This window comes from Nelumbo lutea, chromosome 8 (assembly GCF_056320005.1).
Source record: "Nelumbo lutea isolate HS-2025 chromosome 8, American lotus-T2T, whole genome shotgun sequence".
NCBI classification, from domain to species: Eukaryota; Viridiplantae; Streptophyta; class Magnoliopsida; order Proteales; family Nelumbonaceae; genus Nelumbo; species Nelumbo lutea.
The window spans coordinates 45354761-45498939 of record NC_142691.1 but is presented as its reverse complement, the minus strand read 5'-3'; the positions used below and the strand labels follow the sequence as shown (position 1 = coordinate 45498939).

The 144179-nt window shown below is 36.2% G+C and overlaps 2 protein-coding genes, 2 long non-coding RNA genes and 1 other non-coding gene across 6 annotated transcripts; 1 reads left to right on the top strand and 4 right to left on the bottom strand.

The window, feature by feature from the left end:
• Positions 1-2452: 2452 nt before the first annotated feature.
• On the bottom strand, positions 2453-3328 carry LOC148843971 (uncharacterized). Its single transcript, XM_088959634.1, has one exon. The coding sequence runs from the start codon at positions 3224-3226 to the stop codon at positions 3005-3007; it is 222 nt and encodes a 73-aa protein (XP_088815760.1). The 5' UTR covers positions 3227-3328; the 3' UTR covers positions 2453-3004.
• Positions 3329-33788: 30460 nt separating this feature from the next.
• LOC148843970 (small nucleolar RNA R71) lies at positions 33789-33895 on the bottom strand. The gene has a single exon (XR_016103930.1). It is a non-coding gene; the product is annotated as a small nucleolar RNA R71 (small nucleolar RNA).
• Positions 33896-80977: 47082 nt separating this feature from the next.
• LOC148843969 (uncharacterized) lies at positions 80978-83801 on the top strand. Of its 2 annotated transcripts, none has more exons than XR_016103115.1 (4): positions 80978-81425; positions 82424-82823; positions 82911-83068; positions 83494-83801. It is a non-coding gene; the product is annotated as an uncharacterized LOC148843969 (long non-coding RNA). The 2 variants fall into 2 exon arrangements; XR_016103116.1 differs by having other exon boundaries at positions 81018-81425; positions 82450-82823.
• Positions 83802-103574: 19773 nt separating this feature from the next.
• On the bottom strand, positions 103575-108587 carry LOC148843968 (uncharacterized). The gene is made up of 2 exons (XR_016103716.1): positions 108258-108587; positions 103575-103777 (listed from the first exon to the last, which is right to left on the bottom strand). It is a non-coding gene; the product is annotated as an uncharacterized LOC148843968 (long non-coding RNA).
• Positions 108588-137229: 28642 nt separating this feature from the next.
• On the bottom strand, positions 137230-137874 carry LOC148843967 (uncharacterized). Its single transcript, XM_088959582.1, has one exon. It carries the CDS (start codon positions 137718-137720, stop codon positions 137517-137519), a length of 204 nt encoding a protein of 67 aa, XP_088815708.1. The 5' UTR covers positions 137721-137874; the 3' UTR covers positions 137230-137516.
• Between the last annotated feature and the right edge of the window lie 6305 nt (positions 137875-144179).

The window sequence follows — 144179 nt, the reverse complement described above, 5'->3', positions numbered from 1 at the left end:
ATTCTCAATGATTCGTTTGGTTGCTGTGTTTAATTTGGAGGGTAATAAAACGTTGAGGCTGAGATGGGGGCTATCCCTAAGATCATTGTTGGTGGCAGATGATGAACAGAGTTGGGAGGTGTTTGTGATTTCGGACTCTCAATCAGCTATTAACTGTTCGGAAAGGAACAAAAATATCTTTTGGTTGTCAATGTTTTGGTCAGAAAGACCCCCTACTATATACATGCAAAATAAATCTTTTTTAGATAAATTTTATATTCAAATAAAAATAATATATGGCCGACATGGATCATAAGATTGAACATGTGGCTAATCAAGTGGGCCCTTCATGGTCTTCAACATGGCAGATTAGGATATCTCTTCATTTCACTTATTTCAGTTTTCTTTTTTTTTTCTTGGATAAATTGTTAAAACATCCTCTAAAATTTCTGGCCATTGTTGAAACTTCCCCTGATACGGTTCAGAATACTCATGGCGTTATTATTGAGGCTGGTTTTTATGAAAAAAAAAAAACAAAACAAACTTTATGAACAACAAAATAAGAGATAATTTAAAGTTTGAACTTTACGTGATTGATATAAAGGACAAACTTGGAAAATAAATCAACTTCAGAAAAGAGATTAGAATAATTAAGAGTAATTTTCATACTAATTAAAATTTTGAAAAATAAAAACATTTTTTGCCAAAAATATTGTATAGATATTTTGAACATTTTCATACATCTTTTTAATTATAAGATGGAGATCCACTTGCAACTATATCATAAAATTCAGGAAAGATTGCAACTACCCTTCAGGCTTTCAACAACAACCTGAATTATTTTAATGGAGGTTTCAGCAATTTACCCCTTTTTCTTCACAAGGGGTCTAACCGTAAATTTCAGTCCTGAAAAAAATGAAAAAGCTGCCATTGAAAACAGTTCTGACAGTCTCTATTTATCCTTATTTACCGAGGTCTGGAACTTCACGTGTGGAATTCACAAATAAAGAACTATTAAACAAGTTTAGTTTTCATAGGTTACAAATGTTCGGTCCGGATGCAGTGGGCACGTTAGGTAAGTACAATGATTGCTAAATGTTTTTGTTCCCTTAAAATTAATAAGTGAAAAATGAAAAAGGGGAAAATCTCGACTGGGATTGTTAGCGTGAGCAATGATGTTGCAAGAGATTTTTAATCAGATCCGATTTGGGATTGTTAGCATTCGACTGGTGATGGAGAGGATGAGAGGAGGGATCACCGGAGAAAACCTCAAGGCATCTGCCGCTGATTCACCTTCCTAGGGAGAATGAGAGGATGAGAGGAGGGATCACCGATAAATAACTCATGTCTAAGAAAACAAAAACGTTTAGATAAAAAGCACATTAACTGGAACAGGTGTCACACAGCTATTAGGTGCTCACTGGTTGTGCTTTTACCTATACATCCGAACCCACATGTTTAGCATTGAGTTCATGCCACAATCTACAATCCTGTGTTTGATTAGAGGCTCTGATAGACTATTCAACAGTTTCTTTTAGTCCTTAAGTCTTAAAATTCATTTCGTTGCTAGTAATCTAAACACCATTTAGATGCAGTTCTCAGATCTGTTTTTTATTCTTTTGTTTCTTTGTGTTTTTTATTTTTTATTTTTCCTTTTGGTCTAGTTGTAAAATCCCATATCAGCCTCAAAATCTTACACCCAATAAACAAAGGCCCCATTTGTTTTACAGAAATCTGGGTTAAAAAACGGAATATAATCAGAAAGGGTTATTTCGATTCTAATCATTTAATTGAGTAGAGCCGGAATTTTATTCCCATTTGTGATGGAATGAGATTCTCCCATTTAAGGAAATAGTCATTCCTTTCCCTTCTCTTGGGAATGAAATCCCACTCATGCTAATCCTATTTTTCATTTCCAATCCTATATGAACCAGATAAATTATGGGAATAGACCATTCTAATTTCAATTCTATAGGATTTCCATTCAGATTCCAACTGCGAACCAAAGGGAACTTAAATGAAATTCAATGCTTTAACAGCACAAATCTACGATCAATTTTTAAATCACAATGACAGAATATGTTGAGAAGTTAAAATCATCTGATCATTTCATTTCAATTTTGCATGGCACTCGGTTCTATTTTGTCATCATTTGAAATTGATTGATTTACTGAAGTAACCTCCTAGAAATTGGATCAGAATGTTTTTGTGTCTTCAACCCATATAATGCAACCTAAGCCAAATAAAAATAAACCCACCAAAGGTTTAACCTAGTTTAGCCCCTTAAGTCGATTAACCTAAACTTGTTTTAGCTTTTTCATTGGATAACTATGGAAGATAGAACTCTCTGCAAATCGAAATCTTCCCAATCAATAAAGCAAGTGGGTAGTAAATGCCAACTGTTACAAATTTCTTATTTAATTTCAATTACTGGAAACAAATTTATATGTAATATTGCATTGGCAACGTAACATATGAAATCTTAACTTTCTTGCATTATTTTGGTAAGATTTACTGAGAAAGAGATTAGAAAAGCAGAAGTCAAATGGGTTTCACGAACCCATTTTATCTATACCCTCAAACCTCAAACGATTTCCACAAATGGCTGCTCATTGATTCAGTGCAGACTTTGCTAAGAGTAATGAGAAAGATGGAAAGAATTAAAATGCAGATAAACAATTTAAAGCCCTCTGTTCCACAGAAACTGAAAGAAAGAGATGGAATGGAAGTAGCAAACTGAAGCAGCTCATCAACGGCACCCATCTATTCCTTAAAGAAAAGCAGCAGCAACCAAAAGAAAGCTTCTTCTTCTTCTTCTTCACTGATACATAGTGAATAAGAGGAGGAAATTAAGAAAAAATCATCTGGGTTATCATCTCTTCTGGGTTCTGATCAGATTCAACAATCCGGAGCCTTGAATTGGCATAAACAATAAGAACTCGCTTCACAAATTAGTGTCTTCAGCCAGCAAAAACTAAACCAGCAGATGCATTTCAGTCCTGTCAACGACCTGATCATGTTTCCCTCAATTCAACCTTCCCCATTCATGGTAGATAACCAAGCGTCTGTTGCACATGTTGCAGAAGAACTTCCTCTTGGGATTAAAGCAAAGAGGCAGTAAACACAGCTTCCATTGGCTTTCAACGTCCACGGCTTTCACCTTTCCTCCACAATACGGACACTCACCGGGAGCTGTCTGCGTCTGCAACACCTTCTCTTGTTTATCGCACACAGCCACCAAGCACATCCGTTCCTTTCTGGGGTCGCTCTGAAGAGATCTTGGCGATGAGACCTTTGTTTGTAGAATTTGGGATTGGATTTTGGTTTTTGGCTGAATTGGATTCAAGGCTTTCGCCAAGTATTTATAGGGAGTAGAGCAGATTCAATTGGATCGACAACGATCTTTCTGATTTGCTGTCCTACTACTTTTGACAGTGTTTCTTTAATTTACAGTGAAAACAGTGAAAACGTTTTCCCTATATTTAGCTAAATCTTTTTGCGATTACTCTAAAGTCTGTACCGTCAGAGAAAGAAATGGAAAGCCCGGAATATTCCGGGCATCTATAATTTTTTTTTGAAGTGTTACCTACTTACCTATTTCAGATTAGAGTTCACTTCTGCTCTGCTGCGACACGGACACACGGTTCTAGTGTGCAGGCCTAAAAGCGTGAACCATTGCCTTCGATGTATTATTGTGGCCCCACCTCGGGGATATGATTTTCTTGAAAGTAAAAACCGTAAAGTCTGACTGAGCACGGCATACAATCACGATTCACGAGTCAGGACTGGCTCCCCGGTCCCCACAAATTAATAGCATCCCACACCCGACCCCCAATTGGAATCGGCCGAGTGGTTTATTTTTATAATGTCTTTTGGTTCAGACAGGAAATGGAGAGGAATTGAAGTCAGTTGGAATGTGATCTCATTTCCAATGGCGAGGGAGATAATGGCTATTCTTTCAAAGGGGGAATGCCATTCCACGGGGAATGGGAATGTGATTCCGATTCTTGCCCAACGAAACAGTTGGAATTGAAATGGTCTATTGCAATTTCATTCCAGACTTTTATTTCCACAAATAAAATGGGACCTTTGCATGTATTGGGAATATTTCCTCGTGACAAGAGATGTCCCCACAATGCACACTTGGGGAGCCAAAGTGATTTATTCAAAATGAAAAGGACTAAGCCCATGTTTGGGAGTGCTTATTTGAATAAGCAATTATTTTGTGTTGGGACTTGGGACCACACAAAATAAGTACTTGTTTGCACTTGGAAAATAAGTTCAAATAACTGATTATTCTTGAAAATAAGCATTTACTTAAGAAGCCCAAATTTTGAACTTATTTTTAAGTGTTTATTATTTATTTATTTCCTTTAGAGCGGATCTTGGTTGTCATGTCACTTTGAAAATGCCTATATTACCCCTATTTGAAATAAGTGACTTTTCACCAAACATTCATGGAGTGAGGATCTCCTACCCACAAGAACTTTGCTCCTGTCTATTCACATAATGTTGCAGCCACTCATGAGGAACATCTCATCCTCCTACATAGTATTATGCAATACAGGGGGATGTTCCCAATGCACAGAGGTAGTGTGTTGTGGGTAGACGTCGGTAGAGTTCTTGTGGGCAGGAGATCTGGAGTCACACTTATTAAACACTAATTTTTATTTATTAAACACTTATTTATCATATAAACACTCCCAAACAAAGGCTAAAGGATGGATACAGTAGGGTGCATATGAGGTCCATTGGTCTTACCACAGAAAGGCTGCACTTACTGAGCTTCGGTGCCATGCCTCCATTTCCCTATATCCAAGGTTCAAAGTATACATAACAGGGTGTATCAGGCATATCATATCGGATTTTAGGGTCGCCCATATGATAAATCTTGAGAGTTAGGACATCAAGCCGCTTTTGAAGCCACTAGGAGATGTCTCAAGTCCTAACTCAATTTTCAAAAGGTAACTCTTTTGTTTTGTTTTCAAGTCTATTATCCCTTTGAACCATGCTTGTGTCTTTAATATTTAGTCAATTTATTTATTTATTTTATTTTTTTGCAGTGTTTACTAATGTATGATATAAACATTTTTTTGTTAATCTAGGCCGACAATTCGACCAGTGGTTGAACCATTTATATTTATCCTATTTCTTTTATAGTTGCACCAACTGTGACACCATTTTCATGACTCCGGATCTCCTGCCCACGTCTACCCATAGCACACTAACCCCGTGAATTGGGAACATCTCCCCCTGCATAATACTATGCAGAGGTTGAGATGTTCTCCATGTGCGACTATGATAAACGTGGGCAGAGTTTGTGTGGGCAGGAGATCCGGACTCCATTTTCATGTAAGCTAAGGCTGCATTTGGCATTCCTTATTTTAAAGAGTTATCTCCTTTTTGCTGTTAAAAACTCAATGTTAATTGGTGCATTTTAATTGCAAACGGTAGATAAGTCCTTAAAATAAGGAATGCCAAATGCAGCATAATTCCTTTCATGAGTTAGATGCATGAACCGAATGAGGGTGTGGATCTTTTCTTGACTAAAATGCCCACATTTTGTTGTATAGTCCATCTCAAATTATGAAGGTTGAAAATGTAATTTCAATTAATGCTTTTAACCTCATTTAATCCCCTCTTATTAATTCTTATATTTAAGGTATTAACTCACATTCTCTCTTATTAAATTCTATATTTAAGTTATTTATCCACTAATAAATGCTACTAATTAGATCTATGTCCAATACTTCTAATAATATAAACCCATATTTTTAAAACTTACTTAGAATAAGGTCATTCTTTACCCAAGTGATGACTAAGCAATTTAACCATCCGAATCAAATTGGTCAATCCATGAAGTTATAGTTAGATAATAAAAATTTTAAATAGAAAACTACAAAAGTGTAGAAAAATTGGACACATTTATGATATTTTTATTAATTAAATTAAAAAATAAGTGTAATAAACAAGAATTATTTTTATTGACGATGAAAATGAAATACATAATCTAAAACTAACCAAAAATGAAATTATTTTCCTTTTTAGTGGAGATTAATAGTTCAACTTTTGGGTTAGATCTGTCAACTTTTAATATCATAATTAAATAATAAAAATTAAAAAAATATAAAAATACAAAAATAAAAAAAACATAAATTTTACAAAAAAAGGGCACATGTGAAATATCATATATTTATCATATTAAATAAAAAAAATAAGTGTACATAATAGTATTATTTTTACATACATAGAAATAAAAAAAAATTAACACATATATAAGTACATATTTATACTACTATTAAAAATTTGAATAAGATTGTGGAGCTTTTATTTTGCTAAAATACCCATTTTTCAAATTTAATCGTGAGGTTTAAAATGTAGTTTGAACTATAATTTTCACATCATTCAATTCCCTCTCTTTAAATCTTACAATTTTTTGATAAATGAACAAAAAAATACATTAAGAATACAAAACATTACAAAAAGAAGACCACCATGTAGGTAGGATTTCAATGATACCCAAAACTTTGAAGCCCAATATAAGGTGTTTCATAATTAGACTTAGATTTTACAATCTACATCTAATTAATAGTGAAAAACGAAAAATATATATAAAAAAATAAAAAATACATGAATTTTTTAGAAAATTTTTGGATACATTATTACTATTATTATCATGATCTAGAATTCCCATGTGCAATGGACATGCATACTTACTAGCAACCTTAAAATGATGAGCCAACTTTAATGAGACATAACTGTTAGACAGTTATGCCCTTATCTCCAATCAGATTGATGTATCTTTTGACATTTATTGTAAATGAATAAAGTATATAATTGATTCATGTTATTATAGTGTGTTTCTGTGTAATACCCTTAAACTAAGCACATATGAGACTCGTGTTAGTTTAGAATCTTCACAACCATTGGATAGATATGGGGAGATTTATCCTGTCAAGGCTGACACTAATGTATTGCCAAGTTGGTTGGGGTGGCTTGTCTCAGCTGCCAAGGTGAGACCTAAGATACATGTAGTGTGGGTTTTCTTGAAACCATGAACGGAACCAAAATTCTAGTATTGCCCTGGACCTTGGAGATAGATGGGCAAAATTGGAATGTTACATCTGACTCTATACCCAATTATGATACTGCACTAAGTGTTGGATTGGGCGGTCTTTGATATACCAATCAGTGAGATCCTTAGAGAGGGTCAAAACCTGGGTATATTGGGACAATCCAAGAATTCATCTGAGTGGGTGATCATAGTGACAAGATCAGCCTTTTTGTCGAACAAAGTGAATGATCAGGGATGCACTCTCTCTAATGGAAACCTAAACTGCTGGCAGTTGATTTCAACCATTGAAATTTGTTTTTGCAAAATATATTTATATAAAGATATACATATATATATTATGGTTTCAAAATATTTGTAAAAGGTTTTAATTCCTAGGATCCATGTGAGTAAAGAGTGCAACACTGTACCTTGCAGCCGAGGGAGAGGTCCTCTCTTGCCGGATAGTGTTTGATCATTATGAGCTGAGAGGTTAAGTGTAAGACCATTGAGGATTATACTTGATGAGCTAATCTTTCATTTGCCCATAGTCCTTGGGCCTTCATAAGATGGCTAGACCCAATGACCATTTAGTGTAAATGTTGAGCCCATTAAAAGCCCATGGTGATGGATTCAGGGGTTCATTGTATTCAGTAGTGAATTCGGACAGGCCTTGTAACAAAGGCTAGACTGAACCCATGTGGCTGGTATGTATATCAATGATAGGGTCCCACACATACAAAGAGAGCCAAGTTGGGTTAATTAGATTAATTAAATAGGGGTGGATCTGGGATTTGGATCAACAGATAAGATAAGGGGTTATCCTTATCCACTTAAAGAGTCCAGATCCAAATAAAGATTTGGATCAAAAGAACTCCTAATTTGATTAGGAAGGTTGATCTTTATTTGTAGATAAGATAAAGAATTATCCTTATCACTTAAAGAGTCCAGATCCAAATAAAATATTTGGATTTGGAAACTCCTAATGGGATTAGGAGATTGTCTCTTTAACGCTATGAATAAGAGAGCAGGGCGGTCCTCCAAAGACACATTCGCTGAATACAGAGAGAAGACAACACAATTTGACTGCTCTTGCCGCCCCACCCTATTTGATCAAGATTTGATCTTGATATTGTTTCTTGTCAGAAGAAACAATTTAGAAGCTGTGCTCACTATCCCATTCAATTCTTGCTGAAGAATCACAAGTTCTTGGTGAAGAACTACCTGCTAATCCCGCCTCATCCTAAGCTGTGTCATCTTCAGTGGAGGGAGGATTTGGTACACTCTTTGGGCGTGAACACCTACGTTGGGAGGAACATTCTTGCATGGATTCCATATCAGGTACATCCCTCCCTTAATCTGGTTTCAGATTTGGTCCGATTTGGTTATAAGAATGAACCTTGAAAATGCAGTTTTCTAAATTGGGAATAAGATTCCTAGATGGGAGTAAAGAAATTTTTGAAATTTCACCCAACCTTCCTACAAGATTCGGCCATCCATATGATGGATCTCCCATCCCTTCAATAACGTGGATAGTTTGAGAAAGAAATTGATGAATATGGGTTCCGCTTATATGCCTGAAGTTTGGGTAGATGTGGAAAATAATAGTTCAAAACATTCACCCTCCTAAATCTCTATACAAGTGTCCATATAGAGTTTTGGATGAGTTAAAAAAGTAGTATTTTTTTTGGTAAATAAAAAGTAGTACATATCATAAAATATGCATGGATATATTGTGGTTGCTTGGTCGAGCCAAAATAATATAATATACTACAGGTAACTGTAATTTTCTAACAATCATAAAACCTTCTCCTATGGTTTCATTTTCACAAAAACCTCCATTGGTAGTATTGAAAAAACCTGCAATTACCTCCTTTTTTTATTGTCATGGATAAAAAATGTTGATCCAATGCATTAGTTTTTCAAAAATAACAATTTTACCCTTATATCTATCAATTTACATAAAAATTACTAAAATACCCCAAAAGATTTTCTCACTCTATAAAAATGTTAGGTCTAGTGAAGTCAAAAGGGTAAATTTGGCATTTTAAATTATATTGAAAGATACCTTATAAGTTGTAAGGGTAATTTCATAACTTTTAAGTCTTAATTATTGGAACAAATATGGAAGGGAAGTAACTATAGGTTTTTGATAAATTATAGGGGAGGTTGTTTTGAAAGTGAAACCTCAAGGGAGGTTTTTATGGTTGTCATAAACTTTATGGAGATTTTTATATTTTACTGTTGAAGATTTATATCCAAAATATACAATTATTGAAAATAAATTTATAAAAGATACAATAAATAACTAATAAAAATATAATAATATAATAATTAAAAATACCATAAATATTAAAAATATATTAAATTAATCAATAAATAGCATAATGTCCAAAAATAGTTTAATTTATAATAAATATTAATCAATAATTTATAACAAAAATATATAATTACTAAAAATAACTTATAACAGAAAACAATAAATCCAATAAGTACAATAAATTAAATTTCAAAAATTAAACAACAATAGTTTACTCTTCAATAATTACTAAAAATTTATTGTTAAGTAACAAAACAAAAATAGGTTTATACATAACTATTGAAAATATATTTATCACAAAAATACAATAAATATTAATTTTAGTATATATAAATATATAATATATATAGATAAAGATTGTAAAACTATTATTAAAAATTATTATCGTTTTGAAATTTGTTTTCTAGAATTATTAATTGATATAAGTGAAATAACATTTTTGTTATCAGTACATTAATAATTGAAATATTATTCTATTTTTATATATATTAAAATAATATTTTTTTGAAAATTATCACACATTTTTGTTACTCAGAAGCTTCAACACCTCTAAATTATTTAATCTATTTTTCATTATTTCAATAATGTGGTAATGGAGTCGCCACTTAAATTTTTGGGAATTGGGAATTTAGGAAAACCCAGGGTTTTGCAAGAAAAACAATTTGTTTTCTTGGTGACTAGTAACTCAATGGAGATTATATTCTTAGGGTCCAGGGACCAAGGTATGGTGCGAGAAGGTGTTAGACACCCCACAGACGCCTAGTTAAACTAGCATTACTTCACCAATAGTCCAAGGAATATTTATTAATACTTGAGCTCAAAAAACAAATAAAACTTCCACATACTAACTTAATAAGAGAGGAACATAATCATTCAATTGAGCAACCAAGCAAAGGAACATTAATTACAAGAGAAAGGATCAGCATTGAATAAAGAGAAAATGATTAAGCAATAAAAATTGTGAATTTCTAATAAATCAAATAAGCTGAAAACAAATGAATTAAACTATAACATCAATTAATTGCTAAAGAAATCAAGATTATGCTAATAGAAATCTAAATATCAAACTATGTGAATAAGAGCATAATACATAAAATTATTATTTTTTTAAATGAAATAGATTTTTAAACTGGTGAACCTGTGCATGCTATCCTCTATTATGCTATATGCTTGTTGTTGGTGCAAGAGGGGAGCGAACTACTAATTTGTTTTAGCAATGCATGGGGCTACCTGGCGTGACAGAGGCTAATTGAGCCAATTATAGGAAGGAGAGAGTGTCACTCAAGCTGTAACTAGACCTGTTCATGGGCTGGGCCGGGCTTTCACTCTTAATTAACAATTTTTTTTAAGGCCCGAGACCAAGCCCAAGTTGACCATCTGGCCTACAACTTGGGCCCGAGCCAGTCCCTCATAGAAAGCCAGAAGCCCGGGCCTAGGCCTGAGCCCGAAGTCTAAAGTTTATGCTGCTGCTATTGCTGAAGTGGCTGAACAGAGAGAGAGAGAGAGAGAGAGAGAGAGAGAGAGAGAGAAATTATAAAGAAAAAAAATAAAAATTGTATATATTAAATTATTAATATATATTATAATAAATATTATATTTATATTATATAAATTAGTCAAGCTGGACTTTTTTGACAAATCTCGAGCCCGGCCCGAAACATAGTCGAACTTGGTGTTTTGGGCCCGATGTTAGGCCCACGAGCCTAACTACATGTCCAAGCCCGGCCGGAACGTAGGGAGACCAATGGTTACGGTTTAGAATATTTTTGGAGGGAGATTAGATGTGAGAAAGGGCTAGCATGATAGCCTTATGAGAGATCTTCCCAATCAATCAAATGACCCTGATCAAACAATTGAAACCAGTTTTGGCTTTAGGTGTTGGATTTCCTACTTAATGTATAACAATTAGAATCTAAATGACCCTAATCTAACAACCAAAATCAGTTTCGGGTCTTAAGATGAAGGGGTAAATTGTCTCGGATTTGGGTGATCTTGGTTTCTTTGGACATGGAATTTTGGGCTCTACGTGCTTATGGTGTTCAATTTTGACTTAATGTGATATACATTTAGGATCAAAACGACCCAAATTAAACGATCGAAATCAGTTCGGACTTTGGGTCTTAAGATGAAAAGGTAATTGGTGTTAGATTTGGCTGATCTTGATGCCGTCAGATTTGGAATTTTAGGCTTTATGTACCTATGGTGTTGGATCCTAGAGGTCCTAAATTTTGTAAAATTCCAAAAATGCCCCTAGGACAACTGAGAAGCTAGATGAAGCATACTTGAATCTCGAAGTACTATAGAAAGATTAAATGACACAAAAATGGGGTGTATACTGATTGCGCCTCTTTGTTGGAGGGTGATAATCCGAACAACAAAACTTAAGGAGACAACTCATTTTTGCATAGAAATGTGTTAGAATAGCTTTCCCACTTCAAAAAAATGCTACTTGAAAAACCTTTTCATGACAAAAGTGTTGGTTGATTGAAAGAAGATGATTGTTCTTTATTGAAAGTGATTCCCCTAGAACCTCCTCCTATGGTATGCCTTCATAACAGTCCAACAACCGTTTGATTGATGATAGAAGGATTGCCTTACACGAACCAATCCCCGGATCTTCTCAAAGGGGTTTTGAAACGAAATCTCTCTCATACAATGTTTGTGTAGTTGTCTAGGACTATAGTCATCCTTACAATGGAGGAATTGCGAAATCTCTCAGTGGCCAATTCATTGATATTTTTTTGGGATGCATGATTTGATAAATAGATGATGAAAAAGGAAATATGATTTTTGTCAATGAAAAAATCCTTTTTATAGAAAACTTAAAAAATTCATTCCAATATATTCCTCGTTAAAAATAACTCAAAGATGTTTAGTATGTTTCTACACCTGAACCATGGATGTCTAACATGGGCAAGTCAATATGCATGGCTCTTTGAGCATTTGGTTTTGATGTCCAACATATGCTTTGATGTTGGGAATTGGATTAGCCACCTAATATGAGGATTAAGGGCATATGGGACATAGAGCTCCCATAATGGATGCAATGCAATGATGACACAAAGTTGAATTGTGCAATTGTAATGAAGAGATGTTGGAGTTGATAACAACATACCTGGCTTACCTTTGTCAACGCTTGTTCATTAGTGTTGATGCTTGTAGCTGGTATCCCTTGATGAGATAGCAGAGGGAAGGCATGGGATACTTGAAAGGAATGATTTTTTTTCTTTAACTATGTATGCATAACATGTTGAAAACACAATTTCTTTTATTTTGAAAGGGAAAAAGAGCTTTGGTGATTTTATGGTCTCACATTTGTCTAAGTGGATGAGTTCTTCTCTTTTCCTTTTTCCAAAATGGAGGCCCTAGACTAATCATTAGTGGCCATCACTAAAGCTTTTATTTCAAAACTTTTTGAATTCAAAATATTTTTGGGGTTTTGAAAATTCTTTTGAAAGCCATTAGTTAGACCTAGAAAAACATAGTTCATGCTACTAATTTTTATCGAATTTGGTCCATCTGAAGTGTATAGATATGCTTCAGTTGAGACATCAAGATTGGGACACTGTGGAATTCTCTTCTACCGGTCTGTTTAGGCATTTCCCTAAGACTTAGTAAAAAATGTGGATGATTGATCTTTGGTGCTATTTTACCATTCTTCCAACATTGTGAGATGTCAAGTGCTTCTAGGATATCTTTTTTTTTTTTTATCTTTTTTAACTTTTTCTTTCTTTTTTCTTTTTTATACCTTAACTTTTGCGTGAGCCACCCTTTTGGGTTTTCATCTCAATGGGCTAAGAGAGTGCCCTTCCTTTAAAACAATTGCCATGGATTCCGGTTGTTGGAGCTACATGGCCTCACGAGGTCTAGAGAAGACTTTTTATAGGGATGAAAAGGGCATATATGGTTGGATTTTGAACGATTATGGGGTTTCATATTTTTTATTGGGCTAATGGGTCCCCATTTTTTTAAGCTAGGAAGGGTTTCTTAGAGTGGTCCCACTTATCTCCTTCGGTTCTAGGTTTTCATTGCCTTGGGGTCCAAGGAGGACTTTTCACTATGACAAAATGTGGCTTAGGACTAGGGTGGAGAAAAGAAGGGATACAAAGGATCAAAGTGAATGTGGCACCTAGGGGTCTATTGAGGGGTTATTAATATAATGTATCACCTTCCTTGAGTTGTTGGTCATGCTAGATTGTAAGATTGCATATTTGTCTTGACTTCTGCTTGAATTTCTTTACTTTGACTTATTTTGATTTCCTTTTTTTCCTTTCTCTCTCTCTCTCTCTCTCTCTTTCTCTCTCTTGTTCTTTCCTTTGTTAAGACCATGTTACCCCTAGTTTGGATGGAGGTGATTTAGTATTCCTCAAAAGGGTCCTAGGGAAGTAAAAAGTGAATAAAAATGAAAGTGTTTTTGAACTTTTTTTTTCTTTTTTTTTAAGGTTTAAGGAAAGAAAAAGCCAAGTCCAAAGTAGTCGGAAAGGGATTAAAATGTGATCATGGGTGGCTTAGGATATCTGTCCAACCAAAGATGGTCTCCCCTTTTATGGATCCCTCAAGGCTCTTATTGCCCTTTGCCTAAACAAGTGATAGACTCTAGGAATCCCTACCTTGCTCTGTTATAGACTCTAGGAATCCATATTGGCCAAATAATGGTGAAGGTAAGGGTTTTAGGATGTTTTGTCTTGAAAAAGGAAAGGCTATGGTTCAATCATGGATACCAAGGGATGAGTGAGTAGAAATATGTGACTTGGGATAAAAACCAACCAAAGATGACCTCCCCTTTTGCGAACCAAAATCAACAACTTAGCCCCTAGTTTCAGATTTAAGGGTAGAAAGGACATTAATCTTTCATTTTTTCCCTTTTATCCTAACTTTTTTCTAAAACCGCCTTTTTAGATTTTCAGTCCAATGGGGTTTGCATAATATTTTTTGATCTTGACAGCATTTGTAAGCCGTAGGAATTCATTTCTGTTAAGGTTAATGAGTCGATCAATATAACTAGGCAATTTTTTTTTTTTTTTATGACATAGGGGCCCTCCATTTGGGCTTGAACTTTCCCTTGGCATCATGGTAGTCTCCCATGATGGCTTTACGTAGTAGATCTCCTGGTTGAAACTTGCTTGGTCTGACCTTCTTTGCAAAAGCTCTAGCAATCATTTCTTGATAAGCTTTGAAGTGACACAAGGCTAGCAATCTCTTCTCATTAATGTTTAACAACTCTACTCTAATTTGAAACCATTCTTCTTTAGAGAGGGCATCTTCCATTAGAATCCTTTTAGTCGGGGTTTGGACCTCAATTGGAAGTACTAGTTCCATCTTGAACAACAAGGAGTAAGGTGTAGCACCAGTCAGAGTGCAGATGGAGATAAGGTAAGCCCATAGGGCATAGGGGAGTTTCTCATGCCAGTCTTTATATGTCTTTGTTGTCTTTTTCAATATATGACCAATGGTCTTGTTGGAGGCTTCAACAAATCCATTAGTTTGAGATCTATCAAGTGAAGATACTTTTCTTAGAGGAAGTCAAGATACTGGTTGTCAAAATTCAATGCATTATCCAAGATGATCTCTTGGCACTTCAAATCTACAAATTATATTATTCATGATAAACTTAGCCACATGCTTCTGAGTGACATTCTTGGAAGATGTTGCTTCAACCCATTTTGTGGAATAGGCAATTATTAACAAGATTGTATTCATGTCCATTAGATGCTTTAGGAGTTATCGCAATGACGTCCATCCTCCATACTAAAAATGACCAGTGAGAGACTAAGTTATGAAGTTTAGAAGGTAGTGCATGGATGAGGTTTCTATATATTTGGTATTGGCGGCATCTTTTGACAAATTTTCAACAGTCCTCTACCATGGGGATCTAGTAGTACCCCATTTGTTGTATTTTCTTTACTGACATGTGCCCATTCAAGTGGGATCTGTAGTCACCCATGTGGGTTTGTCTCATCTTCTTAACTACTTCTTGGGGCCCTTTCGATTTTCCTCCCCATAGTATACATTGATAAGCTAGTCGTTGGATTGTTCTCTTATCTTTATGTATAGCATTTTCTAGAAAGATTTGTCTTCCAAGTACCATTGGATGTCATAAAACTGACATTTTCCATTAATTAATACAGTAGAACTACCAGTGGTGTAGCAGTAGGCTAGTTCTTCTTTCTGCTCAATCACAACTGGTCTAATGTTGTCTTCCTTAGGCATCTAAAACTATGACACCAAGGGTACTAGTGCATTGGCTAAGTGATGAACTTCAAAATGGTTGGACAAACCTTACAGATGATCATTGTATGCCTTGAGTCTCTTATTCATGATCTTCCATACTTGATTAGCCTAACTAATTTTTTTGATATCTAGTAATAGGGCTTCCTTTAGACCAGTCATGCATGCTTCATATTCTACCATGTTGTTTCTACAGGGGAATTTCAACCTAAGAATGAGTCGGACTTGTAAGACTTCAGGTGAGACAAGGATAATTGCTATTCCCCTAGTGGCCTCACTTTTGGCACCATCAAAGTACATATTCCACTGACTAACTGTTTACTTTGGTTGTAGTTCAAGGGTGAGGATGTTTTCATCAAGGAATTTAGTCTTTAGTGGCTCATAGTCTGGGAGGGGATGTTTTGTGATATGCTTTTCTATGGCTCGACCTTTAATGGACTTTTGGGTAACATAGGTAATGTCAAACTCCAATAATAATAATTGCCACCTAGTTGTCATTCCTAACAAGGTTGGCTTTTTAAATAAATGTTTTAGTGGGTCCATTAATTCCAAGGGCTATATAAAGTGAGAGAGCAAGTAACGTTTAAGTCATTATATGGCCTAGACCAAGGCAAAGCATGTTTTTCCTAAAAGGGATTACTTTCTTTTACTATGACAAATGCTTTTTAATGTAGTAGATGGCTTTTTCTTCCCTTCTTGTCTCATTATGTTTCCTTAATATTGCTCCCATTAAGGTGTCTATGACTAAGAATCGGAGGGTTAAGTACATATTCCTTAATTTTTTCAAGTGTTGCCTAACACTCCTCAATTCATTCCTTGGGAGAATTGTTTGTAAACAGCTTGAATATTGGCTCAAAGATTGGAGTTAACCAAGTACTGAACCAACTAATGCAATGTATTCTACCTAGAAATCCTATTATCTCCTTCTTTGTCTTGGGAGGTGGCATTTCTAGAATTGCTTTCACATTGATAGGGTCAACTTCTATTCCCCTTTGCCTAGCCATAAAGCCTAAGAGTTTACTCGAGGTTGCTCCAAATACATACTTCTAGGCATTTAGCCTTAGCATAAATTTCTTGAGTTTGGTGAAGAGTTTTCTAAGGTTCAAAATGTGATCCTCCCTTGTCATTGACTTGGCTATCATATACTCAACATATACTTTAATTTCCTTATGCATCATGCCATGGCCTGTTAGTAAGTAGCACTAACATTCTTGAGATTGAATGGCATGACTATATAGTAGTAGGTCCCTCATGGAGTGATAAAATATGCTTTCTCTCTTTCTTCTTTTCCCATGAGAATTTGGTTGTACCCTGAGAAGCCATCCATGAAGGAAAGGAGAAGAGCATGCTCAAAGGTGTTATTTACTAGGATGTTGATTTGAGGGAGAGGAAAATCATCTTTAGGATTGGCCTGGCTTAAGTTCTTGTAATCTATGCACATTTTAACTCTTCCATCCTTCTTGAGCATCGACACTACATTTGCCAACCATTTAAGGTAACATGAAACCAAGAGAAAGCCAGAATCACATTGCTACTCAATTTTTTCTTTGTTTTTTAGGGCCCATTCTATCTTAAGTCTTCTAAGCTTTTGCTTTACTAATTTTGATTCCTTTGTGATGAGCAATTTATGGACTATTACAACTATGCTAAGGTTGGGCATGTCCTTGTAAGACGATGCAAATATTTCTTCAAATTCCTTTAACAACGCAATGATAACTTCTCTTTTGGACTTAAGGTTGCCTATCTTAACTGTCTTTGGATCATCCTCGGTGCCTAGGTTGATAGTCACAGTCTCATCCTTTGCTGGTTGGGACCTTTGTTCATGCCTTTTGAATGGTTTTGCTAGCCCAGCCGAAGTACCCCTGTACTCATCACTTGGACCATTCTCGGAGTTAGAAAGAAGAGTCAGATTGAAATTTTCAAAATTTCTAAAATAATTTTGGAAAATATTTGATATTTTTGGATTTTGAAAAAATATTTGATTTTTTTAGGGTTTTGAAGAATATTTGACTTTTTTTGGATTTTTGAAACAATGATGCAATGCAAGATGATGTGATGCAACTTGATGCAATGTTAGATGCCTCCAATATGGGGAATGTAGACACCCCATTTTTGTGCCTTTCAGTCTTCCTACAATACTTCAATCTTCAAGCATACTTTAGAATTTTATATAATTTGGACCTCTAGGTTTAGAAATCAAATATGACAAGTACATAGAGTAAAAAATTCTACATCCAACTACACCAAGATCACTCAAATTTGACACCATTTACCCCTTCATCTTAAGAATCGAAGTTAGAATTAGTTTTGATCATCCGATTGGAGTCATTTTGATCCTGAATCTCATCTCACATCAAGTTGGAAATCGAACACCATAGGTACATAGATCCCAAAATTTCAAATCCAATGGCACGAAAATCATTCAAACCCAACACCGTTTACCCCTTCATCTTAAGACTTGATGATGCTGGAATTGATTTTGATCGTCGTGTCGGGTCATTTTAACCTGAACCTCATCTCACATCAAGTTAGAAATCGAACACCATAGGTGCATAGAGCCCAAAATTTCAAATCCAACACCGTTTACCCCTTCATGTTAAGACCCGAATCTGGAACTAATTTCGATCATCCGATCGGGGTCATTTTGATCTTGAACCTTATCTCATATCAAGTTATAAATCCAACACCATAGGTACATAAAGTCCGAAATTCCAAAGCTGATGACACCAAGATCACCCAAATCCAACACCATTTACCCCTTAATCTAAAGACCTGAAAGTGGATTGATTCCAACCATTTGGACGTGATCATTTTTTATCCTGAACTATACCTCATAAGAAATAAAAAATTCATCTTTGTAGATGCATAAAGCTTGAAATCCCAAGTCCAATGGTACGAAGATCGTCAAATTCTAACACTGTTATCTCCTTCATCTTGAGATACAAAGCTAGACTTGATTTGGACCTTCCGTTTAGAATCTTCTTCACTACAACTTCGAACCTAGGGACCCACATGACCAGATATTTCTCTCAATCTCTAGAATCATCTTAAAGTTTAAAATATAACTAGCTAAAGAGTCTCAATCATTTAAGCCAATCACCTAAACTTGGAATGCTCAATTTAGGCAAATTTATAAAGTATTCTACTTATTATTTGGATTGATTGTTATGATCTCTCCCAAGGCTGTCATGCCAGTCTTTTCTTACATTTAATCTCCCTCCAAAAATATTTTAAACTTCAACCATTGATCTCCCCAATCTCAAATATGAACCATCCATTCCGTTCTAAAATCTTCCCCAAAACTTTATAAATACCCACCCTTTCTCATAGGCAAGGACATATATTATAGCATAGGGAGAGAACTCTACACATATAAGCTAAACATCACCCCCTCACGTCCTAAGCACTTCCCATCCTCCCTCTCTTACATTAAAATCTAGAAATCCATCCCCCATGTCTTAAGAATGAAGATTGAAGCCCACAAAACCTCTCCAAGTCACCCGTAGCATTGTTACGCTTCACAGTAGTGTAGTCACCTTACTCTCCACACATTCCAAGCAATAGGAGAGATCTCTCACAAAATTATGGCCCTTCCATGTAACTCTAAAAGTTCAGATATCACCGGGTCAGGCATGGCAGAATGGAGATGATGCTGAATTCAACTTGAGTCTGCGAAAGTGTCATAAGAATCCTCACTAAGTTTAAGTTTGGGAGAGGTATCTGAGGTCTCATGAATATCTAAGGAATGCATTAACTGAGGATGGGGAAATCAGTTAGAGAGTTGCTAAATATAATAGCAAGATAGTCTCTACACGTGTTCACTCCTCTTCTTGTAAAGAGAAAAAAAACAAGGTATTCTCCAATACTTTTTCACATCAATATATCATAATCAGAGTTTGTAGAATTGGTTTATTTAATTATTTAATTATTTTTTATTTTTTTTGACATTTAAGCAAGGTGTTTTCTAAATTGTTTTAGATAGACATAGTTTATTATCTTTCTAGTACACTAGTAGGATGGTTCCTCCAGCCATTCGAAGACGAATGTTAAGTTGCTAGCATCTCTTCATGGTTTAAATTTTATTATTATACTAGTAGGGACCCCGTGTGATGCATAGGAAAATTTCAAAGATTTAATAATTTTATTTTTCATTTAATGTTGATTTATAAAAAATAATTATTGTTAATTGAATATGAACAAATATTTTTAATAAATTTAGTTTTATTAATAATTTATAATTTTAATAATTTTTATTCTTTTTATTATTTTTAAATAAAATTTTGATTAACTTTAAATAAATAAAAATAATTATAAAAGCTAATATTTTTATTAATTCCACTAATAATTAACAATTATATAGGAACGACAGTGGGGTGTGTTCAGGGCAAGGCTCCCCATCCCTTTCCCTGCCCCATTGTTAAGACACTCTACCCCATCCCCATCCCATCCCCAATGTCATGTGGGTTCAGGGCAAGGTAATCACTCCTCAATGTCGGACGAGTTCAGGGGCAAGGCACCAAGGATGGAGAATCCTCAAATTTTTCTACCCCGTCGGGCTAGTCCATGGGCCAGGCCCAAGGCCCGGCCATGCCACACACCAAGCCAAGCTCAAGGCAAGGCACCCACTCCTTGTCCAAGGTTTTTAAAATTGGAGGACTGGATAGGGAATTGTTCTAGGGTCAAACAATCCGACTATTTGGTCCGAATGGATGACCACTTTGACAAAAAAAAAAAAAAGAAATTAGAAAAACAAAAAAAGGCCAAAAACTGTTGTCCAGGTTGACGGTTTGACCACCCAGGTTAGCGGTTTGCTAACCAAATAAATGGTTTTTGGACAAAAAGCAGTTTGGAGGTGAAACAGTGTCCGGTTCCCATTTTTTTCGGTCTAACCATCTGGTTAGATCCAGTTTTGAAAACACTTTACCCGTCAAAAGGATATATTGAGTATTAACCACATGGTAAATTTCTAAAAGTACACTAAATTGTCTTTAATATTCAAAAAATATAATACTATTAAACTTTTGGAAAATTTATTGTACTTGTGTAATTTTGAAAATTTATTCAATTTTCTTTAAATTTTTATTAAATAATTTATTTTCTTTTTAAATGGTTTACTACAGAATTTTACTAATTTATGTAATTATTTGTTCAAATTACAGTTTTCCATTTCCCATAGTCATTTATCTTTAATAATTTTCAATAATTTGCAATGAAAATTACATAATTTTTCAAAATCTATCAAATGCAATAAATTTTCCTAAAATTTCCAAAATATTCAAATAATTTTCAATAATTATTTAATGCATTTTAAATAAATTTTCAAATACTTTATATCTTTTAATTTAAAAAATGTTATTTTACAAAAATGTAGTTTTATGAACATTTTTGAAAAATTTATTACATTTGTGTAACTATGGGGATTTATTGAAAATGTTTTTAAGGTGTTATTAAATTTATATTTTTATTTGGTAGTTTACTAACAAAATTACACTAATTGATCTTTTATTTTTTAATATAAATTAATTAATAATTTCATTTTCTAACATTATAATATTTTGTTCCTCCATTTGTATTTGCTTATTAATTATAATAATAACAAGAACTAAAATTTATACTTTTGATAATTGTTAAATATAATTTTCATTTTCTTAGAAATTTGTTAAAGAGTTTTCAATTTCTATAAATGTTGCTAATGAGTTAATTAATGACATTATTTATTAATTTTTGGTAATTTACTAACCGTACTAATAGGAATATTTAGTTTTTGGTAATTTACTAACCTTATTTATTAACTTTTAGTAATAACATTATTTGACACTCGTTGAATATGGGTGGGATTAAATATTAACCATATTTAACTATTTATTTATTAATATGAATGTTTTAAATGAGGGAGAGTGGATATAGGTTGGGGGGATGTAGTTTAGGAATTGATTAGGGAGTGGGGTAACATGATACTTTCCTATTGGTTTAAGTGATATACCTTAGGAGAGATGATAGGAATATTTTTAGGTAGTTGGGTGACATGGCTTAATGGGAGTGGTGGGAATGGGAGAGGAGAGAAAGTCAAAGAGAATGCAGGGTGGGGATAATGGAGCAAGGAGAGGCATGGTGACGGGGACTCGTGCGATGCAGGGGCTTTGTTAAGGGAAAGTTAAACAATAGAAATACATAAGAGTATATAATTATTTTATATTTTAATTTTTTAATAAACAATCTGATCAAACTCAACCCGAGTTGGTCGGTTTTCTAATATTTTAGATCGATTTTCATTTAATAAATATATATTAATATTTTATATTTTAAATTTAGTTTTTTTAATATGGTAAAGTAGGAAATTCCCATATTTCTTAGTCCAAAATATTTTAGATCATAGATTTAAGTTTTGTAATTAATTTTTTAATAATATCATTGTAATTTATGAATTTCAAAGTTAATTTTTAAGTTTAAATCTTTTGAACAAACAAACTAAATAGAAAATAGATCCAAATCGATACAACCTGAGTTGGTGGGTTTTCACTAATGGTCAATTCGTTTCGAGTGACAAATTGTAGTCTTGACCTGATCGATTTGGTTGGTGAAACAACCTGCAATTGAACTAAACCAATCATCTAACACTCATAATTTCAACTAAATTTATAGTCTAATATCTAATAAATAACAATAGTTTAATCTCCAATAATTATTGAAAATTTATAGCGAACGTACACAATCATTGAAAATAAGTTTAGAATAAAAATATAGTAGATATATAATAAAAATACAATAATTACATAAATATACTAAATACTGAAATTATACTGAATTAGTCAATAAATAGTGTAATCTTAAATAGTAGCTTAATTTCTAATAAGTATTAATCTATAAATTCTAAAAAATATATAATTACTAAAAATGAATTTATAACAAAAATACAATAAATACGATAAATTAAATTTCAAAAGTTAAATAATAGTTGTTTCATCTCCAATAATTATTGATAATTTTCTATTAAATAACAAAATAAAAATTGATTTAGAAATAATTATTGAAAGCATATTTATAAAAACAATAAATAATTACTGAAAATATATGAATATACACTATTGTTGTAAAATTATTACTAATAAATATAATTTTGTTGATAGTTATTTTCTATAATTATTAATTCATATAAGTGAAATTAGTTATTTATGATATTATTTAGTTATTGAAATAATATTGTTATTTATATTCTTAAAATATTAATTATTTATTGAATTTAATAATCCATAAAATTATAATTGTACTATTATTACATAATTAATTATTAATTTTTTAAAATATTAAATTATTATTAATATGAATATTATGAATTCTATTATAATTAGTTTTGTACCTTTAAGAATTTAAAAAAAAAAATTATTACATAGTTTCGTTATTTTAACTATTTAAAATTTTGTCATGTTAAATATTTTGTTATTTAAATATTTACATAGTATGTAAAATATTAAAAAAAATCATTATTTGAATTTTATTTATTTTAATGTTGTTACATAATATTAAATATTTTTTATATTATTTAGCCATTTTTAATGTTTTTTATTTAATATTTTTAGTTATTGAACTATTTAAATAATGATTTATTTTTTAATGTTAAGTTTTTATTATTTGAATAACATTTAAATTGAATAATTTGTATTGTTTCTACATAATTTCATGATGAATTTTGTAAAAATATGAATATTATTAAATCTATTAATTTTTTATGTTTTAAATAAATATATTAAATATAGTATATATTTTTGTTATAACATTTAAGTAGTTCTAAACTTTTTTAATTGAAACTTTCTATAGATAGATATAGATAAAAAGTGGGGGAGAGTATAAATAGGAATTGAAGATAGTTTAGGAGAGACTCTATATACTAAATTAGAGATAATTTAAGAGATAAATAGGAGTTAGAGATAATTTAGGAGATAAATAGGGATTAGAGACAATTTAGGAGGAAGTGGGGGAATGTGGTGACACTTGGCTAAATATTAGAAAAACAAATCCCTCTTTCTTTATGGTTGTTAGAAATAGTTAACCATATGTGATGTACTTATTGATAGATTTAATGGGTAATTATGTGGAATTAAAAAATAAAAAATTCAAAAAAAAAAAAACAGAAAATTAGGAAGGGGGTTTGAAGCAAGGAGAGATATGGTAACATGAACAAACCAATTATATAGATAGATAGATAGATAGATAGATAGATAAATAGATCGATATAGATGACTTGATGCAATCCCAACCATCAGTTTGTTTAGTACTGATTTTATCTTCGTATTATATTACGTCTTCACTAGGTCGTTAATCATCTAGGATAATTTGTTATCTTCTTTAATTAAAACAGTCCAACTTCATAAGCCTTTGAACTTGAGTCTTGTAGTGTTACTAACCCATTAGAGTACCTGCATGCTTGGATCAGTCAATTCCAACTCCATAGGGTAATTAAATATCATTCCTCATCACATGTCATCCCCCTAAGTAGTTTGTTGCATCGTGACATTGTCCACCTCACATTAAAGCATAAATCATTTAGTTTTCACTCATTTATTAATTAGTCATAGTTAACTTTACTATTTTGTTAGGTCAATAATTTATCAACCTTTATTTTTGTTAAAATATTTTGAGTGTAAGAATCCATCCTTCTACATTGGTGTATCACTCTGTCTTTCCGATCAACCATAGTCACCTTTTTTTTTTCTAAGGTAAATCTCTTAAATTACCCCTAATATTTAGCATATTGACACGTAGTATCCTGTTTATATATTATCTTGAGATGCCTTAAATTTTTTAATAATTCATTATCTCTACCCCCTACCATTAATATCTGTTAATGTTCGGTCGAAATTCATACACATGCCACGCAGGTGATGTATAACTTTTGTTTCAATACCCAATTTTGCCGTTCGTCCCTTTATCCCCTTCGTTCTCTCTCCCTCTCGGCACAGCCGTCGTAAGCACTGGCAGCCACCGGCGAAGGAGGGGCGAGAGGGAATGGGGGAGAGAGAGAACGAAGGGGACAAAGGGACGAGCCCTTCGCATTTGCCCACTGCATTGATTACAGATGGAACAATTTAGTGTTCCCTGTTTTACTATTTGCCCTCTTCTATAAGCACTGTATTGTAACTGTAAGTCTCTGCATTTGCAGTTGCTTGCAGACCCCAAAAAAGAGAAGCTTCTTCAAAGATATGTAAATATTGATTTAATTTATAGACAAAACCCCCATGGATTATCATCTGACCTGCAGTAAAACACCTGAGATAGGGGGACAGGGAGGAGAAATAACGAGATCTGCAACATCGGATATCAGGCTCTGTTTACTGAACCGCTTCAAATCTAATGTAGATATAAGATATGTAGTTAATTGATTCTCCACTGTTCGCTGTTCCTCTGACTAAGATGCACCAGAGAGACTAGCCAATATTGTGAAAACGAAACTAATTCCACCTCCCAAGCTTAAATTGCGTCTCTCTCTAGTCTCTATCTTAGACTAGAGACATGAGCCCTTCGCCGATGGGGAAAAACAGGGGCGAGAGACATGAGCCCTTCGCCGCCGGAGAGACTAGCAAATATTGTCAAATTCCCCACTGTTTTCTGTCCCTCTGATTTTTAAGGGAAGGACTTTCAGCCACACCCACACGTTTTCGACCTCGTGCCTCACAAAAAGACAGACACCTCAAGCTCTGCTCTGCTACTCTGAAAGTCTGAATCGATATTTCTCAAGTCTGAAGAGACGAAGGATGAAGGATTGGGGGGGGGGGGGGGGGGGCTGAAATTATAGTCGTCCCTCGTCCCACGGGTACATTCTAGTCTGAATGTCTTGAATATCTCCTACACCACTGCCACCGATGTCTTGAATATCTCCCCGTTTCTCCTACACCACCGCCACCGATGTCTTGAATATCTCCCCGTTTTAGGGACGACGTGAGCTCGAAGTAAATACTAGGTGTTGGCAGTTCAGGGTTCCTTGACTCCGGAAGCCATTTGAAAACTTGTTTCCGACATTGATGCCCTTATCCACATTGGAGTCATGGTCAGGTGGACAACTGATGGTCAAGAATCAGATCTGGTTCAACGATGAAACGGTTCAACAATGAGACGGTTGGGGTTGGTTTAGATTTCGAATTACATTGAACGAGGAAGAGGTTAAGGGCAAAAGGGCAAAATGGATATTTCGTTTCCTTCCATTAACACTTAACGACATTGACAATTGTCAAAAAAACTTAAGGGTACCATAAGACAATAACTAAACAGTAGGGGTACTGCATGTCAATATGCTAAATAGTAGGAATAATTTAAGAGATTTATCCTTTTTTTTTAATTTCAATGTAGCTTTGGTATTCTTCCTGGTCTTTCTTCTTTAATTGGCTATTTTTAGAGTAGTTTCGTGCAGCTAAACCATGGCATTTCATTATTTTCAAATCTCATGTCCCCTTTGAAACTCCATCATTTTGTTTTGATTTTATCCACTTGGGCCAATGAGTTACCAAGAAAAAATTTGTTTTCTTCGAAAAATCCCAGATTTTTTCTAAATTTCCATTTCTCCAAAATTTAGGTGACGACTCCATCCACCGTTCCTCCAATACGGGTAAGCATAGATGGTGACTCCGCTAGGAGCTTTCTAAGAGGATTAAACCTGATACATTAAGTTTCAAGGACTATTTTTTAACTTTTGAGTTTCACTTAAGTTGTACACACTTCACAAATATTGCATTGCATTTTGTCTTTCTGACTCGATTATAGGCAATCTCTGGTATGATTGCTTAGGTATAACCATCCAAGAAAGAAGACCATTCTCTCTTACTTTTGGTACCTCCAACCGTTGCTTGAATAAGGTTAGGGGCTTTGGATTGACGAGGTGAAGTCTCAATAACGTACCTAAGATCAGTCTTGAAGTATATGGGTAGCTTGGCCCAACTGAGGTTCCCTATAACCACTAAGAGCTTGTAGAAACAAATTCAAGCCATTGCATATAAAACCCTAAAAATCTCCCCTAGGTGACCTGCTATGTTATTTTATTGTATTCTTCTACACACCCAAGTTGTAGAATTTCTTCTCTATTTACTTATCATTAATTTAACTTCTTCTTTCTTTGTTTTGTCTTGGATCAAGTAATTGAATTGGATTACAGCAACCCACGCAGGTATGCCTCTCATTCTCAATTTAGTTTGTACCCTAAGAGTCACACAATAACTCATTGGAAAAGAATTGGTAGGAGGTTAGCTAGGGTAAAAGAACTAGAGATCTTGACTCCAGGGGTTGAACCAAGGATCCCTGAGAGAAGACCAATAGTCCACCCCTGGTTAATACTTTAAAACTCCAACTCTGAAAAGGAGACCATGTCTCACAATTCAGGATTTGAGAAAACACATGCTATAACCCAAATGAACTTCACCCAATTCATAGTTGTCATTGGCGACTAGGCAATATCTAGAGGTCGCCTCGCTTGGGTGTTTGAAGCTTTTAACATTAGGCACCTGCCTAGAATATTAGGTGGTCACCTATGCATTCCTATAATTGTAAATACAATAATTATTATTGTTTGTTCATTTTCTCTGAACCAACAATCCCAAAGAATTGCAGATCTGAACTCAGTTGAATTGGAACTAAATTCAGATGTTGCATTTAAGGGATGTAAATAAGATTGCTGGTTCAGATCCCTCTTAATAATCAAAATTATTTGATTAGTAAATCATTGTACATATCTCAGTTATGATATGCTTAGATTTATATTCTGTTGTATTGGCTGAAATTATAGTCGTCCCTCGTCCCACGGGTACATTCTAGTCTGAATGTCTTGAATATCTCCTACACCACTGCCACCGATGTCTTGAATATCTCCTCGTTTCTCCTACACCACCGCCACCGATGACTTGAATATCTCCCCGTTTTAGGGACGACGTGAGCTCGAAGTAAATACTAGGTGTTGGCAGTTCAGGGTTCCTTGACTCCGGAAGCCATTTGAAAACTTGTTTCCGACATTGATGCCCTTATCCACATTGGAGTCATGGTCAGGTGGACAACTGATGGTCGAGAATCAGATCTGGTTCAACGATGAAACGGTTCAACAATGAGACGGTTGGGGTTGGTTTAGATTTCGAATTACATTGAACGAGGAAGAGGTTAAGGGCAAAAGGGCAAAATGGACATTTCGTTTCCTTCCATTAACACTTAACGACATTGACAATTGTCAAAAAAACTTAAGGGTACCATAAGACAATAACTAAACAGTAGGGGTACTGCATGTCAATATGCTAAATAGTAGGAATAATTTAAGAGATTTATCCTTTTTTTTTAATTTCAATGTAGCTTTGGTATTCTTCCTGGTCTTTCTTCTTTAATTGGCTATTTTTAGAGTAGTTTCGTGCAGCTAAACCATGGCATTTCATTATTTTCAAATCTCATGTCCCCTTTGAAACTCCATCATTTTGTTTTGATTTTATCCACTTGGGCCAATGAGTTACCAAGAAAAAATTTGTTTTCTTCGAAAAATCCCAGATTTTTTCTAAATTTCCATTTCTCCAAAATTTAGGTGACGACTCCATCCACCGTTCCTCCAATACGGGTAAGCATAGATGGTGACTCCGCTAGGAGCTTTCTAAGAGGATTAAACCTGATACATTAAGTTTCAAGGACTATTTTTTAACTTTTGAGTTTCACTTAAGTTGTACACACTTCACAAATATTGCATTGCATTTTGTCTTTCTGACTCGATTATAGGCAATCTCTGGTATGATTGCTTAGGTATAACCATCCAAGAAAGAAGACCATTCTCTCTTACTTTTGGTACCTCCAACCGTTGCTTGAATAAGGTTAGGGGCTTTGGATTGACGAGGTGAAGTCTCAATAACGTACCTAAGATCAGTCTTGAAGTATATGGGTAGCTTGGCCCAACTGAGGTTCCCTATAACCACTAAGAGCTTGTAGAAACAAATTCAAGCCATTGCATATAAAACCCTAAAAATCTCCCCTAGGTGACCTGCTATGTTATTTTATTGTATTCTTCTACACACCCAAGTTGTAGAATTTCTTCTCTATTTACTTATCATTAATTTAACTTCTTCTTTCTTTGTTTTGTCTTGGATCAAGTAATTGAATTGGATTACAGCAACCCACGCAGGTATGCCTCTCATTCTCAATTTAGTTTGTACCCTAAGAGTCACACAATAACTCATTGGAAAAGAATTGGTAGGAGGTTAGCTAGGGTAAAAGAACTAGAGATCTTGACTCCAGGGGTTGAACCAAGGATCCCTGAGAGAAGACCAATAGTCCACCCCTGGTTAATACTTTAAAACTCCAACTCTGAAAAGGAGACCATGTCTCACAATTCAGGATTTGAGAAAACACATGCTATAACCCAAATGAACTTCACCCAATTCATAGTTGTCATTGGCGACTAGGCAATATCTAGAGGTCGCCTCGCTTGGGTGTTTGAAGCTTTTAACATTAGGCACCTGCCTAGAATATTAGGTGGTCACCTATGCATTCCTATAATTGTAAATACAATAATTATTATTGTTTGTTCATTTTCTCTGAACCAACAATCCCAAAGAATTGCAGATCTGAACTCAGTTGAATTGGAACTAAATTCAGATGTTGCATTTAAGGGATGTAAATAAGATTGCTGGTTCAGATCCCTCTTAATAATCAAAATTATTTGATTAGTAAATCATTGTACATATCTCAGTTATGATATGCTTAGATTTATATTCTGTTGTATTGGCTGAAATTATAGTCGTCCCTCGTCCCACGGGTACATTCTAGTCTGAATGTCTTGAATATCTCCTACACCACTGCCACCGATGTCTTGAATATCTCCTCGTTTCTCCTACACCACCGCCACCGATGACTTGAATATCTCCCCGTTTTAGGGACGACGTGAGCTCGAAGTAAATACTAGGTGTTGGCAGTTCAGGGTTCCTTGACTCCGGAAGCCATTTGAAAACTTGTTTCCGACATTGATGCCCTTATCCACATTGGAGTCATGGTCAGGTGGACAACTGATGGTCGAGAATCAGATCTGGTTCAACGATGAAACGGTTCAACAATGAGACGGTTGGGGTTGGTTTAGATTTCGAATTACATTGAACGAGGAAGAGGTTAAGGGCAAAAGGGCAAAATGGACATTTCGTTTCCTTCCATTAACACTTAACGACATTGACAATTGTCAAAAAAACTTAAGGGTACCATAAGACAATAACTAAACAGTAGGGGTACTGCATGTCAATATGCTAAATAGTAGGAATAATTTAAGAGATTTACCCTTTTTTTTTAATTTCAATGTAGCTTTGGTATTCTTCCTGGTCTTTCTTCTTTAATTGGCTATTTTTAGAGTAGTTTCGTGCAGCTAAACCATGGCATTTCATTATTTTCAAATCTCATGTCCCCTTTGAAACTCCATCATTTTGTTTTGATTTTATCCACTTGGGCCAATGAGTTACCAAGAAAAAATTTGTTTTCTTCGAAAAATCCCAGATTTTTTCTAAATTTCCATTTCTCCAAAATTTAGGTGACGACTCCATCCACCGTTCCTCCAATACGGGTAAGCATAGATGGTGACTCCGCTAGGAGCTTTCTAAGAGGATTAAACCTGATACATTAAGTTTCAAGGACTATTTTTTAACTTTTGAGTTTCACTTAAGTTGTACACACTTCACAAATATTGCATTGCATTTTGTCTTTCTGACTCGATTATAGGCAATCTCTGGTATGATTGCTTAGGTATAACCATCCAAGAAAGAAGACCATTCTCTCTTACTTTTGGTACCTCCAACCATTGCTTGAATAAGGTTAGGGGCTTTGGATTGACGAGGTGAAGTCTCAATAACGTACCTAAGATCAGTCTTGAAGTATATGGGTAGCTTGGCCCAACTGAGGTTCCCTATAACCACTAAGAGCTTGTAGAAACAAATTCAAGCCATTGCATATAAAGCCCTAAAAATCTCCCCTAGGTGACCTGCTATGTTATTTTATTGTATTCTTCTACACACCCAAGTTGTAGAATTTCTTCTCTATTTACTTATCATTAATTTAACTTCTTCTTTCTTTGTTTTGTCTTGGATCAAGTAATTGAATTGGATTACAGCAACCCACGCAGGTATGCCTCTCATTCTCAATTTAGTTTGTACCCTAAGAGTCACACAATAACTCATTGGAAAAGAATTGGTAGGAGGTTAGCTAGGGTAAAAGAACTAGAGATCTTGACTCCAGGGGTTGAACCAAGGATCCCTGAGAGAAGACCAATAGTCCACCCCTGGTTAATACTTTAAAACTCCAACTCTGAAAAGGAGACCATGTCTCACAATTCAGGATTTGAGAAAACACATGCTATAACCCAAATGAACTTCACCCAATTCATAGTTGTCATTGGCGACTAGGCAATATCTAGAGGTCGCCTCGCTTGGGTGTTTGAAGCTTTTAACATTAGGCACCTGCCTAGAATATTAGGTGGTCACCTATGCATTCCTATAATTGTAAATACAATAATTATTATTGTTTGTTCATTTTCTCTGAACCAACAATCCCAAAGAATTGCAGATCTGAACTCAGTTGAATTGGAACTAAATTCAGATGTTGCATTTAAGGGATGTAAATAAGATTGCTGGTTCAGATCCCTCTTAATAATCAAAATTATTTGATTAGTAAATCATTGTACATATCTCAGTTATGATATGCTTAGATTTATATTCTGTTGTATTGGCTGAAATTATAGTCGTCCCTCGTCCCACGGGTACATTCTAGTCTGAATGTCTTGAATATCTCCTACACCACTGCCACCGATGTCTTGAATATCTCCTCGTTTCTCCTACACCACCGCCACCGATGACTTGAATATCTCCCCGTTTTAGGGACGACGTGAGCTCGAAGTAAATACTAGGTGTTGGCAGTTCAGGGTTCCTTGACTCCGGAAGCCATTTGAAAACTTGTTTCCGACATTGATGCCCTTATCCACATTGGAGTCATGGTCAGGTGGACAACTGATGGTCGAGAATCAGATCTGGTTCAACGATGAAACGGTTCAACAATGAGACGGTTGGGGTTGGTTTAGATTTCGAATTACATTGAACGAGGAAGAGGTTAAGGGAAAAAGGGCAAAATGGACATTTCGTTTCCTTCCATTAACACTTAACGACATTGACAATTGTCAAAAAAACTTAAGGGTACCATAAGACAATAACTAAACAGTAGGGGTACTGCATGTCAATATGCTAAATAGTAGGAATAATTTAAGAGATTTACCCTCTTTTTTTAATTTCAATGTAGCTTTGGTATTCTTCCTGGTCTTTCTTCTTTAATTGGCTATTTTTAGAGTAGTTTCGTGCAGCTAAACCATGGCATTTCATTATTTTCAAATCTCATGTCCCCTTTGAAACTCCATCATTTTGTTTTGATTTTATCCACTTGGGCCAATGAGTTACCAAGAAAAAATTTGTTTTCTTCGAAAAATCCCAGATTTTTTCTAAATTTCCATTTCTCCAAAATTTAGGTGACGACTCCATCCACCGTTCCTCCAATACGGGTAAGCATAGATGGTGACTCCGCTAGGAGCTTTCTAAGAGGATTAAACCTGATACATTAAGTTTCAAGGACTATTTTTTAACTTTTGAGTTTCACTTAAGTTGTACACACTTCACAAATATTGCATTGCATTTTGTCTTTCTGACTCGATTATAGGCAATCTCTGGTATGATTGCTTAGGTATAACCATCCAAGAAAGAAGACCATTCTCTCTTACTTTTGGTACCTCCAACCATTGCTTGAATAAGGTTAGGGGCTTTGGATTGACGAGGTGAAGTCTCAATAACGTACCTAAGATCAGTCTTGAAGTATATGGGTAGCTTGGCCCAACTGAGGTTCCCTATAACCACTAAGAGCTTGTAGAAACAAATTCAAGCCATTGCATATAAAGCCCTAAAAATCTCCCCTAGGTGACCTGCTATGTTATTTTATTGTATTCTTCTACACACCCAAGTTGTAGAATTTCTTCTCTATTTACTTATCATTAATTTAACTTCTTCTTTCTTTGTTTTGTCTTGGATCAAGTAATTGAATTGGATTACAGCAACCCACGCAGGTATGCCTCTCATTCTCAATTTAGTTTGTACCCTAAGAGTCACACAATAACTCATTGGAAAAGAATTGGTAGGAGGTTAGCTAGGGTAAAAGAACTAGAGATCTTGACTCCAGGGGTTGAACCAAGGATCCCTGAGAGAAGACCAATAGTCCACCCCTGGTTAATACTTTAAAACTCCAACTCTGAAAAGGAGACCATGTCTCACAATTCAGGATTTGAGAAAACACATGCTATAACCCAAATGAACTTCACCCAATTCATAGTTGTCATTGGCGACTAGGCAATATCTAGAGGTCGCCTCGCTTGGGTGTTTGAAGCTTTTAACATTAGGCACCTGCCTAGAATATTAGGTGGTCACCTATGCATTCCTATAATTGTAAATACAATAATTATTATTGTTTGTTCATTTTCTCTGAACCAACAATCCCAAAGAATTGCAGATCTGAACTCAGTTGAATTGGAACTAAATTCAGATGTTGCATTTAAGGGATGTAAATAAGATTGCTGGTTCAGATCCCTCTTAATAATCAAAATTATTTGATTAGTAAATCATTGTACATATCTCAGTTATGATATGCTTAGATTTATATTCTGTTGTATTGGCCTTTTTATTACCTTGATTTTCATAGTTTATAACAAACAGAGTCGAGCTGGAGGAGATCCTCTATGACCCGGAGATTGAAAGAACTCTCAGTGTCCATCTAAGAGCTGCTAGACAAGCCTGACAAGATGCTCAAGAAAATCAAGAAATAGCTGAATAGAGAACCATGATGGATTATGTCAAACCCACACTCACTAGAGCTGCCTCTAACATTATCAGGCCTACTATTGCTGCTAACAACTTTGAGATTAAACCTACCATTATACAAATGATACAAAACACTATGCAATTCAGTGGAATGGCCCACGAAGATCCCAATGCACATATTTCTAACTTTTTAGAAATATGTGACACCTTCAAATCCAATGGAGTAAGTGATGTTTCCATTAGGCTGAGGTTTTTCCCCTTTTCTCTGAAGGATAAAGCCAAAGCATGGCTGAATTCATTACCAGCGGGATCAATAGCCACGTGGGATGAAATGGTCATCCGTTTCCTCTCTAAATATTTTCCCCCTTCTAAAATTGCTAAAATGAGGAATGATATCACTACATTTTTCCAACAAGAGGGGGAATCTTTATATGAGTCATGGGAATGATACAAGGAGTTGCTGATGAGAGTTCCTCACCATGGCCTTCCCATATGGCTGCAAGTGCAGACTTTCTATAATGGTCTTACCGACTCAAATAAGACCATATTAGATGCTGCAGCCAGAGGGTCCATAAATAATAAGACTCCTGAGGTTGCCCATGCACTCATTGAAGAAATGGCAGCCAACAACTATCAATGGCATTCTAAAAGAACCCAAACTAGGAAGCAGCAAGGCTTGCATAATGTTGATACTTATACGGCACTATCTGCACAAATAGGAGCACTCAGTAAGAAAATTGATGAAATTCAGATAGCTACCATGCATGTGCAACCTCTTACTTGTGAATTGTGTGGGGGATGCCACATCAGTACTGACTGCCAAGTTGGCAATCAGTTCAGGCCATCTACTGAACAAGTCAACTATGTCAGCAATTTGTCAAGACAGTAGGGTTACCAGAGTCACCATACCTTTCACCTAGGATGGAGGGGACATCCAAACCAGTCCTGGCCAAGTCAGCATACTTCCAAGCCTTTCCACCAGACTTATCATCAGCTCGAACCATAATACAATTTGGAGGAGCTGATGACAAAATTTATAGCAAGTGCGGAAACTAGGTTCTAGAACTAGGAAGCCTCAATCAAGAACCTGGAAAACCAAGTGGGGCAATTGGCACAATTAATATCTTCCAAACTGCCGAAAACTCTTCCAAGCAACATTGAAGTGAATCCATGAGAGCATGTACAAGCTATTACCTTAAGGAGTGGAAAAGAGTTGCCCGAGGTAGAAAAAAATAATAGGGCTGAACCCAAGGCAGAAACAAGCCTTGGAACTAGACAGCAAAAGAAGGAACAACCTGAAGCACAACAAGGAATGCACCAGCAGCCACAAGTTCCATTCCCTAACAGGTTGAAGCAATAGAAAATGGAGAAGGAATTTGGAAAGTTTCTTGAAATATTTAAAAGTTTACATACTAATATTCCTTTTGTTGATGCTTTAGCCCAGATGCCACAATATGCAAGATTTTTGAAGGAATTATTGACAAACAAAAGGAAACTGGGAGATGTGACTACGGTTGCTTTAAATGAAGAATGTTCTGCTATCATTCTGAACAAGCTGCCTCAAAAACTTAAAGATCCAAGGAGTTTCACTATCCCTTGTACCATAGGTAATTTAAAAATTGAAAAAGCTTTATGTGATCTGGGAGCCAACATCAATTTAATGCCATATTCTATCTTTAAGAAATTGGGATTGGGGGAGCCCCAACCCACTAGAGTGGCATTACAATTAACTGATAGATCCATCAGACATCCTAGGGGGATCATAGAAGATGTGTTGATTAAAGTTGACAAATTCATTTTTCTACTTGATTTCATTGTGTTAGACATGCAAGAAGATGTGGAGGTCCCACTTATCCTAGGGAGACCCTTCTTGGCTACCGGGAAGGCGATGATTGATGTCTAACAAGGACAACTCAGCCTTAGGATACAAGATGAGGAGATAATTTTTAAAATGTCTAATGCTATGAAACATGCACCATCTAGTGATGATTATTGTTATATGATTGATGCCATTGATATGACAATTAATGAATGCTTCCAAGTAAGTAGGATGGCTGATCCTCTTGAACTCTGCTTCTAGCAGGGAGAACTTGAAAAATGAGAAAATGAGGAAATAAACCTCATGATAGCATATCTGAATGATAAGCCTCAATTCAAGGGAAAGGGGTTTCTCAAATTAGAGAGCTTAGGCAAATTGCCTGGACCATCAGGTAAGCCATCATCCTAAGAACCCCCCACCCTTGAACTGAAGTAATTACCTTCCCATTTAGAGTATGCTTTCCTTTAGGAATCATCAGCTCTCCCTGTAATAATTTTGGCACCACTGAATCCATTACAAAAAGAAAAATTATTAAGAGTGTTGCGGGAACACAAAAATGCTATAGCCTGGAAGGTAGAGGATATCAAAGGCATTAATCCATCAATCTGCACTCATAGAATTTTGATGGAAGAGGATAGCAAGTCTTCCGTTCAGCCCCAAAGACGCCTGGACCCCAACATGAAAGAAGTGGTAAAGGCTGAAATAATTAAGCTATTAGATGACAGGATCATTTATCATAATTCTGACAGTTCTTGGGTAAGCCCTGTGCAAGTTGTGCCCAAGAAAGGGGGTATGACCGTTGTTCCAAATGAGAAAAATGAACTCATCTCGACTAGAATTGACACCGAATGGCATGTATGTATTGACTATAGAAAATTAAATGAAGCCACCCGGAAGGACCACTTCCCTCTACCATTCATGGACCAAATGTTAGAGAGGCTAGCTGGGTATGAGTATTATTGTTTCATGGATGGATATTCAGGGTACAACCAGATCCCAATTGCACCAGAAGACCAAGAAAATACCACTTTTACTTGCTTTTATGGTACCTTTGCATACCGAAGGATGCCCTTTGGATTATGCAATGCCCTAACAACCTTTCGGCGATGCATGATGTCCATATTTTCTGATATGGTTGAAAATTTTATTGAGATCTTTATGGATGATTTTTCAGTTTTCGGCTCTTCATTTGATGCATGCTTGAATAATCTAGAACAGGTGCTTACTAGATGCGAAGAAACACATCTTGTGTTGAATTGGGAGAAAATGTCATTTTATGGTGCAAGAAGGCATAGTGCTTGGACACAAGATCTCTCACAGAGGTATAGAAGTCGACAAGGCCAAGGTGGAGGCAATTGAAAAATTGCCACCCCCATCATTTTTCCGTTCTGTGAGAAGTTTCTTAGGGCATGTCAGATTCTATAGGAGGTTTATTAAGGATTTCTCAAAAATTGCCAAGCCACTATCTACCTTGCTTCTGAAAGAAGTGCCTTTTGAATTTTCAATTGAATGCCTTCATGCTTTCAACACCTTGAAAGACAGATTGATCCATGCACCTATCATGGTAGCACTAATTTGGAAACTCCCATTTGAATTAATGTGTGATGCGAGTGATTCTACTGTAGGAGCAGTTTTGGGACAGAGTGAACAAACATTTTCAACCAATTTACTATGCTAGCAGAACCTTGAATGGACCTCAACTCAATTACACCACCATGGAAAATGAGCTACTAGCGGTAATCTTTGCACTTGATAAGTTTCGTTCATATCTGATATTGTCCAAGGTTGTTGTGTACACAGATCACTCGGCACTAAGGCACTTGCTTACTAAGAAAAACTCAAAACCAAGACTGATCTGGTGGATCCTTCTACTGTAAGAATTTGACATTGAGATTAGAGACATGAAGGGTGCTGCAAACCTGGCGGCTGATCATCTCTCCCAGTTAGACAAGGTAAGCTCAGAAAAGGAGATAACCAGCAACATTCAAGAAGAATTTCCGAATGAACAACTGTACTCAATTCAAGAATATCCATCTCCTTGGTATGCTGATTTTGCAAATTATCTAGCTGCACAAGTCATTCCTCCTAACCTATCATATCAAAAAAAGAAGAAATTTCTTTCTGATGTAAAATACTATCTGTGGGAGGAACCTTTTTGTATAAATTGTGTGCAAATCAGATCATAAGGAGATGTGTCCCCGAGGAGGAGATGGAGTCGGTACTCCAATTTTGCCATGATAAAGAAGCAGGTGGTCATTTTAGATGTCAAAGATCAGGAGGAGATGGAGTCGATACATTATTCAAGGATGCCCACAGGTATGTGTCCACATGTGACAAATGTCAAAGATCGGGAAACATTTCCTGACAGAATGAAATGCCCATTTTCAATATTTTGATATGCAAAATCTTTGATGTTTGGGGTATAGACTTCATGGGACCCTTCCCGAATTCTTTTGGGAATAAGTACATCCTCGTTGTTGTTAGCTATCATAATACACTCCATTCTAGAGGCTTCAAGAAGGGGCAAGAGCTCCCTTGAAAATCTAGAGGGGGGAGAGGTGTTCAATTGCTAGAGATCAAGGCTTTCCCACTCCTAGATGTTTGAACACCTTTAAGAGAAGAGAAGAGAAGAAGGGCTAGGCGCAAGGAAGAGAAGAAAAAGGGATGAAGGAGTTCAAGTTAGCAAGAAGAGAAGGTAAGTTCGAAATTGGGGATTTTTGATTCAGAGATCTATTTAATAATTCCATTCTAGTTTCATTTGCCTTTTATTCGAATTCAGCTTCCTTGTTGTAATTTTTTTTTCTTTCTCCCTCTTCCATTCTTTCTTGATGCAATCAATTTCTTTTTGATTCATTCAAATGGGTGTGAATTGTTCTTGAAGTTTCTTGAATAGGGGTTAATTGTAGATCAATTCAGCCAATTAAACTCTCAAAACTCATATCTGATTTCTCAGATCTGAGTTTGCAAGATCTTAATTGCTTGAAAGAGAATTCAGATCTACAAATTTTCAGATTGGCCGAATAGATCTAAGCTTGGAATTCTTAGAGTGCTTGAGAAAGACTCTAGGAATTCAGATCTAGTATTCAAGAACTGAATTGGATGCAAGGTTAGAGATAACTTGCACAATTCAGTTGGCGATCAATTCAGATTTGAATTGATACATTAAAATTGTTTGAAGAAATGCATGCATGGGGATTAGATCCTTGATAGAGATATGTGAATCATCACTCATGCATAGGATGAACATGCACTTGAAAGAGACTATTCATGACCTTGGGATTTCACCAAACCAAGGCTCAATCATGATCTATTCGAATGGTTCAATTTGATTGATTGCTGAATTCTGAGATTGACATTAACTGCTTACTCTTCTAACTTGAATTGAAGGCAATTGGGCTAATAGTTTAGATAGATTTTAGTTTAGGATCTTTAGCTTTTGAATAAAGTTTTGATTTGTTGTTGATTAGATAAGAATTGACCAAATTAGTATTAGTAATTGTTTCTTAAATTCTCGTGGGAACGATACCCTATTTACTACTTTACTACTTGAACGGCTAGTGCACTTGCTAATGCCACAATGGTCTGGTCAATTACCTGCCTAGAGAAGACAACCGCTTTGCGGATGCTTTAGCCTCCCTTGGATCAACCATGCGTTTACCTCCCAACATAGTAGTAGAACCAATTGATTTAAGTTGGGATAGTGAGCCTGCCAACATGAGTAGCATATTAACAATCACAATAGAAGATGGTGAGTCAGATGGTAAACCATGGTCCTATGACATCAAAAATTTCTTGGAGCACCAAGCATTTCTAGAAGGGGCAGATTCCAAGGTGAGAAGAACTATAACCAGGCTAGCAGGGCATTTCATCATAGCAGGAGGGATATTGTATTGAAAGTCCCTAGGATTACCTTGGTTGAGATGTTTAGATGAAGAAGAAGCACAAAGAAAGATGGATGAATGGACATATGTTAGCAAAAATGTTGCTTTGAATGAGATTTTATTGGATGACAATGGATGAGGATTGTTGTCGACATGTGCAAAGATGTCACGCTTATCAAGTCTTTGATCGAAAGATAAATGCACCTCCCTCAGAGCTATATTATTTCACTACACCTTGGCCTTTCTTAGTATGGGGAATTGACATGGTCGGTCTGCTGCAACCTACAATTAATGGGCATAACTTCATCTTAGTCACCATTGATTATTTCACTAAGTGGATAGAAGCAATGTCCATAGCCCACCCAACAATGACCAAGACAGTTCAATTCATCAAGACCAACATCATTGCCAAATACAAAGCACCTTGCGAGATCATTTTAGATAATGGAAAGAATTTTGTTAGAAAGGAAGTCACTGCCCTTTGCAGTCATTTCAAGATTAAGCAGTTACGTTCATCCCCTTATCAACCTCAAATGAATGGAGCAGTGGAGGCCGCAAACAAGAACATCAAAAAATTTTTGAAGAAGATGTCTCTTACCTACAAGTCTTGGAAGGACATGTTACCATATGCTCTCTTGGCTTACTACACTTTAGTCAAGACATCAACTAGGGAAACACCATATTCTTTAGTGTATGGCATGGAGGAAGTCCTATGATAGAGTTTAAGGTGTCATCTTTGCATGTAATATTAGAGTTAGAGATCCCAGAGACAGATTGGGTCCAAGCACGTTATGAGCAGTTGGCATTCTTAGATGAAGCACGACTGAGAGTTGTGGCCCATACTCAAGCCTATTAAAGGCGAACGACACGTGCATTCAACAAGAGGGAACGACCCTGAAACATATAGCCGAGTGAATTAGTGCTCAGAAGAACCATTCCGAATCAGTTGGAGACAAGGGGCAAGTTCACTCCCATCTATAAAGGCCCTTACATTGTTAAAAAGAGGTTATCTAAAGGAGCACTAATACTCAACAGAATGGATGATGAAGACCTCCCAGAGCCAATCAACTTAGACCAAGTGAAAAAGTACTATGCTTAAATTGTAATCCATTCCATGTATCAATTTTTATCAATGAAATGAAGGGAGGCCATCTTTAGTCATTTTTTGTTACCTTTCCTTTTGTCTAGTACATTTATAATAATTCACTAGTTAGACAGTTGAGCTTTGTGACCTTTTCCTTGAATGTCCCAATATTTGGATACTAGCAGTCTTGGAAGTTAATGCAAAATAAATGAAAAAGAGAGAAAAAGAGGAAGAAAAAAAAAGAAAAGAAAAAAAAAGAGAGAAGGAACAAAAGGGAAAAGTTAAGAAGGTTTGAAGAATTTCAGCTTCTTGAGCCAAGTTGTATTGGTATCTCATATACTCTTGAGGTTTAGCCACATTTTGTCCTAGTACTAAGACCTCCTTAATCAAAGATAAAAATAGGAACATGGAATCAGATGACAAAGAAAGAATCTCCCCATCCCCTTGTGGTAGTCATGGGAGGAGTGAGTGGAGAGAAATAACAAGTAATCCCGCGTCTTGAAGGGGGAGGGTGAAAACCTGAAAGGGTGCTCACTTCCTATTATTAGTAGATTCTCTCCTCTATTCATATGATGAAAAGTCTTTTCCTTCCTTAGTTTTCTAAAAGACCTTACCTCAACGCTTGATACACTTTCTAATTCCAAGAATTACGACAAGACTGATTAAGATTATGTAAGGACTCAAGATTGGACAAAGTTAACCTTGCCCTTCCTATAAGGTTATGCACCCACAACACTCTTCCAAAAACAAAAAAAGAAAGTGATAATAAAAATAACTCAAATCCAAAAATAAGAAAAAATAATCAAATTCCATCATCAAAAATCAAAAATATTAAATCATCAAATTAATCAAATATCAAATCTAACAAATCATCAAATATCAAATTCATCAAACATCAAAATCAACTCATTAAATATCAAAACCATCAAATTCATCAAATATCAGATCAAAATCAAATATCAAACAGCAAAACCAAATCATCAAATTCATCAAATTCATCAAATATCAAATTTATCAAATATCAAATATCAAAGTCATCAAATTATCAAATATCAAATCAAAATCAAGCCATCAAATATCAAATATCAAGTATCAAAATCAAATTATCAAAATCATCAAATTCATCAAATATCAAATCAAAATTAAATCATCGAATATCAAATAAAAAAACTTCAAATTCATCAAATATCAAAATATCAAATTCATCAAATATCAAATTTATCAAATATCAAATTCATCAAATATCAAATCAAAATTAAATCATCAAATATCAAATATCAAATTTATCAAATCATCAAATATCAAAATATCAAAATCAAAATTATTAAATATAAAATATCAAATATCAAATTCATCAAATATCAAATCAAAATCAAATCATCAAATATCAAATATAAAATATCAAACATCAAATATCAAATATCAATATCATTAAATTATCAAATAATCAGATATCAAAATCATCAAACATCAAATCAAAATCAAATCATCAAATATCGAATATCAAATATCAAATATCAAAATCAAATTAGCAAATTCATCAAATATCAAGTATCAATATCAAAATTATCCAATCATCGAATAGTCAAATATCAAATTCATTAAATATCAAATCTAAATAAAATAATCAAATATCAAATATCAAAATCAAATTATCAAATTCATCAAATATCAAAATTATCAAATAATCAAATATCAAATTCATCAAATATCAAATCGAAATTAAATCATCAAATATCGAATATCAAAATAACAAAATAACAAAATCAAGTTACCAAATAATCAAATAATAAAATTCAATTCATCAATCAAAATCAAATCATCAAATCATCTATCAAGTATCAAATATCAAATCATCAAATTCATCAAATATCAAAATCAATTCATCAAATATCTAAGTCATCAAATTCAAAATCAATTCATCAAATATCTAAGTCATCAAATTCAAAATCAAAATATCAAAATCAAATATCAAATTTATCAAATATCAAAGTAATCAAATGACCAAATATCAAATATCAAATCAAAATCGAATCCTCAAATATCAAAATTATCAAATCATTAGATCGTCAAATATCAAATATCAAATAAAAAAATCAAATAATCAAATATCAAAGTCATCAAATATCAAATATCAAGTTATCAAATTCTTCAAATATCAAATTATCAAATCATCAAATAACAAATTCAACAAACATGAAATCAAAATAAAAAATCAAATTCATCAAATATCAAAATTATAAAATATCAAATCATCAAATATCAAATATCAAACATCAAAAATAAAAAATATCAAAACTATCCAATTCATTAAATCATCAAACACCAAAATACCAAGTATAAAAAATCAAAATCAAATAATCAAATTCATCTAGGATATTGAATAAAAAATTCATCAAATATCTGATAACTTTGTATTCTGATGCCCTAAGAGCATCATTTTAGGGGTATTTTAGTCCTTAGATTTACTAATCTGTACCCTTTTCCAGATAAATTCGATGTTGTGACCTCTGAGGGTCCCTGTGCCAATCTAGGTAGAAACTGGGAAATTTATAGAGTTTTCTGTAGATTTTGGAAGCTGGTGAGAATTTCTGTTGAGAGAGGGGGTGCTTCTGTGAAAAACTGAGCAAAGGAGGGTGCCTCCTGTCTACTAAACCCAGAAAGGCACCCCTCCTACTGTATTAGCATACTCCCCTCTCCTTAGCAAATCTTAGGTGCCTCCCCACTCATTCTATTCACCTCTAACAAACCCTAGCCGCCCCTAACTGCTAAATCTTCACCTTTCGCTCCTCCCAAAGACTTGATCAAGTCCTTGCATTTCGTCAAAAAATTGGCCCATACTCAACCTTGTCATCCTACCCAACATGTTCTATTTGTGCTAGCCCGACCCACTAAGTTGATAATTGTCCAATGGCAGCCCAATTTCCGCTGTTCATCCAAGAATAGGTTCAAGCATCCCAGAGTTTTTTAAGGCCTAATAATGATCCATTTTCAAATACTTACAACCCTGGGTGAGAAATCACCCTAACTTTTCTTGGAGGACACATCAACCTAACACACAGTCCTAGTAGTACCATCCATCTAACTCCATGCCCTAGCTATTTCAGAGGCCACAAGTGCAAAGCCAATTCTAGCAAACTTACCCTAGGAACTAGCCAATCCAACCTACGCCAAGTTCTTGAAAGAGCAGTGTACTCAAAAGAGGGAGCCACAATCGGCCCCAAAAAAAGTGATGTTCTCGGTAGATGTTAGTGCGATTCTCCTAAACCAACTCCCCTAGAAAATGAATGACCCTGGTGCTCCTCTAATAAGTTGTGCCATCTCTGGAATCACTTTCAATCGAGACCTATTGGATCTTGGGGCCAGTGTAAATCTGTTCTCCTCTATTATTTATGAAAGGTTTAGGATCGGCAAGTTAAAACCAACCCCGATAATTCTATAACTTGTTGATCGGTCAGCCAAGACTCCTCGAGGTGTTATTAAAGATGTCACTGTAAGAGTAGAGGATTGTTACTTCCCAGTGGATTTTATCATCCTAGACATGACCCCAACCGAGGAACTAAACTATAACCCGATAATCTTAGGATGTCCGTTTCTAGCAACTGCCAATGCAAACATCAACTATAAATCGGGAGAAATGGACATTTCATTTGGGGAGCAGAAAGTCCGATTAAATGTATTTGTGCCACTAAGTATCCAAACTTAGGGGAAGATGAGTTCAAGGTAGATGTAATGGATGACCTTGTAGATGCCCTGTCTACCCTTTGGTTAGCCCAATCTGAGCCCTATCTGTGTAAAGAAGAAAGTGAGTCTGGAAGTGTAAATGTGAGAAGTGAGTGAATGCGTCTAGCTAAAGACGTTAAACTTAGTGCTGGTTGGGAGGCAACCCAACGAAGTTTTATCTTAGTTGTCTTGTTAGAGTTTGTCTTTTTTTTAATAAGTTTTAGAATTCAGTTGGCAAATCTTGAACTCCTGTTGAATCCTTACCTCTTGATTGTTCCCTTTGGCCCAAGTCTCTTTTGCATTATTCTAGTCATGCCATTGGGGACAATGGCATTTAAGTTGGGGGATGAGTAAAGAGAGAAAATTTTGAAAAATTGAGATAAAAATTTTAAAAAAATTGAGAAACTAAGCCTTTAAATATGTAGAATTAAAATTTCACTAAAAATTTTAAAATTTTTTCCATTAAAAGAGATTCCCGAACAAAAAAAGTTGAGGAAATTGATAAAAGAATATTGAATTTTGTAGAGATTAGTAGCAAGTGACAAGAATTAAATTGGTCTTGTTTGAATGTTGTCGAAACCGTTTAGAAATTGAAAATACTCCAAAGTTTGCCCCTGTAACGATAAGAAGATAAAGATTGAGAAATCAGATGAAAATTTCTTCAAATTAATAGAAATAGTGAACTACCCCGAACAGTGTGGAATTTTACACACACAAAAGGAAAAGAGAGAATAAAAGGTTAATGGACATCCTAGACTTAGTAATCGGGTCTCTTCACCTAAGTTAAGTGTCGAGATTTGCGTCAAATGGGAAAGAGAATGCCAAAGACACTTACCTAGCACTTAATAACTGAGTCTCTTCACCTAAGACAAGTGTTGAGATTCGCGTCAAACAATGGAAGGTAGCAATAAAAGTGTGTGTGCATATCGAGTTCAAGGGTAGAAATCCATTGTCAGGAATGATATGAAGAATACCCGCCTGATTTTAAAAATCAATCTTAGCTTATCGAGATAGTCTACAAATGAGGGTATATAAGATTTTTAATCCAAGTTTCTGTAATGTTCAAAGTATGACAGTTTTTACCCCTTAAACCCAATACTGATCTATACAAAGTTTGAGAAGTCTGGAATCAGGATACTTAGCTAATTTTGTCAGGGATGATCTCACAATGGGAATGATCTCTTTCTCGGTGTAATTTTAAGGCTGCATTGCTAAGGGATTAGCAATGGTTAAATTGGGGGTGTGATAAGTCTGTATTTTGATGCCTTAAGGGCATCATTTTAGGGGTATTTTAGACCTTAGACTGACTAATTTGTACAATTTTTTTGGTTAAATTCAATGTTCTAACTTTTGAGGGTCCCTTTGCAAATTCTGGGTAAAAACTGAGGAATTTACAGAGTTTTCTGTAGATTTTGGTAAGTTGGTAAGAATTCCAGCTGAGAGAGGGGATGTTTCTGTGAAAAACTGATCATAGGAGGGTGCCTCCTATCTGCTAAACCCAGAGAAGCACCCCTCCTACTATATTATCATACTCCCCTCTCCTTAGCAAACCCTAGGGCACCTCCCCACTCATTTTTTTTTTCACCTTAACAAACCATAGTCACTCCTAACTGCTAAATCTTCACCTTCAACTCCTCCCTAACATCTAATCTCAACCATCCAAGCCTTAGCAACCTCTCATACCCATAGATCTTCACTTTGCAATCTCCACCCTCTATTATGGGCACCCAAATCTTAGCCCTACATAATATTGGGCACCCTCTCCTCCTCTTCTCAGCCTTAGGATCTCCATAGAACAATCCTAACCCTCCATTCTCTAACACTAGGGCGCCCATATTTTTGCATAAACCCAAGAGCTTCCAATCTCTTCCTCTCTAATCCTAGTTATGTCCACCACTCTCTATAAAATGGACCCAAGGGGCCCTTGAGAAGGGGTTGGTTAGCCCAATTCACAAGGCCAAGGCTTCTTAAGGGTTCAAGGATTACAGGAAGGAGGATGCCCAATTCTTGTTATGAGGGGTTCCTGCAAGCAGTTCGTCCAACCTACAACTAGAGCCACTAGAGTTGATCCACTATTTTTATTTTGTTTTATTTTCTTTCTTTTTGTTATTCTGTTTTTCTAACAATTTAATTTCTGCAATTTTTTATTTTGGTTTGATTTAATTTCTATTTTTCTTTGTATTTTGCAGATCTGAATTTGCCCAATTCAAGGCTAAAGAGTTTTGTGGGGTTCAAGGGCTGAACGGAGGAGGAACGGCTTGCAATTTGTCTTCACGGAAAGCTACAGCACTGGATCCAAATTTCAGCATATTTTTAATTATTTTCTTGTTAATTTCAGTTTCATTTTATTTTTGAATTTTATTTCTTGTCTTTTTCAATTATGAATATTTAATTTATGCTTTAATAAATTTTATGTAAATCCCAAATCTGTTTTCTTTTTCTTATTTGTTCAAAACAAAATAATAATTTTTAACCTTGCTTCCCGGAGGATTTGACCCCTTCCTCACCACCAAACTACGTTCTTTATTTAATTTTAAGGGATGGAAAAATATAAATTATTAAACCGGTGTACTGGGTGTTTGACGATGCATCCCGGGCGCACCAATATCTGAGCTATCAAGTTTGAAATTATCAAATCAAATTCATTAAATAGTAAACCTCAAAATTATCAAATTAAAATGATCAACAGAAGTTACCAAATATAAAAAATTGAGTTAAACCAAATCATCCAAGTTACCAAAAATTAACTCATCAAATACAAAAATTCATTAGACGATAAAATTCAAAATCACATTTCCCAAAGTCTCAAATATTCAAATCGTCAAATTCAAAAATTGTCAAATCCATCCCACTAAGGCCTGGGATGGTACTATGCCTTCCAGGCAAGGGTATTGCACTATATCAACTTCAACCTTAACCAAAATTCTAGTGGCAAAATCTCCTCCCCTAACCTCTTGTCTCACACAAAAACCTCTAGGTGCTCATTTTTTTCTTTATTGTTCAGCAACTCACTACCTTCAACAAAGAAGGAAAGTTGTTAGCACCCAATTTTTGCTCGGTCCCTTTTTTGATCCATTTCTTACATTTTGGATGCCCGACCGGGCCACACCAATCACTTTAAAATATGCCTGAACCCTAAGAAACCAAAATTTAGCCCAAACGCCCATAAATCCACCATTAATCTACTTGATTCCCTTTCAATAGTCTTGATTATGCCAAATCACCATATCTGATCCCCGATCAAAATCCATCACATGAAACAAAATCCTCAATCAACCAATCACGCAAAATATTAACCTTGAATTCCTAGACTTAGCCAATCATCCATCAAAGATTCCATTTCGGCGTATATAACACTACAATGCTCCTCGAACCTAAAACTCATGATCTGTACATACCTAACAAGATAAAACTCTTCCATCGGCCTCATAATACCAATCCATACCTACCCACCAAATTTTATCCCAAAATTCTCTTATTTGACCTAACATCAAGCCTAGATTTTGTTTTGGTGAATCTTTTTAATCAAAAGCTCACCTGTCACAAACCTCCATCATCCAAGCCTTATTTGACCAATCAGACCCCACCACCATGTTCAGTGACCCAAAGAATCCTAGCACATCAAATTTCACAACTAAACACCTCCATTTGACCATTGAAAAAGCAAGATTCCATTTTAGGCCCTCTCGTTTATTGAAAAACCATAAGCTAAGACCATGATTTGAACTAAATCAGTTAATCCACACCTCTGATCAAAGATCCATCACTTCCATCAGATTCGGGATGTTTGAAAATGCCTACCCACCAAATTTCACTCCAAAATTCCCCTGTTTGACCCTTCATTAAATAAAGATTCTATTTAAGCAAACCTTATTGATCTGAACTCGTCAGGCACAAATCTCAAACTTCCTGACTCCGTTTTTCCGATCAGACCTCACCATTGTGTTCAAGACCGAAAAAACTCCAACACACCAAATTTCATTATCGGATTCATCAATTTGAACGTTAAACTAGAGAGATACCTTTTTGACGCACCTGATTGAACCGCCAGATTAGCTGTCCAACCTACGATCTTAAGTGGGAGGGGACTAACGTCAGATCCTTATTTAACCCCATTAAAATACTTGGACAATCCCTCATTAAAACACATGCAATGTCTGGCACGCCCCAATCCCTCATTGAAACACATGCAACGTCTGGCATGCTCCAATCCCTTATTGGAGACATGAAATTCTTGAGAAACCACCAAAAATCGAAAAGATTTGTTGCACAAAGAAGAAAGGGTTAACTTCAAGTTCCTTTCTCTCAAAATCCTTGCCTATTTTGGTGAGAAAACTTTGATGAGCTACAAACACTGTAGCTGGATGAGTTTCAAACCCACATCCCTCCATTTTCTCTATAAATAGAGGCTCAACTCGAGCTTGAAGGAGGAGGAGAGTTTTCCAACTCCTATAACACACCCAACTTGCTTGAAATCCCAGAATCCTTGAAGCTAAGCTCAAGCCTCATCTTCTGTTTTCTAGACTCAACACTAGAAACACCCAACCTAGCTCCTACCTTGTTCAAGTTTCATTTGAAGTCCTTTTAGCTATTGGAAAGCTTGTTTCAAGGTCAAACATGAGAGGTAAGCCTCTCATTCCACCATCTCTTTGCTTTTAGTTTAGTTTTAGAGTTTCAGATTGCTTAAAGCTCTGAAATCTTGAGAAATTTGCATTCCTAGCTTCCTCCAGATTGAGAAAATGAGGTAGAGAGGCAAGGGCGTTAGGGAAACTAGTACCTAATTCATAATAATATCACCTCAAATCAATTCTGGGCGAAGTTGAGAACATTTTTGCCAGATTTCAAGAGCTTTGAATAATCTTGTTAGTGCATGTTTCTACCGGAATTTGAGCCTAAATTACTCCCATAGTAGGCTGCTATACCAGCTTGGAGAGAAGGTTGCCTAACACCTTCCCTCTCCTAATCTTTTGAACACAAAGCCTTTTGATTCATTGCCTTTGCTTGGCGGAGAATGGAGTCACTATCAAGGCCAGTAATCCATTTTTCAAACCCAAAAATGAGGGCCCATTTCCATTAAAAAATGGATGGTGACTCCAACTCTTTTGCGCCATCCATGAGCTTCCTAGAACTCATAATTAGGGTTAGACTCGAAGCACAAGAAGTTTGTGTTTGGTTGAAACACTGAACCTGGACCATTTTCCAATTATACCCTACACCTTGGAGATAGATGGGCAAAACTGAAAAGTTATACATAACCCTATACTTGATTATAGTACTGCACTAGGTGTTGGATTGGGCTATCCTTGATATGCCAATTAGTGAGATTCATTAGGGGTCAAAACCAGGGTATGTTAGGGTAGTTTGGGAATTCACTTAAGTGGGTGATCATAATGATAGGATCGGTCCATTTGTCGGACAAAGTGAATGATCAGGATTATACTCCCTCTGATGGAAACCTAAACTATCAGTAATAGATTTCAACTATGCTTAAGATTTGTTTTTGAAAAATATTATATATATATATATATATATACATTATGTTTTATGAAAAGTGTTTGCAAAAGGTTTTAATTTCCAGGGAGTGCGACACTGCACCTTGCAGCTAGGGGAGAGGTCCTTCCCTGTTGGGTAGTGTTTGATCATTATGGGCTGAGAGATTAAGTGTAATAGACCATTAAGGGCTGATTACTTGATGGGCTTTATCTTACTTAAGTCCAATATAATTGGGTCTTCATAGGATGACTGAATTCAATGATCATTTAAGTTTAATTGTTGTGACCATTTTGAGCTCATAGTGATGTACTCAGGGGTTCACTACATTTAGGAGTGAATTCAGCTAGGCCTTTTCACAAAGACTAGGCCAAACCCATGTGGGCTTATGTGAGGTCATTATAGGGTCCTACGCCATACAAATCAAACCTAAATTGGCCAAGCAACACTCTTGGGTCATGAGCCATATAGATGACGGTTCTAAGGCCTATAATTAATTTGATTAATTAAGATGTCACATGATAGTTTAAGTTGTCAAGTGACATGGGGTGAATTTAGGTTTGGAAATGGGTATGGAGCATCTTTCCTCTTAAGAGGATAAGGCTTATCTCTTAATAGAGTCCAGATCCAAATTAGATTTAAATAATCTCCTAATTTGATTAGGAGAAGTGCTCCATAAAAAGATAAAAGAAGAAGAGGACGAACTGATCAAGAACACCCTCTCAATTTTGTGCTCTCTCTTCTTCTTTTGTCTTCCAAGAAACCCTAGTTCAACTATAGCTTTTGGGACTGATAGAGATCATTTTTTTCTCTAATTTTTGTAAGAAAAATTCAGAGAAATTTCATGCTCACCTCCCCAGTTCAATCCAAGCAGTTGGATTGCAGTTTTAGGACTGATTTGGGCATGAACTTCCACATTGGGATTTACACTTGTGGTATTCGTATCAGGTATTGTCTATCCTTCTCCAGAAACAAATATAACCGAATCTATGTCAGAGAACATCCCCAAGAAAAGAACACACGATATAGTTAATTCCACATGCCTGTATCATTACCGAATTGGCCATATAAATATAGAATGTATCACAAGATTGGTGAAGATCTACCAACTTGTGATCCTTGCCTCCAATGAAAGTTGACAAAATGGCCATTTACAAGTCTAAAAGATCTACAAACACACTTGATCTTATACATATATATGTATATGGTCTGATGAATGTTAGAATACGAAACCAACACTATTATTTCATAACGCTCACCGATGATTATTCTCGATACGGTTATGTGTATCTATTGAGAAATAAGTCTGAATCCTTTAAAAAGTTTAGGGAGTATAGACAAGAAGTCAAGAAACAGTTGGGGAGACATATCAAAACCCTTCAATCAGATCGAGGAGGTGAATATTTCTCTGACGATTTAGAGACTACTTAAAGAACAATGGGATTATATCACAATTGTCTCCTCCTGCTACACCTCAACTAAATGGTGTGTTAGAGAGAAGAAATTAGACTCCATTAGATTTGGTTTAACGACTCCTCGTCCATTCAGAGTTGCCCATATCATTTTGGGGGCATGCATTGGAGACTACAATATACATGTTGAACCAGGTTCCAACCAAGTCGGTTTCTAAGACTCCTTATGAGCTATGGACTGGAAAAAAACCAAGTGCAAGACACTTGAAAATATGGGGTTGTCCAGCACACATCAAAAAAACAAGTTTAGACAAATTGGAATCCAAAACCAGTCATTGCCTATTTGTTGGCTACCCCAAGGGCCCCATAGGGTATCTTTTCTATGACCCAAGAGAACAAAAATTGTTTGCTAGTCGAAATGCTTACATCTTGGAAGAAGACTATATCCTAAATGATCACCATTAGGAAGTTGTTCTTGATGAAGAGAGCTCAGTAGTAGGGGGAGATAACCCACAGATTTCAGATATCCAGCTTAAAAGATCGACCTGAGTTTCTATACCTCCAATTCATTATAACTATGATCAAGAAAGATACTTGACGGAAGCTACAAACAGTGAGGAAGATCCCATGACTTACACAGAAGATGTGTTGGACATAGACTCCTTGAAGTGGGTAGATGCCATTAAAATTGAGATGGACTCAATGAAAACCAACGGAGTTTGGACTCTCGTAGACCCACACCATGAGGTGAAAGCAATCGGTTGCAAATGGATCTGTAAGAGGAAGAAGGGCCCTGATGAAAAGTTGAGACCTAAACAACTTGTCTTGTAGCGAAAGAGTACACTCAGAAAGGAGTTGATTATAAGGAGCCCTTTTCGCTAGTGGCCATACTCAAATCTATAAGGAATTTATTAGCTATAGCTGCACACTATGACTATGAAATATGGCATATGGATATCAAAACCATGATCCGAAATGGAGATCTTACTGAAGGCATCTATATGCAACAGCCGCAAGGATTTGTTGCCACGAGGACAGGAACACATGGTTTGTAAACTAACAGGTCCATTTATGAGTTGAAGCAAGCTTCCAAAAGTTGGAACATCCGATTTGACTCAATAGTCAAACAATTTGATCTTGAGAAGATTCCAAATGAACATTGTGTTTACAGAAAGACAGTGGGAGAAAATGTTACTTTTAGGATTTTGTATGTAGATGACATTCTGCCCATTGGGAATGATGTAGGAATGTTGGCTACAGTGAAGGTATGGTTTTCACAGCAATTCTCCATGAAAGATCTTGGAGAAACCTCCTATATCTTGGGACTTCGACTCTATAGAGACAGATCAAAAAGGATAATAGGATTATCCCAATCTACTTACATTGACAAGATCATCAACAAGTACAACATGGAGAATTCCAATAAGGGATTCATTCCTTTCAGGCACGGAGTCACTCTCTCCAAAGGCATGTCATGTAAGACTCCAGAGGAGATAGAGGGCATGAGAGAGGTTCCCTATGCCTTAGGGAGCATCATGTATGCCATGTTGTGCACTTTGATAGACAATTCTCAGGCCATTAGTGTGGTAAGTAGGTACCAATCTAACCCCGAACAGGAGCATTAGACTACTACGAAAAAAATACTAAAATGTCTACAAAGGACTAAAGACTATTGTCTTGTCTTCGATGGTAATTCACTGTAGATCTACACTTGTGGTATCCATATTAGGTATACATCTCCCTCTTTGTTTGGTTTCAAATCTGATCTGATTCAGTGCAAGATCGATCCTAGAAAAATGCAGCTTTTCAAAACTTAGGGAATATGATTCTAGAAAGGACCCAAAATTTTTGAAATTTCGTGCAACCATCTAACATGGTTCGACTGTCCATATGATGGATCCTAACCACTAGTTAACTAGTTAACCAATTTTGGTTTTTGATAGGTTCAGTTCTTCGGTTTTCTGGTGTTTTATATTTATAACATATATTATACATAATATAATATATTATATTATAAATAATAAATGGTATATTATATATACAATGCATATATATATATATATATATATATATATATATATATAATATACATATAATTATATATACCAGTCAATTCAGGTAACTATCAATTTTTTTCTAGGTTAACCAAAAATAATATAGGTCCTTCATATTTTCAAAAAATATCGTAATTGAAACCGAATCGATTTGTTTGGTTCAATTTTTTGGTTTTTCCACTTTTTATGAGCACCCCTAGTAGTATCACAACAAAACCACCAGCAACAACACAAGCAAGTGCTAGCAAGAGCATGCACAGAGCAAAAGTCAGGGTTGGACATAACAAGCTGGACAGAGATGTATTTAAGCAGCTAAAGAGGATCCTAGCTAGAATTTTAGTGTGGGGATTATTGATAACCTATTCTTGCCATAGAAAGGTAGTGATGGACTTCCTTAGCTAAGCACATGTCCCAAATGACATAAGAATAAGTTCCAAATGACACCATTACAAGATTTGGTCAAACATGTGTCATTACATTCATAGAACAAGACTTGCGAAAAGAAGGGGTTAACTATACAAAGGCCCTCAACATGATTGTAAACTACATGAATCAAAGGGTCCCCTCTACTTGTTAGAAAATGGGGTAGGGTTAAACGTTTGTCCACTTTGGACCACACAACATTTGGGTCTAGAAGACAATTTCCATCCTTTTAGGGTTATAGTAAAAGCTTTTCACAATCGTGAAACGGAAGTAGAACGAGAGGTCACCATTGACCTTACAATAGTATCAGTCTAATTCCAAATAACATTTATGGTTATCAACACACCCATAAACTTTAACCTTTTGCTCGGGAGGCCATGGTTACATTGGATTGGGGTAGTATCCTCACCCCTCCACCAAAGGGTTAAGTTCTATCATGGTGATGACATTGTTAGCATCCTTGGAGATCTAGAACTACACTCTAGAATCCATGCCATCGCAGAGTGGGTCACCATTATTAGAAGATTGCAATTCAAAAACCTCGATGATGAGAAACTTACCCTGCTACCTAGGTCCTCTAATATCAAGATAGTGTAGACATTAAGATCCATGGGATATGTGCATGGGTTATGATTGGGTAAAGAACAACAAGGAGTTATTAAACTGATCTCAGGACCATAACCCAAAGGTTCAGGCTAGAGAATATACCAATACATGCTGTGTTAAAGGTGGCCAAGTTAAGGGAACCCATGCCAGTGGAATCCTACACCTTGAACCTAAATGACTACTTCATTGAGGTAGGGGAAATACCAACTAACTTTCCAACCCTAAGGTAGACCCAAGGACCAAAGCCACTGGGTGGGAAAAAGAGAAATTTTAGGAAGAAGAGTTTGACCATTAAGACCACAAGGTCTAGTTGGTAGAGTTTGTAAAGGGGGATTTTCTAATTTTGGTTCTTGAGCCAATTGAAACATCCCATGATCCCTTTCAACTTGAAAATTCTAACCTCCTTGGTTTGGGTAATCTATTCCATGAACTAAATGTTGAAGCACTATCTGATGTAGTTTGATTACTGACTACAGGGGACCTCAGACTTTTTCAACCAGTCAAAGATTGAGTCCATTTCACAATGGTATCAAGTCCAAATAGTCAGGGAAAATGAGGAAGCATATGTCACTCCTATCCCTCTAGGTGGTTAGATTAGTCTGAACTCCAACAATCACTAATGTATTACCCAACACAAGATAATGAATAATTGATTGGTGTGGACCCAATGCAGATGAAAAACCTCCTTAAACAAGGTTGCTTATACATCAATGAAAAAAAGTTTGGTTTTCATCATGACTCATCATGTTAATCATAATATTATAGGGGCTCTCACCATATTTGTGACTTCAAACCCTCATAGGACGGATGTTCTGAATGGAACATCTAGAGATTTTTCATGGACATTAAGGAAGATGAGTCATCAAATGACATGGAGTTAGAATCTATGGGATGAAACAAAAGGCCAAAGGTCAAAAGAGAGCATTCATGGACCCATAAAACAATTCTAGAAAGGACTCAAGGTCAAGTCAAGCACCCCTCCATTAGAATCAAATGAAACAAAGCCAACTAAGGAGGCAAGCCAATCGATCAAGTCAGACCGCATGGAAATTGCCTTAGTTTCAACAAGCCCACAAACTAGCATGCCACCTTTACCAGCAATAGTATGGGTAGTAAATCTACATCTCCATGAATGCACTCTCCATCTTATCATCTCAGGGTGGGACCTCATCAATTTTGAGTGAGAATTGGGTTGAGTTCCATATTTGCACTACCATGGCTCTGATTCATAGTGAGCAAAAAATAAACTCAACCATGAGCATCTGACTAGTGATAGTCCAAACGATAATTGGTAGATCAGTTCCAAGGTCATCCTACCTACTACCAAGTAGTATAACATCATCTTGCATTGCATCATCATATCAAACATCCAAAAAAATCAAATATTCTTCAAAACCAAAAAATATCAAATATTTTTCAAAATCCAAATATTTTCCTAAACCCAAAAAACAAAAAAATCATAAATCATAAGAAAATTATAAAAATATGAAAAATTGTTTTGAAATTTTCAAACTGAGTCTGCTTTCTAACCCCAAGAATGGTCCAAATAGTGAGCACACAGATACTTCGAAAGGGCTAGCTAAATCATTCAAAAGGCACGAAGATAAGTCGAGTGAATAGAGGATGAGACTGAGATTACCAACCAAGGCACTGAGGATGATCCATAGATGGTTAAGATAGTTACTACCTTGAGTCCCTAAGAGAGAGGCACTATGGTCGCATTGTTAAAGGAATTTGAAGAAATATTTGCTTGGTCTTACAAGGACATGGCCATCCTTAGCACAAACATAGTGGTACATCAACTATCCATCACAGAGGGATTAAAACTGTTAAAGAAAAAGCTTAGAAGACTCAAGCCAGAATAGGCCCTAAGAAACAAAGAAGAAATTGAGAAGCAATGTGACATTGGCCTTTTCCAGGATTCATGTTACCTAAGTGGTTGGCAAATATAGTACAAGTGCCCAAAAAGGATGGAAAAAGTTAGAATGTTCATAGATTATAGGAACTTGAACTAGGCCAGTCCTAAAGATGATTTCCCTCTCCCTCATATCGACATCCTAGTAATACCTCTAGGCATACCCTTTTTCTCCTTCATGGACAACTTCTCATGGTACAAGAAAATTATCATGGAAAAGTAACATTGGGAGATCACTTCACAAGGACCTACTACTATACAATCATGCCATTCGGTGTCAAGAATGCAACTGCTACTTACCAACAGGCGATGACAACTTTGTGCCATGACATGTTGCATAAGGAAATTGAAGTATACATTGGTGATATGACATCCAAGTCATGAACAAGGGAGGATTACTTTTTCTGTTAGACAGTGTATGCCCTTAGCTCCAATCAGATTGATGTACATATCCATTTATTGTAAATGAACAAAAGTACATAATTGATTCATGTTATATTTATTGTGTTTATGTGTAATTACCCTTAAACTGGACATTTGTGAGACTCATGTTAGTTTAGAATGTCCACAGCCGTTGGATAGACCTGGGGAGGTTTATCCTACCAAGGCTGACACTAATGTGCTACCAAGTGAGTTGGGGTAGCTTGTCTTAGCTGCTAGGGTTAGACCTGAAGCACATGTAGTGTGTGTTTGCTTGAAACACTAAACCCGAATCATTTTCCAGTTATTCCCTGGACCTTGGGGACTGGTGGGCAAAACTGGAAAGTTACACCTAACTCCTAGACTCGATTATGATACTGCACTAGGTGTCAGATTGGGCTATCTTTGATATGCCAATTAGTGAGATCTTTCGGGGGTCAAAACCTGAGTATGTTGGAGCAGTCTGAGAATTCACTCGAGTGGGTGATCATAGTGACAGGATCAGCCCCTTTGTTGGACAAAGTGAATGATCAGGACTACACTCTCTCTGTTGGAAACCAAAATTGTCGGTAGTTAATTTCAACCGTGTTTGAGATTTATTTTGCAAAATACATTTATATGAAAATATATATATTTTGTTTTATGAAAAAGGTTTGCAAATGTTTTAATTCCCGGGATCCATCTAAGCAGAGTACAACACTGTACCTTGCAGTAGAGGGAGAGGTCCCCTCTCTTATCGGGCAATGTTTGATCATTAATGGCAGAGAGGGTAAGTGTAAGACCATTTAGGGCTTTTATACCTAATGGGCTAATGTCATTTAAGATCATATTCCTTGGGCCTTCATAAGATGGCTGGACTCAAGGACCATTTAGTATAAATGTTGGGCCCATTAAGAGCCCATAATGATGGACTCAGGGGTTCACTATGCTTAGTGGTGAATTCTGCCAGGCTTTGTCACAAAAGCTAAGCTAAACCCATATGGCTTTTGTGAGGTCAATGTTAGGGTCCCACGCCATACAAAGAGAGCCAAGTTAGCCAGCAATTAATAAAGGGACACGAGCTACCTACTTAATGGGCCTAAAGCCCAAAGATTAATTGGATTAATCAATATGGGTGAATTTGGGTATTGATATGCGTTTGGATCAATAGATAAGTCTTATCCACTTAAAGAGTTCAAATCCAAATAAAGATTTGGATTAGGAAACTCCTAATTAGATTAGGATATCGGCTCTTTAAGATCTATATAAAAGGAGGAGGGCGAACTGCTCTAAGTTTACACACACTACTCTTAGTTCTCCCTCTCCTTCTGCTCTTGCCACCTTAACCCTAATTCAACCTCAATTCTTGAACTAATAGAGATCAGTTTTGATTCTGATTTTTGCAAGAAAAATCAGATCTAATTTCGTGCTCACATCTCTTGCTTAATCCAAGCTATTGGATTGCAATTCTTGCTGAAGGACTGCATTGTTGAACATGCTTCATCTCAAGCTGTGCCATCTTTAGTGGAAGCGGGTTTTGGTACCCTCTTTGGGCGTGAACACCTACTTTGGGAGCTAGACGTGTGGATTCTGTATCAGGTATTCCTTTCCCTTTCTTTTGATTTCATATCTAGTTTAGTTGGGTGCAAGAATGATACTTGAAAAATGCAGTTATTCTAAAACTAGGAATACGATTCCCAGAAGGAAGAAAATAAATTTTTGAAATTTCACCCAGCCACCTTGCATGGTTCGGCCATCCATAAGACGGATCTCCCTTTCCTTCAATGGTATTAGAGCCCGATTCAAGTCTTGAACCAAATTTAGGTCAGATCTGAAGCAGACCAAATCGGCAGAACTGTTCTACCCAATTTGTGCAAATAAGCAGTTTTCTAAGAATTTGATTCTTAGATTTTGGGTGTTTTGATCTGAAATTAAATCTTTATTATTATGCAATAATTTTAGAATGGTTCTATCACTATTTCTTGAATTATTGGGCAATTTGTGTGATGGAGATCAAATTCTTTAATGGCACCAAGATTTGTGCACCTTACGATTTCATTCTATACAATTTTGGTTTGTAAATAATTTTTTTAGATGAAATGTATATGATTCGATCTGATGTAATTAATAGAAAATTAGGATTTTCTATTTTTTTTACATTGGAAGACTTGCTGGAGTGCACAGAGGATAAGAAGATTTTTGCATAAAATAAATCTGCAATCTACGATTAATCCTTTTCTTGCAGGTTTGCAATTTGTCCGGATTAGATTCGGACCATCACACTTAAAACCCTGTGTTTTGTGTTTTTATTGTTGTGGTTGAATGTCAATTTTGGCTGATAATTAATTCAGATCAAAATCTTGAAAATTATAACATGTTTTAGACACCAAACCCTAGGCTGAATTGACCCAATTTGGTCCAAACTGGTTAGACCGAACCCATGGTTTGATGGGGTCTGATCATAGCCTCATAGGTCACGTTTTAAGTGACTTAAATTTGGTTATGGGCCAAGAGTTTGATGGCCCATTACATGATACAATTCGGCCCTCCCTTGTAAGATCTATTTTTTGCTAAGTTAAAGCAAGATCAACATAGTTTACAGCATAACTACTGTATGGGCTCAACTGCATTTTGCAGTTTAGCCCATATACCTAGATGTTATTATTTGATAATGCATGGGCTTAATGGGCTGATTGTGTGTTAACTTAAATTAATTAGGGTATTTACAAGTTATTATTTGATTGGATCAATTTGTGGATGTGGTTGTATGTGATGTGCTGAATGTGATTCACGCATGGGCCATAAGTACTTGGCCTATGTTTAATTGTATGTGGCTTTTCTGTGTACACCATGGCTGAATGCGCATGATTGGCATGGTTCCCTCAGATCACTGGATGATTTCCCTTCTCAATGGGCCCCCTGATCAATTCCTCCCCAGGAGGAACCTTGCGGAACCCTAGCCCGTTTTGGGCCCATTTGAATATGACTTTATGAAAGTCAGTGGGAGTCACTTTGGTATTACCTAAATCAAACCTGGTATCATTTTAAGTTGTTCCCTCCAGTTAATATAAGTGCAAGTGATAGGGAATTTTATATGATGAATTATCTAAAGGCCTTCCATCATTAGCATAAAGGTGGGCTGAATCGACAATGAGGAGATGCACCATAAAATTGGGTTATCCATTTGTTGGTCTAATTGGCGGGATTGCTTCATGAGATGATAGGTGCATCATAGACTGATGTGGGAGAGGTTTAACCTAAAATGGCATTGAACCTTGTCCAATAGAGGCGAAAGGGAAAACTCATTTAATGAGTGAATAGGATCCTTCACAAAAAATGGTGGGGTTTTGCAGATGAAACATTTGGCTCCATGCACCTATGCAATTTTCCAAATTTCTAGAGACATGCACCGTGTCTCCTTCACTAAGATAGGAGGGAAATCTCAGAGAAGAATAAATGGAGATGGAACATAGATAAAAGACTTTTCTGTGTAATTAACATGAATCAATTTTAGGTCATGGACTAATCACTGTTGCCTTTTATCAGAAATGGCAAGAAGACAATTTGCCAAGTTGTTGGATGAAAATAAGCTTAAGGGGCCCAATTATGCTGACTAGTTTCATAACCTTAACCTAGTTCTGACATCCGAGAAATTGGACAAGGTTGCTGAGAACCCTGCTCTAAAACATCCGGGTGATAAGGCTTCTGAGGCTCACAGAAGAGAGTATTAGGAATGGGAGGAGAAAAACTTTCTTGCTTGATGTTACATCATAGCATCTTTAGATAATGCTATCCAGAGGCAATTCGATAAGATCGAAGTCTCTAAAAACATCATGGATAGTCTAAAGACAATGTATGATGAGTAGAATCATTCTTCCTATCAAAAGGTCCTCAAACTGTTGATGACCCGCCCGATGTCCAAGAGCCAACAATTCCATGACCATTGTTGGCTCAGCTACATGAGGACATCAAAACTGATGCAATCTTAAACTCTCTGCCTCCCTCCTTCAATCAACTTGTCATGAATTACAACATGAACAATCTAAAAGTTTGCTTTCAAGAACTCAACAATATGTTGTAGAGGTCTGAAGAATTGATAAAGAAGGATAAGCCAATAGCCATGCTTGTTGAAGGTGGCCAGTCAGGCAAGAGAAAGAGGAAGGGCAAGAAGAGGCCTCAGAAGAAAGCAGGCAAGCCGAAAAAGTAGAAGAAGGACAAGGCATCGAATGCATGTCACTTTTGCAAATAGATTGGGCACTGGAAGAGAAACTATCCTCAGTATTTGGAAACCAAGAACAAAGAAGGTAATTTCAAATCTCTTGTCATAGAGACCAATATGTTGTTCACTTCTACATCCTAGAGTATTGACTCTGGGGCTTCTACTCATGCATGTAATATATTGCAGGGGTTCAAAGAAAACAAAAGGCTGAATGACAATGAGGTGATACTCTACTTGGAGACTTCTGTAATTGTTGCATTAATAGCTATAGGAACTATAGAATTAACTTTTAGAGAAGGCACTGTCAAATTTTAAAATTGTCTTTATGTACCAAATTTGAGAAGAAATTTTATTTCTATATCAAAATTGTGCAATGATGGTTATTCCTTTTTTGTTTCGTAATATGATTACTATTAAACTGAATAACAAATTCCTCACTTACAGAGAACTTGAGAATGGTTTCTATGTCCTCGTCCTTCTCTAGAAACTAACATAACCAAAACTACATCGTAAATTATCCCCAAGAAAAGATTACGTGATATAGTAAATTCCACATGCCTATAGCATTACCGACTCGACCATATCAATATAGATCATATCACAAGGTTGGTAAAGGATGGTCCTTTGGATTTTCTAACTGTAGAAGATCTTCCGACTTGTGAACCTTGCCTTCAGGGTAAGATGATGAAACGGCCATTTGCGAGAAGGCCTAAAAGATCTACGGGCACACTTGACCTGATACATACTGATGTATGTGGTCCCATGAATGTTAGGACACGTAACCAACACGTTTATTTTATAATTTCCACCGATGATTATTCTCGGTATAGTTACGTGTACCTAATGAGACATAAGTCTTTATCCTTTGAAAAGTTCAAGGAGTTTAGACAAGAGGTTGAGAAACAGTTGGGGTTGTCTAGCACGTGTTAAAAGAACAAGTGCTGACAATTGGAATCCAAGACCAGTCGTTGCCTATTTGTAGGCTACCCCAAAAGCTCTATAGGATACTTATTCTATGACCCAAGAGAGCGAAAGGTGTTTTGTAGTCGAAATGCCTACTTCTTGGAAGAAGATTACATCCTAGACAATCATCGTCAGAAAATTGTTCTTGATGAGGAGAGTCTAGAAGTAGTGAAAGATGTTTCACAGGCTCCAGATAACACCCAACTGAGAAGATCTACCCGGGTTTCTATGCCTCTAGTTCGTTATGGCTATGATTAAGAAAGTTACTTGATGGAAACCACGATCAGTGAGGAAGATCCCTTGACTTGTACAGAAGCTATGTTGGAGATAGATTCCTTGAAGTGGGTAGATGCCATGAGAGCCGAGATGGACTCAATGGAAACCAACAAGGTCTGGACTCTCATAGACCCACTCCTTGGGTTGAAAGCAATTGGTTGCAAATAGATCTACAAAAGAAAGAAGGGCCCTGATGGGAAGGTTGAGACCTATAAAGCTCGACTTCTAGCGAAGGGGTACACTCAGAAAGAGGGAATTAATTATGAGGAAACCTATTCGCCAGTGGCCATGCTTAAATCTATATGGATCCTGCTAGTTTTAGCAGCACATTATGACTATGAAATTTGGCAAATGGATGTCAAAACTGCATTCCTGAATGGTGATCTTACTAAAGATATCTATATGCAACAACCACAAGGTTTCATTGTTGCGGGTCAGGAACACTTAGTGTGTAAACTTAACCGATCCATCTATGGACTTAAGCAAACTTCAAGAAGTTGGAACATCCGATTTGACTCTACTGTCAAACAGTTTGACTTTGAGCAAAATCTAGATAAGCCTTGTATTTACAGGAAATTAGTGAGAGATAAGGTTATGTTCTTAGTTTTTTATATAGGCGACATTCTACTCATTGGGAATGATATAGGAATATTGACTATGGTGAAAGTATGGCTTTCGCAACAATTCTCCATGAAATATTTTGGAGAAGCCTCATACATCTTAGGACTTCAATTCTATAGAGATAGATAAAAAAGGATAATAAGATTATCCCAATCTGCTTACATTGACAAGATTGAAAAAAGATATAGCATGGAGAACTCCAAGAAGGGATTTGTCCCTTTTAGACACGGAGTCACTCTCTCCAAGGGTATGTCTCCCAAGACTCCTAAGGAGATTGAGGGCATGTGAGAGTTTCTTATGCCTTAGCCGTAGGGAGCATCATGGATGCCATGTTGTGCACTCGGCCAAACATTGCTCTGTCTATGAGTGTAGTAAGTAGATACCAGTCAAACTTAGGACAGGAATACTAGATAGCTATAAAAAATATACTCAAATACCTTCAAAAGGACGTTCACTACAGATTATCAAGATTTTCAAAAGATTGTCAAAAGATTGAGGGCATGTGAGAGGTTCCCTATGCCTCAGCCGTAGAGAGCATCATGTATGCCATGTTGTGCACTTGGCTAGACATTGCTCTGTCTGTGAGTGTAGTAAGTAGATATCAGTCAAACCTAGGACAGGAGCACTAGACAGTTGTAAAGAGCATACTCAAATACTTACATTGACAAGATTGTCAAAAGATACAACATGGAGAACTCCAATAAGGGATTTGTCCCTTTCAAACACGGAATCACTCTCTCCAAGGGTATGTCTCCCAAGACTCCCGAGGAGATTGAGGGCATGTGAGAGGCTCCCTATGCCTTAGCTGTAGGGAGCATCACGTATGCCATGTTGTGCACTCGGCCAGACATTGCTCTATCTATGAGTGTAGTAAGTAGATACCAGTAAAACCTAGGACAGGAGCACTAGACAGCTGTAAAGAACATAGTCAAAAACCTTCGAAGGACAAAAGAGTTTTGTCTGGTATTCGGTGGTAGTTCACTACAAATCCTAGGGTATACCGATGCCGACTTCCAATCAGACCCAGATGATAGAAAGTCTACATCTGGTTATATCTTCACAATGGGGTCCTATGTAGAAAGAAAATAGTCCACAACCCAAGCCAAGCACAATGTCATAAGTGAGGATGCCTAATGGAAGAAGTTGTTCATTCTGGAATTTGGAATCCTACCATATCATGCATTCCATTGTTGTGTGACAACATTGGATCTATGGGAGATTGTTGGTAAAAGGGACGTTCAGATTTAGAAGGTAGCATCAATGGAGAATGTGGCAAATCCATTGACTAAGCCATTGACATAAAAAGTATTTGAGAAACACATGCACAGTATGGGACTCTGGCTTGTACCTTATTGGACCTACGTGCAAGTGGGAGCTATTAGACAGTATATGCCCTTACCTCCAATCAGATTGATGTACATATCCATTTATTGTAAATGAACAAAAGTACATAATTGATTCATGTTATATTTGGTGTTTTTCTGTGTAATTACCCTTAAACTGAACACTTATGAGATTCGTGTTAGTTTAGAATGTTCACAACCATTGGATAGACGTAGAGAGGATTATCTTGCTAAGGCTGACACTAATGTGTTGCCAAGTCAATAGGGGTAGCTTGTCTCAGCTGCTAGGGTTAGACCCATTGCACATGTAGTGTGTGTATGCTTGAAACACTGAACCCAGATCATTTTCCAGTTATGCCCTGGACCTTGGAGACTGGTGGGTAAAACTGAAAAGTTACACCTAACCCCTACACTCGATTATGGTACTGCACTTGATGTCAGATTGGGCTATCTTTGATATGTTAATTAGTCAGATCCTTCAGGGGTCAAAACCTGGGCATGTTGGGGCAGTCTGAGAATTCACTCGAGTGGGTGATCATAGTGATAGAATCAGCCCCTTTGTTGAAAAAAGTGAATGATCGGGACTACACTCTCTCTGATGGAAACCAAAACGGTCAACAGTCGATTTCAACCGTGTTTGAGATTTGTTTTGTAAAAATATATAAATATATATACATATATTATGTTTTATGAAAAGGGTTTGCAAAGGTTTTAATTCCCAGGATCCATCCAAGCAGAGAGTGCAACACTGTACCTTGTAGCAAAGAGAGGTCCTTTCTTGTCGGGCAGTGTTTGATCATTAAGGGCTGAGAGGTAAAGTGTAAGACCATTTAGAGCTTCTATACCTGATGGGCTAATCTCACCTAAGACCATAGTCCCTAGGCCTTCATAAGATGGTTGGACTCAAGGACCGTTTAGTGTAAATGTTGGGCCCATTAAGAGCCCATACTGATGGACTCAAGGGTTCACTATGCTTAGTAGTGAATTCGGCTAGACTTTGTCACAGAAGCTAGGCTGAACCCATATGGCTTTTGTGAGGTCAATGTTAGAGTCCCACGCCATACAAAGAGAGCTAAGTTAGCTAGCAATTAATAAAGGGATGTGAGCCACCTACTTAATGGGCCTAAAGCCCAAAGATTAATTGGATTAATCAGTATGGGTGAACTTGGGTATCGATATGGGTTTGAATCCACAGATAAGGATAAGAGGATAAATCTTATCCACTTAAAGAGTCTAAATCCAAATAAAGATTTGGATTAGGAAACTCCTAATTAGATTAGGAGTCATCTCTTTAAGATCTATATAAAAGGAGGAGGGTGAACTGCTCCATGTTTACACACACTAATGCCAGTTCTCCCTTTCCTTCGGCTTTTGCCACCCTAACCCTATTTTAGCCTCCATTCTTGAATGGGTTTGAATCCACAGATAAGGATAAGAGGATAAATCTTATCCACTTAAAGAGTCTAAATCCAAATAAAGATTTGGATTAGGAAACTCCTAATTAGATTAGGAGTCATCTCTTTAAGATCTATATAAAAGGAGGAGGGTGAACTGCTCCATGTTTACACACACTAATGCCAGTTCTCCCTTTCCTTCTGCTTTTGCCACCCTAACCCTATTTTGGCCTCCATTCTTGAACTGATAGAGGTCAGTTATGATTCTGATTTTTGCAAGAAAAATTAGATCTAATTTTGTGCTCACCCTTGCTTGATCCAACCTGTTGGATTGCAGTTCTTGCTGAAGAACTGCATTACTAAACCTGCTTCATCTTAAGCTATGCCATCTTCAGTGGAAGCGGGTTTTGGTACCCGCTTTGGGCATGAACACCTACTTTGGGAGCTAGACCTATGGATTCCATATCAAGTATTCCTCTCCCTTTCTTTTGGTTTTAAATCTGGTCTGGTTTGGTGCAAGAACGATCCTTGAAAAATGAAGTTTTTCTAAAATTGGGAATACATTTCTCAGAAGGAAGAAATGAAATTTTTTAAATTTGCCGAGCCAACCTACATGGTTCAGACATCCATATGATGGATCTCCCTTCCCTTCATTTTCAACCTCAAGAAACTCCTCACTAGACTCAAGAAGTTCAAGTTAAGGCTGAATCCCAGAAGTGTATGTTTGGAGCAACCTCTAGAAAATTCTTAGGCTTCATTGTTAGTCAAAGGGTAATAGAAGTTAACTCTGCCAAAGTCAAGGAAATTCTAGAAATGCCACCTCCTAATATAGAGAAGGAGATAAGAGGATTCCTAGGCAGAATACAATACTTTAGTCAGTTCATTGCCTGGTTAACTCCAATATACAATTCAATATTTAAGTTGCTTAGAAAGAATTCTCCCATGAAATGGACTGAGGAATGTTAGGCAACATTTGACAAAATTAATTACCTACTCAACCCTCCAGTTCTTGTCCCACCAGCTCCAAGAGGACCACTTACTATGTTTTAGTCATATATGCCTCAATGGGAGCATTAGGGCAACATGATGAGACAGGAAGGAAAGAGGGAGCCATCTACAACATTAGAAAGTGTTTGTTAGAGTTAGAAGCAAAGTACTCACCCTTAGAAAAGACATGTATTGCTTTGATCTGGGCCACTCAAACACTTAGGCACTACATGCTCTCTTACTCGGTGTCGATCTTGGCACAATTGGACCCACTAAAATATATTTGTTTGAAAAGCTAGCCTTTGTAGGAAGGATAACCAAGTGACAGTTATTGCTACCGGAGTTTGACGTTACCTATGTCACATGAAAGACCATCAAAGGTCGAGCCATAGTAGAGCATCTTGCAAAACATTCCCTTCTAGATTATGTTAGACAGTTTTGTATGCCCTTAGCTTCAATCAAAATTGATGTACATTATGAGTTTATTGTAAATGAATAAAAGTGCATATTTGATTCATGTTCCCTTGGTATGTTTCTGTGTAATACCCTTAAACTGGACACTTATTGAGACTCGTGTTAGTTTAGAATGTTCACAGCTAGTGGGTCAGTCTGGGGAGACCTATCCTGACAAGGCTGACACTGTGGTGCCACCAAGTCGGTTGGGGTGACTTGTCTCAGCTACCGGGGTGAGACCCTAGGCACATACAGTGTGGGATTAATTGAATCTTTGAACTAGACTAGATTTCCAGTATTGCCCTGGACCTTGGAGATTGATGGGTAAAACTGGAAAGTTACACCCGACCCCTAGACTCGATTATGATACTGCACTAGGTGTCGGATCGGGCTGTCTTTGATGTACCAATCAGTGAGATCCTTAGCGGGGGTCAAAACCTGGGTATGTTGGGACAATCCGAGAACTCATCTGAGTGGGTGATCATAGTGACAGGATCAGCCCCTTTGTCGAACAAAGGTAATGATCAATGAAGCACTCTCACTATTGGAAACCAAGACTGCCGGCAGCCGATTTCAACCGTTGAGATTTGTTTTGCAAAGTATATTTTATATGAGATATAAAAGTATATATATTATGGTTTCTAAAATGTTTGCAAAAAGGTTTTAATTCCCGGGATCCATATAAGTGGAGAGTGCAACACTGTTCCTTGCAGCCGAGGGAGAGGTCATCTCTTGTCGAGCAGTGTATGATCATTAAGGGCTGAGAGGTTAAGTGTAAAACCATTGAGGATAATACCTGATGGGCTAATCTTGCATTTGCCCACAACCCCTAGGTGTTACAAGATGGCTTGGCCTAGGGACCACTTAGGGTAAGTGTTGGGCCCATAGAGCCCATTCGATGGGTTTCAGGGGGTGCACTGTCTTTAATAGTGTATTCGACTATGCCTTGTAACAAAGGCTGGGCCGAACCCATGTGGCTGATGTGTAGATCAATGCTTGGGTCCCACGCCATACAAGGAAGCCCAATTGGGCAGCAGTTAGGAAGGTTAAGTGAGCACATAAGATTAATGGGCCTAAAGCCCATTTCAAACTGGGCTATTTCTTTAGTTAATTAAAGGGGCGAATTCTGAGATGGATTAGCAGATAGGATAGAGTCTTAATCCTATCCACTCAGAGAGTCCAGATCTGAATGTGAGTCAGATCTAGAAACCTCCTAATGGGATTAGGAGAAAGCTAATCTAATCTGTAGATAAGATAAGGGTTTATCCTTATCACTAGAAGAGAAGGCTGATCCAAATATGATTTGGATAAGCAGCTCCTAATGGGATTAGGGGCTGATATTTTAAGTTAACAAAAAGAAGGATGGGGCGGCAGCCTTTGGAAGATATACATCAGATCCTCTTTAGTGCTGAAATCAAGAAGAGAGAATTCTGCACCCTGCGAATACTCTCTTGCCGCCTCCCTGTTCTTGCCGCCCTGTTTGCCAGTTCGATCTCCAGTTATGGGAGAAGTCAAGATTGGATCTTGACATCAGTTCTTTGAGAAAGGATTGAAAAGGAAGTTGTGCTCACGTACCATTCTACTGATTCTTGCGAAGAACAGAGTTCTTGGGGAAGAACACTATTGATTCTGCTCCATCCTGCACTGCGCCATTTTCAGTGGGAGTAGTCTTTGGATCCTTCCTTGGGCATGAACACCTTCGTTGGGAGATATTACTTCTCTGTATCAGGTATAATTCTCTCCTATTCCTTTTGGTTCAGATATGGTTCAGTTTAAGGTTCAAGAATGATCATTGAAAATATGATTTTCTAAATAGGGAATGTGATTTCTAGTTGAAGGGAGAGAATTTTTTTTTGAAATTCGCCCCTTATTCCACAATCTTTGGGCATCCGTGGGATGGATCTCTCATCCCTTCAGTGGTATCAGAGCCATGGTTCAAATCTTGAACCATTCTGTTTCAGATCTGAACCTGCGCAATTAGGGAGAAGGCGTTCTACCCAATTTGCAAAGATATGGTTTTTTGGGAAATTTGTTCCCAAAACAGATGGGCAAATAATCTGAAATTAATTTTAAATAAATTTGATTATTATTTAGAATTGTTCTTTATAATTTTCTTGATTTATGGGTTGTTCGTACTAGAGGAGATCTAATTCTTGGTTTGCGCAGGGAACCTGCGATTTTGTAGTTCTTGAATTATTTTGGGTCTGTAAATAATTCTTTTATTTTCTAGACTCAATGTATAGGTATTCGATCTGATGTAATTATTAATAGAAATAGGATTTCTATTTATTTTTATTTTGGATCGAAGATGGTGGCGCAGAAATGGAGATTTCGCAGATGAGAGAAATGCTATCTGCGATTTGCAGTTTGTGAAACTGAATTCTGTGATCTAACATCTGTTTTGTAGGAAGGATTGTGCGAACAGCCCTGATTGACTGATTCTTGTTTTTCCTTTTATCAGTATTTAATTTCAGATTATTTTCTTGAATTAAGGATTTAATTAAAAATCAAACCCTAGACCCATTCGAACCGAGATTGGTTCAAAACTGTTTGGACCAATTCTAGGGTTTAATCAAGGCTAAAAGTCAGCCCTAATTTCCCACTAATGGGCCTAAGGATTGATATTTAATTAAATGGTTAATTCGGCCCAGCCTGTAAAGGCCCAGTTTTAAATAGTTAAAACTGCAAAAGCCCATTTTAAAGGATAAAGCTATATGGGCCGAACTGGTAACCCTAATTCAGCCCAACGGGCCTTACAGATAATTAATTGATTGGATCAATTTATCCCTGCATGTGATGTATGGATGTGTGATGTACTACGTACATGGGCCATAAGTACTTGGCCCATGCTCATTCGACAGTGGCTCTTGCGCACACCATGGCTGAATGCACATCATTGCCATGGTGCCCCTTTTGGTCATTGGATGACTTCCCTCAGTGGTGGGCCCCACACCTCATCAAGAGGTTATGTGCAGGACCCTAGCCGATTCAAGGCCCACCGAAATCTGGCTTTATGAAAGTCTGTGGGAGCCACTTTGGTTTGACCTAAATCAAACTAGGGCGTAATTTTGTTCCCTCCAGCTAATATGAGTGCATGTGATAGGGAGATTCATATAATGAACTCTCTAAAGGCCTTCCATCATTAGCATGAGGATGGGTCCTTCAGTAATGAGGAAACACACCAGAAAATGGGCTATCCATTTGCTGTTGGGCTTGTCTGAGTGTTTCATAAGATGATAGGGGCGTCATAGACCGATGTGGGAGGGGCTTCACCAGAAAATGGGAACTCTCTCACGGTACCTTGGCGTTCATGAATATGATGGGTAAACACTCACTAGACAGAAAGGTTTACCTGAAAATGGCTCTGAACCTTGTCTGACAGAGGCCAAAGGGAAAACTCATATGATGAGTGGATATGATCCTTCACAGAAAGGTGGTGGGGTTATGCAGTTGAAACAGTTGGCTCCATGCACCCTATGTGATTTCCCACATTTCCAGAGATAACCCATAGTCTCCATTACTGAGAAAGGAGAGAAATCTCAGAGATGAATAAATGGAAATGGATCGTAGATTAAAATCCATATCTATGAAATGAACATGAATCAAATTAGGTTGTGGACTGATGTTTGCTTGATGACAACAAGTTGAAGGGCCCAAACTATGCTGACTGGTACAGGAACCTTATGCTGGTCCTAGCTTCTGAAAAGCTGGACAAAGTGGTAAAGAATCCTGCCCCGGAGCGTCCGGGTGATAGGGCTTCTGAGGCCCGAAGGAGAGACTATCAAGAATGGGAGGAGAAAAACTCCCTTGCCCGGTGTTACATCATTGCCTCCTTAGACAACCAGATACAGAGACAGTTCGATCAGATCGAACTTGCCAAAGACATATTGGACAGTCTCAGGACAATGTATGAAGAGCATAATCGTTCTACTCGACAAAAGGTCTTGAAACAATTCATGACCGCACAAATGTCCAAGGGTCAACAAGTTCACGACCATTGTCTTCGGATGATGGGATACATCAACGAATTGGAGGCTCTTGGATCCGGGCTGGACCTTGCAACACAGATAGATGCTATCCTTAACTCTTTGCCTCCTTCCTTTAATCCGTTCATCATGAACTATAACATGAACAAGCTGAATGTCAGCTTACAAGAGCTCAGCAATATGTTGCAAAGAGCTTAAGAACTGATTAGAAAGGATGAGCCTGTAGCCATTCTTGTTGAAGCTGGCAAGACAGGAAAGAGAAAGAGGAAGGCAAAGAAGCCTCAAAAGAAAGCTACTAAGAGCAAGAAGCAGAAGAATGACAAAGCATCGGATGCCTGTCACTTCTGCAAGAAGACCGACCACTGGAAAAGGAACTGTCCTGCCTACCTGGAATCCAAGAAAGGTAACTTCGAAACTTGTGTTATAGAAACCAATTTGTTGGTAGCTTCTACATCCTGGTGTATTGACTCTGGGGCTTCAACTCATGCTTGTAACTCACTGCAGGGGTTCAAGGTAAGCAGAAGGCTGAGTGAAGGAGAAGTCACACTCTACTTGGGGACTACTACAACTGTTGCAGCCGCGGCCATAGGAACCGTGGAGTTAATTTTTAGAGAATGAACAATTGTACTGAAAGACTGTCTTTATGTGCAAAATTTAAGGAGAAATTTGATTTCTGTATCAAAACTATGTGCAGATGGTTATTCTGTCTTCTTTAGTAATATGATTACTATTAAAAGAAACAATAGATTCATCGCATACGGGGAACTAGAGAACGGTCTCTATGTTCTACATCCTTCTCTAGAAACTAACATAACCGAAACTACGTCGGCTGAAATTCCTAAGAAGAGAGCTCGTGATACAGTTAATCCCACGTGTCTGTGGCATTATCGACTTGGCCACATCGGTGTTGACCGAATCACAAGGTTGGTAAAGGATGGTCCTTTGGATTTTCTAACTGTAGAAGATCTTCCCACTTGTGAGCCTTGCCTACAAGGCAAGATGACGAAACGGCCATTTAACAGTAAGCCTGAAAGATGTACAGGTACACTTGACCTAATACATACTGATGTATGTGGTCCCCTGAGTGTTAGGACACGAAATCAACACGTGTATTTCATCACCTTCACAGATGATTTTTCACGATACGGTTACGTGTACCTAATGAGACACAAGTCTGAATCCTTTGAAAAGTTCAAAGAGTTTAGACAAGAGGTTGAGAAACAGATAGGGAGAGAAATTAAGGCCTTTCAATCAGATCAAGGTGGCGAGTATCTCTCTGATGAATTCAGGGACTACTTAAAGGACAATGGGATAGTATCACAATTAGCTCCTCCAGCTACACCACAACTTAATGGTGTTTCGGAGAGGAAGAATAGGACCTTATTGGATATGGTCCGGTCGCTTCTCATACACTCAGAGTTACCCACATCCTTTTGGGGTTACACATTAGAGACTGCGATTTATGTGCTGAGTCGGGTTCCAACCAAATCGGTTCCAAATACTCCATATGAACTTTGGACCGGAAAGAAACAAAGTGTTAGACACTTGAAGATTTGGGGTTGTCCAGCACACGTTAAAAGAACGAGTGTAGACAATTTGGAATCCAAGACCAGCCGTTGCCTATTTGTAGGCTACCCAGAAGGCTCTATAGGTTACCTATTCTATGACCCAAGTGAGCAGAAAGTGTTTTGTCGTCGTAATACGCAATTCTTGGAAACCGACTATATCCTAGACACCCATCGTCAGGAAGTTGTTCTTGATGAGGAGAGCTCAGGAGCAGTGGGAGATGCACGGAGTCACTCTCTCTAAGAAGATGTCTCCCAAGACTTCTGAGGAGATTGATGGCATGAAAGACGTTCCCTATGCCTCTGCCGTAGGGAGCATCATGTATGCCATGCTGTGCACTTGTCCTGACATAGCTCAGGCAATGAGTGTAGTAAGCAGATTTCAGGCCAACCCAGGGCAGGAGCATTGGACTACTGTGAAAAACATGCTTAAGTACCTTCGAAGGACAAAAGAGTTTTGTCTAGTATTCGACGGTAGCTCACTACAGATCCAAGGGTATACAGATGCCGATTTTCAGTCAGACCCAGATGATAGAAAGTCTACATCTGGATATATTTTCACGATAGGATTGTGTGTTGTTTGTTGGAAAAGCAGCAAACAGGGGTCCACTGCAGACTCCACGACCGAGGCTGAGTACATTGCCGCAAGTGAGGCTGCCAAAGAATCCGTGTGGATGAAGAAGTTCATTCATGAGTTGGGAGTAGTTCCGTCCGACACATCACCCATCCCATTGTTGTGTGACAACAATGGAGCCATTTCTCAGGCTAAGGAGCCACGAGCCCACTCGAAGTTGAAGCACATCGAGAGGAAGTACCACATACTGCGGGAGATTGTTGGTAGAGGGGACGTCCTGATTCAGAAGGTAGCGTCAGCGGAAAATGTAGTAGACCCATTGACAAAGCCACTATCACAAAAAGTGTTTGAGAAACACGTGGAAAACATGGGACTCCGGCTAGTACCTGATTGGACCTAAGTGCAAGTGGGAGCTGTTAGACAGTTTTGTATGCCCTTAGCTTCAATCAAAATTGATGTACTTTATGAGTTTATTGTAAATGAATAAAAGTGCATATTTGATTCATGTTCCCTTGGTATGTTTCTGTGTAATACCCTTAAACTAGACACTTATTGAGACTCGTGTTAGTTTAGAATGTTCACAGCCAGTGGGTCGGTCTGGGGAGACTTATCCTAACAAGGCTGACACTGTAGTGCCACCAAGTCGGTTGGGGTGGCTTGTCTCAGCTACTGGGGTGAGACCCTAGCCACATACAGTGTGGGATTAATTGAATCTTTGAACTGGACCAGATTTCTAGTATTGGCCTGGACTTTGGAGATTGATGGGTAAAACTGGAAAGTTACACCTGACCCCTAGACTCGATTATGATACTGCACTAGGTGTCGGATTGGGTTGTCTTTGATGTACCAATCAGTGAGATCCTTAGCGGGGGTCAAAACCTAGGTATGTTGGGACAATCCGAGAATTCATCTGAGTGGGTGATCATAGTGACAGGATCAGCCCCTTTGTCGGACAAAGGTAATGATCGGGGATGCACTCTCACTGTTGGAAACCAAGACTGCCGGCAGTCGATTTCAACCGTTGAGATTTGTTTTGTAAAGTATATTTTATATGAGATATAAAAGTATATATATTATGGTTTCTAAAATGTTTGCAAAAAGGTTTTAATTCCCGGGATCCATGTAAGTGGAGAGTGCAACACTGTTCCTTGCAGCCGAGGGAGAGGTCCTCTCTTGTCGGGCAGTGTATGATCATTAAGGGCTGAGAGGTTAAGTGTAAGACCATTGAGGATAATACCTGATGGGCTAATCTTGCATCTGCCCACAGTCCCTGGGTGTTACAAGATGGCTTGGCCCAGGGACCACTTAGGGTAAGTGTTGGGCCCATAGAGCCCATTCGATGGGTTTCAGGGGGTGCACTGTCTTTAACAGTGTATTCGACCAAGCCTTGTAACAAAGGCTGGGCCGAACCCATGTGGCTGATGTGTAAATCAATGCTTGGGTCCCACACCATACAAGGAAGCCCAACTGGGTAGCAGTTAGGAAGGTTAAGTGAGCACATAAGCTTAATGGGCCTAAAGCCCATTTTGAACTGGGCTATTTCTTTAGTTAATTAAAGGGGCGAATTCTGAGATGGATTAGCAGATAGGATAGGGTCTTAATCCTATCCACTCAGAGAGTCCAGATCTGAATGTGAGTCAGATCTAGAAACCTCCTAATGGGATTAGGAGAAAGCTAATCTAATCTGCAGATAAGATAAGGGTTTATCCTTATCACTAGAAGAGAAGGCTGATCCAAATATGATTTGGATAAGCAGCTCCTAATGGGATTAGGAGCTGATCTTTTAAGTTAACAAAAAGAAGGAGGGGGTGGCAGCCTTTGGAAGAGATACATCAGATCCTCTTTAGTGCTGAAATCAAGAAGAGAGAATTCTGCACCCTGCGAATACTCTCTTGCTGCCTCCCTGTTCTTGCCGCCCTGTTTGCGAGTTCGATCTCCAGTTGTGGGAGAAGTCAAGATTGGATCTTGACATCAGTTCTTTGAGAAATGATTGAAAAGGAAGTTATGCTCACGTACTATTCTACTGATTCTTGCGAAGAACAGAGTTCTTGGGGAAGAACACTGTTGATTTTGCTCCATCCTGCACTGCGCCATCTTCAGTGGGAGCAGTCTTTGGATCCTTTCTTGGGCGTGAACACCTTCGTTGGGAGATATTTCTTCTCCGTATCAGGTATAATTCTCTCCTATTCCTTTTGGTTCAGATCTGGTTCAGTTTCAGGTTCAAGAATGATCCTTGAAAATATGATTTTCTAAATAGGGAATGTGATTCCCAGTTGAAGGGAGAGAATTTTTTTTTGAAATTTGCCCCTTATTCCGCAATCTTTGGGCATCCATGGGATGGATCTCTCATCCCTTCAGATTATGAGCCACTAAAGATTGAATTCCCTAATGAAGACATCCTCACCCTTGAAGTGGAATCAAAGTAGTTAGGTGGTTGATGGAAGATGTATTTTGATGGTGCCATAATTGAGGCTAGTAGGGGAATAGGAATTATCCTTGTCTCACTTGAAGGGCTATAGATCTCACTCATCTTTAGGCTGAAATTCCCCCGTAGCAACAACATGGTAGAATATGAAGCATGCATTGCTGGTCTGAAGGAAGCCCTATTGCTAGATGACAAAAATATTAAGGTCAATGGTGATTCCCTATTCATCATCAGTCAGGCTAATCAAGAAATGGAAGATTAAGAATGAGAGACTCAAGGCATACCATGATCATCTGCAAAGTTTGGCTAACCATTTTGGAGATATCTCTTTCCATCACATAGACAAAGAAGTAATCAATTAGCTAGTGCACTAACAACCTTAGGATTGCAGTTCTAGATGCCTGAGGGGGGCCATATTAGACCAATTGTGATAGAGGAAAAAGAAGAACCAACCTTCTACTACACTATTGATTGGTCTACTATAGTAATTGATGGCGACCCTTGGTTCTATGACATTGAACGGTATTTGGAAGACATGCATATTTTCAAAAATGTTTCACATAAAGAAAAGAGAACAATCCAATGATTAGCTTATCAATATATACTATGGGGAGGAAAATTGCACAAAAGAGCCCAAGATGGAACTGACCTACAAGTTCACTTTTTGCTAGTTTCTTTGATAGTGGCAAAATACAAGTTCACTTTTTGCTATGACATGATTTTAGTGCTTTCTAAAATCCATGGAATCTGGATCTATTCACAAACAAAAGCATTGCAATAAACATCTCAATAAAACCATAGCACGCCGTTAGACCTATTTATAGGCCGGGCTTTGCCTTTGTGTCAATAGAATACATTCATATCTGAATCTGAAATCTGCCCAACCATCAGCCCTAGGTTTTGAGCTTGAGCTTGGCCCTTATATAAATCCCAAAGCCCAAGCCTGAGCCAGAGCCTAGTAAAAAATTTGAAAACATTTTCTTCTTTTTTGTTCAATAAAAAGTTTTCTATTTATATTAAAAGTCCTCAAAACCAAAAAATAATAAAAGATCTCACTATTACTTGAAGAAAGATAAGAGGAACAAAGAAAAAATATTGTTTATATATATATATATATATATATATATATATATATATATATATATATATATATATATATATTAAATAAAATATGTTTTTATTATATAATATATTATAAATTGGGCTTGGGCTCGGGCTGGGCTTTTTTGAGAAAGCCCAAGCCCAACCTAATAAAAGGTTGGGCCTAGTGTTTGAGGCCTAAGCCCAAGCCTGTGGGCTCAAAGTCATGTCCAAGCCCGACTTAAAATGGATCGGGCCAGGCTGGCCCATGAACATGTCTACATGCTATTTACCAAAAGTAGTAACGAAGGATTGTAGTATCAATATAGTACTCCCTTATTCATGCCATATTAGTGGATCTCATCTAATATCAAGGTTTAAAATATGGATATGATAGGCCCGATATGTGGTGTATCGTATCGTATCTTTGAAAATCAAATACGGGATACGCATGGAATCAGGCTTCTCATCTTTTTTCATGCATATCGGACTCGTATCAAGGGCGTATTATGGGCGTATCAAGGGTGTATCGGGGCATATCGATAGCATATCGATGAAAAAGATACAACCAAAAACAAAAATAAAAATAAAAATAAAGGGGGAAAGCAAACTTCTTTTACCTGAAATAAACCTTCTTTCACCTCTCTAAAACTCCAAACCTCATTCCTAGAGTGCTAGATTTGAAAAAATTTGCAAGAAACAAGTGTGGGTTGTTAATTTTTTTGAAGATTTTTCAAATTTTGAAAAAATACAACAAAATTAGGTAAAATTTTTCAATTTTTTATAATATCTTGTGGTTTCTTTTTTTCTTGAATGTATAAATTTATTTCTTACATTCAAAATCACATTTTTTTTTGTGTTATCAGTAGATTTATGGAAATTTCATGAAGATATTTTGGGGGAAATATAAATTAACAAAAAATTTGAAAATTTCATTTTTTCTCTGCATATAAAGACTAAATATGTCTTAGATCTATGGATTTATCTATCATATTCATAAAGCACTTTAAATTTCTTCTTTAATAATTATTTTTTTTATTTTTATTTTTCTAGAATTAAAAATTAATTAATTATATTTTATCATTTGATCACAATGATTGAATATATTATAATTCTATGGATGATCTATCATATCCACAAAGCAGTTGAAATTTCTTCTTTAATAACTATTTTTTGAATATATTATATAATGTTTATTTATTTTTTATTATTTTTGGAAATAAATAATAAATAATTATTAATTATATTTTCACTTAGAAGTTGTGCCAATGCATGTTTTATGGTTGGATAGGAGAGTTTGGTTTTTCCCACCCCATAAAACATTAAAACTTAAAAATTACAATTTATAAATTATAGTTAAGCATACAATTTTTAATGAAATTATAATTAATTACAATACATTTTTTCTTAAAACCATTAAAATATATTAATTTAATGTATATACACCTCATCAAGGTCTTATATTTAGTGTTATTGATTTTTTTTATGATTTATTAAAATATTTATAGTGTTTCCAAGTGTATCTTAGTTTTTCTCCAATATGCATGCGTATCCAAGGTGTATCTGGATACATCTCTTAAAATTGCCTTTTTGATACACTTGGCTGATATGTATAGATACAAAATTACATAAGTGCTTGATTTCACAATTTTGTATTGATTCGTTTGGAACTGTTTTTGAACTTTAGGCTGTGTTTGGTTGCAATGCAAATAAATTTGCATTGGTGCAAAACTATGGTAGTGCAAATAATTTAAGTGTAAATTCTGACCAATTCTTGTTTCAAATTTTTGCTTATTTTGTTTTATTGCATTAAAAATGAAGTAAATTAAAACATGAAGCAGAATAAAGTAAAACCCAAAACAAAGTTAAATAAGAATTTGCATTTTTTTCATTTACGCTCACATGCATTTGTACTAGTGCAAATAAAATTGCACTACAAGCAAACACAGTCTTAATAAAAATTATCGACTGTAAATTATTTATTATTTATTATTACAAATATATTCATTATTTAAACACGCATTTTTATAACCTTTTAATATGGCATGATACATCAATAATCATAAGCTTTGCATTGTTGATTGTGTTGGATTTTAATCTCATTAGAGATTAAATCCAATGGGGTTTGATTGATCAATTACATGCAAAACACATCTGCATACATATTTTGGAAAAGAGATTTTTTTTCTTACTAAAACTAGTTTTCAACTTGTCCCACATTGGAAAGTTATTAAATTTATTTTGAGTTTTTAAATGGGAGCTTATTTACTTACTACCGTGCAATGCACATGCATGCGTGTGTACGCGTTTGTGTAAGTAATGAGACACACTTTGTTCACACGCACTTTGACTTTTGGTGTGAGACTGGCCATTGATGTTTCAATAGTCACGATTTGATCAGGTATGATCAAGAGGCACTATTCAAAGTTATCAGTCATTAACCGTTAACTACATTTTAATAGTCACAATGTTTGAAATTGTAATTGTTCAATAAGCCTTTTCTGAACCTACACTTTCCTCTGATCCATGACTCTTGCCTCTCTCAATTTGATCGACTATTGTCTCGTAGAATGTTAATTTCTTCAGAGACTCTTCAATTTTGCTGGTTGTATAGATTTTCACCTAAGGCTCTGTTATATCTTATAAACGGATTTTCCTATAACCCAACAACAAACTCAATAAAATTGAGTGAGGGAAAATATCGTTCAATGTCTTTAGATATGCCTTAGAGTTTCTCCTCCAAGTTTCAGTGACCCCAATTTCCTAACAGATTGTAATGCTTTTCTTCATATAACCTTTAAAGCACGCATTTCTCATGTGTTTGTACCACATTCATGCATAACTTAACTTTATATTTAGTATTATTAATATATTTTATATGATTCGTATGCATTTCCCTAACATTTCCAAATGCTTCTATATCTTTCATTTATATTCTTACATCTCTCTCCACATTTTCTCTTCTTCCCTATTTTGCATAGTACCAACTCAACACCACTACCATGCCTCATTTCCCTCTCTCCCTCTCCTTCTTTATGAAGGAAGGTAAGATCCATCATATGGATGGCTAAACCATGCTAGATGGTTAGGCGAAATTTCAAAAATTTCTTGCAACCTTTCGGGAATCATATTCCCAGTTTTAGAAAAATTACATTTTCCAATGATCATTCTTGCGCCGAAACCAGACCAGATCTGAAACAAAAAAAAAAAGAAAAAGTATACCTGATACAAATTTCACAAGTGTAGGTCCCAAAGTGGTAGTTTATGCCCAAAGTGAACCCCAAAACTAGCCTCCACTAAAGATGGTGCAGCTTGAGATGAAGCCAGTTCAACAACATTGTTTTCAACAAAACTGCAATCCAACACTTTGAATCGTACAAGGGAGGTGAGCATGAAATAATTCTGATATTTTCTTGCAAAAATCAAAATTCAAGACTGATCAAGATCAACCATAAGATTGAAAACGAATTAGGGTTTCTATGGTGGAAAGAGTAGAGAGAGAACTGAAAGCAGATGATGATCTGGGGCAGTTCACCCCCCTCCCTTTTATAAGACTTAAGTAGCACCACTCTTAATCAAATTAGGAGGTTCCTAATCCAAATCTTAATTTGGATCTGGACTCTATAAGTGGATAAGACTTATCATCTTATGAGAATGGGTGCTCCAAACCCATATCCATATCCATATCCATATCCACCCAAATCCCATGACTGCTTAAGCTGTCATGTGACCATTTGATTAATCTAATTAATCATGGGCTTTGGGCCCATTAAACAAGTGACTCATGTACCTAGGTAGTTGTTGGCCCATTTAGATTCACTTTGTATGGCGTAGGACTCCAACAATGACCTTACATAAGCCCCCATGGGTTCGGCCTAGCCTTTGTGAAAAGGCCTAGTCGAATTCACTCTCAAGCACAATGAACCCCTGAGTCGATCAGTATGGGCTCTTAATGGGCCCAACATTTACAGTAAATGATCTTTGAGTCCATCCATCCTATGAAGGCCCAAGGATAATGGACTTAAGTAAAATATAGTCCATCAAGTAAAACAGCCTTTATTGGTCTCTTACACTTAACCTCTCAGCCCATAATGATCAAACATTGCTCGACATGGAAGGACTTCTCCCTTGGCTGCAAGGTGCAGTGTCACACTCTCTACTCGGATGGGTCCTGGGAATTAAAACATTTTGCAAACATTTTTCCTTAAAACATAATATATATACATTTTCATATAAATATATTTTGCAAAATAAATCTCAAACACAATTGAAATCGACTGCCAACAGTTTTGGTTTTCATCAGAGAGTAAAGTCCCAATCATTCACTTTGTCCGACAAAGTGGTTGATCCTATCACTATGATCACCCACTCGAGTGAATTCTTAGACTTCCCCAACATACATAGATTTTGATCCCCAAAGGGTCTCACTGATTGGTATATCAAAGACTGCCCAATCCGACACCCAGTGCAGTACCATAATCGAGTATAGGGGTTATGTGTAATTTTCCAGTTTTGCCCATTAGTCTCCAAGGTCTAGGGCATAATTGGAAATTGGTCAAGGTTCAGTGTTTTAAACAAACACACACTACATGTGCTTCGGGTCCAACCCTAATAGTTGAGACAAGTTACCCCAACTTCTTTGGCAGCACATTAGTGTCAGCCTTGGCAGGATAAAGATCCAAACTGTGGGGCTGCACTCTGTGGGGCGAGCCAATGCGAATTCTGTTGTGATGCTTTTGTTTTGATTAGATCCAAACTGTTGTGATTACTACTAGAAAAAACGGTCAAAGGCGGCGGTTTAGAAGCGGCGGTCTTTGTGACTGCTGCTAAAGAAATATCTAAAGCGGCGGTCTTTGATACATTCGGTTTAGAAACTGGCGCGGCATTTATTAATGTACATTCGGCGGATTTTTTTTGAACCTGAACTGAACCGGTTTAACCTTGGACCGATGATGTGGAGAAGCGCAGGGATGGAAAAGTTTCTTTCTTCCGCGCGCGAATTCCCCCTTCCTATTCGAAAAGCAATAAGACAGCTGAGACAAGAAGTTAATCTTCACGAGCAAGACAGAAGTTCTTTGTCCATAGAGAACCTTGCGCGATTTTCTGATCGTTTATTTTAGCAAGAGAAGAGAAGAGAAGAGAAGAGAAGAAAAGAGAAGGTAACGTTCGTTCGAGCTAGGGTTGTGTTCATTCAAGCAAGAGAAGAGGCACACGACTTCTGTTAGTTCAAGCTAGGGTTTCCCTTTGTGCTTGAGAACGGTGAAATTTCTGGACGCTATCCAAGCAAGCACCGACCTCTGTTCGTTCGAGCAAGAGAAGAGAAGGTAACCTTCTAACCCTTCTTTCAATAGTTTGCCTCTGAAGAGCAAGCTGACCTTTTTGGTAGGAAGAAAACTTATCTGTTTAGTTTTTTTTTTTTTTGATAGATCACCTCCCTCTTTAGTTATCAGAACATCCTTACCAACCTGTTGGGATTGATTCAATGAGCACATCCCCTGAATTCGTTCCTCCATAGTTAAAATTTAAAACGCAACCTCACTATGAGCAATAGTTATTTGTTTTGGAATTGGTTATGGAGAAGTGGTATTTGGGCTTCAGGATCAGGAGCAATAGTTACCCCTCTTCTCTTAGAGCTTTTATACATTTATTTTTCTTCTCTTGTTTTTTTTTTTTTTGTTTGAATAAAAAATCTTGAATAGAACTGGTTTAGCTTTCTAGTTATATTTGTCCATGTACTGTTAGTTATTTAATAAATATTTGGTCTGCGTTGCCAAATTGCTAATTCTCTTTGAGTTTTATTGGAAATGATGACAGATGAGGTAGATGAATTGGTTAGTTTAGACTTTGGATTGCTATCTTCATTTCAGTAGGATAACATTTTCCCTCAAAATATGCTATTCATGTGTTTCAACTTTCAAATTTTATCCTGGACCTTGGAGCCCCTGGCTGGAAACTAGCTTACTCGGTAAATTTAGGACTGAGATTTGGATCATCTATAAGATTTTTTGGTCAAAAGAACATCTTTGGGAGGTTTTTTTCTTTGCTTTCAGAAAATCTTAATGTGGAAGCAACGTTTCTGGTCATACTTGCTCATGAGTGTAGATAGGGGTGATCATCAAAAACCAAAATGAACCGACGAAACCGAACCAAAAAATTCGGCTACCAAACTGATCTGTGTGGTTTTGGAAAAATCAAAGCTACTGGTTTGGTTTCGGTTAACCAATATGAAAAATCAACAGTTAACCGAACCAACTAGTAATATAAATATATATACATTATATATATTTATAATATATAATATATATAAGCAATATTGTGCCAGTAAGCAGCAACGATGCATCTCTTCAGAGTGTTAGTGAAGTATCAGAAATACTAGCCAAGGGGAAGACCAGAGTGGTCCAACTGAGAAGCAGCAAATCAACACAGCATCTGATTCTGGAGCAATTGATCCTGCATTCCTGGATGCTCTTCCTGAGGATTTGAGGGCTGAGGTTCTTTCAGCTCAACAGGGTCAAGCTGCACAACCATCAAACTCTGAACCTCAATCTGTTGGAGATATTGATCCTGAATTTCTTGCAGCTCTTCCCCCAGATATCCGTGCAGAAGTTTTAGCACAACAACAAGCTCAGAGACTTCATCAATCACAATAATTGGAAGGCCGACCAGTTGAGATGGATGCCGTCTCAATAATTGCTACATTCCCGTCAGATTTAGGAGAAGAGGTTTCAAATTCATTAAGTTATTATGTTTATGTTTGTAGGAAACTCATCCATTCATCCAAATTTATATATATATATATTCATTTCCAGGTCCTATTAACTTCTTCTGATGCTATTCTAGCCAATTTAACACCTGCTCTTGTTGCTGAGGCTAATATGCTACGTGAAAGATTTGCACATCGTTATCATAGCCGTAATGTATGCTTGTCAGAATTACGTTATGTATTCACGTCCTCAGTTTATGGATGGTAAGGCTTATCCTGACTTTTCTTATGCTGTTTAATTTTGTAATAGTTGATGGAGTTGATGATGGTACTCTAGGAAAAATATATATCTTACTAAAAGTTCCAAGTTAGAACCATGGAATCTCACATATATATATATATATATATCTGACAAATATAAAGATCATGAAAGATAATTTTGTAACAACATTTTTCAGCCAATTTGCTTGAAAGTACTCTACTGATGATTTATTTTCCTCATGAAGTAACAAAAACCTATCTTCCTAATCCCACTTGCATGATCCCTTGGTCATGAAACATCAAAAGGAAACAACCCATCTTGTTTAAATTTTAATTTCTTTGTCAAGATTCAACTTTCAGCATTTTGTAAGCTTAAAATAAGCCTCAATGACTTATTTATAAGTGATATCTAGTTTCTTTTTTCTCAGGTTCAGTTGGAGTTGGAAGGTATTCAAATCGACAAGGAGATGAACATCAAGTATAAAGTAACATCGACTCAGTGCTAAGAATTTAGATTGTCCAAGAACACTGAAGACAGAAGTTTTTTCCTGCAAATGCCTTGTACTGAAGACAGAACCGGGGTCATGGAGAGGATTTGCATTGGAAGATGTGTTACATTATTCAAAAAGTTTTTTTAAATGTCTTTGTACTTTTTTATGTTAATTGGATATTGTATTTAAGCAATTTGTTTTGGATATTATAATAATTAATAATTTTTTTTTTTTTTTATTTTCAATTTGTATTCTTTTGCTTACATTGATTTTTATGCATTAATATTTGCCATGAGATTTGTATTAAACGGGTGCAAACAAAATGTTGAAATCAAATTGATATAAAAAATATAAATTTTAAAAAGAAAACAAAGATGGCGGTCATGCAACCGCCGCCTTAGACATAAAAGTGATCTAGGCCGGCAGTCCAGACCGCCACCGAAAAGCGAACACAATGTTTTGACGGACCTAAGGTGGCGGTCCAAAGAGATCCAAGCCGGAGGTCCAGACCGCCACTTTTATTAAATCTGAGCCGATGGTTCTGACATACCGTCGGTTTAGGAATGATTGAACCATGTTGGACCGGTCCCCAAAGGCGGTGGTCTTGACCTAGGCCGGTAGAGGTTTAGGGGGTGGACGCACAAGGCAGCGATCCTCTAACCGCCGGCTTTAACCATTTTTCTTGTAGTGGATCCATACTCAAAACCATGAATCATGGCCTTTGATATATTATACATTGAATTAGATCCACCATAACTTCATTTTTAAACCAATGTTTTTGAACCATCATTTATTTAGATGGTTGGACTATTCGGTTCAGGCAATCAGTTTTGTTTTACCCTAAATCTGGTCCTTGGCCAAAAACCATTGAATTGGTCAATGACTCGTTGACTTAGGCGATTGAACCATCAACCTGTTTGACTTGTTCAATGTTTTTGGTCATTTTTTATTTTAATTATTGTTTTTTAATTCTTTTTAATTTCTTTTGTTAAAACAGATTATCCATTCAAACCAGACAATTGAACTATTGACCCGGGAACCAGTGGCCATAATGGTTCCAATTCCAGGTCATTTTTTGAAACATTGATTTATACTAATTTAAGGTAGGGCCACAATAATACATCCAAGGCTTTGATTTCATGATTTAACCGAATGATTTATTGATACTCGTTTGGCTGAAGTGTAACCGAATGATTTATTGCTTTATTTTTTAGATGATAAAATATTTAAATGTATTGTACTAATCTATTTTCAGCTTGAGCCAATAATATCAAAACCTCCTTGATAATTTATCACCAAAAACCAACTCATGATGACTCAATGGTAGAATCTCTGATTCGTTGTAATAGAGACCTGGGATCAAATTCCCCTCCCACCAGGGTTTGGGGGCTGATCATAGGCTACCCCGTTGTCTAGCCCCATGAAAAAACAAAATTAAAAACTTATCACTAAAAGAAAGAGTAATAAGTTATTTAGTTCATCCATTTCAGCCTTTATCAAATGCTTGCAAAATGATGTTATTAAAATTAGGGTAAGGAATTTTTTTAGTATTGATTACTCGTCTTTCAAGGCATAGTACCGCAAACTTTATCTACCAATCTTACACTCTTCTCAAAGGTGTAATCTGGCTTGTTGCAAGGAACAAGAACTTGTCTAATCCCTGGAAACAAAAAAGTGTTCCACTAGGTAGGAATAGTTGGTGGAATCTTTCTTTGGAGTCTTTGAATGGTGACCAATGAGCAAGTGAAAGGTTGGAAGTGGAGAGAAGGTATTCAACAAAAGGAAAGTTCAGAGATAAGGTAGAAGAATTTAAGGGAGGATAGAGAACAAAGAGAGGTTCTACTTAAAAGACAATAAATATGGAATAGATGATTAGATGAGGATAAATGAAAGCAAACATGAGTTATTCCAAGAAGATGAAAAGTGAAACAGGAACAGGGAATACTGGAGAAGATATGTAAGAACATAATATAGATATTATAGAATAAGAAGGGGTTTATGCAAAAATGCCCTTTTGGTGATTGAGTTGAGCAAGAAGTTGAAAAGAATGCTAGTCCGAGCAAAAGCGGAGTAACAGTATGAAGTCTCAAGAGTCAAAAGTCTTTTTCCTTGAATGGAGGTTACCTATTTATAGCCAAATATCCGTATCCGGTTCGAATGAGGCTTTTAGGGTTTGTCAATATGAGGTTGTTCGTTGAGGCCTTCAGGATAAGTCTTAATCCCCGGCAGAGTTGTTCTTCTTATCCGTATGGGACTCCTCTTCTTAGTCGCGCTTATCCATCCTACGTGGTGCCAAAATGGTCAAAAAGATAAGATGGCCACGGAAATTGCCACATGGCACCTGGGGCCAGCTCAACCATAACAATATGCAGTGTTTTTTTGTATAAAAAATTATAGGTTGGATTTTCTCAAGCTTCAAACAAAACACTAAGAAAACTTAGAAAATAATTCATGTTTGGGGGAAATTATCCCTTATTTTTTTATTTACGAGCAACTAATTAAAAGCAACCTAATTAAGGATTTAAAAACCATCTCCTTATTATTGCATAGGTGGATTGTTTTGAATTAGGTTCACCTTGGATAAAAATTCAGGGTATAAAAGACCAAAAACAATATAATAATAAACGAAGAATAAAAGCCTAATCTATACATCCTTGATCAAATGGGAAGTAGATGATGAATCTATTCTTAGTTCTGCACTGATATTTGTCCAAATAGATTTAATTATCAACCCAAACTATTTGCTTTCCAAACAACATATAACAAATGAAAATTGAGAAATCAGGAATACAAATACAAACTAAAACTTCTTGACCAATAAATGTTATACATCATCTCAAATTCAACAATACAAAGGCTACAATCAGCTTTCAAAAAGACCCATTTGAGAAATCTCTTCACCTAGCAAAGGTTAACCATTAATTGCCTCTTTTCTTGTCAATGATTTTATGATTTGATCTTTCTCCTTTCCTTCAATTCAACCCTAGCTAGCTATCATTTTCTCCATGGTTGACAACTAAACGCCTGTTACACATGGTGCACAGGTACTTGGTCTTGGGACTAAACCAGAGATGAAGAAAACAGAACATGTATTGTCTCTCTGTGTCGATGGCGTGCACCATCCCTCCACAATAAGGGCACACCCCAGAAGCTTGACTCTCCCCTAACACAGTCTCTTGTTTGTAACAAACTAACAGAAAACGCATAGTTTCTTTCCTGGGTTCTTTTGATCTGGACCTGAATGCTCTTCCCAAGTATTTATAATGACGAGATATGGGAATATCTTAGCATTTTAAATCTCTCTCTCTCTCTCTCTCTCTCTCTCGCTCGCTCTCTCTCTCTCTTGTGCTTTGCTAACCTTTATACAACTTTAGTGGTTATCCACCACAATATCTTGCGGTTATTCACCATAAATAGAGAAGCAAAAAGGTTGGAGTTTCAGAATTTCAATAGATGAGCGAGGGAGAGAGGAATCAGCAAAACATAATTGCATTTAATGAGCTAGTTATTCCAAAATAAAATTGCAACAGAAACTTATATATAATTAACAACTTATGTGAGTAAAACTTTGTTTTAATGTTTATCTACTTTTCGAAATAGTTAAACTTTTGTGATTTCGTACATTTCTGAATTTAACAAACATTTTTCTTTAATATGATGAATATATATAATTTTTAAAATGTACTCAGAATTTTCTACAAAAGTATCTATTCTTTTCTGCATCTTTTTATTGCAACATCATGGGTTGGCCATTTAACCCAGATGAAAAATGGTTTCTTTTCAATTTTATCATCAATAAAAATATTTTTTTATGATGCTTATTTTTTTAATATGATGAAAGTATAGGTTTATGATTTTTCCAAGCCTATAACTTTATATATTTCTATCTTTTTTTTTTTATTTTGGTCTTTAATTAATGACATTTGTTTCAGCCTAAACGGTTGAATTGTTGACCCCCAATCTGAACAGAAACAATTTTATTTCTGTGTTAGTTTTAAATTTTGTATTTCATTTCCATCATCGATTAAAATAATTCTTATTTTCATACGTATTTTGTTTAAAAAGATGACCACATGTTAAAGATGTACCAAAGTTTTCCACTAAATCTTTATAATTTTATTATTTAACTATTACATCATGAGAGGACGCATTTGTCTTGGATGGTTAAACCTCTAACATGTCACCTAGCTGGAATATCTATTTCATTTTGAGTCAATTTTAAATTGTGCATTCTATTTCCATCATCAATTTTAAATTGTGCATACGTATTTTGTGTAATATGATAAACATATAGTTTTAGACATGTGCCCAAATTTATTTCCATAATTTCTTGCTTTTGTCGTATTCCTATATATTTTAAAATTTTTATTGTTTAATTGTAATATCATGGCTTGACCCATTTAACTCAAATGTTTCAACCACTAACCCACCATCCTCTTTTCTTTTTCAATTTTTGTATTTCCATCTTGATGATATGGCCATATTTCGACCGCCAATCAAAAGGTTCCACGTGGACTGAGCAGGCCAAGTGGAAAATTTACTGATTTAGTGGTGTGTCTGGAAGCGCATCGTTAAACACCGCAGAACACCAATTTAAACATTTATAATTTTTACCATTTCTCAAACAGCTACTAACGTAGTAAATGGGTTAGAATGGGTCATATCCACAGGGAAGCAAGTGAAAAATTAATATATACTTAGATTCGGACAAGAAAATTCATTCAGGAATGACAAAAAATACGAAAATAAAATATATTATTGCTGAAATTAAATGTTTCAAATTTAAACAAGACAATAGATAAAAATTAGAATTTAATAAAGTATGGGAATCAATAAAGGAAATAAATAAATAAATAAATAAATGATCCAGAATCCGGATCCTGTGGCGGTAGTTGCAGATTAGCCAGACAGCTTGTAGAAACCCCTCCTGACAAGAACCGGGCATCTATCCTTTCTACAACCCTCGAACCTCTCAAGACACCTTAGCCTTGAACCGCACAAATTCATATCTGCAAAATAGAGTAACAAACAGAAATAAAAATAACAGAAAAGAAAATAAAGAAAAGAAAAGAATGATTAATCAGATCTAGTGGCGGTAGTTGCAGATTGGTTGAACAGCTTGCAGGAACCCCTCCTGACAAGATTTGGGCATCATCCTTCCCTTCTACAACCCTTGAACTCCTCAAGAAATATTAGCCTTGTTAACTGGGTGAATTGACCAACCCCTTCTATAGGGCCCCTGGGACCCTTTTTATAAAGAATGGTGGATACAACTAGAAATAGGGAGAAAGATGGGGGCGACAGGTGGGATTTAGTAAAGTTAGGGATGCCCTAGGGTTTCTAATGGATGACTAAGATGGTTTGGGGGTGATCCTATGACTGAAAATAAATGGAGAGGGCACCCAATATTATGTATGGCTGAGATTTGGGCACCCAAAAATAGAGGGTGTAGATTAGAACATCTAGGGTTGAAGGGTTAAGATTAAAAGAATAGGTGGTGCCCTAAAATGAATGGTTGGGATATAAGATGGAGGGAGTGGCTGAGATTTGGAGGAGAGGGGCTGAATGGTGAGAATTAGCAGAATAGGTGGCGCCCTAGGGTTTAAAAGCTATAAAGGAGAGCCCTAAAATGAGTGGTTGAGATTAAAAGATGTGGAGGGTGGAGATTAAACACCTAGGGGCGGCTAGGGTTTGCTAAAAGTGAAAAGATTAGGTTAAAAAAGCTCCCTACGGTTTGCTAAGGAGAGGGGAGCATGGTAATACAATAGAATGGGCGCCAATTGATTTTAGAAGATAGGAGGCGTCCTCCTGTTCTCAGTTCTTTACAAAAACACCCCCTCTCTTAGCTAGTCTTCACACCATCTTCCCAAAAACTACACTTCAGCCTAAAAAATTTCCCAGTTTTCTACATAATTTGCACAGAGACCCTCAGAGGTTATATAATTGATTTTAACTAAGAAAATGATACACTTTGACTATTCTAAGGCCGCAAATATCCCTGAATTGATGCCCTTAAGGCATCAAAATGTAGGGTTATCATCTAGCTAGTGAGGGACAAGGAATAAAAAATGAAAATGTATTTATTTCGGAATACAACTGAATAAAGAGGTCATTTTAGATAAGAGACCTGATTTGGAAATGGAAACTGTTACACTCGCATTGGCCAGGGCCCCTCCCATATTATAAGGGCATAGAACCCAAGGCACAACACATCAAAACACTCTTTGCACTTTGGCTTGGCCTCCCAATATCTCATTGGAAAACCTCCCAGATACCAGACTTTGGGATCTTTGACAGTTTTTGTTCTTGTAGGTCATCATAGCCCTAAGTCTTTTAGGCTTTGTTTGGTTTGTGGAAAGATTTGGGTGAGATGGGAAAAAATGGAATGGGATGGGAAAGTGTAAAAATTTAAGTTTCCATTATTTGGTTTTATTGGGATGGGATGGGATGGGAAAATGTAAAAAGGGGGAGATGTTTACGATGTAATCCACTATTCACCCTTGTCCTCCTCTTGATCGAACAGAGCTATGACTAGGAAGAGAAGCAACGGATCTGAACCCATCTCCGGCCTCCCTCTCCCGCTCTCTCTCCCTGATCTTCTCTCTTCTCCTTATTCTTCCCCTCATCCCCCATTTTCTCTCTCACTCTATTTCGTCACCGCTACTGCAAGTTGCAGCGGCGGTAGATCTGCACGTCCCCTCTCTAATCTCTCTCTCTTTCCCTCTCTCTCTTTCTTCTTCTTCTTCTTCTTCTTTTGCTTCTTTTTCTTCTTCATTTTTCATCTTCACTACTCTATCACCACTAAACTAGAAATGACGAGAGCGATGGCGGTGTACCAGTGGATTCCTTCGTAAGTTTCCATTTAGCATCGACTTCTTCTATCCAAAAGGGGGAGTTGGTTTGGATTTTGGCCATTGCGAGTGATTTTTTCCGTTCTGTCGATTCCCCTATGTTAGCAATGACATTGGTGTTAGACACTTGTGCTGGTGCCATTGAACAAGACTATGTTGTCGAGTTTCTCTACGTTGGTACCGTTGAACAGGACTGTGTTGCTGGTGGTGGCATTGGTGCCGTTGAACACCTGCACTGGGATTTTCTCGAGTTTCCTCACCCGGGTCGTATTGTTTTGCTATGACCCTGAATTCGCAATTTTGGGATCTCCCATCCCACTTTTCTCTCATCCCATCCCCCTCTTTCCCTCAAAACAAATATGAGAAAAGGGAATATTTTTGGAATTTCCCTTTTTTCTCATCCCCATCCCACAAACCAAACGGAGCCTTAGTTCTCTCCCTTGTTATAGAACAAATGGAACCATCCCAGAACATTAAACATTTAGACCCAATAAAGATCTCAAAACATCTCTAATCCTTAGAGACGAGCCCAGAACTAGGGGTGTCAATTGGATTGGATTTGGTCCAATCCATTCCAGTCCAATGTGAATCCATTATAAATGGATCAAGTCTAATCCAATTTTGGACCAATTTGGACCGGTCCAATTCAATGTTTGGACTGTCCAATCTGTTCATATTCATTTTTATTTAGATTGGTTTCAACTCAAACCTAGTCCATTGACACATATATTCTTATCTTATATCAATGGACCAGATATTGAATTAATCCAACTCAATCCAATATAAATTTGTTAGAGACAAACCAGGTCCAATCCAATCTAAGAAATATTTTGGACCGGATTGGTCCAATCCAATATGTCTTGTTTGTCTATCCAATTCGTCCAAATTGATTTTGAACTGGGCGGGGTCAAATCCAAAACCGGTTCATTGACACCCTTACCCAGAACCAAACAACAATGACATTGAAGCTCCCTCCAAATGACCGACTTGCAAATGTGACAACATTCGCGTATGGCCGACCTGCAAATGCAACATCACCCACAAATAATCAACCTATAAATGGCCGACTTAGGCTTGAAAGAAGCTAATTGGGATCTATTCCTCAAAGAGCGCTCTTCACCGACTTCACAGCCATATCCCACTATGTATTGAGAATGTCTTCCAATGAATAATAATAAATACAAGTACAAGAGATGTGCCTGATATACAACTAAGACATGTTGGGAGGTTAGTATGAATAGCATTCTGTGAGGAGATCCAACTGGCCTTGTAAGAAGCATCCCTAAAGCTGAACCATAAATTCAACATGTGTTGCCTACAAATTGCCAACTTGAGCCCGAAATAAGTGTTCACGAAGCTGCCAAATCACATGTCCAAGATGTACCACCTGCGAATGACCAACTTGCACCCAAAAGGAGCATTCATAAAGAAAAAACATGGTTGTCTTGTCTTCTTCAAAAAGGCAACAAGATACAAGATTGAACCAAAGGTCCTAAAGTGATAAGCTTAGTAGGGAATAGTGGTAAAAGGGATAGTAACTGAACAGCACCCAACTCTATAAATTACATGGTCAATTCAACATGTTAGTCTAACAAGAAAAGGCTAATCAAAGGGATATTAATTGCCTCATATTGATGCAAGCAAACAACAACAACAACAATAATAATAATATTGTTGTAAAATAACAATAACAGAGGCAAAAGTGTGCTTTCCAAACCGAGAGACGGTAGTGTTGCATAAATGTGGTGATGAATCTGAGAAATTGTAGAAAGAAGAAGGGTTGAGTCATGCCACTTGGTCACTCTCCAAAAAATCACATTTTCCCCTACGGTGAAGTCAAGTGAATTCAAATCAGTCACCAAGATAAAACAGTCCATAGTCCACAGGCCACTGATCTATGTTTCTGGGTTGACTAACACTTTCTTTATAAAGTTCTCTTAGTCACCCAAATGTACATAGAAGTGTCTTTTCAGAGAAATGTCTCTTTAGAACAGTGCACCTGTTCGAAGAGACACAAAGAAGAAGAAATAGGAAAGGAAGAAAAAGTCAAACTATTTAAACTGGTCAAAGGTAAAAAAAAATATAATTTGGTAGGACATGCATGTCTGCACCCGATCCAACCCAACCCGCGCATGTGTGAAAGGCACCCCCAACCCCTCTCTCATGCATGTGAACATCTATAGTGCTTTCCTCCTATGGGTCCCTACCCATAGATAGAGCAAGTCTATAGATATACTCAAACACAACTCCTTTCCCAAGAAATGTGGGACAAGGAGTTTTTCCCTACATTCAAATGAAGAAGGAGAAAAAGACAAAACAAGAATATAAGGGAGAGAGGAGAGATTGTTGAAATAGTGGTAAAAGGGATAGTAACTGAACAACACCAACTCTGTAAATTATATGGTCAATTCAACCTATTAGTCTAACAAGAAAAGGCTAATCAAAGGGATAGCAATTGCCTCAGACTAATGCAAGCAAACAACAACAACAATAATAATAATAATAATAAGAAGAAGAAGAAAAAGAAGAGTAAGGTGAAGGAGGGACACCATCTTAATTATCTGAATTTTAGGAAGAGCAAACAAACTAACATTACAATTTATGAGCTTAATAAGGAGTCGTGGTAAAACTAACCTAGGCTAGGAAGTAACCAACGCTAACTTTATTGATCTCATGGTCAAGTTTATTTGCCTAAGAAGGAAGAGCCATGAAAATTAACAATAAATGGCCGATTGATGCACTTAACAAGCTATGAGCTAGTAGGAAATGGTAGTAAAACTAAACAATGCTAACTCTATCAATCACATTGACAATGACCAGCTTGCCAAGAGCTAGGCAAAAGGATGGTGGCCATCTTAACTTAGCATAATGAGAGCAAACTAGTTGATCTTCACAACTGAACTATTCAACCAAGGACCTATAGACTCATTCATGCAATAAACTCCGATCTCAAAACATCCACTATGGATATTCCCTACATTCAAATGAGGAAGGAGAAAATGACAAAACAAGAATATAAGGGAGAGAGGAGAGATTGTTGAAATAGTGGTAAAAGGGATAGTAACTGAACAACACCAACTCTGTAAATTATATGGTCAATTCAACCTATTAGTCTAACAAGAAAAGGCTAATCAAAGGGATAGCAATTGCCTCAGACTAATGCAAGCAAACAACAACAACAATAATAATAATAATAATAAGAAGAAGAAGAAGAAGAGTAAGGTGAAGGAGCGACACCATCTTAATTATCTGAATTTTAGGAAGAGCAAACAAACTAACATTACAATTTATGAGCTTAATAAGGAGTCGTGGTAAAACTAACCTAGGCTAGGAAGTAACCAACGCTAACTCTATTGATCTCATGGTCAAGTTTATTTGCCTAAGAAGGAAGAGCCATGAAAATTAATAATAAATGGCCGATTGATGCACTTAACAAGCTATGAGCTAGTAGGAAATGGTAGTAAAACTAAACAATGCTAACTCTATCAATCACATTGACAATGACCAGCTTGCCAAGAGCTAGGCAAAAGGATGGTGGCCATCTTAACTTAGCATAATGAGAGAAAACTAGTTGATCTTCACAACTGAACTATTCAACCAAGGACCTATAGACTCATTCATGCAATAAACTCCGATCTCAAAACATCCACTATGGATATTCCAAATGTCCATAATATGAATCCCAACTTGAAGAACTAAGGGTGACCAATTACTTCGTTTGATTGAGTTGAGCTAATGACGAACTTATCCTTGGAAGTGGGGGCGGGGGGGGGCGGCATGTGACATATGGCCCTATTTGACACCAATCAAAAGATTCCATTAAGGGACAAGGAGTTAGAAATAAATATGCATTTATTGCATAAACTAATTGAGTAAAGAGTAATTTTAGATAGGAGGCGTAAGCTAACTAAGGTGATCATTACACCCTTGGCCAAGGCCCATCCTCTCTATTAGGGGTGGATTAGAGTTGAGATGTACCAAATATCTAGTTATTCAAGCTTAGCTCATCAAAAAATTATGAGGCCAGAGCCAACGACTTGAGCTTGAATTCGGCTTGATTCAAAAGTTCATAAGTTTGAGCTTGAGCTTGACCATGAGCCAAACTTCCTATAAAAATAAAAAATATACATATAAAAATTTATTATTTTATATATATATATAAATAAAATATAATATTCTAATTATATATATGATATTATTATATATAGTATTTTTTAGTTTTTATTTATATATTTGTATATAATATATATATATATATATTATGTTAGCTCTCTCCTTTTTATCGTTTGAAGCCTATAACAGTTCTTTCTTCTTCTAGTAAGCTATCAAACTTGCAAAAGATGTTGTCTGGACATTTCCATTCAAAGAATTAAGAACTCCAATATTTCTATAATGGCCATATGTTGAATCCAACATAAATATGTTAGTTCTCAAGTAAGGAACAACAAGAAAGAAAAAGAAAAAGGAAAGTGACTTAGAATTGCGACCCTTGTTTTTATCATTATCATGACTCACCTTCTCATTGCCGCACTTGCTGTCCTTGTGTTCCAGGTTTAGGTGACCAACTATCCCAACCAATGGCTTTCCCAAACAAAGGTGATTTTGTGGAGGTTTTGGGCTCAACTTCAGTGTCTAAGGACTTTGTTAGTCGACCTAGGAGGGAACAAAATAATGATGAAGTCACAAATATGGCCAAAAAACTAGGTCTCCAACACTGTGACTCTGACATGGCCTCTGGTAAAGAATGGAATAACATAAGAGGTAAGGGAGTTTCCTGGGAGATAGCAAGAACAAAGAAAAAGTTGAAAAAGGGACCAAGTGAGAAATAAAGAGGTTACAATGGGGTATAATTGATCAAAATATGGATTGTGTAGGAGAAGAGAGTAGAAGATTAGGTAAGGGTAAGACCAACAGAGTTTAAGATGAAGATCTTGAGCTGGAATGTAAGGGGGACGGGTGGTAAAGTTAAGAGAAGCTTAGTAAAAGACACCCTTCGAAGAGAGAATCCAGACATTATTCTGTTACAAGAAACCAAAAGAGAAGAGGTGGATAGGAAGTTAATCAAAACAATCTGGGGTTTAAGAGGTAGAAAATGGACTGCCCTCCCAACCACAGGCACTTCAAGAGGGGTCCTTGTCATGTGGAGAGATGTGGTTTTAGGAGTGGAAGTTGATAAAGGCGAATTCCTCCTTTCAATACTTTTCACAAACAAGGAAGATGAGTTCACATGGATTCTAACGACAGTTTATGGCCCTAATGCTCCATCAAATAGGAATAGATTTTGGGAAGAGTTGGATTCCTTGCATGAACATGATGAGTTTCTTTGGTGCATGGGAGGAAACTTCAATGTCACAAGATTCAATCAGAAACACTCCAATGGGAAGAGGGTAAATAAAAGTATGGAAGAGTTCTCCAACTTCATTTCCAGACACAAGCTACATGACCTCCCCCTAAGGAATGGTAATTTTACCTGGTCAAACATACAGGATAATGCCTTAAGTTGTAGGTTTAACAGATTTTTAATTACTTCAGATTGGGAAGCCCAATCTCCCTTGACCTTTCAGGAGATCCATTTCCATTGTACTTCTGATCACTGGCTTATCACCCTAAGTACAAATTTGGTGGTTAGAGGGAAAACCCCTTTTAGGTTGGAAAAATTTTGAACAGAATACAAAGACTTCTGCAAAAAGGTTGCCTCATGGTGGGAGGAATGTAAGACAGAAGGTTGGTTAGGTTACAAATTCTTGGAAAAATTAAAATTTGTAAAATGGAAATTAAAAGATGGGCCAAAGAGAAATTTAAAGCCTTCAAGGAAGAGAAATCAGCACTCCTATATGAGTTGGATGATTTAGACCAAAAGGAGCAGATCGGGCAACTAGATGAGAATGAAAGAAGGAGAAAATTTGGGCTAAGAAAAGATTGGGAAAAGGTGATAAGGAGAAAAGAAGTTTACTGGAGACAAAGATCTAGGTCAGATGGTTAAAGGAGGGAGACAATAATTGTAGGTTCTTTCACATATATGCATCTAGTAGACGAAAAAGAAATCTTATAACAAAATTAAAAGTCGGGCAACGAGAAACAGAGGACCCTGAGGAAATCTCTGAAGCTTTTTTATATTTCTTCAAAGACCTTTACTCAAAGAAAGAAAATAGAAAACTCTCTTTAAGCCTTTGGGAAGGGCTGAAACTATAGGTGGAGAATAGATTGTGGTTAGAAAGAGAATTTCAAGAACAAGAAGTGAAGGATGCAATTTTTAGCATGGATGGAGATAGAGCCCCTAGCCCCGATGGATTCCCAATTTTCTTTTATCAGATTTGTTGTAGTTTTATCAGTTCAGATTTGATACATGCGTTTAATGATTTCTATCATTTAGCCATTGTCAACAAAGGAAATAACTCTAATTTCATATGCTTAATTCCCAAGAGAAATGGCATTTTAGAAGCAAAAGATTTCAGACCTATCAACTTGATTGGGAGTGTGTACAAAATTTTAGCAAAGGTTCTAGCTGAAAGATTAAAGAAAATTTTAGGTGAAATCATCTCTCAGAATCAATTTGCATTTGTAAAAGGGCGACAAATTGTTGACAACATCCTTATAGCAACTATGAGACTAATGGAGTTTGGAAGAAAGTGGATTCAGTGGGTGGAGGGATGTATAAGTTCCACCTGGTTTTTAGTACTAATTAACGGGCAACCAAAAGGATATTTTAATGCCAGCTGAGGTCTAAGACAAGGCTGCCCCCTCTCCCCTTTGCTTTTTATTCTAGTCATAGAAATTTTTAGCCAACTGGTGAATAAGGCTATTTCTCTAGGACTATTGAGAGGTTCTGAAGTTGGATAGGAAGCCACTCATATTTCACATCTCCAGTTGGCCGACAACACTATCCTTTTCCTAGAGGTTAATGAAGAAATCATGTCAAATTTGAAAAGGGTCATCACCTGCTTTGAATGGATTTCTGGACTACAAGTCAACTTTTCTAAGAGCAATATCATTGGCCTAAATCTAGATGGTGCACATTCCTTGAATACTTTCACATAGATCTTGGGATGCAAAGTAGAGAATCACCCCTTCTCTTATCTAGGGATGCCTCTCGGAGGGAATCCGAGAAATCCAAGTTTTTGGGAACTAATACTAGAAAAATGTGAGAAGTTAGCCACATGGAAAAGGAACTACCTGTCCAAAAGGGGGAGACACACTCTCATTAGAGCATCTCTAGGAAACCTTCCCGCCTACTACCCTTCTATTTTTTGCTTGCCAAACAAGATAGCTATTCAGTTAGAAAAGCTTCAGATAAATTTTATTTGGGAAGGAGGTGGGGAAAGGGGCTCTCACCTTGTGAGGTGGTCTCAGGTTAGAAAACCAGAGGGTGGTGGGTTTAGAGTAGGCCACTTGAAAGAAAGAAACATAGCTCTTCTCAATAAATGGTTGTAGCGATTCCCTCTAGAACCAAGTGCACTATGGACTATTGTAATCACTACCAAATACAGGAAGCATGCCAACAGTTGTTATAGCAAACTTCACTTGAATCGGGTCAAAGACACCCATCTTGGGAAAGGTATAATCTCGACTTACAATTTTTTCATCTCCTTTATCAGATTTAAGGTGGGAAAGGGCGATAGAATTAAGTTTTGGACTGACCTTTGGTGGGGTAACTCAAACTATGCCAACTGCTTCCCTCAGGCTTACCATAAACCAAGAAGCTTTCATATCCCAGGTTTTACCACCCCCCCCCCCCCGCCCCCCTATTTCAATTGGAACCTAACTCTTAGGAGACCACTAAGGGACCTGGAACTTAATGAAATCACTAGCTTCTTGCACACCCTAAGAGATGTATACCTCTCCCAAAATCCCCCTGACCTTCGTGTTTGGACCCTTCACCCATCTGGTAAGTTTTCAACCAAATCTTGCTTCAAGTGTTTAGTTAGGGGTGAACAAATTACTAATCAGTACCCCCACAAGAGAATTTGGTGTGTTCATATCCCTTCAAAGGTTTGTTTTGTGTGTGTGTGTGTGTGTGTGTAGGAGGCCATCTTAAAGAAAATCAACACTTATGATCTCCTTTAGAAAAAGAACCATGGAAGGTCATATCTATTCCCTCATGTCTATTGCTTCTACCTTAAAGCTGAGGAATCTACCAATCACATCCTGCTTCACTATAAAGGAAACTAGAAAATTTTGGAACTTTTTTCTAACATTATTTGAATACAGTTGGGTTTTCCCAGAAAATGTGGATGAATGCTTAGGGGAATGGTCAGGAAGAGGATTAAGCAAAAGAGGGAAAACTTTATGGCAATCTACTGCACATGCTATTTTTTGGAGCATCTGGGAAGAGAGAAATAACCTGGTGTTTACCAATAAAACAAAAAACTATGAGGAGTTGATTTCTCTAATCTGTTACAGATGCTTCCTGTGGACTTCCAACTCAAATTATTTCAGAGTTGTCACATTTGATGACCTACAAAGAAACACCATAAATTTTCTTCACTCTAATCACATACACCTCAACACTTCTCGCAGTTTCAAATTTGATGAAGAAGGGGAGACAACTTTGTACTTTGATGGGAGTACTTTCAGAAACCTAGGTGCAGTGGGTATTGGAGGTGAAATTCAAAGAAGAGATGGTATTATTAGTTGGGCTTTTAGTGGGCCGATTGGGATAGCCTCCTCAACAAAGGCCGAAGTCATGACAGCTTTAACCAGCATCAGGATTGCAAAAGACCTAGGTTTATTAAATCATACCAATAAATGAGATTTAGCCAATACCATTTATTGGCTTACTAATCCTGATAGTGGCCCTGGGCCTTAGCTCACTACCTGGCTGAAGCGAGAGACATCCTCTCCTCCTTGAATGCTCACGTGGTCTGGATTCCAAGGGAGCCAAACTCTGAAGCTGACAGTCTAGCTAAATCAGGTGTTTACACAGATTATTTATTTAGTTATAGTTTTCTGCCTATGTAACTTTCTGAGTGTCTAATTGTTGTGTACATCTCCTCATGTACCTCTCTTTTTTGAATAAAGTTAACCTTTTTTCAAAAAAAAAAGTGAAAAAAAATACTTGCAAGTGAAAAAGAGAGCAAAATTTAAAAGGAAGTTTAGAAGATATTTTTTAGCTAAAAATAAAGTTATTTTTGTGAGAAAAAGAAAAAAGAGTGAATTAAGCTTAAGTGTTTCTTATTGAGAATCTTGAAATCTCTTCAATTGTTAGAGTCCTTAGTTATTTGTGCATTTTGTGCAATTTGAATAGTTCTGCTTGAAATTACATATTATCCTATTGACAAGCATTATGTTTGTTTATGCTTTCGTTGTCCATACTTTATTTGTGCTTGTATAGCTTGTGATTTTCTAGCTATGAAAGGTTTTGATAGCATCCGCAAGTCTATCTGATGAAAGGTCTTATTGGCACTTTCAAGTCCAACTGTTGCAAAGGTCATGTTGGCATCCGAAAATCTAATTAGTCTTAAGGTTTTATTAATACCCAGAAATCCAGATAGTATTGTGGAAATTCTCAGGTGGTGTGCCTAGGGAGAGGATATACGCCAGGTTTGGCCAAACCTCTATAAATTTTGTGTGTTCTATTATTCTTATTTTTTATATTGATATTTCTTGTTGTTTCTCACATAAAGTTTTGTAAACATTGTATATACTACAACTTGCATCATTGTTCATTTTCATCCCTATCTTGAATTTATTTAAAAAATGATACTTGGAAAAAATTGTATTACCCAATTCACCCCTCTTGCGTTACGCTCCTTTCACTTTGGAGCAATTTGCTGTCTTGTCAATCATATTTACTCAAAGGAGCAAAGTTGTTAATTAATTAACAAATGGATGAGCAAATCATGGTCTACATGCATGATCAATGGTTACATCAACCTTTACACTTGATGATGCTCATAGTGATGAATCAGTTTTGCTAAATTTGAAGGCGTCCGAATTCATCCACCCCTCTACAAGAGAATGGAGATCAACCCTCATATTGTCTTTATTTGGAGATAATATCTTTATTGAAATTTGTCACATACCACTTATGATTGATTACATACAGAACAATGATAGATTGGTTTGGGCTTACATTCCTTAAAAGGGAGTTCATGGCATTGACCTATAGACTATGGTCATCTGAAGAAGTTAACACCTCTTCTCCGGACTTTGGTCTCCATAGAGTACAATGGAGAGATACTTGGTGATATATATATAAGAAACTCCCACTTCATGTGCATTTTTTCTTGTGGAGGTTAATTTGTAGATCTATCCCTGCTAGCTCCTTATGGCTAAACATTGGTGTGGTATAGACACTGATGTAGCCAGGAATTTTTTTCTAGTGGGGTTTAAAGCTTCATAAATATCAAAAAGTTTTTTCTAGTCAAAGCCCATGGAAGCTTTTGTGCACGTTTGAGAGGTCTTTCATGCAATGGCTTGTAGCATTGTATGAGTCAAGAAACCTAGAAAGTATAAAGCCCTATTGGATAAAAATCAAAAAGCTGAAAATAGGCTTACATGCAATGGGCCTAAAAATCAACTCTCTGTTGAAGCTATCATGGGTAGATTATCCAAAGCAGCTCTATCAACGTAGCTCAATCACCACAAAAGCCCCATTAATTAGTCTAAGTCCAAATAAAATGCCAAAATTGACTCGACATTCGTATATTTTCATTTAGCTTTACTAGGGTCAATATGGAAAATACACGCATGTAGCTCCGCCCGTAGGTATAAATCCTTTCTCTTCTATATGAATGGAAGGAGAGGAAACCAAGCAACATCAGTTCATTGCATGCCATAGGAGTGAGTAATCTAGTACGGTTTACCACTACAACTAATTGATTTTATTGATTCTTGATGTGTTCTTAATTGAGGTCTCATTTGGTTTGCAGGAATAGGGGTCTAGAATCGGAATTGGAATGGGTTATTCCGATTTCAATTGTTTGATTGGGCAGAATCGGAATCTCATTCCCATTCCTACTAGAATGGCATTCCCCCATTTGAGGGAATGGTCATTCTTTGCCTCTCTTTTGGGAATGAAGTCTCATTCCTGCTGATTTTAATTCTCATTCCCATTCATATCTGAGCCAAACAGATTATGGAAATAAACCATTCCAATTCCGATTCCAATTCCAACTGCAAACCAAATGAACCCTGATTGTCAACTTGGTAACAAGTGACTGATGATGATAATAGTGGGGGAGGTGGATAAACTTCTCCTTGAAGCTCTAGTTATATGATATTCTTAAAAGGCTTAATGCAAGAAAGTGATGGAAGATGATAATTAAAAAATATTAGGAAAATATTTATCTACAACATTAAACACTAGGATTAAACAAACAAATGTAAATATTTTACTTGATTCTTACCATGAAAATATGGAAATTAATGTGGGATTAAAAAAGAAGAAATTAGTAATTTATTGTTTTAAATATATAGTTTATATAAATCACAATCAAGAAGTTAAAAAAAAAAACTTGTATAGTGCAACCATCTGAAACTGCTAGTGGTAGTACGTCGAATAAAATTTAATTTGGTCATTATTAAACTAAAAGCAAGCAACAATCAGTTTCTAACTATTCTTCATCAAGTTTATTTAATGAACTTAATTTTTATTTATAGAGTAATATTACAAACTTACACTCAGTTGATGAATTAGATAATTTTGATATTTTAGCCAAATGAAAAGGAAATGAACAAAATTATCCTGTCCTTGCACCATGGCATGTGACTCACTAAAGTCTCTGATATCCATGAAAAGCGGAGAAACATGGCAAATGAAACTCTAGAGATATGCATATTTTTTAAAGATTAATTAGATGTAGATAATAGACATCAAGGAGGCATAAAAAATCATCCGATATGGATCACCAAAAGATGCAGATCAAGGAGTTGGAACTTGAAGAGAAGAGTGATGCCAATATTCAATAACTATACAAAAACTTGTAATATTATTGTAAATTTTGTTTTATTATACGATTTTAGTCCAATTCCATTGTATTTTTTCTTTCAATTTCATTTTATTATTTCATATATGCAATTATGAACAATTATAACATTAAAATTCATACGGAATAAAATTTTAAGTTTTTTTTTACAATTTGTTTTCTATCTTGTGGCTTGTATTCTTGTTACGTTTTTTTCATTATTTTTTCAAATTTTCTTATAAAAAATAAACTCACGAAAATGTGGAACATGCCGGCCCAGCATGACCCACATTACACCTATATGCTTAGATTGTTCCTTAACCAAACAGCCCATCCAATATAGAACCTACTTTATAGTAGAGGGATTCAAAGATTTTTAAGATTTAAGAAAGAGGGATTTGATGAGGGAGGGAAGAGGTTACAGTCTTACAAATTGACTATTGGAGAGGGGGAGAGATTTAAGGATTCTATTAGATATAATTAACACATCAAATGGTTATGTGATTTTTATATTTCTAATTTAAATTGAAAATAAACCAGATGTGTTTATAGAGAAGTAGGTCCATGCCATGGTTTTAAAAGGAATTGTGGCATATTCCTTAGATGAGGAAATGCCTACCCTCAACACTACAAGAAAATAGACCTATAGCTACGAACAAAACCGTAGCTATAGGTCTATAGCTACGAACTATCTATGGTAAAAAAACAGTAGCTATAGTCATGGTGGTTATAAGTAATAGCTACGAATGATAGAGTTCCTAGCTAAAACTAACCTATAGCTACGGTCTATGTCTATGGCTAAAGCCTGGTTCAATAATTATATGTGCAGTTTTAGCTACATTTTTTTATGTTATTTGTAATTACAAATTTAACTCTATAGCTACGGCTATAAGGTGTTTGTAGCTACAAAATTTAGATCTATAGCTACGGTTTTGAGATGTATGTAACTACAAATATGAATCTATAGCTATGGTTTACTTTGACTGTAGTTAAAAAATATAAATCTATAGCTATGGTTTACTTTGATTGTAGTTAAAAAATATAAATCTATAGCTATTGGCTTAGGTTGTTTAACCTATAAACAATTTGTAGCAAAAAATAATAATAATATATAGTTACGGTTTTTAACTATCCATAGATAAAATTGTTTATAAATGGTTAATGGCTCCTGAAATTTTTTTTGTTACTTTTTTAAAGCCTTTTTTCCTATATCAAATACAAGCACTCCATTCATAATATAAGATGGAACTTGAATGCAAAATTCCAATAAAAGAGTATGTAATGAAAAAATGAATTGTATCTCAAAGGTGCTTTAATACATCCTTGTGTTTAAAATCTATTAGAAATTCAAAGTTCTTGAGTACATTAAACTCAATCCAAAAAAAAAAAAGAAAACTCGACCTATAAAATTTGATCAAATGTCTTCATCCACACATGTGAAGTATCTCCTTTAGCATGTTTAGCCTATAAAAATAATATAAAATAAATTAGAAATTACATACTTAAGATATAAAACCATGTATAAAAATCTAATTATTAACATAAGCTCACTTACTCCATGCCAAGCCTAATGTTAATTTAAACAAAGTAGAAGTGCAAAGACTGAATATCAACCACTAATTATGTATCAAACTTATTTGTAAGTTAGTTGTCCATTTTAATTTAATGCATATATAGATAAAGTGCTGGAAATTTATTTGGATTTAATAAATAAAGGTCGAAAGCATAGACATATCCAAAGATTATCATATAATGCTCAACTTATTGGAATACTTTTAGTTTAGCACGTTAATAGCTAGTTTTAGTTATTGGTGGTGTTTAATTTTTCCATAAATTTGTTGTTATTTTTGAAATTTCTATTAATAAATTCCTTTTTACAGTTGTTATTGATTTAAAGAAAGGCATGCACCTCACTGAAGGAGAACACCTCACTTATATCCTAAACACCTTACTTATACGGGGTGCCAATTGGACTGGATTTGGTCCAATCTGATCCAGTCCAATATGTGTCCATTATAAATGGACCAGGTCCAACACAATCCAATGAACGTTTTGAACCAATTTGGACCGATCCAGTTCAATGTCTGGACCATCCAATCTGTTCAAATTCACTTTGATTTAGATTGGTTTTAATCCAAACCCAATCCATTGACATATATATTCTTATCTTATATCAATGGACCAGATATTGGCTTAACCCAACCCAATCCAATATAAATTTGTTATGGATGAACCAGGTCCAATCCAATCTAATAAATATTTTGGACCAGATTGATCCAATCTAATATGTCTTATTGGTCCGTCCAATTCGTCCAAATTGGATTGGTCCATTGACACCCTTACTTATATTATACCCAATGTTTCAGACTGTTGGCTTCTTGTGATTCAGCTTTGCCTCACATGAAGGCACATTTCAAGGCTCACGACTCAAATACCTTTTTTATCAGTTAAATGTCATTTCAAGACATGAAACAAAATTATGCAGGGATAGGGGGATGAGACTAATATTTGAAAACTCCATGTCAAAATCTAATAACTAAAAATTTTAAATCCACTATTTCGAATCATAGCTCAATTGGGGCAGGATCCAGAAAGAACGTTATTATTTAATTGTCTAATCTGTTTAAAAGGCCAAAAAACACAAGTGATCGTTATTACCTTGTCTCTTAAAAAAATTTAGCATGAAGGAAAAAGAGATAACTCAAACTTAAAACAGTTTTCAGTGACTAAAAGATCCATTATCTTCACTGATTAGAATTCAGGAAATGGAAATAAGATTAAAGGCAGATTAAGGATCAATTAAAAATGACAGATTAATCTCATGAGTGCAGCAATACACCATCCTCCAACTACAAGCATATACTGAATTAATATCCCAATTCTCCAATACGTTATATAGATAATTAGATATGGCCATTAGAGAATCTCAATTTGGTTGAGTAAAAGAATCAATTCTAGTTGGGGAAAGACTGATGTACGAAGGGACCGTTAATTGTCTGGATACATCTTCGAACCTTGAAAATCAACAGAGCAAATGAGCTTGATGATGATCCTAAAATTTTCCCCAAGGAATCAGTCTCCTCTCTCCTTTCTACTTTCTAGGGACAAAGAAGTAAGACTTCATTATAGAGACATACTCTTGTGCTAATGCTTAGGCTGTTGGCATTAGGAGGACCCTCTTCAAGGTTGATGGCAGCTTCCAATATGCATTCTCTGAAATTAATGACAAGATTCATTTCACAAAGGCTGAGGCCTTCTCCCTTTTCCTAATAATATAGCCATTTAAGGAGACTTATCAAATATTATTCAATGGAGTAACGGTTATGATCTAGGGCCACTATTAGAATGGGTTGCACTCTCCTTTCCTTGTTCAAACCAGATGGATCCGAAGTGGGATTAATTTCTCTGTCAATCGTCTTGCTAGGATGAATGTTTGAATGCCAACATTTTTTTTTGGCAAGGATTAAAGTTTGGCACGCTAAAGGTCTCTTGCCTCAAGCCTTGCTGAATTCCAAATTGAAGGGTTGATGATTCACTAAAGCTAGAGGGTGTTAAAGGTGTAAATGGAAATGATTTGTTATTATTTTTAGCATGTTTTTTGAACCAACGTTCATCCGGATGGTTGGACTGTTTGGCCTGGAACTGTTCAGACAACCAGTTCTGTTTTATCCCAAATCCAGTCTTTGGCCAAAAACTGTTGAAAATGTCAATAATCCATTGACTTGGGTGGTCGAACCATCAACCCATTCAATAGTTTTTGGCTGTTTTTATTTTTTATTTTTTTGTCAAAACAGGTCGTTTGTTTGAATCGGATGACCAGACCATCAACCTAGAAAACAGTGATCAGAGTGGTTCCATTTTTGAGTTATTTTTTAAAACCTTGATTTTTAGAGCCAAAGCTGAATATAGGAGCACTAAGTGGTTCCTTTGGTGGAGGCTGCATAGTTAAACAATGGTAGCAACAGAGGAGTGACTGTAGCTGGCTAAACAATTGTGCTGTGGGAGGTGATATGAAGTGTGGAGTGGAGGGCCCCTGCCCATCATCTAGTCTGAGTGTTTAGGCACTGATTTAGTTATGTTTGAAAGATACTTAAAACCAAAGCCAATTCTACAATCAAAATATTTAATTTCATTTTAATAATTTTGATATCAAGCCTAGATGCTATAGATAAAGTATTTCATATATCAAGCTTTTAAGATACAATCTTTTTCTTCTGTAATGAAATTCCATAAGGCCAAATTAAGCCAATTTGGCTTAATTCCATAAGGCCAAAAATGCTAGTGTAGGTACGTATAGTCACAAGATCTTGTCCATAGAAATAAAACAAGTAGATTATGGCTAAAAGTCAAAAACCTGAAGTAGAAATATCATAATTACTCTTTTGATCCAAGTGATGTAGTCAAAACAATGTACCATGAAAATCAATAATAAGATGACATGAGGTCGAACAAATTAATGGATTACCTTGGTTTGAATTCCAAAAATTTCACAAGCTTGCTACTGTTTATGTCATTCTAATGAACCTTGGTTTGAAACGTAAATTTTTCATTACAATGGAAAAGGACTCATTAATGGTGAAGAGATATCACCTTGTACAGAAAAATAAACAAATATTTGCAACAACATATAAGCCAAAGTATCAGTTACAAATCCTGAAATCCAAAGAACCTTATTTAAAGAAGCGGAATTTGGCAATTAAATTAGTTGACTTTGAAGCTAGACTAATTTCTCCAATGTGATAGAGGTAACTATGATGAAACCCACTCATCCACCAACAAATATGCATTCAATATGATTCCTGCTGTGAGAATATAAGGATATACTCTTATTTCTGTTATCAACTTGTAACACTGTAGGGCAAAGTGATCGCTAAAGTGAGGAAAGAGATAAATAATTTAAGGCATGTTAATGATTATCTATCAAAGCAAGTTGAAAAGCTGCAGAGCACAGATCCAATATAGTTGAAGAACTGGTGTACCAATAATGGATCAATGCATGCTTGAGGTATGAAAATTAGAGTTTTCAAATACCACCAAGGAGGACCACTAATGGCTATGTCAGGAAGAGTTTAAGCTCTATATCTCGAGATGAGATCAAGGAAACATTCTCATATTACATAAAATTGAACCACAAGTAGAAAGATGTGGATGTCAACCGAGTTTCTGCTCAATCATCAAGTGAGGGAAATGAATTTGACAATGTTTCTACTGATATTTCTATTAGCAGAATAGGGTGCGTCAGTAAGAAGCCTGGTATGTTTAAAAAGATAAAGAGGTGGAGAAGAAGAAGAGATGATTCAAGTGATATCTCATCATCAAGCAGCTCTTTTGGGGTAAGTTCTTCAAGTTGGATAAGTCTAAGTTGTAGATCATCAATGTCAACAGGTCCAGAAGCATCAATGGCAAGAAATGAATGCAACAGTGAGGGCATGACTGAAACTGGGAAAGAAAAAGCAGGGTTCTAAGAACCCACCAGAAACACCAAATCCTCCACGAAATAGTAGAGTTTGATTTAGTGACTCAATGAACTCTGTACTTGAATCAGTCCAAGCAGGGGCGTTAGACGAAAACAATTCTGCATATCAGGACCGGCACAAGCTGGTACTGGAGATTGAAAATGCAATAAAGAGTGTTGATAAACCCGGGGCAGAGGTAGAGATGGTCCAAGACAGTTTGAATTTCAATTCAAACTCTAGCTCTGGAGCAGAATTGGAGGGTGAAAAGAAAATGAAATTGAAAAAAGCAAAGCTAAACACACTGAGAAGCACAAACAAATGACAGTTTGAGGTTTTGGGAGAAGATGATCGAAATTAAAGAAAAAACAGATAATCTAAAAAAAAAATACAACATACTATACAGGAAAAATAGCAGAAACAAAAAAAAAAAAAAAAAAAAAAAAAATCACAGATGGGTTTCTTCACACGCTACATGGAAGGTTACTAACCTGGAATCGATCTTTCTGTTCTAAACCAAATGTTGGTAGACCTGGAACTGGAACCACTGTCCTTAACAGTGAGTAGACGACAAAGACAACTGCTTAGACAATGCTGAAAGGGTGGTCGGAGCAGTCGAGGGCTATGAATGAGTGGCCAGAGCAATGGACGGTGGTGGTAGTGCTAAGTGAGAATGAGAGAGGCTGAGATTAGGGGTCGGTTAATAGGGCTAAGCCACTACGATGGACGGTACGGTGTGGCGAATGGCGACTTCGGTGGTGGGAGTAGTGAGATTGAGAGTGAGAGCAGGGGAGAGGGAGAGGAATGAACCCCTCCCATCTGGGGCTGTCAATTGCTAGACCAACTAAACCGAACCAAATTGATTATGCCGGTTCGGTTCTATCCCAATTAATGAAATATTTGATTCAATATTTTTTGGATTATAGAATAAATTAACATAATTTAAGAGTGGATTGTGTGGAAAATACTTTTTTATTAATTAATTAATTCATAAATTCAAAGTCTTTTATAACATATATATTTTATTCTACCTTAAAAATTTTAATATAAAAAATTAGGATTCGATGCCAAAAAAAAAAAGGTTTTTGCCACAAATATAGCAGGGTAAGGTGCTTTCGAAATTTTGGTACATGTAGATAGCAAAAGGTTACCCAAAATAAAATAAAAACAAAAAAAAGATCATCCCCATAGAACAACCAAGTTCAAAGCTACGGCCTCCAAAAGTTTACATACAAGATAAATTAAATGTGATAATTAAAAAATTTGAGCAGTTACACAAAACCAGGACCGATTCGTTAGTTCCTTTGTTGGACCAGCTAGGTGGACAGTTTTAGCCTTTTTTTGTGTTTTTGAAGAGAACAGGGTTCGAACAAGCATATAGTCTGACTAGCCAGTCTGGTTCAGCTTTCTAAACATTGGTAGTGTATATATGCTTTATTATTTATAGAATAAATAATATGGTTTTGAAATATATAGAGTAAATAATATATATAGGTCTATTTTGTAACTTTTTTTTTATTTTTTATCTTTTATAAATAAAAAAACTAAAAATTACATTTTGAGGGAAAAAAGGGTTTTCTTGGTAAAATGGGTGAGTCAAGGTGCCTTTGGCCCATTGAGCACATACAATTATTAATTAATTAAGTATTCATTTATTAAATAAGTAATAAATTATTAATTAATAATTACTGTACTATTACTTTATTAATAATTTGTTTATGGAATTAAATAATTCAGTTTAATTTTCAATATTATTTTTCATTGATAATTAACTATTATTAATTTATTTAAATTATTCTTTTGTTTAAATAATTAAATTATTTTATTATGATTAATTTTAATTAATTAAACAATAGTCAATATTTATTTATTTATATTTTAGAAATTATTATATTTTTATTAATGTACTTATGAAATTATTAATAATTTATTTGTTAGTTTAATTATTATTAAATAGCAATCATTGATTCTTATTGTTGCTCAATAGTAAGGAACTAATAATTTGTTAATTATTAATTATTAATCATATTTATTAATTTTAATAATTTTAGTAAATATTTGCTTGTTTATTAGTTTTTATTTGTTTATTAAATATTTATTAGTTTATTAATTCTTAATATATTTATTACTTTATAAATATTTTGTAATCAATTTATAGCCACAAATAGCTATTATCCGTGGCTATAGTTATAAATAGCTTTTACCCGGATAAAGAGCTCTTTAGCTACGAACAAAACGATCGTAGCTATAGGTCTACTTCTACTTTTGCAACTTATAGCCAGGGATACTTCAAAATTATGACTATAAGTATCTTTTAACGACGAACAAATAACTTTGTCCATAGCTAAAATTCATCTTTTTGCAAAGGACATGAAGTTGTCTGTCTATAGCCCCATTTTCTTGTATGCAAGCACCTTATTAGTTAATTGAGAAGATATAGGCATATAGGTAACATAAGCAGTATTGATTTTGAAAAAGTAGTCCTCTTCTCTTGACAAAAACCCTTGACAACTTCATATATACTTCTCTCTCTTGTTATTAGATAACCCTAACTGAACCCTAACCAACAAATTCAGAAGTAGCAGTTTCTCACCAAGTATCTGATTGTTCGTTGAGAGAACTGTCAGAGAGAGAGAGAGAGACTCATAGCTGTTTAATGGTTATACACAATTTAGTGGAATTTATCAATTAACGTTTTCAGTTCTTGCCCTTCATTTTTCCCCGGGTGTTTGCAGAATTTTAATTTTACTTCTCACTTCTTAGCAACTACCAAGAAGATTGTGCAATACTATCTTGATTAGGATTGGCTCATGGCTGGTAGTGAATTTTCTAGTTCATAATTTTTTTTGGCACCTTGAGATGCAATCCGCCAAGTTTTTGGTATTATTGTTTTTTAATTTCTACTTTTTACCTAGTGACAACTTCAATAAGTACAGCCTGGTTTTCCAGAGAGTTATCTATGCTCTTCTTTCCTTTGCAAGGTTTTTGTATTCTTCAAACACTTCCAAACACAAGGTTTTTGTATTCTTCAAACACAGTCCTCTTTTCTTTCTTTTTTTTTTTTTTGTAGTTCTTTTCTATATTTCTCATATCTTTTTTTTTTTTGTATCTATGATTCCTCTTAGTTTTCTCTTTTGCATTTTCTATGTTTTTTTATAATTTCTCTATATATTTTTCTACAATTTCTATTTTTGTTTTACATATTTTATATAATTTTTAATTATATTTCCTATCATTTATATTTTTTGAACTTTCTGTATTTTTTATTTTTGTAATTTTTTGGTGTTTTCATGAATTAAAAAGCTAATGGGTTGAGTAGGTTGAGTTGGGTCAAAGCAGGTTTGGGTTGAATCGGATCCATTTGATTTTCTCTAAATGGGTCATTAGTGGGTTGATGGGTTAAAATGGGTTTGGTTGAAGTTCAACCCATACAAAACCCACCCAATTTGCCATCCCCATTCACATTTTCACCCATGTCATGTGATAGTGGGACCCACCCATTTACGAACTAAAAATAGCATTTATCATTTTATTTAAAAAAATAAATAAATAAAATAAAAGTTTGAATATAACTGTTAAATAATTTTTATTCACTCTCAATTTCCTACAATCCATTTGGTTCCAATAAAGAAATTGTATGTGATGAAAAATATTCACCAAGTTTCTTTTTTTTGATGTCCTAATTCAATTTCAATTGACCAAACTACTTTTATAAAGGCATTATATTGAAAATTTTCACACCCATAGAGAGATAGTATCCAGCATTCTCAGTTCCTTGCTTGTATTTGCCAAAACAAATTCATCAATCCAAACCACCTGTAAAGCTATAACATGAAATTAATTAATGTCAGCCATACAAATACAAACTAAAACTGATCAATTACAAAAAATAAAACTACATGGTGAAGCTTCTTCACCATTGCAGAAATCTCTTCAGACAGCGAAGATTAACCAATGATAACCTCTTCTCCTGTCATCAACTTGATATTTCCCTCGATTCAACCTTCTTCTCTATCTATGGCAGACAACTAAACGCCTAGTGCACCTGGTGCAGAAGTACTTCCTCCTGGGATTGAACCACAGAGGAACGAAACAGAAACTGTATCGACTCTCAACGTCCACAGCTTGCACTATCCCCCCACAATAAGGGCACGCACCAGAAGCTCGTTGCTTCCCTAAAACAGTTTCTTGTTTGCCACACACAACCAGCAAGCGCATAGTTTCTTTTCTGGGTTCTCCTGATTTGGCCTGAGGTGGTATGTCTGAAATTTGAGATGAAAAAATAAAACTCTAGTTTCTGATCACCGAGGTGGGTTTGAAGGCTCTTGCCCTGTACTTATAGGTGATCAGAGGGGATCTGGACAAACATCCTGAAATATCTTTAGGATGTGTTTGGTTGCACTGATGCAAAATTATGTTTGTGCAAATGATTTGAATGCAATTTCTGGTGTATTTTTGTTTCAAATTTTACGTTATTTTGTTTGATTGCAGTATAAGTCAAGTCAAATAAGACCTGAAGCAAAAATAAAATTGCACCACAACCAAATGCAGGTTATCTACCAAAGACATCAGGTTTGAGCAAGACTTGCCTCAGAGGCTTATTGGTGATGACGATGATTGTATGAGCTTGGAAGTACGGTCGCAGTTTCTGAGCTGCAACAACTAGCACGTACACCAACTTTTCGATCTCAGGATACCTCGTCTTTGCTTCCTGCAACACTTTGCAAACATAGTAGATGGGTCGTTGAACCCGATCTACTTTGTCAGTACCGAGCTGATTACCCCGTCACTCGCAGAGAAGTACAGCTCCAAAATGCCTCCCTCCTCGGGTCGGGTTAACATCGGGATACTAGCGAGATACCTTTAGAGCTCGTCAAAAGTGAGTTGACACTCTTTGGTCCATTTGAAGTCATTGCTTCTCTTAATTGCCTTAAAGAAATGCAGACAGCGATCTGCCGATTTGGACATGAAGCAGCTCAGAGTGGCTATGCAGTCATTCAATCTCTGAACCTCCTTCAATTTCCGGGGTGGTCTCATATCTAAGATGGCCTTAATTTTGTCAGGGTTGGCCTCAATGCCACGCCGGTTAACGATGTAACCTAAGAATTTACCCAAGGTGACACCAAAAATGCACTTGTTCGGGTTTAATTTCATATTAAACTTGGACAAAATTTCAAAAACACAATGCAAATCTTTTTTTAAATCATTTGAAAATTGGGTTTTGATGACCATGTCATCTACATAACACTCTACTTTTTTGCCGATCAATGGCTCAAACAGTCGGTTTACAAGTCTTTGAAATGTTGCCCCGACATTTTTCAGTCTGAAGGGCATGACCTTGTAGCATTACAGGCCGAGCTCGGTTATGAAGGCCGTTTTTTCTTCATCAGCAGGGGCCATTTTGATCTGGTTGTAACCCGAATAGGCGTCCAAGAAGCTCAGCAACTCATGCCCTAAGGTCACGTCCACCAAATGGTCAATCTTGGGGAGTGGACTTATATGCGCCATCTTCCGTTAGCCTTTTTTACCAGAATGGGGTTGGCTACCCAGCTCGGGTAATGGACTTCCCTGATAAAATTGGCTGCGATGAGCTTTCCGACCTCCTCATCAACTACTCTCTAACGCTCTAGGGCTAGGTTGTGTTTCTTTTGTCTAATGGGCCTGACTATAGGATCAGTGTTTCAGTTTGTGAGTAATGACTTCAGGGTCTATGACAGGCATATCTACCGCAGACCATGCAAAAATATCTAAATTTTTAAGTAGAAAGCTTACCAATTGAGATCATAGAGGCTCCTTGTTTGAAGCGCCGATCTGGAGGGTCCGAGCTGGGTCCTCTGTTGAAGCAGGCACGAAAGTTGTCTCTTCTATAGGTGCAATTCGCTCTTCACAGTGCTCCACAGGTCGCTCCAGCTCAAGGTCATCTGCCACCTTGGCTTTTCCTTTGAGGGCGGCAACATAGCACTTATGAAACTCGAGCTGATCGCCTCGCGCTACTCTAACTCCGAAGTCTATGGGGAACTTCATGGCCAAATAATAGGTGGAGACCACCGCTCGTAGAGCATGGGTGATGGGCTGTCCTATTATGGCGTTGTACGGGGAGGGAGTTGTGACCAACAAAAAGTTGTGCTCGAGCCTCACTATGCTAGGCCAGGTGCCAACCTCCAATAATACGAGGACTCTGCCCAGGGGCCAGACTTCCTTTCCACTGAAGCCCACCAAGGGAGTGTTCGCGGGCTTGAGATCGCTCTCCTGAAGCTGAAGCTTGTCGAAAGCGAGCTTGAAGAGTATGTCTGTCGAACAGCCAGAGTCAACGAGGACACGCTTCACCTCGAAATCTTTGATACTTATCTTTACAACGAACACGTCATCGTGGGGATACTGGACTCCGCACACGTCATCCTCGGTGAAGAAGATTGGTTCCTTTGTCTTTGGTCGCTTCGGAGGATTCCGCTCTTCTCTTTCGATCTCACGAGCCAAGGTCCTTGCCGCGGCCGAGGTGCAGCCCGCGACGATTGATTCGTCGGTGATCATTTGGATCATTCCTCGAACTGGCCTTTCTTCGGGTGGCTGCCTCTGCAATTGATCACCTTGCATGTTGTTGGACTCGAGAGCATCTCTACCTTGCTCTACCTACCACCCTGTTTTATTATCATTTTGTACAAAATTTCTTAAATATCCACGATAGATGAGTTCTTCTATCTCATCGTGGAGGTTTTTATAACTTTCGGTACTATGACCATGATCTCTATGGAAATGACAATACAAATTCTTATTTCTAATGTTCGGGTCTCCTCTCAGCCGAGGTGGCCACTTCACATACGACGCATCCTTGATCGTCATAAGAATCTCAGCTTGCTTCGCGTTCAATGGCGTGTAGTTCGGCCTTTCAGCTGGGGGAGCTTGGAAAGACTAATCTGGCTTTCCTCCTCGAGTTGGTTCTTTCTTCTTCTTTCTATCCCCGTGGGTTGAGGACTCACTTCTCTTTTCCTCTTCTCAGGCGGGTTCACATTCTTCTGGTTCATCTCCTCCTTCGTTCTGATGAACTGGTCCGCGAGCTTGAGGAATTCAGTTACGTCTTTAGGTCTGTTGACAACCACAGGCCACTTGAACTCCTTGTGCGTTATGCCTCTCTTGGCTGTCATGAGCCTCACCACGGGTCCAAGTCTGGTATCTGCAAACATGCATCATTGAATCTCTTGATGTAGCTACGGATGGACTCCCCTTCCTGTTGAACTATGCCGAGGAGGCTTTCTTGGGTCCTTGGGCATCTCTTGCTGGAGACAAAGTGGGAGGTGAAAACCTACATGAACTGTGCCCAACTCTTGATCATTCCAGGGGCAAGGTTCTTGTACCACGTGCGAGCTACTCCCTTGAATGGGGTGGAGAAGGCTACACACATGCAGGACTCACTTTCCTCAGCTAAGTGCATCTGCGATTGAAAGGCATCTGCTTGATCATTTGGGTTGAATGATCCATCATACTTGTCTAGGTGAGGTACCTTAAAGTCTTTGGGAATTGGGACGGCTAGGAGTTCGGGAGCCAGAGGAGATGGCACAGAGAGGAGCGGAGCCCGACGAGCTTGGCGGCGTCTCCACTGCTTCTTTGTTGACTCTGCATTGGTGATGTTGGCCTCTGTGTTGTCAGGCACAGTAAGCCTAGGGAGGGGCCCGGACTGCTGCCGATGGCTATGGTCTGAAGGGCCATGTCTATAATCTGCAGCCAAGACCTCGAACTGGTTCTCGATGAGCAGGATCTTGAACTGTGAAGGCCAAGGTGATGCGGGCCTAGATGGCTGAGAGTCCCCTGACCTAATTACATGTTGCGAGGTGGGGGGAGTGGCTTGCCTATCCTTCCTACCATGGGATGAGGCCTGATTCCCAAGGAGGTTCTGAGTCTAGGAGGTCTCTCCCTGGCGAGGGGGTTGCTCACTGTGACGGCAGGGCTTGGCATGCTGTGCAGTGGGGTATCGAGGAGGAACTTGTTACTAGTTCTGGGGCAGTGATGAAAACTGTTGCTGGTATTGGTGCCGATAGACTTGGTGAAACACTTGCTACTGATACAGCTGAAACTATTGAAACTGTTGAATTTGAGCCAGCATAACTCGCATGCAGTGCACCAGATCTTCAAGCTGGTCTTGGCCGGTCACCGAAGGAACAATGAAGGGTTCAGCGAAAGTTGCTCTTACCATGGAGGGGAGTGGAGCGTTCATAGGTGCCATTATCTGAGGAACGTTCAGAGTAGGAACTCCGTACGTAGAGAGGGGGATGGTGAACTATCCAATACATACAATTGGGACCTGAAGTTGCTTCCCGATGGCATTCATTTCTGCGCTATGTCCGGCGTTGCTGGAGGAAGCCATGGAAACTGAAGTTGCTAAGTTTGGTGGAAGGAGGCTTTTTGAAGTGTTTCCCACAGACGGCGCCAATTGATGGTGCACGATCTGGTCACTCCTAGCTAGCAACGATTGTGCTTCTAGCTGGCGACAAACGAGATACCTGTGAAGAAGAAGAAAGATCCCCGGGGAACTCTCCCAACGGGAATACTCCGATGCTTAAGTTAGTAGAAGGAAGAGAGTTGCAGAGCAGAGCAAAAATGAAAGGGCTAGAGTGCAAATCACACAAGTTCCCTTTGCTCTTGGGGGTCGGAGCTCTTATATATTGATTTTTTGACAAATCTGGTATAACCGCCTTTGATTCTCTTCCGCAGCCGTTACTTGCTAGGGCTGAGCTGGTGGGCGCGGGTAATCGTTGCAGAGTACGGCCCTGCCAGACAAGGGACACCTCTCAGGGTTGGCAGGCACGACGCCGCCTGGCGAGAGACATGGACGCAGTCTCCAGATTTGGCAGGTACGGTTGTCAGGCAGGAGATCTTCGTGTGATAAGCTGAGCTACTTTGTACCGAGCTACCCTATGTCGAGCTACCCTGTGCCGAGGTGCTTCTACTCGAGGTGGCCTACTTGAGTTTGGTCAGGCGAGTTTATTCTTAGGAAGCTCCCGAGCTCAACCCGAAGTGCCTTGAGCTCGGGAGATTTCCATCTTGGGAGAATCTTAGCTCGGGGTACTTCCTACTTGGAAGAATCTTAGCTTGGGGTAATCGGAGTGTCATCTAGTAGTGAGCTATCACTTATGTTGAGTCACGTTCACGTGTCCTCTTATGATGAGGTCGAGCCAAATCACCATCCATCAATAGTCGTTGGATAAACCTGGGGAGGTTTATTCTACCAAGGCTGACACTAATGTGCTACCAAGTCGATTGGGGTGGCTTGTCTTATCTTTCAGGGTGAGACCTGAAGCATATGTAGTGTGGGTTTGTTTAAAACCCTAAACTGGACCTTTTTCTAGTTATGCTCTTGACCTTGGAGACAGATAGGCAAAATTGGAAATTTACACCTAATCCCTAGACTCAATTATGGTACAACACTAGGTGTTAGATTGGGTTGTCTTCGATATGCCAATCAGTGAGATCCTTAGCGGGGGTCAAAACCTAGGTATGTTGGGACAGTCTGAGAATTCACCTGAGCGGGTGATCATAGTGATAGAATCAACCCCTTTGTTGGACAAAGTAAATGATCGGGGAATGCACTTTATTTGATGGAACTAAATTGTCGGTAGTTGATTTCAGACTTGTTAAGATTTGTTTTTGCAAAATATATTTATATAGAGATATACATATACATTATGGTTTCACAAAATTTTTGCAAAAATGTTTTAATTCTCGAAATCTATGTGAGTAAAGAGTGCAACATTATACCTTGCAGCCAAGGGAGAGGTCCTCTCTTGTCGTGCAGTATTTGATCATTATGGGCTGAGAAGTTAAGTATAAGACCATTTAGGATTTTAATCTGATGGGCTTATCTCACTTAAGTCCACAATCCTTGGGCCTTCATAAAGTGACTAGACCTAGGGACCATTTAGTGTAAATATTGGGCCTACTAAGAACCCATACAGATAGGCTCAGGAGCTCACTGTTTTCAACAGTGAATTCGGCCAGGCCTTGTAACAAAGGATAGGATGAACCCATATAGCTTTTGTGGAGATCAATGTTAGGGTCCCATGCCATACAAAGAGAGCAAAGCTATCCAGCAATTAAAAGGGAGTGAGCCTGAAAGCTTAAAGGGCCTAAAGCCTAATTTTCATTGGGTTTAATGAGATTAATTAAAAGGGGCAAATTTGGGTTTATATTTGGATAGGGATCAGCAAGAGAATAAGATAAGTCTTATCCACTTAAGAGTCCAGATCCAAATAAAGATTTGGATCAAAGAACCCTTTCATAATTTGATTAGGAAGTTGATCTTGAAAGGATATGAATTAGGGGGTGAATTCCTCAGAAAGAACTATTCTTTTCTGCAATCTACTTCTTCCCTCTACTCTTGCCGCCCTACCCTATTCGATCTCTAGTTCTTGGAGTGATCAAGATTGGATCTTGATATTGTTTCTTGTTGGAAGAAACAATCTTAAAGCTATGCTTACATCCCTACGTGATTCTTGCTGAAGAATTGGGGTTCTTGCTAAAGAATCTCTTTGTTGATCCTGCCTCACCCTAAGCTGTGTCATCTTCAGTGAATGAAGGATTTGGTGAACTCTTTGGGCATGAACACTTGCGTTAGGAACTACTGTTGATTCCGTATCAGGTATATCCCTCCCTTAATCTTGGTTATAGATTTGGTCCGGTTTGTTTCAAGAATGAACCTTAAAAAATGCAATTTTTCTAAATCAAGGAATAGGATTCCCAGAAGGGAGAAAGAAAATTTATGAAATTTTGCCCAGTCACCCTGCATGGTTCGGCCATCCATATGATGGATCTCCCTTCCCTTCACAAAATACAGGGGAGTTGAACATTAAAGTAGCCAACTATCTATTTCACTTATTTCTTAATACAATGACTTCTATCAAGAAACAAGCGGGTTAAATCACAGAATGAATGAAAGTTAACTCAAAACAAATACTCCCTATTTCCATCCAATAACATTACTAAGTTGAATGCCATAATGCTTATTGATAAGTTCACACTTGTCAATAAGCAGGGGGGCTATCAACATACGAAAATAAAAATTTTTATACACAAAGTTTGCAGACCATCTCATCAAGAACAGGAACGATCACCAGATGAACTCATACCCATCGCATGTTTATACACAAATTTTTATACACAAAGTTTCTACACGAATTTCTGCGATGGATCCCTAACCCATCGCATGTTTGTGATGAGTTCGTAACTCATCGCACATCTGCGATGAACTCATACCCAAAACAGGTTGCAATGTGCTTTGGCCTACGCGGATCTGCAATGAATCTTAGACATATGTAAACTTGCGATGAGCTTTAGACACACGCCCAGACCCGTGATAAACTTTGAACATGTGCAAAATTATTGTATATTGGGAATAAATATCAAAAACACATGCATTTTTAAATTATGTGCGTGATGGAACGCCCTATGGGCCTAATCAATGTAAAAAATGATGTCACCCGTGCCACGTCGATTTTATAAGGGGCATGAAAGGAAGAAACATATGTTGATTATGAGAATCCTTAAGAGAAAGGAGGCCCTATCTTCGAAATATCTCTTCAGACATGTGGCAAAACCCCAATGATGCTCCCTTAATAGTCAAGATAAAGATAAAGATCGCATTTCATAATATAAAAGGTCTCCTTTTAGATCCTTCTCCTTATAACCTTAGGGTTTTTGCTATATAAAAGGGAATAACTCTCCATGAGGGGAGACAGGACAATATAACTTTGACCTAGGGTTTCTCACAAGGAGATTCTCCCTTCTCTACTCTCTTCCTCCCTCTTCCCCACATCCTCTCTCTCTTGGTTGTTGCCTTCTCTGGACCTACGGATACTTGACCAACCTCCATAGCCTTACCACGATACAAATAGGTTGATAAACTTCATAAATTCTTAAAGATTTTTTATGATGTTACTTATATGTTTTTTGCCACCAAGCATCCTACTTCAAACATTTATTTTAAGGGAGTATGGATGGTTCATAGACATTTGATGGCAATGAATAGGGAACCTAATAAATTTATGTTTGACATGGTTAGAGATATACAAGAAAATTTTGGTAAATATTTGGCTGAATATAACATGATTTTGTCTTATGTTGCTGCGTTGGATCCCCGTTGCAACATAAGGTTAATGGAGTATTATTTTAATAAATTTTATGGAGATGGTGCTAAAAAGCATGTTAATTCTATTTTGAATATTTTCATACCTTGTTTGTTGAATATAAGTAAAATTTTTCCTCCAACTCCATGGTTGTATATTGTAGTCAAATTAACATGAGTGAGGCAAATGATGATGATGATGGATTTGAGGATTATGAGCAGTTTTTAAGTTCAAAAAGAAAGTGGTAAAATTAGAAAACTAAATCTTTACTTGGATGAACAAAACCTTGATATAAAGGTAGATGTTGATGTTTTGGAGTATTGGAGTACGAGATCACTTAAGTATCCTAAGTTGGCATCAATGGCTCGAGATATTTTAGTTATTTCCATCTCCGTAGCTGCATCGAAATCAGCATTTAGCATTGGAAAAAAAGTTACAAATCCATGGAGTTCACTTAAATCTAAGACAATTCAATCTTTGGTTTTTCTTGAAGATTGGCATCGTGCATAAGACTTTGCAATAGGTGATTTCTGTCTATTACTTTTTCAAATGTATAATTACTTATTTCATTGAATCTATTTTAATAGTTTTTATCCAATTGTATGTAGGGGGTCAAGTTGTAGGGTACTCCACAGAATCTTCAAGTTTATTAGAAGAGGAGGGATCAAATAGTAGTGATGATGATGAAGAAAGTGTTGGACTTAATGATATGTTTTAAATATTATACTACCATACCTTTCATTTATTTGTTTGTTAATTGACATGAAAATGATAGTTAGATGATATGAGCAATGACAATGAGTTTTCCTTTTGTTTTTTTTTTCTCAAGTTTTGATGGCTTAGGAAAGTGAGATATTCAAGCTTGTTAGTGAATTCAAGAATGATGGATGGATGGAATATTTTATTTTTTGTTGGAACAATATGATATTTTATCGATGGATGGTTGTTTAGAATAGATAGATGGCTAAAAGCCTAAAACTTCTTTTGGAAGAAATTTGATATTGGTTATTTTTAGCATGTTATGTTATACTCGTGCCAATGTGTGTTTTCAAGTTAGGCTTATGGGACTGGCGGTGGAACATTTTATTTTTAGAGGAATAGTATGGTTTTCTATTAATTGATGGCTGGTTTTAAGAATGGATAAATAGCTAAAAGCCTAGAACATTTTTTTCGAACAAATATTTATATTGGTTATGTTTAGTTTTCAGAACTCAGGTTATCCTTTGTTCGGAATTGAAAGAATATATTTAGAACTTAGAATTGACATTTTCTTTCTTTGTTTTACTTTTTAAAATAGGGATATCTTTGACCGAATCATAGAAAATTTATAATTTACAGTTACATGTCAAAAGTTCATTCTACAGGTGTTAAAAAAATCATGTCACAACCTTATAGGTGCCAAAAAAATCCTGTTTATAGTTGGGATTACATAGGTGTTTTAGGCTTCGAGCTTAGGGTCGAGCCTTGGGCTTTTTATGAGGGTAAAGATCTAGGCCTAATGATCGGGATTGGTTCAGACTCGGACCTAAATATTTTATGTTGACAACAAATGAAAGCCCAACCTGGCCCAACCCATGAATAGGTCTAATGAAAAGATAATGTTTATCAATTAAAGATAAAGTCTTCATCCAAATTAGATTTGGATCAATTCCTAATTAGATTAAGAGAGTGCTCTTTATAAAGAACTAAGAGGGGAGGGGCAAATTCACTAGTTCTCAACAATCTCTTGCTCTCTTCATTCTTTGTTGCCTCCCAGAAACCCTAATTTGACCCAACTATGATAGGGACTGATTTCCATCAATTCTCTACTATGTTTTTACAAGAAAAACAATAAAAGATATCAGGTTCACATACCCACATCGGTCCAAGAAAGTTAGAAACCAGCTTTGCTGAAATGATGTTGCTGAATCAACTTCATGTACACTGTGCCATCTTTAATTAGAGGTCAATTTTGAAACTAATATTGAGCGTGAACTACTACTCTGGGAGCTATACATTATGGTCTCGATACCAGGTATAATTAGTTTTATTTTGGCTTTCTAATCTTGTCCGATTCAATGCAAGATCAATCCTGAAATTTCGTATTTCAAAATAACCGAAAAATCAGTTCCTAGGTTGGATTAGAAAAAATTTAAAGCCACCAAACCTGATTTGGCCATGCGAAACCTGATTTCTATCCCTTCCAACTACCTTATATACATATATATCATATATGCATGCCATACATACTACATTATATAGTAAAATATTATACCAATATATGTAAGATATTATATCATTACCAAAAAATATATATATTATACCAAACATATAAAATATTTGTACAAAAAAAACAAACATATAAGATATAATCCATACTATATATATAAAGCAAAGTAGTTAACACCAACATACTTCTCCTTTATCCAAACCCCCTTTCTTGCTTCCTCCTTAACTCTCTCTCTCTCTCTCTCTCTCTCTCTCTAGCCCTCCCATTAATCCAATACACTAGGTTTAGCCTATCATATTAGGCCATGTCATCCTTCCTCTTAACAATTCAAATCAGGTCTTAAAGATCTTCCTAAAATCTCTCTCTCTCTCTCTCTCTCTCTCTCTCTCTCTCTCTCTCTCTCTCTCAATCACTTAAATCATCTTCTCTCCTAAAATTTCTCTTAAACTATCTCCCCACCTAAAACTTCCTCTTAAAACATCTCCTAATCTATGTCACATGCCCAATAAACCATCTAATTCTAATGTTTTTGTCCCTTCCCTACCTCTCTCTATCTATTTCAATCTCTATCTCTCTCTCTACCTTCCAAATCCATATATTTTATTTTTCATCAATCATTAAAATATTAATGTTTAAGTTAAAACTTAAACATTTAAATAAAATGAGTGCAAATATTTAAAATACTAATAAGAGAAAAAAATAGATGATACAATAAGACAAATAATAAAGTAATAAACTTTAATGATTAATTAAAAATATTATTATACATATAGATAATATTTTAATAATGTCATTATAAAACCCTCTCTCTCCATGGGAAGTTTTGGGCCCCACACATCACTATTTTTTATGCTGAATTCTAGCAAACACCATAACAAGAAGATGGATATAAATTTTTAGTTACCAAATTGGGAAAATAACTTCACCTTAAATCAAGAACAACATGCTGACGAGGTTCGCATATAATTCCTCCAACCCGATGGAAAATATTTAAATATCCCTAAGTTTAATATTAATTTCTAAATTACCCTTGAAGTCCTCCAATTTTTCAAAAGCTTAGATTCAATAATCTCATTTCTAAAGTACCCCCAAATTCCTATAATCTCATTTCTAAAATACTCCCAAATTTGTCTTATTTTTAAGTGAATGCCTTTGGACAATTAACTTAAATACAACTTACTTTACATGATTAACTTTTTTATTAATATAAATTAAATAACTTAGTTTTACTAACTTACTCTAAAATTAGTAGAATTAATCTTATAAAAAATAAAATTTAAATAATTAGTGAAATTTTATATAATTAGAAACAATAAAAATTGTTTAACATACTTAGCAAAAAAAAGTATTTTATTAGTGAAAATTGATACAAATTAATAAAATATAATTTATTTAAAATAAAAAAATTAATTTAACTTAATAAAAAGTAGGTCTCCCTCTTGCTAATCCCTTCTAGGTTTTTGGTTTTTTTTAATTTATTAGACAATAAATAACTCACCCAAGAATATTGGTAAGATGGATTGGATTTACCTCAATTAGCATAATTAGAAATGTCCTACTATTCCTGTTTAAATGTTACTTAACAAAACCTGTATATTGCATCTAAGGTAATAAATAATACAATTAATAAAATGTAATAAAAATTAGCACACTACTTGGCCCAATTGATATTGTCTTAACCTCTTGCGTCAATTTCATTTTAATAACACTTTTGCATCCAAGAACCAACTAATACTATATATATATAATATATTATATAGGGTAAATCGGACCCAGACTCATGACCGGTTCCCGAGTCAAATGGTCTGACCATCCAATCCGATCTGATTTTCAAAGCCGTGGTCATATATCTAAGGGAATCAAAAAAAGACTATTTTTCCCTTAAAGCACTTCATCCTTATGGATTTGAAACCTTTAAAGTGCTTCATCCTTAGATTTTGGACATTTTAGGGGATGTTTGGCATCAATGTCGATTTCCTAAAAATCACTGTCATGTTGGAGCCACATTAGCGCTAGAGAGGAATTATGATGACATGGCATCCAATGTGACATTGAATAATAACTCCAATGTAAAAATAGTCATCCCATGAGAATCAGTACCGGATAGACTTAAAGCCAATTTCTCAAAATTTGGCTTACATGGCAGAAATGATACCAGATAACAAAATTTCCCAACTTATGAAAAATCACTAATGCTATGTTTGGTTTGAAGAAAAAATTAGGAAAAGGTAGGGAAACCTTTACAAACTTTGTGTAGATTTCCCTACCTTTTCCTTCCTTCCCCTACTTTTTCCTTCAAACCAAACATAACCCAATTTAAAAAATCACCAATTTTTCAAAAAATCAATCATAAAGAATCAGCATCCATGCCAAACATCACCTTAATTTAGTATTGCTTACACTAGGTGTAATTTTCTGTTACGTGATTAACTTGCTTCTACTTTGAACCCAATGCAATGCACTTGCATGAAACATTAAATGGAAAAAAAGGAAATAAAATTTAAATTTAAGGCTTAAAAAAAAAGAAAAATCGATAATTGCCAATACTCGATTTTGGCTCGATCCGCCACCTGAGCCTCCAATTCACCCCAAACACCTGAACAGACTCTTCTGACCTCTTCAAAACACCCAAAACCCATAAAACCCAAATTTTACCTTGAGAGCCCTCATATCCACCGTTAAACCTGCCCAATACCTATCCGATGACCCCGACCGACCTTCGCTTACACCTCAACCATTAGATCAGACACAACCATCAACCCGCAACATCCCAAAACACCTACCAATGAAATTTGAATTCAAGATTCCTTCGTTTACCCATCTATCAAACAAAGATTCCATTTCAACCATTCTCGCACCCATATCCACTTGATCCGAACACATCTAAACTAATCAAACATTTCCAATCACCCCAGAATATCAAAAAACCCCTACATATGAAATTCCAGCCCAAAACACCTTCATTTACTCTCGATCACACAAAGATTCCATTTCAAGCTCTAGATTGTCCGAATTCCAAATCTGCCCAATCCGGGCCCAATTGGTTTAATCTGACCTTACAAATCACCTCAGATTTCCCCCAAATACCTACCTATAAAATTTCAGCCTAAAACACCTCCATTTACAAAGATTCCGTTTCAATGCCCCGGATCAACTGAATCTAACCCTTTCCAGATCTGCCCAATCCGGGCCCAGTCGGGTCAATCTGACCCTGCAACGAACCGCGACCTCACTTGTTTCGCGAACCTCATCCGGAGTCCGGCGAATCCCAGAAGTCGGGAGGATTCGTGCGACCGTTGTAATCTCTGATCACCTTCTACAAAAGACACCAAATTCATCTAGACACCCGTTTGCAGCATCGAACCTTCGGCCAGGACATCCTTCAGGTAATCTGAACCGACCCCTCTCTCATTTCATTTTGACAGTGAAGATTCAAGGCTGGGGATCAGATCGATGAAGTAGATCCCACCGGACTCTTTCCCGTAGGTCCGTTACCCAGCCAAACCTGACCTGAAGTTTATTATCTGCTATCATGTGTGGTTATGTTTTATGTATATCTGCGTATGTTAAACTGCCGCTCATTTGCTCTCTGCCTTTCCTGTGGATCTGACTAATAGTGGTTCAGGTTTACATGATTTCTTTTAGAATGCTCACTGAATCTTTTCTTCCTTTTGTTGATATTTCTAGGTGGTATGTCAGTTAGTTAGAGGTCCCGTCTTTTTTTTTTTTTTCTTTTTTCTTCTTTCTCCAGAAATTTGTGATTCACTATTAAACTTATGGATGATCTGCTTCACTGTATTGCCATCCTCTGGTTTAATAAGATGGCAATACAGCAATAGACCCCTTGTTGCAGAGTCTTTTCGTTATTGTTTTAGGTTTGTTTAGGAAAGTAATACTAATGGTAGTATCTTCAGGTTGTTCGTGAAAAGAGAAAGTCTGTGTACTCGTCATTTCGAGATTTTTGTCGAACTCGAGTGCGTGTTAATGCTTGCTGATACTCATCTAGAATTTACTTGTAGTGACAGGTTAACCATTCTTATTTCTTTTCTTGAATTGGAACTAAATGATTGTTAAGCTCATTGAGTTTGTAGGCTGAATTCTTATTTCATGTGTTATCTCTGATATAGTTCATGTATTACCATGTGGGCCCTACCGATTGGAATCGGGAGACGGGTGCATGCCCCTTTCCCTCTCCCATCCAAGACTTATTCGGATTGGTTGGACCGGTACCTTGGGCTGTAAGAATCACTATTGAACCAAAACAATTTCAATATCATTCTCGGAGGTCCCATCACCTCTCTTTCTTAATCTAATGGGTGGCGATTCTATTTTCAGCCCAAAACAATTAAGCCAGTTTTTCCTATGCTCACAATAATAAAGGATAAAAATTGCACATGGCGTTTGAAAACGAAAACATGAACTTTCTTCCAAGGAGAATGAAGGATAAATAACGGGAAAATGTACTTCAAAGTTTACCCCAAACTTGAAGGCAATTAAGAATTAAAAAATAACCTCTTCCCTAAATAAAACAGCCACCATTTCTTTTTTAATTTTTTTATTCTAGGTCAAATTCTATGCTAATCCAAAAGCCCATTGATGTAGGCGCATGTGGCATGGCCTAAGATGGTGCCACGTGGCACCAATTAGATGCAATCTTAACCGTTTATTGTTAACCAATTATATGCGAGCTCAACTATAAATATGTGCATCACTCCCTAGGTAAGTTATCTTGGATTTTACTGCTCTAAGCTTCCTAAGCTTTTCGGTGACTTTGTCTGAGCTCTCTTTACTCATGCCTGGTCCAATCCCTTACTATGCATTAGACTAATTTGACCGTCGGCGTCTCTGCCCCTGGGATAACACCCGGGGCCTCTGACATGTTCTCTTATTCACAGGTTGGACATTGAATCCTCGGACTTAACTAACCCTCGTCTAAAAAAACAAAATTACCTTGTTGCCCTTGACCCATCCTTGACAGCAACACCCGTATTTATTCATTCTACAAAGATATTTTGAACATCGGCGGAACTGGGTTTTAGAAATAATATGAAGCACGGATGATGTCTCATACAAACAGATGACCACGGATGGCCAATGAATGGGTAATATTTCTCCAATGACCTCACTAGACTAGGGAGGTTTAAGTCGTCCTAAAAGGACGAGAGGTTTTAGTATTTATCAAAAACTTCAGTGGAAGTTAATTTTACCCTATTATATTATACACTCGTAATTTCCGGGCTGGGCTGGCCTGGGCCAACCGAGCCTAAGGCTTGCTTGGCCCAGTTATGGTCCACATTGCATGTGGGCTTGATGCGGTATGGGCTGGGCCGGGCCTAATAGAAATATGGATGGCCACCATGAAGGAAAGACTTGGCAATACAGACTTGGTATGAAGCAGTAAAAGGATGGGGAAATCAAAAAGGCAAATCCATCCACAGTTCATGTCTGGCATCATTCATCATAGCTCACACCAATTAAGCTAAAGTTGATGTAAACCAAGTGTAATTTTTGCTCATTAAGCTGCGTTTGGAAACAATGCAAATGGAGTGTAAATCCCGGTTCAGGGTAAATTTGCATTCTGGTTCGTTTATGCCTGTGTTGGACAATATTATATTTATGCATTGACAAATAACAGACCAATGCATTTTTACATTGATAATAAGATGTAGAAGTACATCAATAAAAAAGAAGTAAATTTGCATTCAAGTGGGTTTTTGATAAAAACAAAATGCATATGCTTTATTGGAATTTATCAATGTAAAATTAATCTAATTTTACAATTTATATGAACCGTTTTACACTCTACATATTTGTATTCATACTTATTTGCAAAAAAAAAAAAATAGAGGTAAAAATGATGGGATCCTTACATCATGAAAAAGAAAATAATATTAAGAAAAATGTTGATTGTTTGGGAGGAATAATATGAGAAGTAAAGCGATGGGTCCCATTTTATAAAAGAAAGCAAAAGCAGGAAAAAGTTGGTTGTTTGAGAGGAACAAAATAGGAAGTGAAAAGATGTGGTCCCATTGTATTTAAAAGGAAATTTGCGTGAAAAGAATGTGTAAATTATGCATCGGTTTTTTGAATTACAAAATTCACATTTCCAATAAATGCAAATAAAGCAAAAAAGAATTTCAAAATTAGCATCAAATAAAAATGCAAATAGTAATTAAAATTATTTGTAAATCTGAATTGAGTGTGAAAATTGCATCCAGTTTAGATTTGAAAAGAGAGCCCGGTTTTCATATAAAGTTCCTCCTCTGTTTTTCTACTTCACTTGGTGGGTTTTTATGGAAGAATACCAATTCTCAACTGTGCATCGAGCATACGTATCATTCTAATGCTGGCCCATCAAATTTAGAAAATAAAAATTAAAAAAAAAAAAAAGTACAGCGTGTCAAGCCGGAACAGTCCACAGGCTGTGCTAGCTAGCGCAAATGGTCACAGACTGCGGGCTCGTACAGCCCATGGGCCATAAACCCTCAGGCCCAGCCTAGCCCTAGGGGTCATCCGTGACAGACACAGCCCATCACTTTAACGGCCGGGTAATGTCAGCTTATACCTTAAACTTAAATTCCTATTCGCTCTTTGGTAAGTTATTTATCCGGGTAAATGCAATTATTTGGATAAGTTTTTCCTAGGAAACACTATTCGGGTAAGTGCATTTACCCATGTTCTTTTATTTCCCAAGTAAATAAGGCAATGATCATTTTAGCTATAGAAATTCATTATTAAAAAGGGCATTTTTGTCCCACTTAAGTGTTGGCAACTTTCCCCCTACGTTGGAAAGTTATTTACCCACCTAGGAGATGTGTATCACTTTCCTGGGTAAGTGGTACACAGGAAACAAAGTTTAAAATTTCGATACGATTTGCCCGATACGGTGTGTATCATATCGTATCTTTGAAAAATAGATACGGGATACTCATAGAAATCGGACGTTTCATCTTTTTTCATGAGTATCAGACCCGTATTGGGGCGTATCATGGGTGTATCGGGGCATATTGGGGGTGTATCAAGGCGTATCAATAGCGTGTCAACGAAAAAGATAACCAAAAACTTAAATATATATATATAAAGGGGGAAAGAAGTAAGCGTTCTTTCACTCCCAAAATGACTCTAAAACTCCAAACTTCACTCCTAAAGTGTTAGATTTGCAAAATTTTGCAAGAAACAAGTGTGAATTGTTAATATTGTTAAAGATTTTTCAAATTTTGAAAAAATATTATAAAACTACGTAATTTTTTCATTTTTTTATAATATCTTGTGATTTCTTTTTTTTCTTGAATGTTTAAATTTATGTTGATCTACATTTATTACATTCAAAATCACAATTGTTTTTGTGTTATTAGTATATTTATGGAAATTTCATGAAGATATTTGGGGAAATATAAATTAACAAAAAATTTGAAAATGTAATTTTTTCTCTACCTATAAAGGCTAAATATGTTTTAGATCTATAGATTTGTCTATCATATCAAAAAATCAATTGAAATTTCTTCTTTAATATATTTTTTTATTTTTTATATTTTTAGAATCAAAAAATAAATAATAATTAATTATATTTTATCATATTATTACAAAAATTGAATATTTTATAATTATATGGATGATCTATCATATCCACAAACCAATTGAAATTTCTTCTTTAATAATTTTTTATATTTTTAGAATTAAAAATTAATTAATTAATTAATTAATTACTTTATATTTTATCATTTGATCACAATGATTGAATATATTATAATTCTATGGATGATCTATCATATCCATAAAGCAATTGAAATTTCTTCTTTGATAACTACTTTTTGAATATATTATATAATGTTTATAATTAACTACAATATATTTCTTCATAAAACCACTAAATATATATTAATTTAATGTATATACACTTCATTGAGGTTTTATATTTAGTTTTATTGATGTATTTTTATAATTTATTAAAGTATTTATAGTGTTTCCAAGTGTATCTATGTGTATCTTAGTTTTTCTTCAATACGCATGCGTATCCAAGGCATATCCCGATATGTTTCTTAAAATTGCCTTTTCTGATACAGTTAGTGTTTCCGATACTTTCAACCTTGCTAGGAAAATAAACTTTCCCTTGATCCCCACATAAATCTGAAAAAAGAACATGGGATCCTTGGTCAATGGGAACCAAAATCCCATTGACCCCCTCTCAAAATCCAAAAAAATAATGTCCCCTAAATATTGTAGCAAATCTAAAATTTCCTAACAAGGTTTTAAAAACCGATACGAAAACAGAACCGATGCGACAATTTAATATAAGCTATGTTTGGTCAATAAGAGGTTTGGAAAAAAAGTCTTTATTGCACAAGTACTTTTTAGAAGTGCTTCTTTTAACAGGGCCTAAAGGCTATTTGGTAACCCACTTGCCAACTACTTATTGTGTTTTTTAAGCACTTATTGGGACGAAGATGTTTGGTGACCTACTTTCCCCACAACTACTTATATTGGCTTAAATGACACTTTTAAGGAGCATTTTTTACAAACTACTTCTAGAAAGCACTTTCAAAGCACAGTTTTCACAAAATACTTTCAAAAAGTGCTTTTATAGTGTAGCTTTCACAAATTACTTCCAGAAAGCACTTTTAAAGACCGGTTTTCACAAATTTCTTCTAAAAAGCACTTTCAAGGCTCAATTTTCACAAAATACTTTCCGAAAGTGCTTTTAAGGAGCAATTTTCACAAATTACTTCTAGAAACTGCTTTTAATGACCAATTTTCACAAAATAGTTTCAAAAAGTGCTTTTATGGAGAAGTTTTCACAAACTACTTCTAGAAAGCACTTTCACAACTAAGTTTTCATAAATAGGATAAAATTTATTATACATATTAATATTGAGCTTATTCAAAAAAATAAAATAGGATAATTCTAACTATACATATAAATCAATAATTGAAAATTAAGATTATTCAAGAAAACAAAAAATCACCACCAATATCAAATTAAAAAGTAAAATAGGATGACTAAATTTAGATAATTCAAAAAAATAAAATAGGATAATATTAACTATACATATAAATCAACAAAAAATTAAAATAGGATAATTTTAACTAAATAAATAGTTGGAAATACAGATTATTCAAGAAAATAAGAAAAACACCACCAATACCAAATTGAAAAAATAAAATAGGATGACTAAATTCAGATTATTCAAAAAAATAAAATAGGATAATATTAACTATATATATATATATATATATATATATAAATCAACAAAAAAAAAAACACAACCATTATCAAACTAATAAAAATAGGATGATTAAATTCAGATTGTTCAAAAAAAATATGAAAATTTAGGTTATCAAAAAAATATTAAAAACATCACCCACAAAAATTCATGATAAAAAAAGTTCACAAATATTCACACTTCAAGAATATATTCACACAAACATTCATATCAACTAAAGAAAACAAAATCAATCACGATTGAAGAATATATTCACACAAATATTCACAAATATTCATCCAACTTAAGCAATTTTTTTGCATGATTTCTAACAAAAAAATGCCCAAAAGAATTTTGGATTTCTCATATGAACACAAAAAAAATTGAATCAGAGAAATAATCATCCAACCCCCCCCCCCCCCAAAAAAAAAAAAAAACAAACATGGAAGGGAGGAGTTTGGGTGAACTCACCTTCTAGTCACTAGCGGCTAGATGGTGCGATATCGTCGTTGAAGTCGCCCAAACACAAATCTGTGACCAGAGAGAAAAAGGGGAATTTCAGACTTTATAAAACACAAAAAATAGCCTCAAATCGATGAAATACAACAGAAAAACAAAGATAAGAGCAAAATGACAAGTCCGCCAGTCGTTTTTTTTTCTCACCATTAAACGTCGTTGGTGGACCTAAAACTGACGTCATCATTTCGAATGAAGGATGATAACCTCGCGTGGGGGTATTTTGTCATTAAAGAAATAGGGACAGGTTCATCCCATTCGAATAAAGAAGCACTTCTTCAAAAAGTGTTGAAAAAAAGCCACATCCAAGTCACTTTTTTAAGAAGTGCTACTTTTAACGAGAAGTACTTCTTCCACACTTTTTTATCAAACACCTATAAGCACTTAAGAACCACTTAATGTGTGTTCATATGTCTTAAAAGAAGTACTTGTTGAAAGAAGTACTTTTTAAAAGTGAAATCAAACAGGGCCTTAGATTAGAATTTCCCAACATTCAAATCTTCGAGTCGAATGTTCATGTAGTTTGATTAGATTAGGGCAAATATTTATGTGATTTTCTTTATTCTTTTATGTGAAAAGAGAGTAAAGCATGCATGGTTGTCAACCAAGAAAGAAGAAGAAAAAAGAAAGAAAGAAAGAAAGAAATGAAAAAAAAAAAAAGAAAAGGAAAGAGGGGAGGAGGAAGAAGAAGATCTGATGTTCATCAATGATGACAGTGGACACAACGGCAGCAACAGAAAGATAATGCCAAGTTGGATCTCGATGATCTCTCTCTCTCTCTCTCTCTCTGGATCTCAGTGATCTCTAACCTGAGATCATTCTTGCCTTAGCCCATCCCTATTTCTGCTTTCTTATTAAATGGCAAACCATTGCCCAAGTCAGCAGTTTTGATCGCCCAGGTCAATAGTTCTCTGACCAAATTAATGATTTTTTACTCAAAAACGGGTTAAGACTTTAAGGGTAAAACAAAACCAATTGCCCAAATGATTCCCAAGTCAAGTGATCCAATTAGGAGTGGCAATGTTGACCCAGACCCTTTTGACCCACCCAATCCACCCGTTTCAAAACCCACCCATACCCACCCATTTCAACAGTGGGTTATATGGGTCAAGTGACTCATTAGGGTCAAGGAAAAGAGGGTGGGTTGGGTCAAAGGTACCCATTGGGTCAAAAGAGGTTAGGGTCACTTGGGTAAGGAGAGGTTTGAGAGAGGGTAAGACCGTAAGAGGAGAGGGTCGAGAGAGAGAGTTGCTGCAAGAGTTGAACTATCGAAGAAAGATCTCTGCGTTTTTCTCAGTTCTCAGTCAAACGAACTTCCACCATTGAAGATTAATCCATTATTTAAGTTTCATATCTTTGCTCTTTGTTCCACTAGTCATTAGATCAAGTGCAAGATCGAAAGGTGTCAAGGTTTCAATCCATTTGCAGTTATTTGTTCCGCCATTGAAGCAAGTTCTCCACCATTGAAGCAAGATTGTCCTCTCTGCCATTGAAACAAGTTTGTCCTCTTAGCTTCAATGCCATTGTTTCTCAAAGTTCTCAAATCTCAAGTCGCATGTACATCAGAGTTTTGGAAAGGTAAATCTTTTGACATTGCTCAACCTTCATTGATTATCTGCCTCCCATAGTCATATTATTCAATCAAAAAGTTGAACATGAAACATGTCTGAAACTTGTTCCTGTTGCATATATTTTGCGCCAAAAGTGCCCAAAACATATATTTACTCTCCAGTGGAGACAGAAAGATCCCCATTGGTTAGGTGGGATGATTCATGGCAAGTTGAGTCATGGGCTCATGGGGATCTCTCTGTGTTGGATGATTGTTGGAAGAAAAAAATAAAACAGAGAAAAAAACACTACAGATTTACAGTATAGTCTGATGCAAATTTACAGTATAGAAAAAAATAAAACAGATAAATAAAACAGAAAGATCCCCATTGGTGCTTGTAATGGAGCTTCATTTATTAAACACTACAGATTTACAGTATAGTCTAATGCAAATCAACCCAGCAAGTATGTCTTCAGTTTGTTCTTTTATCAAATATCTAATGGCTGATTGTCTTCTCCTTATATCTCGTCTAAAGGTGATGGTTCTAATTAAGTTGGGTTGATGTGAGCGTCCATTCCTGATAACTTCATTTCTTTTATTTTGTTTAAGATTGACGATGACTTGTTTGAACTTAGATTCTGAGACTGCCATGCACCCATGCCCATCGAACATGGTCACAGTTTTATGACAATCTTATCTAATATCCAACACTGAACCCCACATCAGTACTGTAAATTTAAATTAAGGTCTACGGCATTGACTGATTGTTAATTAAATTGGAGCAATGGAAGTCACATCTTCTACTATGCTGCACAAGTCCAAGCTCATAACAGTTGTATTATTATAATTTATAGCCTCAAATCTGCAGCTCTATTCATTATAATATGGTTTGGTAAAGAAGTTTTCAATCAACACCATGGGATGGTCTCCAATGAATAAAGAATATTGGATAGAACAACAACGTTTCAACAAACTGTTTGAGTTTAAACATTACTTCATTTATAAAGAATTATCTTCAGAACTTTAAAGAATATTGATAGAACTTCTCTCTGTCATCCAAATTAAATATTTGATACTAGAAACATTCATTTGGAATCATATTCTAGTTAGCTGATTTTTTAGCCTATCACTCTCCATTCTAGGAGGGACACCTGAGTAGCTTACCCCAGGTTGGAACACATGGCAAGTTATATGGCCCCAAACTATGTTAGAGGTCATGTGTCTAAGTAGCTATGAAAAGTCCCTAGTTGTCATCAGTGACCCCTGATCACAATTCACAATGTGTCTAATCTTTCGAGCTCACTCTTTTGATTAAAATAACATTAACATTGTACACCAGAAATGTCACACTTCAACAAATTCAACTTTTTAACTACTCTAATACTTATGGTTTATAACTTTAACCCAACACAGACATGATAAGACTTGATCATGCCCAATCTAACTTCTAAAATAAACATTCCAAATATTTCCTCAAAATCTCTATGTTCTTTTTAATTAAATAATGTCTATTACTTTCCTTCTTGTTTTTCTTCAGTTAGAAATAGCAAGGCGTGAGTTTTTGATAGTATGCTATCACTAATTCAGAAAGTATTATTTAATAAAATGAACATTTTCACCAATCTACTAGACCAACCCATAGTTTCCTGATTCAGCTTCCTGCTCGTATGGAACTAATTGGCCTTGATTCATAATGAAGGAAAATTACAAATTGGTGTAAACCATGCACAAGCCATAATCTTTTATTTATTTTGTTTATAATTAAGGAGCATGTTAATTACTTGCTTTTGTAAAATAGAAAAATAAGTAAGTTTGTTGACAAAAAATGTATATTTTTTGTTTGAAACTTGTCTCTGTGTCCCTGTTCCACATTGCTTACTTGGTTTTAGTAGCAAATATATAAATGTTCAAGGTTACTGATCGTAATAAGGCAAAGCTTTTCTAAACTTGGTGCTAAAGATATCGGGAATGTAGGATCTGATGGCCATCTCAGTATTTACAGAATGAAAACTCAAATCAGTAATCTCTTGGTTGAAAGTAGAGTTCACCCATCTGGAATTTTGTATGCTTAGAAATTCATGTGATATTTAGCTAAAATGATTAAGCATATGTTTCAGTTTCCTTGAAGCAGCAAATTATTATTCCATCTAGAGGAGCATCCTAGAATTAGCAACAAACTATTGTAGGCATGAACAAAGTATTGTTCCATGTCATACTCTAATATATAGCATCTATAGGCATGGTCAAAGTACCTACTTAATTTTGCTCATGGCTAAATATAATGAATGCTATTTTTGTATTATTTCTCTTATTTCTAATACACTTACAATATGAAATATGTATTTTTTTTCTCTTTGTCATACACCTAAATTGTATTTTTCCATGTTTTTTTTTTCTAGATTTTGTTCAAAATGTCAGAAAGTTATACATTTTTTCTATTTTTTTCTGCAAAAGTTATACAACTGGTATTTTCTGCATTTTCTGTAATTTTCTGCAATTTCCTGGAATTTTCTGATATTTTCTGCTATTTTCTGCAACTTCCTAGTATTTTTTGGTATTTTTCTGCAATTTACTGGTATTTACTGCAATTTATGCTATTTTTCTGCATTTTCTACATTTTTTGGTATTTTCTGCATTTTCTGTAAGTTACTGTAATTTCTGTTATTTTCTATAATTTTCTGCTATTTTCTACTATTTTCCTGCATTTTCTACAATTCTCTGTTATTTTTTGCAACTTTCTGCATTTTTTGCTATGTTTTGCTATTTTCTTCAATTTTCTACTAATTTTCTGCATTTTATACAATTTTCTAGTATTTTTTACAATTTTCTGGTATTTTTCTATAATTACTTGTATTTTTTTGTAATTTCTACATTTTTTGTGAATTTTCTTCAATTTTTTAATTAATTTCTGCATTTTCTGGTATTTTCTGTTATTTTGACTATACGAGTTAACCCAACCCGTTTATACCACGTGGCAATCTCAGAAGAGTTGTTTCTCTCAAAAAGTTGTTATTTTTCAGATATTATGGGTAGATATGAACCGTTTCTACCATGTGACCTCATTTAGAGGTTTTTCATCAAAAACGTTATTTTTTAGTACATGGGTCAATCTGACCCGTTATACCACTTGACAATCTCGAGAGAGTTGATTCTCTCAAAAATTATTGTTTAGGTCAACCCGACCCATTTATGTATTTATATGCGATGATAGATGGGTTATGTTATTATAGGTGAAGATGGATAAGGGTCATATAAATGAATCAAGTGGGTTAATATGAGTGGATCAAGATTTGAGTGGGTTATGACCCTTTATCAAGCATTTAATGATGGGTCATGGTGGATTGATATTCAACCCTTACCCACCCCACCCATTTGCCACCCCTACATCCAACCTTCCAAGTCAACAACGATTCGAAAAACACTGTTTCGGTGTTTCCCAATGACACAAGTAAACAAGCATTCACGGTGAATAGTGATTATGCAGATGTATTTGCTAGCCGGATGAAAGGGAAATCTTTGACAAATAAAAAGGCTTGAAGATGATCAACAAAGCCCTATCATCCAATACTTCAAAGAACCCTTCTTCAAATGCAATCGATTTAAAGTTACAGAAAGTTGTAAACTTAGAAGTGTGATTATTAATGTAAACATTTACATTGTTTTTATTGAAATTATATTTGGATGTTTAACTAAGTATTTAATTACAGTCGAATCCCTTTTGCTTACTGGACCCATTCATTTACAATTATCTTATAGTTGAACCTTTTAATTAAAACCTTCAATTTAAGGTGAGGACATGAAGTTTCATCTTCAAAATGCCAAGCAAGGGAAAATAAGAAGAAAGAAACAGAGACTGGTTTTAGAGAATTAGAAAGCTTTATCAAGTAGAAACCAAATGAATTCATTGATAAAACTGCATTTAGCAAAGCAATCTATCATTCTAAAATCATCTATTTGATTTATCAAAGTAAGGAAGATCCCCATAACAACATAATATGCGGAGTCAGATCATCTGTTACTTTCTATTCCCAACTCTGTTCTTCGATAGCCTTTCCTGATAAACCCCACTTAAGAAACCATCTCAGCAAGCAAATATCAACCGATCATGGCTTCTTCTCTTCCCACTGTCTTCATCCCTCCCCAAAGCCATCAGCTCTCTGCTTTCATGGGTAAACAACTAGACGCCTGGCACAGACCGTGCAGAAGTACTTCCTCTTGGTCCTGAAGCAGAAAGGCAGAAAACAAAACCTCCACTGGCTCTCCACATCCACGGCTTGCACCATTCCTCCACAATATGGACAGGCACCAGGAGCTGGTTGTCTCCCTAACACCTTCTCCTCCTCATCACAAACAAACACCAGACACATAATTTTCCTTCTGGGTTCTCTCTGATTTGCCGGTTACAGCTGAGATTTTCGAAGATTTCTGATGAAATCAATCAAATTAACAAGAAGAATTGCTTTCCATTTCTGATCGAATGGATTCTGAACGGCTCCCCAAAAATGAAGAGTATTTATAGAGATGGGAGAGAAAGATCGTGGACAACCTGGAACACTCTGATATGGTATAGGGGGACAGCAGAGCCCAAAGAATCGAGAAGTTTCTGGCCTACGGTTTCCGAGAGGCTTCGCTCTAACTTACGCGTCCCTGATCATTACGCTCTCCTCGCCTTAACGGTTTAACCTCCCCGGTTAAGGAACGTAAGCACGTACGCACGGAAAAATAAAAAAACATTAAAATAGCGTGCGTACTACGCACACTTTTTGTCAAACCCGTTTTATTTACACTTTTAATCTTATTAATAAATGTGCACCGTGGAAATTTTAAATGAAAATAACAACAATAATTATTTATATATATATATTGATGATGTATTGCCTTTCAAATTAAAGATTTGTGTCAAATTTTCTTACTCTATAACTTATATAAATATTTTCAATTTATTGTGCTAATTAAAACATTGTTTGTCTAGACATTCAATTAGACTAATTGAATAGTTACTTGACTAGGATTTAAGGTTCATTTTTCACCAAATTGCTGCTTATACGTAAAAAACCATTGAATCATTTGATTTGTTTAGTAAGGTGATAGAATCATGGAATAAACATTAATTTTCTTTTTTTATAATTTTTGTATTCTTTTTCTATCATTTAACAAACATGACAATGGTTTCATTGGTAAGGCAGTTTTAAATTTTGTATTCCATTTCTATTATTCATAAAAATTCTTCTTATTTATAATACCTAAAATCTGGTTTTGTTTCTAAGTCGATTTTGAATATATAAGTTTTTATATTATTAAAATTGTTATTCACAAATTTAATTAGTGGAATTTAATAATGAGAAACAAAAATGCATTAAATATATGATTCAATGAGAGATAATGGAAATTAACCGTAAATATGAGACTTAATGAGAGAGAATAGATTGAAATGAACAACATAATTCAATTTACAATTTATATCTTCGTAAAAGAGAGAGAGAGAGAGAGAGAGAGAGAGAGAGAGAGAGAGGGAGACCAAGTAATTTGTAATTTATATACAAATCAATATGTAGCTCCTAGAATAGTTAAATTTGTCCAACTAAATACTCCATTCAATATGTAGTTATTTAAGAAACATAAAAATATTCCATTTTTGTCTCTTACACTATTCAGCAAGAAGTAAACATTGAATGGCTCAATTTCCCTATTCTGATCCCATTTTAAATAATCAACAAAATACTTGATTTGCTCTCAAATTCAAATACAAAAGCATTAATACAAAGGGGAAAACTACTACTTATAGATTTTCCAAAAACTCTTGGGCCTTTTAGTGATTTTCCCAAAAATAATAGTCATTGATTTGAATTTTATTGATCTTTTTGGAAATACTTGATTTGCTCTCATTTGCCTTCTCTTGGGCCTCAAAAGAATTGAATTTGAATTTTATTGATCTTTTTAAGAGTATGTTCATTTGAACATCATTTGAAATAGAGGATTTACATTTTCTTTTTTTTTTTTTCTTTTAGTTTGCAACATGGGGGCTACACATAGGGGGCCCATTCCCCAAACCCATAACCCCCAACCTAGGTGTAGGTGGGATTTGATTCTAAGTCTCTTTGCTATAACCATCAAGAGACCTTACTGACCGACCAGTTGGCGCCTTGTAAATAGAAAAACCACATTCAAAACTTATATGATAAGGACCATTCTTTCATCTTTAAAAAGAGTTTTCAATTTCCAACCCTAAATTTTTTTCTTTACTTAGTTGTGATTATTCAAAGCCTTCTTATCAATTATGCCTTTAAGTAATTGGAACACCCAAGTATTTTTCTTTGTTTGTTGATATTGTGATGCTCATAATCTTATAAATCAACTTTTAAACCCTATCGGGCATTTTTTAGAAAAAAAAAAAATAACTTCTTGAAATTTATGAATATTTCAAATGAGACCCTCTCAAACATCTTGAGATTTGGCAGAAACTACTTATAAACCAATGGAAAAGATAACCCCAAAATCATAATAAAAATTGTGGAGCCACACTCAAAATCCACATTTTAAAATCATTAAATAGTGACAATTGAACCTACTTTTAAAGATGACCAAATACCAGTGATTTTGTTCAATATTAATTAAAAGATAAAAATTCATCTACCTGAGCATTCCATGAAATTTCAGTTATAATTCATTATTAATTAAAAGAGAGATAAATACATCAAACTAAACAGTCCATGAAATTTAAGTTACAATTCATTTAAGTAACTCATTTAAAACAATCAACAAAATATCAAAATTTCCTTCAAATTCAAATCTGAAAGCATTAACACAAAGAGCAACATTTGTCCAACTAAAATTTCAGAAATTTTTGGAGGTTATTCATACCTTTTAAAGTAGTATAGATTCTCTGCTAACGCTGTAATGCATGCACAAAATAAATAAAATAAAAAAATTAAAAACTGTTAATTAATTTGATTATTAACAATTGATATCAGCCATTAATCTGCCCATTTCGGAGGGATTTCATGCAGTGGATTTGGGATTTATGCAGTGGGCCCATACTTAAAACCCAAAAGTTTTGTTTGGTGAAAATTGAAAAACCCGGAAATATGGATAGTCTAAATACGTTTTAACTAAAAACTAAAAAGCTCCAAAATGACCTTCCAGAGGAGAGGGGGGGGGGGGGGGGGGTCAAGTTTAACAAAAAAAAAAAAAAAAACAATCCTCCCAAACAGCTGAAACCCATTTAGAGCCTGTTTGGAAGGGCTTTGTTTGTGTGTTGAGGTGAGTTTATTGAGTCATGGTGACGAATCACTTCCTGTTCGGGGTACTTCTCAGATCTTCATTACCACTAGGACAATTCATCCAACGCACCAACTAGGCTACCCCTCTCAGTTGGTAAAATGGCTCTTGAATGAAGCTTTTTAAGTGGGTTCTCCAAAGCAGTTCATCCAACACTACAGCCCTGGCAGTGAATCATGAGGCGATCCCTTTTTTCTTTAAAATTTCTGAATTTTGAATGAAATAAATAGCCCTAACTTTCACCAAAAAAAAGGCTGGAGTACTTGATTTTTTATGCTTGGTTGATACATTATTATTAATTAAATAGTCTTAACTAATTTGATTAATTGAAGGCCATTCATCATGCTGGAGAACCAATGATAATATTCATGGGCTCCACTGTAAGAGATATGGGTCCCATGTATTTTATTTAAAAATTATACAAAAATGAAAATGTTTTTCTCTCGTGATGATGGTTTATTTAACCATCCGGCCATATGGGCCATCCCGTGGAAGCATGAAATATAAATTCAATAATAAAAAATATAAAATAGATAAAATATAAATAATAACTACAAAAATTATAAAAATTGAAAATATTTATGATATATATAAATTGTTATTAAAGACAGAAATGGATAAAATATTGAGAATTAGAAAAAGAGAATCATAGATAAAATATAAATAATAACTACAAAAAATTATAAAAGTTGAAAACATTTTATAATATATATAATTAATAATATTAAACGAAATAAATATGATAAACAAGAACTGTTATTAAAGACAGAAATATAAATATGATAGGCAACAACTGTTATTAAAGACAGAAATGGATAAAATATTGAGAATTAGAACAAAAGAATCAATGTCTAACCCATAAACCACTAATTGAATTAAACGGGTCAACAATTCAACACAAATCCTTGATCAAGTGAATATACTTCTACAAGTAAATTGTTAGAGGGATAAACAAGCCAACAAAACCTGGCCGGCTGGCTGGTTGGATGACGGAATCATGGTTTTGAAAATCGAGCAGGATTGCATGGTCGGACCAATTGACCCGGGAATCAATCATGAATTTGATCCGATTTGAGACTCTAAAACCGTTTAACCGGCCGGTTTCAATGCTGTCACCGGACTGTTTGACCTAGGAACAGGAACCACCGAACCAGCGGTCAAAGTGGTTCTATGTCCGGTCTGATTTTCAAAAGCTGATGGAATACAAACAATTGATATGATCAACAGGTTTTCCATAGGTTAGATTGATGGATTCTATGAATGATGTAAATGGATCGGATTGGATTCGAATCAAGATATATTCGAATTTAATCAGATGTTGATAAGAGCCGATTTGATCCGATTCCATAAATACAGATTTGAATTCGAATCCAATGAAAAAGTTAGATATTTGGATCTGATCCAATCTGATTTAATTTTCTTAAAATTTAATAATTTATTAAAAATTAAATATAACAATTTAAATAAAAAATAAAAAATATAAACATCTTTTCAACTACTTTTGTTATATATACATATTTTTATAAATAAATAAAAAATATAATATAAATAATATTTATAAATAACATATATATAAGAACGAATAGAGGTAATCTGAATCCGATGCAAATTCGATAAAATAGGAACGGATCTCCAATTGGACCGGATCCGATCCATTTGCATCCCTATATTCTATATATTCTGGCAAATCAATCCAAAAATTGCATCCCTAATTCTATCCCTGTCACAAAATATACATATTTATATTTTTTTACTTATATTAATAATATCAATACTTGCCTTGGCCCACCACGTCATTCAGTTGGATGACTTGGGTCTAATATAAAGGATTTGGTCTGATCTTTAAACATGTGTGGGGCCAACAGGCCCAATACCTTAATCTCTGACCATGAAAAAAAAGCTTTATAGCCAAACAACCGACCACAAACGTCCCTTCTCAATTTAGCATCCAATAAGGCAAAGAGAGATAGAATATTGTAGAAGGATCGGGGGTCTCACGTGAGGACGACGAAGCATGATTCTGGTTCTTAGCTTCTTGCCGCCACTTCGTTAGGTCGGTCATGTAAAAGGAAAATTCCCCATTAGTATTTGTAATTTTAGTTTAGTGTCATTTAATCATCGAACTTAAAAATATGACAATATAGCATCGGAATTTTTAAAATAGAATAATTTAGTACCTGTTGTTAATTAGTTATTAACCAGTTCATAAATGATACTTGAAAAAGAGATAAATGTTCTTTGAGTTTCATCTAATTTTCTTTATTAATCATCTAAACATTGACAAAAAATTAACAATCTTAAATCCTTGTTTTTTCTATTCGAGAAAATTGGGATCATCAGAATGTTCACTCAAATGTAATCCCAACTTTTTTAAATAGAAAAGACAAAGATTTTGGATTGTTAATTTTTTGTCAATATTTAAATAGTTGATAAAAAAAATTAAATAACCACTTAAATGGATTTGTGTTTTCTTAAAATTTCACTTAACGGTTGATTAACAATTAGTTAATGATAAATATTAAATTATCACATTTTAAAATTTTGAATACTAAATTATCGTATTTTAAGGTTTAAGGACCAAAATGATAATAGGCCCAAAATAGAGAATACTAATCGAAAATTTTCGTTTATATAAATACTGTACACAGAATTTGAGATTTCTTCTCTCGATTTCTCCCACCAAATCCATCCTTTATTGACTCCAGGGGAGAGAAATAGAGAATATCCCAAACGGATAACGCGGGAATTGAAATCAATAAGTAAAGATAAAAGGGTAGTCGGTGGCCTTCTATGAAGCCTATCCTAAGAAAGAAATGGAATCCGAAATCAGCACGTGGGTTTGGTTGACAGGCTAACTGGGTCAACTCGGTCTTTTCACATTGCAAGGGGTTTTCCTGGCAGCTGGGGTGGTTCAGATTAATATGTCTAGAGTTTCTAGTTTAGGGTCTATGTCAGCCCCCCAGACTTGATTTGGCTGGTCTCTGTTCTGGAATTATCTGGATTATTATTTTTCTCAGATAAGAGGCAGGAAAATGACACTTTGGCCGCGTGGTGGAAGAGTTGTGGGTGTTTCTTTCAGCATGTTTTACAAGAAGAAGAAGACAAATAAGCAACTGGGTCCATTTTGGTCAGCCATCTTTCAATAATTAAACTGTTAGAATGGTTTGTAGACAAAATGTTTGAATATCTGCGTCTAAAATGAAAAAAAGGAAACTTTTCTTAACAATTATTAGGCCCCGTTCAGTTTTCGGAAGGTTATTTATTCAGGTAAATACATTTATTTTTGGGATTTTTAAACTTCACTCCACGTTAGAATTCCCATTTGAACTGCAGACCATTCAAAATTATAAATAACTCCACCTATAACATCCATATCTACCGTGAATTGGCAACACGATGATGTTCGATTCTAGATAGTGTATGAGGTCATAGTCAGATAATCTTTGCCAATTGGGCAGAGTCGGGGTAGAATGATGAAACTGTACAATGAGATTTGTGAACAAGAAACAAGTCAGAGGCCCGAGGAGTTATCCCCGGTTAGGTACTCC

Excerpts from the sequence above, each read along its gene's own strand:
- LOC148843971 (XM_088959634.1), bottom strand. The coding sequence starts at position 3,226 with ATGTGCTTGGTGGCTGTGTGCGATAAACAAGAGAAGGTGTTGCAGACG.
- LOC148843967 (XM_088959582.1), bottom strand. The coding sequence starts at position 137,720 with ATGTGTCTGGTGTTTGTTTGTGATGAGGAGGAGAAGGTGTTAGGGAGA.